Source organism: Aquila chrysaetos, chromosome 12, assembly GCF_900496995.4.
Source record: "Aquila chrysaetos chrysaetos chromosome 12, bAquChr1.4, whole genome shotgun sequence".
NCBI classification, from domain to species: Eukaryota; Metazoa; Chordata; class Aves; order Accipitriformes; family Accipitridae; genus Aquila; species Aquila chrysaetos.
Window position 1 is genome coordinate 37045484 of NC_044015.1, and position 115324 is coordinate 37160807.

General features: G+C 46.7%; 11 protein-coding genes across 34 annotated transcripts; 4 read left to right on the forward strand and 7 right to left on the reverse strand.

The window, feature by feature from the left end:
- Positions 1–1642: 1642 nt before the first annotated feature.
- NDC1 (NDC1 transmembrane nucleoporin) lies at positions 1643–19153 on the reverse strand. 2 transcript variants are annotated; one of them, XM_030033036.2, is made up of 18 exons: positions 18948–19152; positions 18728–18848; positions 17659–17760; positions 17134–17308; positions 16498–16636; positions 15036–15144; positions 13717–13768; positions 12956–13088; positions 10613–10705; positions 9233–9314; positions 8184–8339; positions 6844–7098; positions 6592–6710; positions 6295–6345; positions 5197–5260; positions 3894–3994; positions 2776–2936; positions 1643–1905 (listed from the first exon to the last, which is right to left on the reverse strand). In XM_030033036.2, exons 1-18 carry the CDS (start codon positions 18999–19001, stop codon positions 1842–1844), a joined length of 2031 nt encoding a protein of 676 aa, XP_029888896.1. In that variant the 5' UTR covers positions 19002–19152; the 3' UTR covers positions 1643–1841. The 2 variants fall into 2 exon arrangements, with proteins under 2 accessions (XP_029888896.1, XP_040983903.1); XM_041127969.1 differs by lacking the exon at positions 17659–17760 and having other exon boundaries at positions 18948–19153.
- Positions 19154–19610: 457 nt separating this feature from the next.
- YIPF1 (Yip1 domain family member 1) lies at positions 19611–26482 on the reverse strand. Of its 3 annotated transcripts, none has more exons than XM_030033039.1 (10): positions 26366–26482; positions 26118–26192; positions 25252–25385; positions 24470–24550; positions 24272–24359; positions 24026–24142; positions 22792–22958; positions 21985–22167; positions 20898–20992; positions 19611–19881 (listed from the first exon to the last, which is right to left on the reverse strand). In XM_030033039.1, exons 2-9 carry the CDS (start codon positions 26146–26148, stop codon positions 20903–20905), a joined length of 891 nt encoding a protein of 296 aa, XP_029888899.1. In that variant the 5' UTR covers positions 26149–26192; positions 26366–26482; the 3' UTR covers positions 19611–19881; positions 20898–20902. The 3 variants fall into 3 exon arrangements, with proteins under 3 accessions (XP_029888899.1, XP_029888898.1, XP_029888900.1); XM_030033038.1 differs by having other exon boundaries at positions 25252–25415; XM_030033040.2 differs by lacking the exon at positions 26366–26482 and having other exon boundaries at positions 26118–26279.
- An 808-nt stretch (positions 26483–27290) lies between these two features.
- Positions 27291–32052, forward strand: DIO1 (iodothyronine deiodinase 1). The gene is made up of 4 exons (XM_030032791.2): positions 27291–27678; positions 29329–29472; positions 30702–30901; positions 31368–32052. The coding sequence occupies exons 1-4, from the start codon at positions 27348–27350 to the stop codon at positions 31431–31433; spliced, it is 741 nt and encodes a 246-aa protein (XP_029888651.1). The 5' UTR covers positions 27291–27347; the 3' UTR covers positions 31434–32052.
- Positions 32053–32280: 228 nt separating this feature from the next.
- HSPB11 (heat shock protein family B (small) member 11) lies at positions 32281–35618 on the reverse strand. 4 transcript variants are annotated; one of them, XM_030032796.2, is made up of 5 exons: positions 35123–35618; positions 34677–34705; positions 33824–33892; positions 33229–33272; positions 32281–32737 (listed from the first exon to the last, which is right to left on the reverse strand). In XM_030032796.2, exons 1-5 carry the CDS (start codon positions 35218–35220, stop codon positions 32630–32632), a joined length of 348 nt encoding a protein of 115 aa, XP_029888656.1. In that variant the 5' UTR covers positions 35221–35618; the 3' UTR covers positions 32281–32629. The 4 variants fall into 4 exon arrangements, with proteins under 4 accessions (XP_029888656.1, XP_029888654.1, XP_029888652.1 ...); XM_030032794.1 differs by having other exon boundaries at positions 34677–34759; XM_030032792.2 differs by having other exon boundaries at positions 34599–34759.
- LRRC42 (leucine rich repeat containing 42) lies at positions 35605–42548 on the forward strand. 2 transcript variants are annotated; one of them, XM_030032789.1, is made up of 8 exons: positions 35605–35734; positions 36751–37238; positions 39390–39521; positions 40604–40722; positions 41146–41234; positions 41312–41425; positions 41578–41662; positions 42060–42548. In XM_030032789.1, exons 2-8 carry the CDS (start codon positions 36766–36768, stop codon positions 42314–42316), a joined length of 1269 nt encoding a protein of 422 aa, XP_029888649.1. In that variant the 5' UTR covers positions 35605–35734; positions 36751–36765; the 3' UTR covers positions 42317–42548. The 2 variants fall into 2 exon arrangements, with proteins under 2 accessions (XP_029888649.1, XP_040983891.1); XM_041127957.1 differs by lacking the exon at positions 35605–35734 and having other exon boundaries at positions 35745–37238.
- A 4717-nt stretch (positions 42549–47265) lies between these two features.
- LDLRAD1 (low density lipoprotein receptor class A domain containing 1) lies at positions 47266–55480 on the reverse strand. Its single transcript, XM_030033024.2, has 7 exons — positions 51685–55480; positions 51222–51276; positions 49447–49642; positions 49268–49344; positions 48972–49091; positions 48279–48407; positions 47266–47478 (listed from the first exon to the last, which is right to left on the reverse strand). Exons 1-7 carry the CDS (start codon positions 52051–52053, stop codon positions 47333–47335), a joined length of 1092 nt encoding a protein of 363 aa, XP_029888884.2. The 5' UTR covers positions 52054–55480; the 3' UTR covers positions 47266–47332.
- A 187-nt stretch (positions 55481–55667) lies between these two features.
- Positions 55668–64653, reverse strand: TMEM59 (transmembrane protein 59). 2 transcript variants are annotated; one of them, XM_030033022.2, is made up of 8 exons: positions 64431–64653; positions 61669–61774; positions 59427–59521; positions 59072–59224; positions 58713–58797; positions 58299–58380; positions 57392–57500; positions 55668–56626 (listed from the first exon to the last, which is right to left on the reverse strand). In XM_030033022.2, the coding sequence occupies exons 1-8, from the start codon at positions 64617–64619 to the stop codon at positions 56471–56473; spliced, it is 975 nt and encodes a 324-aa protein (XP_029888882.1). In that variant the 5' UTR covers positions 64620–64653; the 3' UTR covers positions 55668–56470. The 2 variants fall into 2 exon arrangements, with proteins under 2 accessions (XP_029888882.1, XP_029888881.1); XM_030033021.2 differs by having other exon boundaries at positions 58299–58383.
- A 202-nt stretch (positions 64654–64855) lies between these two features.
- Positions 64856–80212, forward strand: TCEANC2 (transcription elongation factor A N-terminal and central domain containing 2). Of its 4 annotated transcripts, none has more exons than XM_041127835.1 (4): positions 64856–64968; positions 66321–66462; positions 67809–68002; positions 78989–80202. In XM_041127835.1, the coding sequence occupies exons 1-4, from the start codon at positions 64867–64869 to the stop codon at positions 79262–79264; spliced, it is 714 nt and encodes a 237-aa protein (XP_040983769.1). In that variant the 5' UTR covers positions 64856–64866; the 3' UTR covers positions 79265–80202. The 4 variants fall into 4 exon arrangements, with proteins under 4 accessions (XP_040983769.1, XP_029889789.1, XP_040983771.1 ...); XM_030033929.1 differs by lacking the exon at positions 78989–80202 and adding an exon at positions 69837–71080; XM_041127837.1 differs by lacking the exon at positions 64856–64968 and adding an exon at positions 65081–65810 and having other exon boundaries at positions 78989–80205.
- A 2431-nt stretch (positions 80213–82643) lies between these two features.
- CDCP2 (CUB domain containing protein 2) lies at positions 82644–94675 on the reverse strand. Of its 6 annotated transcripts, none has more exons than XR_005933687.1 (9): positions 92794–94675; positions 92003–92136; positions 90376–90510; positions 89847–90194; positions 89417–89761; positions 88565–88918; positions 85663–85841; positions 84239–85459; positions 82644–84072 (listed from the first exon to the last, which is right to left on the reverse strand). XR_005933687.1 is itself a non-coding variant. In XM_041127829.1 (9 exons), exons 3-9 carry the CDS (start codon positions 92076–92078, stop codon positions 85145–85147), a joined length of 1752 nt encoding a protein of 583 aa, XP_040983763.1. In that variant the 5' UTR covers positions 92079–92136; positions 92485–92559; positions 92794–94675; the 3' UTR covers positions 82644–85144. The 6 variants fall into 6 exon arrangements, 5 of the variants coding, with proteins under 5 accessions (XP_040983763.1, XP_040983762.1, XP_040983764.1 ...); XM_041127829.1 differs by adding an exon at positions 92485–92559 and having other exon boundaries at positions 82644–85459; XM_041127828.1 differs by having other exon boundaries at positions 82644–85459.
- A 653-nt stretch (positions 94676–95328) lies between these two features.
- On the reverse strand, positions 95329–112772 carry LOC115349453 (NADH-cytochrome b5 reductase-like). Of its 8 annotated transcripts, none has more exons than XM_041127834.1 (8): positions 107528–107977; positions 107048–107195; positions 106660–106839; positions 105585–105733; positions 104292–104379; positions 101031–101135; positions 99130–99333; positions 95329–97447 (listed from the first exon to the last, which is right to left on the reverse strand). In XM_041127834.1, the coding sequence occupies exons 3-8, from the start codon at positions 106834–106836 to the stop codon at positions 97244–97246; spliced, it is 927 nt and encodes a 308-aa protein (XP_040983768.1). In that variant the 5' UTR covers positions 106837–106839; positions 107048–107195; positions 107528–107977; the 3' UTR covers positions 95329–97243. The 8 variants fall into 8 exon arrangements, with proteins under 8 accessions (XP_040983768.1, XP_040983767.1, XP_029889651.1 ...); XM_041127833.1 differs by having other exon boundaries at positions 106983–107195; XM_030033791.2 differs by lacking the exons at positions 107048–107195; positions 107528–107977 and adding an exon at positions 112722–112772.
- On the forward strand, positions 108396–112684 carry MRPL37 (mitochondrial ribosomal protein L37). Its single transcript, XM_030033781.2, has 7 exons — positions 108396–108816; positions 109125–109308; positions 109858–109973; positions 110508–110693; positions 110993–111150; positions 111676–111879; positions 112461–112684. The coding sequence occupies exons 1-7, from the start codon at positions 108429–108431 to the stop codon at positions 112536–112538; spliced, it is 1314 nt and encodes a 437-aa protein (XP_029889641.1). The 5' UTR covers positions 108396–108428; the 3' UTR covers positions 112539–112684.
- Positions 112773–115324: the final 2552 nt, after the last annotated feature.

The following is a 115324-nucleotide window of genomic DNA, read 5'->3' on the forward strand; positions in this document are numbered from 1 at the left end:
GCCATGAATCACACGCACATTAGCAGATGTCGTGCAAATCTCTACTGCAACACAAGGAGGACAGACCTCAAGCACTTTGGCATCAAAAAGTCGTCTGCATTTTAAGCCTGCTGCTGACAGCCATAACACTGTTAATTACAACTTACAGCTTATAGTTGTGGGAATGTTGCAGAAAATACCAGAGCAATAAAAAAAAATATTCTGCACCTGTTTAAATGCATGAAAAATTTATTTGAAACTTTCAGCTGAAGTATTTGGGTCAACAGTTACACCTGAGGTACTAACTAAAGCACCATTTTAACTCCAGGTGCACACTGCAATACCAGAAAATAAGCAAACTGAATTATTTAATAAGCCAAGCAGGCAAGAGTCTTTGACATAATAGTCAAACCTGCGGTAGAAGTTAAGCTTTGGGAGACTTTAAAAGACTTTGTGCTTAACCTTTAAATACAGTGAAAGGCTGTCCATCACCTTACAGTGTTTGCTGTAAGCCATCTGAATGCAAAAGGACAATATAGTTCTAATTTCCACTATCAAATCTAACACACGCAGTGTCTGCATTACAAGATTACGTGTCTCTGTACTGAGGAAAGCAATATGCAGGTCTCGTTGTAGATTTGGGGCGCTCTCTTTTACCCACACCTTACAGGCCCCCTAAAGAATTATTACTACACAACCACCCACTATCAGCTGATCACTTCATCACACCAATGTAACTGACACCATGGCCATCTTCAGATCTTAGGTCCTCTACCAAAAAACCCAACCCCATAGGACTAACAGCACTGAAGAGAATGGAAGGAAAATGATCCAGATTTTGTTTCCCCTTAACACACTAAATTCATTTGCAAGACCATTTATCTTGCTGTTATCTCAAGGAAATTACAGTAAGGTACTGCAGCTACATCTAAGCTCTTCATACTCCATACATGTTTTCTAGTGTAGATATCACAATAACTGGAGTCAGTTTAAAAATTGAGTAGTTAATTTTCAAACAATTTGGACAGGTTTACTTCCAGATAAAAAGCTTAAAAAAAACGCTTTTAAAAAGTCATCTTTTTCACCAGAAGCTACCAATAATGTATATTATTTTGAAAATATGCTGCAAACTTCCTTCCTATCCCCCTTAACAGAAAGCTCTTGGTCTAAACTTTCATTCACAATATCATCACTTAGGAGTTTTACTAAATGCAGTAATATTTCCTCTATGTTTCAGCATAGAGCAAACTTAGTTTCCTAGGTCACCTTAAAGATAAAATCCAAGCTGCTAGCTTTTCAAGCAGTATTTGTGTCTTAACAATGCCTTTCTGCACACCCATTTTGCTCTGAAGGAATATTTCCATCTTACAGAAGACTAACATGTTTTATTCCTGGGCACATCTGTTTCCTACTCTTAAAGTACACACTTCATCTGCACTAAAAGTGTTATCAACTAAATTTATGGAACACTTAGGCACACTAAGCATCTATGTAAATCTCTACTCAGCCCTTTAACAGGAAAGGGTAGGGAAAGAATACATCGTGAAAAACAGTGAAGGATCTGAGTGACAAAGTAACTCTGATTAATCTCAAATGTCATAGTCTTACATAAAGTAAGAATTGACACTTTCTCATTTGTAAATGATATTAAAAGAAGGCAAGATGAATTTTTAAAAAGTTTTATTATACAAAAGATTATCCAAACCCAGAAGAGCTCTTCTACAGTTCTAAGAGTTTTGTTCTGTGACTTGTACTTCCATATGCTTTTCCAAAAAGCCAAGATAAAAAGGCTCATTAGTCCCACTTTCTTCTTACCAAGAGCGTTGAAAAAAGACAAACGTAGCTGCATCAAAATCTGTTATTTATTCTTTGTATTCCAAGAATTGCTGAAGTCTTTTCTTATGTTCTGTGGACACTTGCACTGCACTAAAAACAACAAATGCAGAACATAAGATTTTACATTAAATGTAATACACCACAAAAATAAAGCCTCATGCCAAAATTAAGTACACATTGAAATCAACAATTACACTGAAGCTAAACTTTAGAAAACCTAGCTGTATGAAAAACCTACGGTCCAAGACAAAAAAAGTATATTAACCCTCAAAACTGTCAATTCTTAACCTCAACAGCTTCCACTACTAAAACACACTTGTCCCAAGAAACCTAGCCTATTTCCTTACCTTTAAACACACACAAGCAATTGTTTAACTTGCAGGAACGATTTAGATAAGAAAGAAACTCTTAAAATTCTCTCTTCTGTATATCGAGCACTTCCAAACTGAGTGACATTTCATCCCCACAGGGAAAGATGGGCAGATACTGCAGGAGTTTCAGTCCCACAAATTCAGAGGCCAAGTATGAAAGTCTGCCTGCTGTGACAGTAGCTGAGAAAGAGCCATCCCACAACCAAGCAGCAAGGGAATTTGATTATTTGGACTTTTCATAGGATTCTCAGGATTCTCTCCCTACAGAACAGGTAATTGTCTCTATTTACTTTCTTTTCAACAGCTAAGATTTATTAAACAAGTGGTATTCATGGACTGCTTTTAAAGAGTCCATGAAAAGTCACTAAGAAAAATTGCCCAGAAATCGATGAATAATAAGTTTCTAAGGAGATCATATATCTATACAAGAATTTTTAAAGGTTCCGTAAATAAAAAAAAGAATACTAAAATACCATGTTAGAATAATAACCTGAAGCGATTTTTGCCGAAACTTCCCTTTTCACAGCTCCTACAATAACAATAATTTAAACTAAACTTAGCAAGCAAGCAATCATGAAAAAGTTCTTACTTCAAGTGTTCTCCAAAGACAGTAGTTATCCGGTATAGTGCTGTTTTCAGAGATGCTCTAAGTGCAAATCGTAGTGTTTTGTAGGAGGTGTCCACCAGACTTCCTGAAATCCTGGGGGGCTTGCTAGAAACATGAGGCAGTTTGAAATGTCTGTCTACAACCTGATTGAGAAAAACATAAATGAACTTGTTTCATCTGTTCAGTTATTTCGTCACGTAACTAGCAACATGTTCATGTCAAATAAAGCAAAAAGAAAGTGCAAGTTCAGAAATTCCACCAAGACACACAAAAACATATTGGAGACTGAGCTTGACCTTGCATTTCCTGGCCATCAACATGAACATAGAACCAAGTTCTATGAAATAAGATTCTCTGTTAATGAGTCTTAAATGCTAAGCACAGCACACACACTGCAGTAGAAATACAATTCTGTCCTGTATTATGACTTGTTTCTTTCAGAAACAAGGGTATTGGTTCCACCCCCCACCCCAGTGCCTGTTCTTGGAATAGATGACTTACACTGAAGAACTTTGATAACCTCTAAATTCTTTCCAAGAATCTCCATTAAGGCACTGTAAAATTATTATGTCAATAGGACACACATAACCTTAGAAACAAATCTGGATTTTTTTTTTAAATACACATTACACAAACATCAGTAATTTGAGAGTAATGTCTTAGTAGAGAAATACTACACAGATCTTATCTGCTGCGATTTGCAATGTCTCCAAGTGCTCCAAATTGCACAAGGAATTGTGTACAGCCACATAAAGACTAAGGCCCAACTATGCATAAAATATAGTATTATAATTGCTGCATCCTTGAAATAAGGTCTTTAACTAAGCACATAGTACTTTTTTTTTTTTAACGAAACATTCCATTAAAAACATGCTTTCTACTTCTACATTTTAAAAAACTAACAAGGTTTTTGTTCAGCTGATTCATAATGCACACAGTGGCAGCTAGCTGGTTTTTTTCGATTAATTGCAGAAGAGTTGCTAAAGTGGTAACAACTTGAATGCTACAACTGGTCAGGAAGGTCAAAATATGGAATTAACAAAACTCTTTCTCTTCTCCTAAACTTGTTCTGCAGTAAGGAAAAAGTTAACAGTTTTTACCTCCTGAAGAGTCAGTAATGTATTCAGGATAGCTGGCAGTGTAGTTTGGACAACTCCAAATTGGTCTTCAGTAAAGGAGGCTGCTACCAAATGAGACAGACCTTTAAAAAAAGAAGTTTGCTATAATTACTGAATTCTCAACTTCTGAAGCATTAACAAAGATCATGGTTTTGCCCAAAGATTCTACTAGTGTGGTGGAATTCTTCAGGACTTCCTGCAGCCAGATGACAGTTACCTCAGCTTTGGCTTGCTTCAGGACTAAACCAGTCACTGGTTTGACAGGTGTACAATAGTTTGAGGTTGATAAGGCAAGAGAGATTATATATAAAATAAATTTTAAAAAAGCATTGGCTCCCTCTTTCCACTGCTCTGATCAGAGCTGCACCTGACATCAACCAAGAGACAGGACGTATTTCACAATTCTTTTAGCCATAAACAAACATTTCCAGATCACTTAACCTTCTTTGTTCAGCTTGTATGAGAACTCTCTACTACTTTGAGGGAAACCTTGATTTAGCTTTAAATCCTTTCTCAGTTTACTTGTTTATCATATTTTTAAAAATTACAACCTATCCTGCTGCCCTTAGTTAACACACAAATGGTATCTTCTGCTTTTCTGCAAACTGAATGTGATTCTCATCTCCTGACTCTATAGGTCCCAACCCATCACCTTCAATCTGACACAGCACAGCATATCTGCCTATAAAATATATTACCCAAGAAAAAGATCAACTTTTGCACTGTCAAATCTAATAAAACATTCCATTAATACCAGTATTTGCTCATGACTTTGAAACAAACAAGAAAATCCCATAGTGCAACCACGTACAGTCATTGTTCTTTTAATTCTCTGCAGACCATCTTTTTCCATCTATTTGTTACTACCTAAGTGCCTCCCTGCCTCAACCCTCTGTGATTAACAGAGAAAGACTCAGAGCCTTTAGTCAGAAAAGCTGTTGTAAAAAGACATCATAAATCTGTTACTGGAAAAAAAATGTAAAAGTGATACATGGGTTCACATGGGAGAGAAGCAACAGAAATCAAGTTTAGGAATCTCTACCAAACCTCTGCAGAAAATAAACTAAGAGATCTCACGTGGGATCGCAAAACTAACACGTGAATTAGACCTTTATTCATGTTGGTATCTGAAATGCAGTCAGGTTTTTGTCAAAATAGATTCAAAGATTTTTCTTCCTTTACATTTATAAAGCACAGAGCCCCAGAAATTTGGAATCGGATCCTTTTAGTTGTTGCAGTTCCATGAGCCAACAGAATGGATTACCTGGGAATAGAAATTGCTTACCTTCCAAAGCCCAGATGTGCATTTGGGCATCAGAGAAGACAGCTTGGATGGAGGCTTCTGGGTGCTGAGAAGAAATCAAAGCATTCTGAGAGCACTTTATAACTAACATCACCAAAACTGCAGGTTTCAATTAAGGTATTACACATTGGATAGGGTCATGTCCCTCCCCTCAGAAAAGACCTGTAAGGCTGACAGATCTCAGGGAATACCCAGAAAAACCTAATCTTTTAAGAAACTAAAATTCATTTTGGACAGAAGCTTCCCAGAAAGCTATAGCTATACTTGGGACTTCCAAAAAAAAAGTCCAGTCTATAACTGATCACAAAACACTGCTGTACATGTAAACATAAACCATTATCACATACACAGAAAAGATCTGCATATAAAAATATGATCTCTGCTTGCAGAAAACATTTAAATCCCTGAAAAACAAAGACCTAAATTAGAGGAGGATGCTTCTGTAAAACGTAACTGAGTTATTATTCAATTATGCTAAGAGAAATACCCATTGGTTTTTTGCGTAAACACTATGCAAGTTTAGTTTAAGTGTTCAAGTTCACTTGAAAAGTAGAATCATAGAATCATTTAGGTTGGAAAAGACCTTTAAGATCATCGAGTCCAACCGTCAAGTAGTAGTATATTAGTACCAGTATTTCATAAGGAGAAATTCCCAACATTCTAGCTACCACTTCTCCCACAAAGGAAAGCTATAAAGAATTTATTTGGTACACTGACCTAACAAAAAGCAGTTAAAGGAATTTTAAAATTAACTAGAAGCCGTGTCATCTTACATTAGTATTCCGAGACAATTGCATTTAAGTTCTCAGTTGTGTTTTACTAGTACATGATGCTTTAAGCAAAAAGCAGTTTATAACCAGATGAGTTTAAACAAGTATTATCACTCTTTTTTATGCAGGTAGGGGATAATTCTGCTACGAAACTCACAGTAAGTACAAAGTTGTACTTATGGAAAGCCTTAGATGAAAAGAAAGGTTTTAGAACTGTTGCTATATGGAAAAGGTGCATAGTGCCACAGCAGAACTCATATGCTCATGCATTTCTAGTCCATACTGCTCAGTCACAAAAGATCATGATTACCTTACTGAAGAAATACATTATCAGCACTCGTTTTGACAAAAAGTTTTTTATCTGAAAAGAAACAAAAGATTAAAAATATAATCTGTATTTATCTGAAGGCATGCAAAGTTGCCCCTCCACAACCCTACCATCCTCTCACAGCATAAAGGGATTGGGGGGTGGGGGGGAAGGATTTTTGTTATGTAAGCTAATTGAAGAAGGAAGTATTCATTTAACAAAAATGGAAAGTTCTTTCAGAAGAGACAACACTTAAGCTGCGCGGGCTGCAACCTATCTGTACTGCAACTTTTACTCTACCTGTTGTTGCTTGTTCTGAAGCCACGTGTAAATAACTCTTGGCTGTACTGCCTCACTGCCAACTCCTGCAGCAGAGAGCAGTGGGAAGGATTCATGGTGGGAACCGTTCATTTGCAGATCTACAAGAGAAATACAGTATCTTCAGATAAACTGGTTGCTGTCACTTTAATCCTCAAGATACAGACCTCTGTTGACATGCCTACTACACTTACGACTACAAGGCTAAAAACAGTGCCGTGGAAGAATCTCTACCTGAACCTGACGTCCACAGCTTTGGTCCCCTTCTCGTAACTTGAGGACTTCGGACTGATCCATGCCAAGGAGAGTTTACATCCAGAATTCCCATCTTGCAACTTAAAGCAGGTGAGCTGAAAGGCGAACCCACATCAGACCCAGGTGATGTCTTTAAGGGCATGAAGGATGATTTAACCAGCGAAGACATGGAGGCTCTGGGAGCAATATTAGACCTCTGTGACTGGAAAGACATATCTTCTGTCACAAGGGCTCCTAATGACAAAGAACACACTACATATGAAGACAAACAGCCTGGCACATATGAAATAAAAGATGGGTTTGTTATTTGATTGCTATTTCAACAACCTCTCTATCATTAGAGATTTATTAAAGGATGTTGTTTCCACTGTGGTTTTGCAAAGCAATACACTTCCACATGAAGTGTTTTAAAAGTTCATCAGTTTAAGACCAGCCCATGATGAGAAGAATCCCTGTGGATTTCTTTTTCTCCTTTTGCTAGCTAGCGTTGCTACGCCCTGGTATCTATCTACATAAAGTGTGCTTTTAGGATTAAGTACTAGAAAAAAGGCTACCTGTAGAAGAATGGCAATTTTTTCTGATTCTGCTTGGTATGTAAGAGAAGACACGTCACTCACAAAATCCAAGAAAGAGCAGCACTAGAAGAAATTCACCTCTGACATACCAACAGTCCCCTGCTGTTCCCCAGGCACTTGTATCCTAGGCACTGACTAAGGGATTCAATTACCTGGCACCCTCTATACTAACACAGCTCTGCTGCCAGGAATGATGCCTAAGTCTGGCGTGTAAAACACCCGAAATGCTTGCAGGCTGCACACAGCTCGAGAGTCAGACTGGCTTTTCTTATCCTACATTGATATTAGTGAATCACACAAACATATTCAAAGTCCCCACAACAACAAAACAAAAACCAATTTTACCATCTTAAACTAATTATAAGAGCAGCTATGCAAATTACAAAGCATCCCTTGGCAAGACTTAAGTTCTCCCTGCACGAGGTTGAACCACTGACTAAAACTGTAATAATTAGACTTGCTTAATTCATGCAAGCGTGGAAAAAAATACTGTATTGAACATAACATCATGCAACATAAATGAACTGAGTAAACATGATCTTTCCAGGTTTTCTAGTTATTTTGGGATTATTTCAACAATAATACCTAAAATTAAATTGGGGGAGAGACTTTTTTTGTTTGCATTTATTTACAGAAAACCCTGTGACTCATTTTCCCCATACAACTTAATTGAGACTAACGTGCCTATGTAATCTATTGGTCCTTTCATGCTTTACGAACAATTATGAGCATTTCCTCACATACCTGGAGTCTGTGGAGATACTTTCAGCTCTCCTGCTGGCTGCTTTGCTCTCCCATTTGCTGCTGCAGCTTCCTGCTGTGCGATCAGCCTCTGAGTCAGATCATTCAGAAGGCTCAAACACTCCCTTGATATTGCAGTCCAGTTGTGCGGGTGCCCACCTAGCAGTATGCACACAAAAAGGACATGCAGTAGGTACACTTAACCCAGATGGTCACCCTTCTACCTATTCTGACAGTGCCCATATGCTCTCAGCCTAAGCTTCAAAGTTACAGTACCACTCCATTTCTAAGAAGACACAGTGCATTTTCACCGTGACATTTTATTTGTACTGAGAAGATGAAAACATGGACAGATTCTATCCTCCCGTCAATGGATAACTCTAAAAAGACTTTAGTGAAACCTGCTAAGCAAGCAGGAAACATAGGAAGTTTGGCCCATCAGATCTAAAATCACTAACAACTAAAATGAACAAAGTAGTATCAATGGTGATGGTAAACAGTTCTGAAGTAGTACAAACACTAGAATTCCTGATGAGGCGTAACAAAAAGTTCCTGAAGGCTTTTAAGCCGTTTTAATTGACCTCTGCCATATCTTTGTATATAGCAAGAGGCTTGAATACTAATTGAAATTATAGCCATTGTTTGCTTTCACAACTCTAGCGGTGACTCACTATTTATGCTTGATTTGCCCTCACTCACATCTCAACATTAGGCGTTCATACCCATCTGTGAGATTATTCAGTTTGGACTACATGACTGGTGGTGTCAAGAGGACCGTGCTTTCAGTACGTTAAGACCTGTGTTTCCTCATGGTTGTCACTTAAATCAAACAACAGGCACCAGAAGTCATTTAGTTTAGTAGGTGAAACAATACGAATATAGATGATTAAGCATCCTTTTGGAAAAGGCACCATAGGGATACTTTTACTTATGAGGCCTTCTGGCTTATGTAGCATGCGTCACTGCATTAAATAACTTCTAGAAGCATTTGACTAACACTTTAAAAAAAAATAAAAGAAAAAGAATCAATATGAAATAGTTTTTGTAATTACCTGGCTGACTAAGGCTAAAGACTTCCTGTCGTCGAACAGGAGAATATTGGGAAAGTAACATCAAGTCTTGTAAGGCTAAAAACTACAAAGGAAAATGTTTTAGTGCACACAAGTCCAATGTATTTCCTTTAAAAATGTAGTTATCCATACAAAAGCAATCCCTAACAAAGAATGAGTTCACACAGACTAAAACCAGCCATGTAACAGAAAAAGAAAAGTGGCAAAGGACTGACACATCCCTAGAACCGCTCTGGATAGGGCTGCTGAGTTAGTAAGAGCTTCAGACAACTTTACTGATAAGTCATTTCTTTGGAGCTAAAGAAGATCTAACACCATTTTTTTATCTTAACAGCTAACAGCTCAGACAGAAAGAATCTATGATGCAGAAAAGTCTAAGGAAAGAACTGTTTTTGCAAGCCAGAGCTCAACTACACAGTATGCTACACGGTACTGGACCTCACACTGCTTTTTCATGTGATTAAGTAGTTAATGTGGCAAACCAAAAATAATCAGATTTTTCCCACTATGCAAGATACAATTATAAATTACACACCCTAGTAATGGCTGAGATTATAAATTAGACTTCCTCTACCTTTAACTGTGCTGTACTCCACTCTTCCCCACCCATCATCCTTTGATAGTGCAGCAAAGCTTAAAAAAGGATTCAAATGGATTGCAGCCTGTTATACCTCTAGTCTTATCAGAGATCTGTATAATCAGTAAACGTGGATTTTGCACATGCAGGAAAATATTCTTATCTTTATTTACCTAATACTTCTTATATGAGGTCTCCAATTTTTAAGTATTACAATCAGTAAATCCCATTAATGATTACCATAGTCAGACCAAAATTACTCTCCTTTACTCACAGATTTTAAGTAGCTTTTTAGTATTCTCTTTTTTAAAAAAGAAACACAACTTCCAACATAAATATGGAAATAGTATTTTAATTTCAAGAGAGAACACACACATAAGAACTCAAATATAAGTAGCAGGGGTAAAGGATTAAAAGCGTACAAAGATAAAACACCTGTTTATGTGACGAAGACTCAAAGTTGAAAGAGTTAAAAAACCTGAATGTCACTAACCTGCTGTTTTAACATCAGTATGCACTAACATATTTATGCAGCAGACAAATAGCTCTTACCTCTAATTAAATGAGTCTGTCTTCAGCTCAGAGTGCCACAGTGTGGTGAGCACCAGCAGATGTCACTACTAAACAAATTTTCACCACTAACTGTAACTGCCTCCTTCAGTGTTCTGAGGCAGCTTTTTAAAGAACCAGTTAAAATAACTGGTACCTAGAAGATCTGATTGTATGCTTGGAGAAACACCTTCTCAGCACACACCTAGATAGGAAGATGGTGGAAATTCAATTACCTTTATAATGAGGGGAGGGTTGCTGTTTAAGATTTTAGGCAGGCACTGGTCTGTCTCCTCAGCAAAAGTTGGCTGGACAGGGAAGTGATGCGTCTAAATATAAACATCAGAAGTTGTGTTATACACAGCAAAACACAAGAAAACCTTATGAAAGACCACACCTAAGCTGTTACTTGTCAGATGAATGATGAACTACAAAAGAGCCCACTGCTTCAACCTACTGTAAACTAGCCTGAAATTTCTAACGTAGAACCAAAAAGACTTTACTCCTTAAATTGAGAAATCTTAGAAAATCCAGATATATTTATCTTCAAATACCTTCCATGTACCCACATGATTCGTAGCTAGGGGCGTCATATCATTACGAAAAGACATTTCGCTAACCACATGCCCAGGAAAAACTAGTATTCACACCATATTCAGAAACCAGACTGAAATCTAAACTGTAATGTCTATCTTCAACAGTGTAACCACTCTGGTAAAGAACTGAGGGTTCTTTCACCAAATAATAAAATATTTTTTAAATTCTTCTTTTGCACTGTTTCACTGATAAACTAACAAATTCTTATTTTTATCATAATGATATTCATATTCTGTGTTTTAACAGAATTTCTGTTCTTGTGGCTACAAAATTAAAAATGTAAATAGCAGTGCTTAAATTGTATCAAACATTGCATCTTTTTAATGCTATTTAACATGGACCAGTTTGGGCACAGATTACCTATCAGTTTTGTGTTACTGCACTCATTTTACATATCACAGCTTCATCCTCCTCTGTTTCCAACTGCAAAATTGAAATTTGAGATAGCAATTGCTTTCAAAGTGTTAATAAAGTGACTTCATGCGGTCTAAGTTTACAATTTTGTTTCCTGACTTTTCAGTTAACACTATGCAAATATCTACAAACAGCTTTCAAAGTTTTTTAGCTTATTAAAAAAAAAAAAAAAAATCACGTGGATAAACAAATCTTTTGTTCAACAGTCAAAAGGGCAAGGTCCATTTTATACCTTCACAGCTGGATGTTTCTTTTGTCTTCCAGTTTTATAAGCAATACAATAATTACAGACATTGACACACACTGTTCACTGGTGCTTCAAGTATTATCCTTTGAAATAGGTTGTTCACACCTCAGAGCTGTTGTTGGAGCCGTCTACAGATCCTGACCCATCATGACATCAGTTACGCTCGACTCATTGTTAATCATTTCTCCATGCAGTCACAACAACTAGACCTTTTTAATTAAAGCTAACACTCCAACAAGCAGTGTATGCCATTTCATGCCATAAGAGCGTTTCGCCAGGATTTAAACCTTGCTTCTTTTTCCTACTAATCTGCAGTCCAGTAATGTTTGTGGTTTTTTGTTTGTTTTTTAAAAATCAAGTTAGATGAACAATTTTTTCCTCTGTATTCTTACAAAGAAGTATCTATATTTGTCAACAAAGATCAAGTCTTCTCCAATTCTTTGCTGGTGAGGCTTTCCCCCCGGCCGCCCTCTTCAGTCATGTTCTCACTTTTATTCTAACAAGATTCATTACATATTCAAATGGTCTTTTTTTAGCCATATTAATTTGTAACTTTATGATTGAATGAAAAAGCACAAGTGTCTTAATTCCCAAGATTGCTTGAAGTCTATTTTAATACTGCAGGCTGAATTAGATTAACACGTCTCTGCTTTGGAGAACTGTATACTTTGATAGTTTGCTTAAATTTGAGATTGCTAGAGCTGAGCACACAGAAAACTGACAGCACTTTGTTCTCTTTCCTACTGTAAAATTGGACTGAGAGCTATACAGTTTCTGGATATTATCTTCCCATGTAACCTGTAGCTGTTTGTCACAAGTCTTCAGCTAGTCTCACACTCAAATACAAAATCATTGCATGGAAACACATGCAGAGACCAAGCTAGTAAGCTCTGCCAGACAGCTACGGGCCCTGTGCTGACTCATTGGTCTCTACACCTAAAGAGGACAAAGAACACGGTGCGGACTCCGTGAAGCACAAAGTGGTTCTTTCTTAGGGTGGCCCCAACAGCATCTGCACGGATTTAGCATCAAACATAAACAGAAGGGGGACATGGAAACAGAATTAGAGGAGGAGGTGGAAATAACAAAGCATTAATTTTGTAAGCAGCAGAGGGTTGTCTTGCTATAAGGAGAGAAAGGGAAGGTCAGTTAACGCCCAGGCCTCTCTCAGCTGTTCGGTTATCAGAGATTATCTGTAGTGCATGCTTTGAAAATTCAGAAATTCATAATATGTTATTACCTAGTAAAACTGCTTTTGAAAAGAAAATACTATCTGTGGAACACTGCCGTTATACCTTTAGCACTGTCACTAAGTACTAACCTCTGTAGCATAGATTTTGAAGAGTAACCATGCAATGTACCAGGTAATCAGAAGAAATACACCACATAACCAGGCATGGTAAAACAAGGAGAGATCCAATAAGCCAGTCAGAGTGTCAAGAGGATGCAATTTACTGCAGATAAAACAACCAAGAAGATATAAGTATTTTTATCATGGAAGATGTCTATTGTAAGCCTTACAGTAGCAATAATTGCAAGAATAAAGTTGCATTGGTTTTGCAAAAACAGTTTCTTAAAGATGTTTGAGATACCATTTCTTTAATTTTTCAGTAACTGTGATGAAATGAAGTTAAGAAAAATTAATTAAATCAAAGAAAAGAAATATGAAATAACTATTACAGTTTTAGTCAATTAAGGTATTAAGACTTCAGTTTCCCTATTTTAAAACAAATGGTAGCCATATAAAAATGAAAATATGCCCCCTCAAAGCACAGAAAAGCAGATAAAACACATGTATGAGATTTGGAGAGATTTGCCTTTCTAATATTTTAGATACTTACAGAGATGAAGGAAACTAGAGAGGATTTCTTAATGACTATCTACAAGACGGTTCCTACAAGGGGATGTTGGTTCCTTTCGGATCCATTTCAGAAGCACCCAATGCTCCCCACGTTCTGCATGGGGAGGCAAAGAACCGAGTCCTACTACACACAAAGAACCAGTTGCTAAGCTGGACTTCTTCCGCGAAGGGAGCTGTCAGCAATATGCTGCTGCAAATTTTCAGCACAATGTACTACCTACCTGTCTATACGAAGATCCATTGTGGTACTTATCCATACCTTCGGGATGTAACCTAGGGGATCAAAAAAAACCCACTGAAACAATTATGACACTGCAAAACACATCCACAATAGGCCAAAAAGATGACAAAAATAGAATGCATGTATAGACAAGAGACTAGGCTTGTAACACATGTGCATGAGGAAACAATCTGGTTTTTTTTAAGAAATGGAAACAAGAGAATGATAAAAGGCTTCAGGCCAACAACTATACATTGAGAGATGTAGACCGTATCTTTTATTGCTAGCTTCTCAGCACTGAGTTATTTGTGTTTCCTTACTAACAAAATGGGGTTAATAGCAATCTAATATTAATTTTCACTACAGCTCAGGCAGCAGCAGAGTGCTTTTAAAGACTTAATGGAGACCTATATAGAACCACCATACTTCTTATTTATCCCCTAATGTGAATAAAGTGGAAATAATTCTAGCATATTTTGACAGCATTTAGGAGGATAACTACAACCGTAACACAAAAGTTTCCTGATTTTAGAAAGTCCAGTGCAATCGCTTTCATCAGCACAGATTTTTTTACCACAGTTTTAAAGACCAACCTTAATTTTCATATCGGAGGGAGCCATACCCAGCTTCCTTCAAATAATATAAAGAGCACTTGAGAATAAAGCAAAAGTCCTAATTTTTACCCCCAAAATAGTGAAAATATAGCAACATTACATATAGCAAAGTCATGCCCACTGCTGGTATGTCAGGTTCAGCTCTGTGACGCTGTATTTTCAATACCAGGCAATGGAAGGAGCAGGCATGGAGATGTTTATCCATGTTAAAAAATATTCAGGAATATTTAAAGAAAAAAGGGAATATAAATTACAGACTAAACCATTTTTTTTTAATTGCACTGTGTTTTCAGATTTATGATCTTTTTGCCACAAATCAGGACAGGTATGTAAACAGTGGCCCAAAGCATCAGGTTTTAAAACATACACTTGTGAACCACCAGCTGATTAGAATTTGGTAGCTCCTTTTATATGCAGGTTATTTCACAGATGCCTGCAACAAAATTTCCTGCACAGAAGAGATCACCAGAGACAATAGTCTGTTTTGGTACAGTGACCAAACACAGACTTCAGGTTAGAAAACTATTGTTCCCCACTCCCTTCTCCTTAAAATACTGTCATCTTCTTAGAATGTTATCAGCTAGATAATAAATTCATATAGGAAGTGTTAATCTCTTTGAAGAGACATTTCTTATATGCTAAACAAGCTTCTGTGAGGCTGTAAGACTTGAGAGAGAGAGAGAGAGAGAATTTCAGGAACCCTTACCAAAAAAGTAGTATGCGACACAGAAGTTTCTAACAAAATATAGCGATTCCACACAAGTGTGCTTAACGAGGAGAGGCAAAGCTCTTCTGAAACGTAAGTACTTGTATTGCTAAAACCAAACGAAAAATAATTTAGTATTCTGCATTCAGAAGAAATCAATGAAATGGTAAAAAAAAACACCACCACCAAAAAAAACTCCACAAGGTACTTGAAAACCTGAAGTCTAGATGAATTAAAAAAATTAGTTTAAGGCAATTCCAGGTGTTACACCTACTATTTACTCTCCCAATCTCTTTTTGCCATTTTATAATCATCTCTAGTTCTCATGCCTTTTCCTACTTGTAGCAGTATGAAAATGGAGGATGGGGTAAATTGACTCTAGAAGAACAAACTAGAAGAATCCTATCTACTGCAAAATAAACAACAAAACCCCCCCAAAGAAGGCATATTTAATCTACTAGATATCATTTAGATTAGAAGTGTTCCATTAAAATATAGGGAAAATTCAGACAAGCATGAGTTACAGAGTCAGTAATCCTCCAAGCAGCGAAACCAGTGTAATACTGACACCATTCTGCATACAAATTCTGTCTTTCCAAAGGACTAAAGCAACCCGTCTGACACTATATGCAAATGAAACCAAAGTGATTTATTGTTTCACTTGGCTAAGCTACATTAAAAAAAAAAGGGAGAATTAACAATATTCAAATAATATAATTTTTTTTAAATTGCTGAAATGATGCTTGGTTTGCTGATAAATTGAAGGTTCATGACTTAAAAGTTTTCCACTAATACAACCAACCTTGTTTAAAGATACCTTTTGCCAAATGGCTGCTGTGAGGCTACAGCAACAGAAGAAATATTTTTAAGGTGATGTTTCACAAGCCACTCCTCACCATTTTGCACTGGTACAGATTTCTGTGGAACTGCTAGAGCCTCCTCCAAAGGAAGTAATGGAATCTCAGTTTCCATAGCACTACATGCAAACAAGCTTTGGATGTTGAGCTTTAAGCAAGATTTAATGTGCTATTTAGACTTTAAGTGAGCTGGTACCCAGTTACAACTGATAATATGCATTTTTTTTTTTTTTTTTTTTTACTCTCAAGATTTTCAGCTTTTAGGTGACCTTTGTTGTCAGTTCCAGGAGTTAATGTTCAGTTTGTGTATGCTGTCTTTTTCCTGTAGTTCACTTTCTGCAATGGTCCACCTCAGCCAGCTTTTAGCATGCATGGAGGGGTGTAAATTTTATAGTCACAGCATCCTGGATTTCTGTGTTCATTTGAAAGGAGGAAAATGAACACTACCAGCATTTAAAGCTAACTGAGTGTACGCTTTATCTATTAGTGAAAGCACGCCAACAGACAACTGCTACTACCATATTCAAAGATATAAACTATCAAGGCTTTTTTGATCACTGTTTTACTTAGACATGTATTTCTGCAAAGGTGTTTAAACCTCTTACCTGTATGACTGGAAATGGCAAATAATTCATATTGTTAATAAGATACAAAAGACTATAACTGTATCCCATGAAAGCTCCAGAAAGTAGAAAAAAGAGGTGATGCTCATTTAGGCACATCTGAGGAACAGCATCATCTAGGCTAAAACAGGAAAGTTAGAATTAATTCTGAGTTCAAAAAAAATAAAGTCATTCTAGCCTTAGGAAGTTCAAATCAGAAGTTTGATTTTACTTTTCTGATCAGTAGATATGATGATATCTCAGTAAGTTTTTTCTAAAGTAGGAATCCCACCACCTATTTTTGTAATTTATGCATGAGGATGCTTCCGGTATTTATGAAGTATGTCACATTAACCAGAAGACCAAGACTTAGCCTAAGTGACAACCAATTTGTCATCATTCAACTCTCCATTAAGAATCCTGGCAATTTAGTTTTTCTGACCCAGTTACTTCTCTGTGCATTGTAACATTTACAAAGAAGGGTATTTCCTATTCTTTAATAAAGGATATCAACACATAATTGCTTATTTTTTATAGTACTCAAATTTTAGATTTTTTGTTTGAAAGAAGCCATCAGTAAATACATTTTACAATGTAAGTTCTTTACATAATCTATCTTTAACACACACAAGTAATTACCTTTCTGAAGGGGTACAGGGCACAGCAAGAAACTGGAACTTCCCTTTTGTCATAACTGCAGCGCACCAAGCAACCAACATTCCCATTACAGCATGAACAACTGAATGGATAACTTGCTGAGGGTGAATAATTTTTCCTATCAGAGCTAATCGAGAGCAAGGTATTGATGGCACAACTGTAAACAAAAGCCGAAAGTTAATTTTCATTTCTTACTGATAAAGCCCTTCATTAAAGAAAAAGAAAAAAACCCCACCAAACCATTGTCACCAAAGAACTTTTCACAGTTGGAATCAGTCGCTAAAAGATAAAGATATTAATGAAGTGGTTCAGCTAAGAGGGTCTTAGCCATGAGGCAAGCAGGAATCTGGGATGATTTACTTAAAAATAAGCTTTGCGTATTGTCTATACTAATTTCAAAGGAAATCTACCAACATTAAGTAAATCGAATGTAAATACAGATCTCTTTAAATGGTCATCCTATTTAGTTTGGGTATCACAGACATTTCAGCAATTTACATAACCCACCTGCATAAAACTCGACGTTGAAGATACTTATTACTAGTATTACCACAGACATAAGGAGGATACAAAAGATGACGTAGGAAGTATATAAATCATTGAAAGAATCTAAAATTAAAAAAAAAAAAAAAAAATTGCTCAGAAGATTGCAGTAACACAACAGTGAACAGAAAAGACCACTGAATCAGTCAACAATAATCCACTAAGTGCATAACGGGAAGTAATGTTCAAGGGACTCTATAGTCTCACACCAGATGTGCCCAGCTGCACAACATTTCTGCATAAAAGCATACTTAAGTTTCACAGAACCTATTTTACACACTTATAACTGGTTTTCTCATAAGTGAACACTAAGAATTTTGTTTAAAACAAGAATCTTTCGAAGTGAATTAAACTATGGCTCAACTAACACAGCTTCCTTTCACTTAATAAAAGCTGCAACCATACAGCCACACTTAAAAGGTAAGCAATTCCTTACAGAGTAAATTGCTTTTGATCGCTTCTTTTGGGCTTCTGTATTTCCAAAGGGGGAAAGAAATCACGGGTCTCTGCCTGGAGCAGCTAAACTATCACAGGTATCAAGCTTCCATCTAAAAATCTCTCCATTTTCTGTGTGCGCACTCGAGGGAAAGTTATGCTCACCACACAGAGCGGCTATTTCAGGAATTTCACCTGTCATTCAATGCACCAAAGTTAGAGGAAACTTAAGCTCTTTATGCAAACAGCAGCTGCACGGGGTGGAAAGGGGAAGAGTGTCCAAGTACTTCGGACAGACACCTCCGTCGCTTTTCCCTGGAGGATATACTTACGTGCGCTTGCAACTCTTACTTGTACCTAGGGAGGATTATGGCTATAAGGAACGCAGAAACTCACAGTGAGACAATCTCCACTACAAACGGCAGGCAGACGCGAGAGGTGACGAAGGGAAGGCAGCACCTCTGTGCCCCGCTGACAGGCCCCCTCTCCTCTTCCCAGAGCCCCCCAGCAGGCCGTTCCCAGCCCCACTCCGCCTCCCAGCGCGCTGCAGGCCGCGTTTCGCCGTTCCCGCCCCCCAGCCCCAAACCGGAGCACCTACTCGAGATCCAGCGCACCGGGTGGAAGGGGTCGAAGCCGCTGAGGACGACGAAGGCGGCGGTGCAGACGGGCAGCAGCAACACGGACCAGGCGACGGCGGCCGCCACCCTCCAGCCCAGCACCTGAGGAAAGCGGAGCGTGAGGGGCCGCGGGGGAGCGGGGGAACGCCTCCGGCCGGCCGGCCGGCCGGCCGCCCTCCCTCCCTCAGGCCCCGCACTCACCTGGCGGAGCAGGGCCCGCTGCCGGCCCGCCCCCGCCTCCGCCTCCGCCTCCATGACGGCGGCCCGGCGGCCCTCACCGCCGTTCAAAGTCTCCGCCGTTCAACGGCCACCCCCGCCGGCCTCACGCCACTTCCGCCGGACGCCGGCGGTCAGCAGCCAATGAGAGGTGAGCAGATCCATTTTCCCCGCCCCCCCCCTCCGAGTAGGAAGCGACCTCCCGGCTGGCGTAGGAGGACGCCGGGACCCGGTCGCAGCGGACATGGCGGCCTGAGGCGGGCCCCGCCGTACCGACGCGGGGCCCTGCCCCGCCGCTTCGCCCGCCCCGGGGAGAACACGGCTCCCCCGGGTCCCTGCGCGACGGCAGAGGCCCGGCAGGACCCGTCCGCGCTGGCCCGAGGGGAAAAAGGGGAAACGTTACGCAGCCCCACGGGGGAGGGAGAGCGTGGCTGAGGGGAAGAGGCGGCAGCCGGCCCCGGGAAAGCAGCGGGGAGGGTGGCATCTGCTACCGAAAGCGCTGCGTGGGTGCGTGGGTGAGCCTCGAGAGGGTTCCACAGCAAGAGGGCAAAACGCTGTTTGGCCTCCACCCCGCCTTCGCACCTCTTGCTAAACCCTCTCGACAGCTCTGGGGTTGAGTACTGGGTATTTCCACACACAAAACGCAAATCGCCTTCAGAACACTTTATTCAGAGGCAAAACAGCGTGGTGAGCGTGGGTAGAATTTTAAAAAAAGAACAACTGTAAAGGATTAGGATCAACGGTGCGCTCTCCTTATGGAACCAGTCTGTCTCCAGGGAGCACGGAGATGTCCGTATGTCCGTGGGACATCACTGTCCTTTACAGAAAACAGCCCCTGTTCTTGCGCTTCCCACGGTCTTCAGTGAAAAAATAACCGAAAATAAAATTACTGTACAGATGGAGAAACAGGCATTGTAATCTGAAAGAGACAAATAACTCCCATTAATATTACAGCTCCTCACAGGCACCAGAGGACACAATAAGGCACACATTTATATCTAAATACTAAAATTCATTACTATCATATTGAATCTTAATAGGCACCTGGGATGATAAACTGATTTTGCAGGAGGAAAACTTCTACAATTGATCTGCGTGATTAGATTGTGTCACAGCTGGTCATTTTTTATGACCATTTTTGCTAAGCATATTTGGCCTTTTTTTTTTTTTTTTTTTTTTTTAATCTAACATAGCTTCTAGTCAGTAAACACTCCAATTTTCACATACACACTTGTGGCTGGTGTACTTGCGGAGGCTGGCCTCTGCACGTCTATTAGCCTTTTCCCAGACCTGCTCCATGTCTCATCTCTCCAACAGAATTCAAATGTCATCTGCTGCTGGCAGCACTCCCAGCTACCAGGAAGCAAAACCTCAAATCATCCCACACAAGGAATGCGGTCCATAGGGATGGCTCAGGCTCCGAGTCAGCCCTGCTCAGAGACTACACCAAGGTCCCCATACACAGAGCTGCTGCTCTGAAACATGTTGTCACAAACGTCAAGGGGAAAAACCATTCAGATTTACATTTAACATTAAATGGAAAGGAAAATAGGAGCGTAATAGTTTATTGCTTAAGTTTTACTTGTGCAGTACAAATTCTAAGAAACACTTTTGAGCTTTTGTAAGGGATTGAGGGAAAAAAAAATCTTTGAAACAACCTATGGGACCAAGTAGATTATTTAAATGTGTGTTTCTTCGCCAAGAGTAAACCTCAAAGAAAAGAAAGATAACTTGTCTGTTCCTCAGAGTCTTTTACGTTTTTATGGCTATACTTAAAACTTACAGCTGGAAGAAAAGTTAATAAACGGTATTTATATATAGGCGCCATTTGGCAAAATTGGTCTGTTAAACCCTTTTCCACTCAACTACAGTAATGGGGAAAAGTTTCAAGATGTCTGTGATGATTACAGAAGAAAGTTGAGATTGGATTCTTACCTTATTTACTGACTCTTTGTTATTACTGTTGTTCCATTGTGAGCAGGGATAATAGGTGCAGGAAAATCCAGTTCAGGGGCATCAAAAAAGTATGCCTACATTATTACAGAGGAGAAACAAGACTGTTTAGAGAGAAACAAACAGTTCTGCCTCATTCCAACTCTTTCTTTCCACACCCACCATTCACAAGGTACAAACACAGCATTGAAATGGCAAATTTGGATCTGTTCTTATCAGATGAGAAACGGTCAACTAAAATGGTGCTCCAAACTGTACTTTTAAATATAACAGTTAGCAGCTAAGGCCTTTGAAAAAAGACTTGTACTGGAAAGGATTGGATTGCAGATATTTATTTGACTGTTTGCTGGTTTAACTGGTGAAGCTCCAGGCAGTCTCCAGTGACAGGAGTCCCGCCAGAGTCAGCTGCAAATCTCCTGCTAACACAAGAGTTGTGTTTTGCCTTCGCCTCCCTGCATGCTGAGCTGCAGGGAACCAAATCTATCTATTCTGGAAGCTGGGGGAGAACAGAACTGAAGCCTGGATGATATATCATTCTACTGCAACAAAGAGACAACAAATAATTTAAGTACTCATCGTTATGTGTTTCAGTAGCATTAGGGTCTTCTGTTTTCATAATGCTGATATTTTAGTAAGTTCTAGCATGTTTATGTTTTCATACATCAAACTCAAGCACATGCTATATATTGAACATTTAATAATTTTAAAGGATTAACTAAGCATAGTACTCATTGGACTATGCTGCAACTGGATACAATAAAGATTAACGCTTTCCTGATACTATGATGAATTCCAGATAAATTTAAGACTGTCCTGTGAGTGGTTTTGTGGTGAAGACATATTCATTATCGAGTTTGTTGGTAGCACTGTCGAAGTCAGATTGGCATCAATTTTTGCTATGTTTGAAGTAATTGGAACTTTTACCTTGGAGGTTTTTTCGGGAAGTACTATTTCTTTCTTTAGTAAAAAAGATTTTTCAGCAACCAGCCAACTACTCCTTCCCTGCACTGTAACATGTTGCCAGTCCCAGGAAATAACAGATTAGAGAAAGGGAAAGGCAGTGTCATACCAAACAGCCGACAGCCAGCAGGGCATGAAGCAGAACAATGGTCCCCACGGTCGCCAGTGCAATCCTCCGGTTGTCATCTCGGACAGCGGGCCAAAAGGTCATCACCAAAACAGACCCCGAAAGGCACAGGGAGAACATCACTAGGACCCAGCGCACCACTTTTTGTGGAATGATCCATAAAATCTGTAAAAGGGAGGAAAATGATTGTTAGAGAGACTGTGTGAAACAGGGATTCATTTATTTAACACATTGTTCTGTGACACTTCATCGCTTCCAGCCAATTTGTGCACAAATTAACTCATGCCTTATCTGATATGTCTCTGTTATTTGAGGAAAAGAATAACAGCAGTGATGAGCTTTACTCCCAGACACAACAAGAGTGTGTCCGCTGAGTTATGGCACTCCCTCCAAGGCCTGCCCCTTGCCAGAGTCCCTGCCAGGGAAACTTGTCCTCGGAGCCATCGGCACTGCCATCCTGCACACCCCTGTCTGTACCTGGGGACACGCACATCCCGATTCCTGAAGTTGCCTCGGGCTGCCTGCCAGGCTCGCCAGCAGCACCCTTGCTTGGATTTGCTGCCTCTGGGGAAATGACCTGTCCTGGGCTTCTCCAGACCCACAAGACATCTTTACACTAGACAACCTTCAACAAAAAGCTTTATTCTAATGAAGCAAAAGGAGCAAATGATTTGCCCAGTCTCCGAATTTTCACTAATATGAATAATATTATAAGAAATGGCAAATTTTCTAAACCAGTACCTTTTCTCAGGGCATGTAATAGAGGTGCACTCTTTAGGCCATACGTACCGCTGTGGGAATGTAAATGAAGAGGGAGTAGCCATATACACACACTATCTCCAGGAACGAGTAGGAGACAATGTTCATAACTTTACTGTTCCTCCACATCAGGAATCCCCAGAGAGCAAGGGGAACGAGCCAAGCGTACGCATAAATCGTTGTTGCTGCTATGGACACTGGAAATATGACAAAAGGTTTAATGTTCTACTTAGAATACCAGCCAGAATCAAACATGTAGAAGCATTTAGCCTGAAAACTAGAAAGCTACCTTTGAAGTTACTTTCAAAAAAAGAAGTTTGAATTATTAATAAACTGAGAACTTTGCATTTACATCCAGTTTACACCCACTACTTTGCCAGTACTTCAAGTTAGTTTAAAAGTAAAGACTCCAGAAAGTATTCTCGATATTTTCAATTTCTTTATTATACCTGTGTACAAAACGCTGTCAGTTTCAGTGTGAAAGGAAAAGCCATGGAGGAAATAAAAAACTTAGTTAAAAATAGAAATTTGGCTACTAACAGCTACTAAAAATGAGAATAGAATGAAGACATGCTGAAAAAAATGAAAGGGAACACAGGCACAAGTTCCAAATCTGAAATTATTCAAGTGACTGGACTCCCAAGTGGCAGTGTTCTTCCAAGTACGCCGTGGATTTTGGAAACAAACAGAAGCCATGTTCCTCTGCAGGGACAGCAGTCTCCTTCAAACTACAGGGACAGGTGTAGACAACTGGCTCCTCACACTGAGTTGTCTGGGGCACATATCAGTTGAGCATCTTTTGCTTATTCTCGAGTTTGCCAGAAGGTAAGAACTTCCAGCCCTCAGTAGGCAATATGAGTAATACGCTAACTCAGTCATTTTCTGTCTGAGGCCTGCAGGTTCCTAGGAGGCCATGGATCCAGAAAGGCACCTACCAAAGCACCACAGTGGCCACTGCTGGGCTTTCCCTTTCTGTACAAGGAGGCATTCACTAAGGCTAGAAAAATAACCGCTCTAATTACTCCTGCTTGCTCTACTGAAACCCCGTAATTCCTTTATGCTCTGGAGGAGTAGCGTTCTGCCAGGTACAGCCCACTTTAACGACTTGTTTCACATCTCTCAAAATTTAGAGAGAGCAATCAATCAAAAGACTCTGCTAAATCAAAGCTGTGACCTGGTTTTATACTACTTCATTAGCGCATTGAAAAAAACTAACCAAAAAACCAAACTCCCGAACTCAGGACCACATCGACTACTTACAAACCTTTTCTGAACTCGGGCACATAGTGGTAGGTTGGTTTGCCCAGATGGATGAAGAAATTTGAGAGATTGCCACTAACAGCAATGGTAAAGACAAGTGTGGCACATATCCAAAAGGGACCTTAAAAGGAAACAAACAAGTTCAGTAGCAACTCCTCTGCCCTCTTGTTTTTTTAATGTTAGCAAGTAAAAAGAAATGCAAACTCAAAACATTTAGCACAGAAGAGAACTTCTCACACCTCGTACCTACCGTAAAGGTCAGGATTGCTGCGGATATACAGCCTTACGAAGTTCTTCCCTGGTACGGGGAAAACTGAACCTTTGATTCTGTCCAGGACCTATGAAAACATACAGATTTGTCTGACTAAAAATGCAAGAAGGAAAGAACCTCAATGTCTGGATAAGGCATAGTTCAGACAACAGTTCTCCTCCGGAGTGGAGTATTAACCTGGTACGTGTCCACATCAAAGAATGTCTGATAGTACTCAAATGTCCAGAAAGGGGCACTTTTCTTCTGTCCTGCAAGCAGCTGTATGGTGGGAAAGGCAACATGGAAAATGTTACAAGCATGCAATTTATGCATTACTAGTTCATTTACACAATAGTTATGTGATTTCTGTACCCAGACAGAAACCAAACTTAACAAGGTGGCACTTACTATGAATTATTTAATGGTTTCCCTTTCCCCCTCTAATATTTGTTAGCAGCAGCTAGTCGCTTATCTCCCTGCAAGCAGAATAGTGGCCTGAGGTCCTAAAGAGCAGCCTCACACTACCTTCTGCCACATCGTTTACAACACATGCCTTCATCGGCATCACAAGTTCCCTCACCGCCATTGACAGCTGCATTAGCTGAACCCTTCAAACAAGCCCTGGACGTTTCCAAGTTTCCTGCTCTCCTGCCAGAGTCACCAACCCCACAGCAGAACCAACAGAAACAAGCACGGTGCTGGGTTTTCAGCTGCTGCTGTGCTCATCTCCTGGCATATTTGCTCAGCTTAAATCACCACCATTTCAGTACAATTTCCTAGGCTGCAAACCACAACAGCTGAAGAGCCAATGCACATTTGCTTCTGCCAACTCTGCTATCGAGAAAGTAACCCGTGACAGAGAAGAAGCAGAGTTTTAAGTCACCCAGCATGAATCCCTGGTGTCCTCTAGAAAGATCTCAGTGTTGTCAGCACCATTTGTATACGTGCCAACAGAGGCACTGTAGGTGTAAAAGCGTTACCTCTGTTTTATCGGAGTCATCGGTCCCCAGTAATTCATCATCTTCTTCTCTCCCTGGCTCCTGCAGACGGCCGTGCTGATTCTTGGGGATTTCAACTGGCTCATCGATGCTTATCGTGGTAGCGTCGGGATTTGCTGCAAGCAAATTAGCTGCATCGTCAAATTCTGCAAATAAGTACATTACAAGACAGGTGATGATCAAGCTACCAAAATTTTTGTTCCCGTGGCTCAAAAAACTACCTTAAGACCCCTACACAGCCCAAGAAAGGATACGTCTCTAGCTTAGGCACATCAAATATGATCTGTTTCTTAAAGCCCAAACTGACACGGATCAAGCTGAACATTTACTTAGTTAATGAAGCGTGAGGCTGTCTTTCCTGCTAATCTGCCTGCATTATGATAAACTAGCACCACTGAAGCCTGCCTTTCCTTCCTGCGATCAGCCCCAACCCGAGGACCAGCAGATCTCTGCAAGGGCAGGGGGAAGCTGCCTCTCTGAAGAGCCTGTAGAAATGGGTAATTTTAATCTTCTCCAAAAAATAGGGTTTTTTTCAGACCCGAATTTATTTGTAAAAAATTAAGGAAGTCTGAAACTACAGTCCATTCCGAATGACAGAGCGCTCTGCCCAGTTTCAGCTTTCACTTTCCGCCACAAAGGATTTCGGTCAACACCGGTTACGTTTTTTAGCTCACCAACAGCACAATTTCATCTCAGAAAACCGGAGATATTCCTGACGCCACTCGCAAACCTTCACGGAAGCTTTTATTCGGAGAAAGCTCAGCCCTGCTTCCGAGCCTCTAAACCTCTGACCCCTCCACCAGCTGGGCCCCAAACCCCACCTTTACCCCCGCGATAGCCGCCTTTACCTTGGAATTTGAGGTCATCCACCGTCGCCATTCATCCGCTCGGTCGAGGAACAGGTCCCCGAGGCCTCGACCCTCCTGAAAGACAGACCCCGCGCTCACCCCCTCCCCGCCGTGCCCGTCCCGGCCGCCGCTCGCCTCCCCTGACGCTGCCCCAGGCCGTCCGTGCCACCCACCCCACGTCCCCCTCGCCACCCCGGGCCGCCCGCGGTCACCCCGGCCCCGCTGCGGGAGCGGGGAAGCCCCCGCACCTCCGGGCTCCGCAGCCCAACCGCTCCCGGCAGCGGCCGCTTCGCTCCCTTAAAGGGGCAGCGGGCGCTGCTCAGCGACAGCCAATCAGCAGCTCCGCTGCCCTCCTCTCCTCCCCCGCCTCTTCGGGCCCCAAAGAAACACACCGGCGACGCTCGCTGCGCCGGCCAATCACAGGCCACGCGGCGCTTCCTCGGCCGTCTCCGCCCGCCCCCTTAAAGAGCCCACGCCGCCCCCAGCCCTGCTGGGCACGCGTTAGGGAACGGGGCGACGGCTGCTGTATTTATGAAGGTTGCACACATATAGACACACAGTGCTCATACATATAGTTATATGTTCAGATCTTCTACGATAAACGCATAATGCGTATTTTGATAATTTCCATTTTTATATATATTAGGGTGTATATAGTTTTGGGGTACCCTTCCAGCCCCAAAGTGACAAATACCGGTGCGTGGCAGAGCACCACGGGAGGCAGAGCTGCAGGAACAGGACAGCGTTTGCACAGCAGACGCGAAACGCAAGCGGCGGCATCAATCCAAGGCCCCGAGCGTCTGCGTCGATGGTCCTGCCGGACAACGTGCGAGCTGCGAGCCTTGCACGTGCAGGGTCTAAACGCGCGGCCCTCGGGCACTGCTAACGTTAATTCTTACTTTTAGTCTGTGGTTCAGGGAAAAAATCCTGATTCAGCTCCTCTCATGAGTAAAATACAGGGCTTATTTGTGAATAAGCCTTGTAGCTGTGCAGTTACCACTAAAAATCTATCCGTCACTGTAATTAACGCCTTTGGTGAGATGGAGACAGCGTGTCTGACAGGCTCCTCGCTCACGCAGACGTTGAAGTCCATGGAGAGGCGGTGGCGTGCAAGGCGAGGCAGAAATTTGGCCAAACACGTGAACATTTTTTCCTCCCCTTTGCCCTCTACCTTTGCCCCTGCCATCGCACTGCGTTCCCGTCAGAAGCGGTCAGACCTCCTCCACCACGATGTTCAGTGTCAGGGTATTCCTACAAAAAATCCTGATTCTTCTGCACGTTACTGCGTGCGTTGTTGTCGGCAAAACACTGATGATACTGTTCCCCAACGCCATGAGGAGACACATCCTAAAACAGGGCGAAAGGAGCAGAATGAACGAGAATCCAAAGTTCAGCTACGAAAACTGGGGTCCGACTTTTTTCAGCTTCAAGTATTTGCTCTTTGTGCTGAAGGTGAAGTGGAAGAGGCTGGAGGACGAAGCCCACGAGGGACACCCTGCTCCCAACACGCCGGTGGTGACTTTCAACGGGGAAGTTCGTCACCTCTTTGATTTCATGCAAGGTCAGTAAATCAGCCATGTAGGTGGGTTTGGTTCGCTAAGACGATAAATGAGAAGGGGTTGCTGAGGGAGCAGGGACAGGCAGCTGGCACGAGAGCGCACGACATGGCAGACCAGACTAACAGCAGTCGCTTGGTGGAAATGATGCAGCACGTTCACGCCAGCTGTCTGCCTCTTGATTTTCAAAAATAACCTGTGTTTATCATCCTGGCTCCAATATCCCCTCACACCAGTAAGCTTACGAACCTCTTGCAAAAGCTGGCTCTGCCTGGAAATACCCTTTCACTGAAAGCCAAAATAATAATTTGGTTTAGGGAGAGAAGACCCAGAATCGGAACCATGTGTAGTGATTCACAAGTGTTGGCTGTCATTCCCTGTACGTACAGAAAGTCCCACACCAGCTTGCTTCACCAGCCTAAAGCCTAGAAAGCACACGCTGTTTTTTTCCAGATTCAAAGTGGCTAGAAATAAAGCAGAGGAAAAAGTAACTGCTTTGTACTTTGCCCACTGCCTCCCTCACATATATCTATAGAACGTGGAATTAATCATTAAGCTGCAGTCTCGATCCCCAGGGAAGGGATTACACCCTTCTCTTAACTCTGCTTTCCTAATTATATACAGAGATATATATATATTTATGTAGAAACTAGGATGCAAATTTGGAAAAGAGGTACACAATACCTACAGGAAGGTACCCCCTTTATTAGATTCTTTAGGATGTGGATCTATGTTAGCAGCAGGTTCTGAAGTTAAGCCCAGCCAGAAGGAAGGTCTTGAAAAGATTTCAGATAATTTAGCAAAACCGTAGACTAAAAGAGGTGCTTAAAAATCCTGCAAGTTCTCTTAAATTGAGGCCTTGCAAACAAATGCTAACACCTGTGGGCACATACTGTGTTAATTTGTAAGCAACTGCATGGATACTTTTGCCAGTGGCTTGTGTAATGTTAGTTTAATAAATAATAATACATAACCAGAGTTCTGTTTGGACAGGAAATTGCAGAAATACATTGAAAGCACGAAAGCCTGTGATGCATGACTGAAAAGTCTGCAGCTTCCACTCAGCTCAGCTAGAACTGACACCTCTGAAAAAAAATCAAGATGTGTCCAATAGGTTCATTAAAAGGCATTAGGACTCTGTGCTTGATGTCCATCCCTGAACCAGTGTCCTCTGAAAAACCTTGCAGATGATCATGTTTAGTATTTTTGAAGTTCCTTCGCACTAAGGATCTCGGGGAGGCTGTGATGTGCTACACGCTGTATATACCCATTTTAGACCAGTTCCCTATCCCAAAATGTTGGTAATTGAGAGAACTGACTCTCGTGACGAGGACGTGAGAGAAGCCGTGTGACTGCACGGTGCCTCTGGCCTTTACTGGGCTTTACAAAGGAAAGGGTCCCCCCGGTTAAGCTCATTGCTGGGTCCGGCACAGGTCAGAGGCAGGCCGGGGACATGAAAGTATCTTTATGCCTGTTTTGCACAGATGCAGATGTTCTGCTGCCAATTTTAATGTCCTAGCAAGAAAGTTACAGGGTAAGCGACTCACCTACTGTTGCCCAGGAAACTGTGGCAGAGGCTCAATTCAGTGCATGTATTTAATTCTGTCCTTTCTCCCATCACTGATTTCACCACAAACTGTCCCATTTTTTTCCAGATAACCGACCTTTAATCCTGAATTTTGGAAGTTGCACCTGACCTTCGTTTATGTTAAAATTTGATGAGTTCAACAAGCTCATCAAAGATTTCAGCTCTATAGCAGATTTCCTTATCATCTACATCGAAGAAGCTCATGCAGTAGGTACAGTACAAACATCACAGTAATGCCCACCAAAACTTCAGACAGGTATCACTCCCTTTAAGAAAAAAGTACGTTAGCAGAGGAGGGAACTGCAAACAGGGAAGGAAATCTTCCTCAAATCAAAAGTGGCAACACCAAACCTAGGCACCAGCTTGCGTCCCTAATTCTCTAAAGATGTTACTCACACATCTGACTTTATACCAAGGTACTCCTGCTGAAGACACTCATCTCTGTGAAGGTGAAGCACACAGTTACATCTTTACAAAACTTCCTCTCGTGTTAGTACAGCTCCTTTTGGAAGGGGAAAAAAAAAAAAGCGTTTCATATAACAAAGGTTAAGTGTACAATGCCAGCATGTTATGTGTTTTTAAAAAAATAAATTCATTTTTAACACATCTCAAGAACCGGATGCAGACCTGATTTGAAAAATTTAGCAAACAAACTTCTATCTTCTATCTACACTTCTATCTATCTTCTATCTACACTGGACTCTAAGCAACACATTGGCACTGATCTTATCCCAGGGTTAAGGTGGTTTTCTAAAATGTAACATTTACAGTTTTCAAGTTTTCTAACCATACATCACTTTCAGTAGTTCAGAAACAGATAATAACTAAGTCAACCATCAAAACCTTTTGCTAGTTTCCGCTTTACTAGGAAGAGTTGTGTGCAAATATGTGTTTGCATATTTCTGAAAAAGGAAGGTGTGCCCTGGCTCAAATGTTTCACTTCTCACAGATATGAAATTTTGTTTTATAGGCTTAATGAGTAGAATCACACAGAATGAACAGTACTATCATTGTGACTGCTAAATGAAAGGTTATCAGCTGACAGCGCTATTTGCCATTTTAAAATCCCCTCTGTGCCAATGATTTTGACAAACCTTACCCAAATAGGGTATGTCCCCCACCTGACACCTTTCTAGGGCTGATTTATGTGGGAAAATTTCAGCTAAACTACATCAAATATTTCCGAATCCAGGGCAAGGGGAAAATACATTTTGCTGAAATTAAAGAAAAAGAAAAAAAAGATCTTCGGACCATTTATTTTAAAAGCTTTAGCGCTCTCATACTCTGAGGGGGAGGCTTTCATTTCATGGCAAGTTTTGGTGTTAGGAGTAAAATGCAGCAGTCTTTTAACACAGTTTTGGTATATGACACACAGTACATCTCCACGCTTAACATCTATTCAAAATGTTCCTTGCTAAACCCCTTTCTCATTTGTTTTAGATGGATGGGCTTTTAAAAACAATATTGTTATTAAAAATCACAGAAGCCTTGAAGATCGAAAAATTGCAGCACAATTTCTTCAGAAAAATAATCCTTTATGTCCAGTGGTTTTAGACACTATGGAAAACCTGAGCAGTTCAAAATATGCCGCATTGCCAGAACGACTGTATCTACTTCAAGGAGGGAAGGTCATCTACAAGGTAAGATCAACAATAATAATGAGCACAATATATTGAGATTTTTAAATTTCAAAATAATTTGAAAATGCTTTACATTTAAGAGTCGGTATTTCATTCTGTTTGAGAGCTAAGAATTTCACAATTCACTGCAACTGTGGAGAAAAAAGGACTTGCAGCAAAACCAGTCTGGGCCTTCACAATGTACATATTTGATGTACACCTCAGTCCTGCTCAAATATTTATCTTTTGGCTCATTAGGAAGCCTAGGTACATCTAAGCTGTAGATCCAGCTCCAGGATCCAGCCGTTGGCCCTGGCCCAGTTACACAGCAGGGTGTAACCTGTGCATACGCCATCTCCCACGCGATGTCTGGCATGCGAGGGAAGCCCAAGCACACCTGCCCATAGTTCTGGTGCAACTGCTGTGCTCCAAAGGACTTCTGCTTTGTCTACCTGAGCATCACTGTACAATTTTATTGCCTTTGCAGGGAGGAGTGGGGCCTTGGAATTATCACCCCCAGGAAATACGCGCCATCCTGGAAAAAATTAAATAGAAAAAGAAGAGCAGAGGACTTCAGAGTAAAAGCTATCTGGATAAAAAAGCTCAATGACTAAGTTTTCATAGATATAAGAAGAAAAAAAAAGAATTTAAAAATAACAATAGAGACAACAAGACTACTGTATGTACATCTAAAGACCACGTGTAATGTGGTTCATTATGTGTTTGTCTAGAGGTTTTCAAGTCTCATCACTACAACCCCAACTACTGCACTGTAGTACCTTACTATGCTTATACCACATGGAGTAATGAACAGCAGTTGGGTTCATTGAGCTGTCAGGACTGGATACCAATGTTTACATTTGTAAGGAATATCGTGCAGGATAAACATCACGGGTGGTGACAGTTGCAAAAGTCGACTGGCATGCAAAACAACTGATTTCACATTTTTAAGATTCTCTTTCTCTTGTATACATACAATTTTCCTAAACGTTCACTTTCACTGACTTCAGAAGGCTTCTGAATAAGACAATCTCTATCAGCATTTGTTTCTATTAATATTTGTTATGACAGTCATAGCATAAAGCACAGACGGCCGTGACCTGATTGTAGAAAATATTTATAGAAACAAGGGATTGATCTGCAATTATTAAAAATCCATCAGAGCACTTCAATATGGCTTCAGATTATTTCCCTCCCCGCCCTGCCCCTCTCCCCCTGGGTTATTTCTAAGCATTAGTAGACATTTATATTCATCCTATTAATCTTGGAACAGTTTGAGCTGATGAGAAAGTTACCAGTTTAAGAACTTTTGAAGGACTTGTTTGACAGTAGGAAGTAATACCTCCCATTTAAGTATGTCACGCTTGTTTTTCTATTTAACTCAGAGTGCAAGGGAAACATTTTACAGGAAATCGAGTTTTAATTCATGTATTAAGAAAGCCTGATATAAACATATTAATTTAAATGGACTCAGTTATGTTCAAGTGTTCTAGGGTAACAGTCTAGGTTATAAAACTAGAAAGCTGTTACTACAATTATCGAGTACTGCACTGCGGTTCGACTCGATGATCTTAAAAGTCTTTTTCAACCTAAATGATTCCATTCTATTACATACATTAAACTGGTGGGGAATACATACCTTCAAAAAACACTTTAATGCACGATTTTAATAATAAATATTCTCTGCACTACAGATATCAAAATGTAACTTCTTTATAAAAAAAATTGAGGTATAAATTTAAGCTGGACTTAAGTGTCTTCTGCTGTGCCCTCTGCCATCACCCGGTGCACTGATACAAAATGATCAAAGGCAGATTTGATGATGAAACGCAAGTAAGTGGCTTGGAAATCAGGAAGCTGTAGAAGGGGAAAAAAAAAAAAGTTACTGCATTCTCTGTAGTAACGTAGCTATCAAACAACATTTGCAGAAGTTTGTTAAAAGGATCTAGATATTTCTGTGTCTGTTTTCGAACTACACATAAATCAAACCCTTTTAATACATCTAGCCACCTTCAGAGTTTCTTTAGATGACAGCAATTCAAAAGAGTCCCATCCCTCCCAAATACTGCAGCCTTAAAGGCAACAATTGAAGGAGGAAAGATTGCCACACTTCTGGAAAGAGCTCTTTCACATACTTAGGAGCACTAGGCAGGTGCAATTTCATACTATAATCTACAAAGGAGCAGTCGGGAAGTGCAATTTCATACCATGATCTACAAATTCCTGTATCTAACATCAACTTAGCAATAATTGTAAATGGACATGTTTTGGTTTTTCATGGTTTCTCCCCAGTTAGCCTAGACATCCCATTTCGTGAACCACTACTGATGTACACTGTAAATACTCACTGGAAATTCTTCCATTTGAAGCTGTCCTTCTGTGTGTTGCAAATCTAGAAAATACATTTTAAAGCAAATAGTGAAGAATAATGTGCAATGCTGTGCAAAGTTTTCACTGGACTTCAAGAGAGTTCAAGGACCGTGAACTTTCACTGCATACAGAAATTGTTTTGTTTTGTTTTTACAAGGTGATTTAAGAGAAAAAATACTTTTTGCAGTATCCCAGTGTATATATATCCCACTCATTACACTGTTTTATAAAATGTCACCCAAGAGGCATTAAAAAAAAAAAACAAAACCCAACCCAAACCAACCAACCAATGCAGGAAATGGCACTCTATTATACTATGTAAGTCTGTTTTTAAAGCAAATGCACAAGTAGTGCTTTTAGCCCTTATACAGCATTTTACATCTCCAAACTGCTACAGAGACCAGCAGTAGTCAAAAACTTCATTTAAATGTGACTATTACATTAATGTCTAATAAAGTAATCATCAAGCCACACTTGACTACTCAACAAACAGACATGGGGTTAAAATGACTCACTGAAAAAGATCAGTATTATTCCCACAAAATCCCTGCTGCTTCAAATTCAGAATCTTACCTTTTTCAATACACTGCTCAAAACCTACTGGGTCTTTAGATACACTTCTTTCAATCCTTAAGGTCCGCACTAAAACATATATACATTTAAAATATCAACACAAATTCTGATTCTTTATTGATAATGATATTTATTCTATCACTTTTCATCTACAAAGCACTTTAAGAGCATTAACTAATCCACTTGTCCACTAACTTATGGGGCAGGACTATAATACAGCCACCAGCTTCATGTTCCAGGTTGGACAAACAATTACAAGTTTTCATGTCTTTTGCGTAGCCATTGCTAATGGTCATGCTCCTGTCTCCATGCTCTGACCTTGTAACAGTCCCTTCTGTTTTAGAACTCACATTTTCCTTTACGTTATTTTAAAAAGTAAAACTAAGAGAGTTCTGTCCTACAAAATTATAAAAATCAATATTAAAAATAAATCATTAAGAGCAAGTATTGTAGTCCTGTCCATTAAACTAGAACAGCGTTCACACTGTGCAACAGAACGGTTAATTACAAGCTCAATACAAGGTGTTGTAAGAACAAAGTAAGTGCAGGTGGGATAGATTTTCCATCTTTTTCTCATTTATTTATGAAAAACTTTGGACGTGGAGGACAATTGCTTTGTTAAGCTAAATGAAGCTTTATGAATTAAATTAAGCTTTATGTATCTGTTAGAAGTGACTGCCTGGGGAGTGTGACACTACTGTAAGAATTTACATATAGGCACAGACACACATTTTAACATAGTGCCTATTACCTACTGCAGTACATGAAGTCTTACCCAAATAACACTGGATTGCGACTTTGCTGATTTTTACACATTTAGGAAAACCAATAATGAACTCCTGTGGGAACATGCCTGTTGTCGTCCAAAACGTTTCTGAACTTCTGTGGAGAGAACAGGACAAAAGCCCCACCTGCAGCTTTCCATCTATAACCGTCTTGAAAGAAATTTATCACAAAAAAAAAAAAAAAAAAAAAAACCCAAAAAAGCTGCAAAGACATTTTTATGTGGCGTATTTTAAGCAAACCCCGGTACGACAACGGGGAAGCTCTCTGGAGCTTCGTAATACTGTAATACTGTAACGTTCAGGCCCTGCAGCCCAGCCGTGCCACAGGAGGACTCACGAATGGCGGGGGGCCCAGAAAAGAGTTAAATTATGAGGGAAGGCAAAGGACAGAGCCCGGCGGTGACGGGCTGCGATAACGGCAGCACCGGGAGGGATCTCTGCGGGAGGGAGCCGCTTCCCGCCGGGGCCCGCGCAAACCCCCCGCCGGCCCCTCGGCGCCCCGCGCCCTCCTCACCCGTCCGCGACGTTCTCGGCGGGGTGCTGCTCGTCGCTGGAGGTGGCCAGGACGAGGGCAGCCCCCGCCGAGCTCAGGCACCAGTCGGCGGCCTTCATCCCTGCGCGGCGGCCGGCAGCGGAGCGGAGCGGCGGGGAAGGGAAGGCCGGGCCTGCCGCAACCAGGCAACGGCGGCGGCCCCGCCCGCCGGCGCCCGCCGTTCAGCCTGCGGGAGCCGCGCCGTGCTTCGCGGGGTCCCGCGGCGCCCGCCACCTCAGACGGAGCGCCTCACAGGCGCGGGGCGGCGAGAGAGAGAGAGAGAGAGAGACCCTCACGGCCCCTTCCCGCAGCCTCCCGGGAGTCTCACGCCCCGCGCCGAGGGGTGGCCGTGCGGGGAAGCGGCAGGGCTGGAAGCGGGGAGCTCGCCCCGCGCAAGAGCGGGGGAGGCCGGACGGGACCCCGGCCGCCCCTCAGCCCCCCGCTCCCGGCATGCCCCGCGCCGCCCCGGCCCGGTCCCGGTCCCCGCCCCCGGCGCGGCTCCTCCCGCCGCCCGCGGGCGCTGCGGGATGGGCGGCGGGAGCGCCGAGCCGCGGCCCGGCTGACGGCGCGTCGGGGCGGCCCCTCCCGGGGCAGGTAGGTGGGGGCCGGGCCGGCGGCCCCGGCGGGGCGCGGGGAGCGGGACGTTCGCCTCCCTGCCCCACGCTTGCCGGCCGGGGCGGACCGGGGGGCCGGGCGGGGCGGGGACCCTTCCCCCTTGCGCCCCTCGGGGCTGCGCCCGGTCAGGGCGCGCTCACCCCCGGGCAGGGCCCGATCCCTTCACGGAGCCCCCCCCCGGGCAGGGCCCGACCGACCTCCCGCCCCCTCAGGGCCGGACCCGATCCCCTCGGCCCCCCTCCTCCCGATCGCTTCGGCACCCCTTCCCCGGGGTCCCCGTCCCCCCCCCCCCCAGGCAGGGCCCGATCTCCTCCCGCCCCGCAGGACCTGACCCCCCCCCGGTTCTTCAGGGCAGGAGCTGACAGGACCGGAGCCCGTCCCTCCCCTGCCCCCCGCCACAGCAGGGTCGGTGCCCTCCAGCCCCCCCCCCCCCCCCCCCCGCCAGGACCCCTGCTCACAAACCAGAGCCCCCCGGCACCGGCTGGGCTAGGCTGGGGAAGGGTCTCCAGGAGCCTGCCCCCCCCCCCCGGGGGGGAGGGAGATTCTCCAGCAGGCTCCATTGCCCTGCTGCAGTCAGCCATTTGCCCTCCTCTTCCTCCCTTCCCTCCCCCTCCTCGCCTGCAGCAGAGCAGGCCAAGCTGTGGGGGCCCCTTCCCACCCAGCCCCCAGACCCCTTCCCGCTGCCGGTGCCTGTGCAGGACCAGCATCCAGCCCCAGGCCACCGATAAGCGCCTGGCACAGAGTGGCGGGGCCCTGCCAGAGCGAAGGCTCTTCTCCTCTCCGTCAGCCCCGTGTTCAGTTCCCACTTGACCCGTGTTGGCGGTTTGATGGCAGGCGGCACACACCCCTGTTCCACGCAGCCTGTCCTTCCTTGCGCTGCGGGGTTACGTGGCCGTGCTCGGGGCGTTGAGGAGAGCCGCCAGGCTTTGGGGTCTTTCCTGAGCAGTGTTTTCCTCTGTGGCTATTCTTTACCCGTCTACGGTTTGTTTTTGCAGAACTGGACGAGGGGAATGTCTTACTGTCTCCACTCAGAAAGCCATTTGGATACCGGGCCAATATATGTGCGTGAAAATGGGAAGCTGCACGTGGTAAATCAGGGTGCAGGCGGCATACAGAATGTCACTCCCAAAACAAGACCTTTTAGGCTGTTTTCCAGAGGATTTTCGGTGGAGCTTTGTATGAACAGGGAGGACGATAGGGCAAGGAGGCAGAGGACTGATCATTTCATCTTCACGTACACTAAGGAGGGGAACCTCCGGTACTCGGCCAAGTCTCTCTTCAGCCTAGTGCTGGGTTACATTTCTGACAATGTTGATCACATTGACTCGTTGATTGGTTTCCCAGAGCAGATTGCTGAAAAGCTCTTTTCAGCTGCAGAAGCAAGACAAAAGTTCACAGAACCAGTAACGGGACTGAGAGCTCTACAGAAGTTTACTGAAGCATATGGCAATTTGGTGCTATGTTCGTTATGCTTGCGGAATAGGTAAGTGTGTTCAGTAACAAATATCGTCATCTGCTAGTGCTTTTTGCTAGCACACTTAAAGTTTCCCTTAAATTATTTTATCTCAAAAATAATTTAAAAAAATCTCCTGGGCATATGACACCACCTAATTTTAATGAAATGACCTGAGCCTTACCTGACTCTTCTGCTTGCTTCCTTTTGTCCCATTCCTTTCCTACAAGTGCAGCTGCTGGTTTCATTCTAAGACACAAATCATAACACAGGTAACAGACTACATCCGTGTTAACTAACAGGGGATTTTATGTGAAGGATTAAACCTGCAACTATTTTTTAACAATAATAATCAGCACTTCCACAGCAATCTGTGTGTTTAATGCCTTCTCAGGTGTTTCATGGGATGTTTTTGTAATTGCTGTTTATAAGCATGTCAACATATTTAGCTGACTACAGATAAAATACACCCTTGCAAACTGTCTGGATTTATTTACTATAACCTTGCCATCCCATTCATTTTGGGGATTCAGAAGAAGATAAGAGTCTTGTAGGTAAGATACAGGCTTTGAAGTCAGGCAGGTTTTACCTTAGTTTATTGTGGTTCCCGTCCCCATATTGAATGTGCTTTGATGAGATTCTGATTAGAGTCCAGCACCTGTTTTCCCATGTTCTCAATGTCCACGTTGTCTCTCACTAAAAGAGTCTTACCAAGCTTAAAACTGGATTATGTTTTTAAAGCCTTGCTCCTACTAAAGTCTTTCCCAGTAATATAACCCGTCTATCTTCCATCTGTACACTTGAAAAAGGGATGGTTTATCCAGTTTAAAATCAAAGCACAGGCATATTCATCTGAAGTGCCAAGGGTGTTCTGAGCACAGTAGGAATGTTTGAGCAGAGGTCAATTATCCTTTGTTTTATCCTTTAAACCTACTCCCTTTTTATCTCCAGTACAGATACTTTTTATGGGCTTAATTCAGAAATGAAGTTACTTCTGGCATCTTTTGCCATTACAGAAAGCTGAGTTAAGTATTGAGCCTTTGAAATCCAGGAAGTAAGGTATTAAGGCGTTTTCTGATGAATCTTACTTCTAAAAGAGCCCATTCTCTTCACAACCCCCCTGAGCTAGCAGTATCTTTCAAGAATTGGCTTGCGCTTTGACTGTAGGTACTGCCTTCCACATAGATGAATTGCATGGCAAAGGGATTTGGTGGGGTAGTTTGATTGATAGGTATACTTGCAGTGGGAGGATATTAAGGTCTCCTTATTTGCATGGCCAAAGAGGTGTTCCTTGAGGGATCAAATTAGTAAGCAGCCCTCATTTCAGCAGTGAAGATGCTGACCTCGTGGTTTGTCTTGCCATTGGGAATATAAGGTAAATTCAGGAGAGATTAGTGAATTTGGGGCTTGTCTTGCCACGGGGACAGTAAAGAAGTAAATGCAGGGGAGATTGGTGAGGTAGTGACTGCTACGTGCTTATTACTGCATACTCATGCATGCCATTCTTTAGTGGTTTGTTCTGATCTCTAAACCTCCTGCTGAATAGTTCCAGCACAGATGTTTGCATGACTGCGGAGTGAATCAGATCAGGGAACCAACACAGCTAAAAAAATAACACACTGAATAACTACTGCCTGGGGTGTAGTCACAGCTCTAGTTGGAGTCCTGCAGGTGTCCTCTAGTGAAGTATTTTATTTACGTATATAAAAAGTAAAATTTTGCCATTTGACAAGCTATCCTGATAACATTGGAGGTAGATTTTAAACCTGGATGAATGTGGGTTTGTCTACACACTTCCTAGATACTGAGGAAGAGCAGTTTGTGAAGTTGATTTATAGTAAACTGGAATATATATTTTGCATTATTCTGAAATAATACAATAATAATCTGTAAAGAAGTCCCTAATTGCGATGTTTGCCAGATGAAGTCTTAATTGTTAGTCTGATATTTTGCATCAAAGCAAAAACATGACATTTGTTCAAGGATAAGACTGGGAACTCAGATGTGTTGTGTGCAGACTGCACATAAAAAGGTAGTTAGGACAGCTGGATAATTTCTGTCAATTTTCACATAGGTACTTAAAAGAAACTACTGCATTATGCTTGTGATGCTTGAGGATATAGGTGCCGCCTTATATGCCTGAACACTGATAGCTTTTTTTTTTTTTTTTCCTCTTTGCAGATACCTGGTTATCTCTGAAAAGCTAGAAGAAATTAAGTCTTTCCGGGAGCTGACATGTTTGGATCTCTCCTATTGTAAACTTGGAGATGAACATGAACTGCTGGAACACCTCACCAAAGAGGCTTTGTCTAGGTACTGATTTCTTGAGACACAGCTAAAAATAAGACTTTATTTTCCTATCACTAAGCAGTTCAAAGAATCAGGCTGTGACTTTAAAGGAAAGTTTCACAGGCAGCAATGTGTAAGTTTGAAGATTTTGGTTGTTCATAGAACCTGTTCCTGAGGTAAACAAAATACAGAATTTATTGTACACAAAGCTCGTGATCCAAAGCATGTACTGAATTTTAAAGGGTCCTACAAATGTGCAACATAATTTACTGTCTCACGTTTTTAAATCAACTTTTTATCATTTCCATTGGCCAGGTAAAAACTGCATCTTAAAAATTTGGAACAGTTTTACACTTTTATTTCCTTTTTAAGAGGGAACCTTATCAGCCAAATTTTTAAGTAAACCAGTGTTCCAGATGAAGATTTCTCCAAGCAGGAGGTTGAATATTTAGTTAATTAACATTTCAAAAGAATAGATTTTGTAGTTTTGTTTGATACTAAAGATTGAAAAGTAGAAAATTTTGGAAATCAATAGACAGGATGACTGCTAATTAGGGGATATTATGTTACTAGAAGATTTTGGTGCGTTTTACGTCAAGGTTTTGTCCTGAAGTGCCCTGGAGAATGTTTTAGTGTTATGTTTTCCCCTGAGTTTTGTTCATCTACAGTATAATACCTCATTGCTTACTTAAAATCATTGCCGTATCTCTTACCAAATCTGTCCTCTCCCATTTTGCCAAGCATTTTTCTCTTTTTAGTTTTGAGTGGATTTGAGATAGGCAGTCTTGGTTTAAAGAACTTCACTGTATAAAGAACCTTACTGTCTCTGTTAGCAAATGCTTGTGCTCTAGGATCGATTTGTCACTGGAGCTCTGGGAATAGCTGATCAAGTAAGTGCTTCTGTTGAGCTAGCAGAGGGAACATAAAGATATTTGTTAGTCCTACTAACCCAGGGTTCTTTCTTGCTACTTCTTACTAACGTTAACAAAGTAGACTGAAGGGTTGGCACAGGAAGACCCCGGCCTTCCGACACAGAGTTTTAGGACATTTTGCAAAACTGTCTAAAACAATGACTACACGCTATGCATTTGTATCTCTCCTCCCAGCGTAAAACGGCTTCTCCTGAAAGACAACTCTTTATCAGATGCAGGCCTTCGCAGAATGACAGCACCAGTACGAGTATTGAAAAAGGGACTTGAGAATCTTTTGGTATTAGACTTGTCTTGTAAGTACTTCGTGGTTTAATATTAGAAGCAACCTGTATCCTTTCTGATAAAGAATTTATCCTCCTTAATATTGAAGGAATACAATTAATTTGATGATTTCCCATGAGCCAAGTACTCAATCCCAAATTTCACCAACAACTTTCTAGAAGGCACATGCCATACCTGTAGTCTCAGCCACTTGCTACTTACATAAATATTTTTAATAGTTTGAGAATTGGTATTGTAAATACTTGTATTTTGATCATTAGGGGGGAAAAGTCAGTTTTGACTCACTTGCAAAACATGAAGCATATTACAAAAAAAAAAAAAAAAGGCCCAAACCCCCTTGCTCCAGTATTAGCTTTTGGAACAAATAGTTTCTTGGTATTCTGATCATCTTTCTCCACATCTTGTAACTTAGTTAGCTTTACTTGTCCTTACAGGTAACCCTAAAATCACAGATGTGGGAATTGGATACCTTCTTTCTTTCAAGAAATTGAATTGTTTGGACATTTCTGGGACAGGTCTCAAGGTAAAAAAGCATCTAAGTTTACTGGACAAGTGTAATCAAATGTTCTTCTCTGACTACTTTATTTCCCTTTTCACTAGGACGTTAATGCTGTCATTAAGCGGCTCCAAATGCAGATAGGCCTGGTTCACTCAAAAGTGCCTCTGAAAGAATTTGATCATAGTAACTGCAAAACAGAGGGATGGGCAGAACAGGTATGGGGTTTTAAGTCTGTTTTATTCTCTAGAAATTGTCCTTATGGAATATTAAATCACTGAATAGGAGAGAATAAGGAATAGAGTTGTTTCCAATGATATTTCCGTAAATTTTGCAAGAAATATTTTAACTCCTTCAAATGTTATTTCAGACAGTTTTGCAGTGGGAGCAGGCAGTTATGGAGGCCATCAAGCCACAAGACAACTTGAGATCCAGAACAGCAGCTCTGCACTTCTGTACGTAACTGCATAGAGACCACATAGTTTGTTTTCTTTTCTACAAGGAATATTTTCATACTTTTTTTTTTTAGTACAAATAGCATCTCAGGTGTGCAATTTCAGCCATTTGTGTAGCTGCATTACAATGCATTTGAGTTTTTTCATTTGTTAGACTGCTGGGTAACTCTTAAAGTACAGCATGGCAGCATGCTTAGGGCAACATATAGTAACTGAGTTTTCTCCTTAAAATTCTGAGTCCAAAATATAAATGTTGGTTTTCCCTATGCACATTTCAGCAAAGCAGTCAGTATTCCAGGTTGGCTTGGCCAAAACAATTTGTAAGACAGGTATGCATTTTACAGCATAATTCTGTTTTTCCCAAAATCTAAACTTGATTTTATTTGTTTTCCTATAGATGGCAAGACACGCAGAATAGAGGAAGTAGTCAAATGCAAGCTGGTGGAGACAGAAACAAAAGCATCTGGAAACTTGCAGTTTTATAAGGAAAAAGTTCAAAATTGCCATTTACCTTTGAAAAAGGAGGTAGCAGGCAGCCATGAATTAAAGAACAATAAAAAAAGAGCTTTGGCTGAACAAGAGAGAGAAAGGACTTCCAAACAGAAGCATCTGTGCCTCACTGTGGAGGACTGGGATTTGTTAAATACCTACTGAGTCAGAAAGAAGTGGGTCTTTTGTTTGTTGTTTTCTTGCTGGTGACAGAATTTAGACATACTGAGAGGGAGTAACAAAGGAGACCAGTATTGTTAAATCTGGTTGCTGTGACATGCTTGTGGGTTAACCTACGCTTGGGGAGGGATAGAGTCAAGGAGGAGGTTGATGATACTACTGTATATTTTCAATACATAATAATTTTTTCAAATAAAGTTTTTGTTGTCATCCTTAACTATTTCTTCTGACGTAGCTATCATTCACAAAAATAGCTGGTCCTATCCCTCCTCTCTTGCCTCCTGAGGGGCAGAAGACTAATCGCTGCAGCTCATCTGAAATGAAGTTGCACTGTGCTAGTGAAGTGCCCTGGGACTTTAATGGTGCTGGTAGAACATAAACCTCAGCCTGTAAGCACCAGGCTGTGCTGATAGAGCTCTGACAGAGGGAGGAAGCAAAGAGGCAAAGCACAGGCCCCAGGGGAGGGAGGCAGAGAGACAGTAACCCCTCGGTAACAGTTACTGCAGAAATCCAAAGTAGAACAGAAGTCCCATATCTCTCTCATTTTAGCCCAGGAAATGAAAGCTGAAACTGGGTTACTGTAGAGATTAGACTCTGCAGTTGTAATATATTGTCCCTTATAAGCAAATACACTGCATATGAGAGCATTCTGTGGTTTAAAAACCTGTTCTTGGTGTGTGTGCATGCCTGCAATATACTAACCGTACTTCCCCATCTAAAAACATTCAGGGAAGTTTATAATTCAAATGACACATATTTGCTGTAAAAAACCTAGATGCTCAGACTCATTCTGTGTGGTCTGTCTGAAGCCAGGAGCACAGCTGTAATGCTGCAGGTGTGTTTATCATTGAATTCCTGCCCTGAGTGTTTCTATCAAAATTGGCTGAGGTACACAGTGCCCATGAGTTGGGCACTGTGACCATCATTGGGCTCTTAGGCCAAGAATTTACTACAGGTTTCCTCTATTAGTGCTTACTTAGAGGATATCTTCCCTTTACACTGTTGTTTACCATAGTTCAGCAACATGAAAAGCAACGCGCCCTTGGAAATCACGAAGAGGCCAAGAAAAGGAGCTTCACCTCAAAAATGCATAAAGAGCTAACCCCCTCTCTCTCTTTCTTCTTTTATTGCTGAATTTTCCTCAAAAAAGGACTATACGCAAACAAAACAAGCATACTTGCATTCAAGCCCTACATTTTTTCCCCAGAAACTCAAGGCTATTAATAGCTTCCACTGATGACTACATCAGCCCTCTGCTGAGACAAATAATGGCACAAATAGTGACTTAGCAAAACAGCGTCTCTAACAGGGAAGAAGATGACTCTGGTGCTCAAGTATAATCCTCCTCCTGCAGCTGGCTTCTGGTTCACCACGGATTTCTTTTGCTAGTCCTTCCACCACTGTGGAGATCTGCTAATCTGACCACGGAGAGATGCACGTCTCGGAGAATCGTATACTCCATTTCACATCAGTAAAGCAGCTAGGAGCTGATGCCTTGAGCCGGAAAATAGGCACATTGTGATTTGACATGAACAGTCTGCCCAGGTCACAGGCTTGTTGGTAAAATAATACAGTACATCTTTCCTTTTCACAAGAGGTGTCTCAGAGCACTGTGTTTCTTACGCTGTTTGTCCCTGGTACAATTATTCCTTTTCTTAGGTTTCTTGCTGACCAGCAGACTTCCTCTTTTAAACACACCACTGTGTAAACTTTATCCTAAGACTTAGGCGCACTAACCACTATGTCCTCAACCCACTAATCTCTGTTTATTGCTCTCTGTAAGGCACACAGCCTTCTGCTGACCAGGAACGAGGCAGTAAGAAAGAAAACCACAGGAGGAGACTCACCCTGAAATAGATAGGCTCAGCCAAGTGCCCGCTTAAACTGCCCGCTGCAGCCCTGGCTGTTTCCAGGCTGGCTTCTGAGTCTTGCTGCCCGTGGACCGCTGCTTCCCGTGTCTCTCTTGGCTTGTCTCTTCACAGGTGTAAATCCAGAGCAGGATGAGTCCCCGGTTCCTCTCTCCTAACCTGAGGCCATTAATCACAGCTCTGGCCTCCCAGGAGCGCTGGCTGGGAACTGGTAACAGGGACATCAGCCAGAGAGCAACCCTGGGGCTCTACCCTGCAGGTACCGGGTGGGTCAGCGTCTCTGACACCAGTAAACCTCTACTGGCTATCTTAAATGCAGAGATCACATTCCTGACCCCATTGCTTTGTGGTTCAGCTCAATTACAAAGCTGAGAGCTGGCAGAAAGGGAGAGGAAGACTGCGTTTGGTTTCCTCTTTGCAGCCAGCGGTATCCTCCATGCGCTCTAAGCCTGCCTCCGTTTCCTCACCTTCCTGCTGAAGGAAAGAGAAGGTGGCACAATAATCTTTCCTGCCCTAAGCCAGGAATTTGCCTTCTTTATCATGTCTCACAATAAAGTAAGAATTCCCAGATCCCAACATTGTCCCCATCGAGCCAAGGCAAGCCACCACTTGACCTCTGCTGCGGTGGAGAAGCAGCCTTCCACACAGCAAGCGCAAACATCTGACTCTCCACGCTCACACGTTGCGTGCCCCGACCCTTTCCTCTTCACCCTTGGGAGCATCTTAAAACTTGGCAGAGGTGAGCTGTGGCAACGATCGGCAAATATCGGACTGGGAGAATACAGCAGTTGCCATACGGGTCAGCCTAACCAGCATCCTCCTCCTAGCCGCAGCAAACATCGGCGGCTCCAGAAAGTCATGGCTGTCCCAATATCTTTGATACAGAGCAGATTTTTTTTTTTTTTTTTTTTTTTTTTTACCAATCCTATGGGATGGGCCCTATGCTGAGCACGAGGATTTCTGTTGGGTTTTTTTGTTTGTTTGGTTTTTTTTAACAGCTGATTAGTTCAATCCTTACTAGCTACATTTGTTGTTATCTATATACAGTTCCCATCACGAGGGATGAGATTCTTCTTCCCAACCTCTCCCACCTTTCTTTGACCGCTGCCCCACAGAAGCGTGCAGCAGTGATAGCCCACCCGCCCCCTCCAATGCGGAGCGCTTGTTGCGCATCCTCCCACTTCAAAGCCAAGGAACAGGCTGAACCAAATCTGAATCGGAAAGAAGCTCTTCTTCCCCAGGAAGGAGAGGCTGACCCGGTAGCGCTGCCTCTGAATCACCCCTCCTTGAGCTCCTTTAAGAAATGCTGCAAGACTTCCTTACTGGTTGCCCCAGAACATACTTTGGGGTAACAAGAGGAACAACAGCAACTACAATAAGCCAGGCTTTATTTACCAACCCCAGCTCAGCCTTGCTGAAGCGTTAGATGTCTGTGACTCTCCAGTAAAAACACGCATCTCCATTTCAGGCTTTGATTGAGGCTGGAAGCTCACAAGTGAGAAATGTTTACCTAGAAAACTCCTAACCACTGCAGTAATGTTTTACAGGCACAGAAAAAGCAAGTCATCCATCCCAGCCAGGCGTGGAGAAGGACAGGTTATTAAATGTGGCTTATAAAACTTTCCTGTAGTACCGGTTCTGTTGTGCAGAGTTTGGCCATCTCATTCCAGGTGAAATATGAGTCAGAATACTGTAAAGCTATTTTTAAAAGATCTCTCAGATCTACAGCTGTATCCTAGTGACCTATTAGAAGAAACACTGACCGTTGATACAAGTCATGGTGACATGCAGACTTGCAGGCCACAGGACAGAGAGGAAATGAGTGAACGGGGTTTTATTTTTAAAGATCTATGGCCCCGGATGGTGGTAGGAAGAAGATTGCCTGATGTTTATTTTGGGCCTAGAAAAGTAAGTGCACTCACTGTAAACGTGGGTTTTTCTCTGAGACAATGTTTTAGACACCAATGAGATTTTCAAAGGAGAAGAGAAAGACCATATCTTTCCTAAATTTCAGTGGCACATCCATATCTATACCCTGAAAACTGCTTTGAAGGTTTGGCTGCCTGATCCTGCTTTGCTGGCAGAGGAACGAAACAAGCAACGAACAGATCCCACGTCATCCCACACCGCCCTGGGAGCGGCACTTGGTTTTCTGCTGCTCTCTGCTCTGTTCCGAGGCTGCGACTTTTATTTCTCCTTTCTTTGCCAACTTCAGTGCAAACGCATCCCAGCCCCACGGCTGTTCTCAACCTGTTAAGCTGCTGCTCCAAAACTGCACAGCCTTGAGAGAAGTACGTTTTATATACATGCTTGTTCCCTGCCCTGGCTTGCAGGGACAGCTACACAGTCACAGGAGCACGGTGATTTATCCCCACAAACCCTGAAAGCTCTCCGCTTCAGTTTTCCTTGCTATTACGCTCTCCGCATTGGCCTTCATGGTTTGAGAAGAGCGCAGGAGGCGGCTTGTGTGGCAGCTCCCCACGGCGTGATCCTCGGCACAGCGTCCCCAAGGACGCATCCTGGGAGCACCGACGCAGAGCCTTCAAAGCCGCTCCCGAAACCATCTGCAGACGTGCTCTGAAGACAAACGCAAGCTTCTCCTCCTGCCCGCGAGGATCAGGAGCGTGAAGACGTGTCAGAGGGAAATGCTAACCCAAGGGCTAGAAAGGCTCACCTCATTCAGCTCCTGCTCTTTAGGGTAGTCCTCGATATACCTTCATCTGGCTGCCTGCAAAGGCACCAGCATGTCCATACTGGAGAAACCCCTCGCCCAGCATTGGCCAGACACAATATCTGTGCCGGCAGCAGCCGGTAAACAGCCTCCAGCAGCCTGCACGCAACCCATCGAGTCAATGCCGCAAGACAGTGCTCTGCCCGCGTGGAAAGGGCTCACCCTCACGTGGCAGGAGAACCCTTGAAGGTGTCCCACAGCCAGCCTCTAGCCCGCAGCGTGGGCTGCCGCACGCGCTTCGTCCCCGTTCGGCGTCGCCGCGCGGCGGACAGCGCGCTGCTGCTGAGGATTTGCTTGGCTCGGAGCTTCCCAAGCGGGTGGGAGAGGAGGAGGACACCGAGGCTTCAAGGTGACGATGGAGGAAGCGCCCTGCTGTCTCCAGCGCTGCTGGGTGCCAAGACTTCACGGTCTGCAGATGTACTCATCGGACCAGCCGAGGCAGTGCTGGACGCCGTCCCGGCACAGCCTCCTGGGGACGCAGGAGCAGTACTCGTAGAGCACAGGGCTGCAGCTCCACCACTCCGACCCGCACGGGGGGCAGGCGGCCACTGGGAGGGATGGAAAACAGGGAACAGAAATGCTTCTGCTGCACCGACCCCTTCCCTCCTTTCTTACGCGGGTAGCTACCCTTTCACCCCCGGCAGCTACGGAAAAGCCACTGGTGATGACCCCGCGTCTGTGAACCCACCGAAGAGGACGCTCGCTTGGTGCTACTTGTGGGAGACAACCACGGAGCGTGACATTGCGATGACCTTCGTGGCAGACATGCCATCCTGGGAGGAACACCTAGCTGCAATTTATTTTTCTTTTTTTAGCAAGCTACTCTACAGAAAGCTGCTGATACGGGCAGGTCTCGCCTGAGGCTCAAAACCAGGGGGGTGACTTCGGAACAAACCTGCTGCTCATTTTAGCGAGAGAAGGATCTAGATGGCTCTGAAGCTGCTGAGGCGTGCGCAGTCCCCCTGGCTCAGAGACTTACCCATCTCCCGACCAACAACCAAAGGCCAGTTTGGACGATCGCCGCTGCCTACAGCTACGTATCACGATGAAACTGCTCCACACTCAGCAAGCCACAAAGGAGGAGCGACTTTTTGGGGCTGGGAAAAAAGCACGGAGCCTTTCCCCTCTCGGTTGCCAGCAGGCTTTGACGCAGAGCCCTTGGCAGCTGACGGGATGGAGCCCGCATGGTTCATACGCACGTCCTATCCCAGCTATTTTGTGTTTCAGCAGTGGATGTCAGCCTCCAGGCACTTCCAGCAGCATCAGTGAGCACCCCACCCGTACAACCTATTTCAATCCATCAGGAGAAAAGACCTTTTGCCCAACAGTAGCCAGAAGAGAGACTTACAGCTCCCCATCTCGTCAGAGCAGTCTCCGCAGTCGTTCATCCCGTTACACCTCTGATCGGCATAGACCCAGTATGCGGGGTTACTGCAGCGGAAAACCAGGTATCCCGGAAGGCTGCGGGGCAAGTCACCTGCAAGTGAGGACACGCAGGACACGCGCTCAACTCCACCGGGCACAAATGCACGGGCTAAAACGGGGATAGCAGCTACCAAGGGCTGCTGTCACGGGGGGTCGGTCGGTCCTTCCCCGTGTGGTGTCAGGGCATGAACGATGCTGCAGACGGGGAAGCTGCGGTTGGAGAGGGAGAGGGATGCTCATGGCTGAGCCGGAATCAGAGTTCGGGTGCTCCATGCTTTTGCATTAGTGAGGTTTTTTTTCCAGGGTAACTGGACAATAAATTAACCACATAGGCATACAGCTTAACCAATGGAGGAAAACTGCACTGTGGTTTAAAAAAAAAAACAAAACAAAAAAACCTAGAAAGATCAGAGGAGCTTGGAGTCTTTGATTCCTGGCTCTCCCGCTGGGTTTTGGGCAGCGCCATCTCTCAGCATCTGCCCTACAAAGGATCTACCAGGCTTATCTTCTCACGTAAGCGGCCAGAAGTGCAGAGCAGGATTAGAGGGACACCAGCTGCTCTGCCTCACAACGGGAAGACCGGCACGGGGAGGACGGTCACAACAAAACCACTCACCGCAGAGTTTCTCCTGCTCATCCTCTCCGCTCCTGCAGTTGCTGACTCTGTCACAGACCTGGCTGGCTGGGATGCAGGTCGCTCTGTCGTCGCACAAAAAGCCTGTCCGGTTATTGGAGGCTGCACAGAAGCGGTTCACTGAAGCAAGAAATACTTTATTTTCCAACATTTTCATGGTATGAGGAACAGATCAAGGGGAAGAAAGGGGGATTTCCAAAATTCGTTTGTTGTTCTGGAAGTAACCAAGGGCCAGGATTAATCTCTGGTAGGTTCATGGCAGGGTCTGAAAACCATACCAGTAGTCTGAAGCACGACTGTGCCACCCAGAGTTACCACAGCCCGATGGAGCAGGACAACGGAGCCGAGGAACAGGCTGGCACAGCCCCGCACCACCCTGCTGCTCCCTTTCCTTCCTCCCCGTCCGCACCGGGAAGCACCACTTCATCACGGCGATGGATACGAAGGCTCTTCTCACGCAACATAATTTTCTGCCTCCCTTACCAAAAAAAAAAAATAACGACTGTCGGGATACCAACCTGGCGGGCGTAGCAGGAGCGCCAGTGCCACCGCCGAGCCCACGGCGGCAGCGAGGACGAGCAGCGCCGCGGCGGAGACGCAGCCGTGCCTCCGCGTGCAGCCCGCGCGGGCGCTGCGTGGCCGGCAGCGGTCTGCTGGGAGGCAAGAGCGAGAGGTGAGGGGCTGGGGAAGGGTCCGGCGGGGCCGAGCGGCATCGGGGATGCTTCGGAAGGGAACGGCACGGAGCCGCGAGGGTGATGCTTTGCGCTGGCGGGGGGCCGCTGGGGTTGATAGTTGGGGATTAAAAGGCAAACTCCGATGTTAAACACCTCCTCGCAGGGAATTCCGCTGCTTGGAGCGCGGAAGAGACCGTGCTGCCGTTACGGAGCAGCGGGACCGAACAGCACAAACGCCGCGTCTCCGTCGGAGCTCACCCAACGCGCTTGGATGCAGAAGGGTGGAGGAGGCCAAGCCCCTGCCCGACCCCGTGGGACGGCAGTGCCGTTCTCATGGCGAGAGCAGCCAAAACACAGGGCAGGTCGGTATAAGGCTGGGAAAGGTGCCCTCCCAGAGCCCCCAGCAAAACTCCTCAAGAGGTAAAATTTCATTTCACAGCACTTCAGGCTTTCTGCCCCAACCAGGACTTTTAACACTCCCACAGAACGAGGCTGAATTATCAGCTCAAGATGGTGAGAAATGGCCAAAGAGCAGCCCTTTCCCTCCCCAAAGACATCTCCAGGGTACAAAGGGCAGGAGCCTCCCAGGGACTCCAACTTTCAGAAAGTCACGTATGTAAATCAAACCAAATCCGGAAGCTAAAGACCAAACCCACAGTCATTGCAACACAACAGCAGCGCACGCAAGAGCAACGCCGACCAGCTGCCCTCATCTCAGCTCTCTGCAGCACCAGTGCTTTGTCTCTAAACCAACATTGTATTTTCTCGCATTACTTCCTATTTCCAGACCAACAGAAAAAAAATTAATGTGATCATCTGAGAAACACCTGTCACTTAAGACAACCCTGCACTTATAATTGGATTTTAGCATTTCTGAACTTAAAGAGCTTTGATCGAAAAGTTAGAATTTGTCTTAGCTGTGCTTCATATTTACTTAGTTGTTGTGTTGTACAAATGCAAGTGAAGGCACAGCCTTTGCTCAACAGCAAAGGGATCCCAGCTGCAGTAACCACCCTCTCCGTCATGCTTGAGCAGGAATCAAACGCAGAACATTTCAGCTTGAAAGAAAAGTGGTGAATTACAGCATGTACGTGTCTACAAGGCAACACCTTTGACCAGAAAACACAACAGTTGCAAATAGACACGAGTATAAAATAATGGCAGTGATGAAATGTTGTTGCAACACGATCTACAGGTTTGCTATTGATTCTGTTTGATCCCACCTTCTCCTTCTTAATAAGGACAAAATTTGCTGAAGTTTGGCTATTAAAACATATAGAAAACCTATAGCAAGTTCATGATGAGCCTTTCTGTGACAGACAAGGATTACCTATCATGCTACTATACCGTAAGACTGCCAACTCCAGGCCAGCAAAGAACAGCTTAAGTTTATTAATTTTATGGTCTGGATGTTTCACTACACAGAAGGGGGGGAGGCGGGCAGGGAAATCAGTCTCAACAGACCATAAATACTGGTTGTATTTTACATTACATAGATAGTTTCAATTGATTTATACCTTAACAATAAAAATGTTAAGCTCTGCATTTTATTCGTTACCTCTTTCTCCAGAGAAGGACTTCGTTGAATCCAAAATAGCTACATCACCATTTCTCTAGAAGGAAAGGAATAAAAGACTGTTTACAGAAGCAGCACGCAGTAACCACGCAAGGTATGGCCTTTCTAGTTCTCATACCATCTTACCCAGGAATATAGAATGTATTCCTTTATTTTTACATACAAGCAAAAATTGCCTCAGTGGAAACGTGGCACAGATTTAATTCACACAGCAATCAATCAGATCACCTTTTAAATCTTAGTTACCCATTTGTAAAACAAACACCAATGCAAGTCCAGTGCTTTATATCAATACTTTCCTTTTGTATCAAGTTAGGTTAAGTAGAAACAACTTGAAATCTCACAGAAACCAATGATAAAGAGGTCAGACAAACAACACTATCAAGAACACATGTACTTTAGGAAACAGCTGCACATAAGATTTTTCCGAAGAGAAGGACTGTACCTGGGGGTGAGTTTTGTTCATGCTTTCCAGACAGCCCTCACAGCAGCTCAAAGGACCGCAGGGAGTTTTCTGCACCTTAACGTGAGCGATGTTACCAGGATACAAAACCCAACAGAGGTAGGAAAGCAAGGAGCGTGCTTGCTGCCCGGGCACGCAAGCAGGAGAGGACGAGGAAGGCAGTGCTCCAGCTGCGGTTGGAAGCGGGGTTTCTGGTTTGCTTCTCATTCCTCCTGGCTCCATCTTGGTTTCACAACAGGGCATTAAGCGAATCATAAAGGACACGGAGATTTTGGATGTCGAGAATCCCACTGCCGCTCCCGACGCCAGTTTGGAAGATGAACGCTCACCCCTAGCTGATGCCGACTCCATTTACCCTGGTGCTGGTCAGGAAGAACCCCTGTTCATGATGAATTTTGAGGGAAGAGAGTCTGATCATCTTCATCCAAGTCTCCTTTCTGCCCACCTCCTTCCCAAGACAGAGCTGAGACGCTGACCTCGTAGCAGCATCAGCCCAGGCTCCCACAAGATGATCCGATGTCAGCAGAGCTGTGCAGGATACAACCATCTGGAAGAGCTTCCCTGCTTGGGCAACAAGCACAGGCATAGCAAATCCTCCAGGGTCCTCTCTCTTACTTGCGTACTTGAATTTCCAGGCCTGCAGTTAAGTCTTAGCAGCTCAGCCTGTAGCTAACAGGAACTTACAAATAGATTGCAGCCTTCTAAACCGGCTGCAGGTCTCAGCACAGCAGACGCAGAGTGGAGTTTTGCAGCTTCGAGGATAAAATGTCGTGAGCAGGCAGCTTTGCCACAGGGGTAGGGGGCAGAAAAAGCACCGGCGTAAAGTGTTCGAGGAGCCCGCGTTCTTCTTGCTCGCAGGAGGGTTCATGGGACTCAAGTGCCTCCAAATCGTTGCCACCTCACATATCACGATTCCTCCCCAAGCACTAGCAAAACTAGCTTACCAGGGCTTCGGAGGAGAAGCTGGCAGCTATATTACCTATAAGTTGGCCCCAAGAGAGTTGCCTCGAATTGATTCAAAGCACCAAATAATGCCCGACGTGGAGGAACAGTTATGGCTGCTTCCCTCTCCATCCCCACACATACAACTCATTCCCGATTACATCGAGTTAATATATGCTTCTTGACAAGGGCGTCTGCTAACCCTGCACTCACCTGTTCCCAGACTAGCCAGAATTAAATACGGTCTTTCAGGAGCTCCTTCTTCGGCATGGCAACACCAATTTGTCCAAAGCAGAAGCTTCTCACAGGAATACATCCCCGTTAAACTTGGTGCTAGAAAGCTCTCCTGTTCCAAGGGGGATTTGGGGTGAAAACACCAAATGCCAAGCAGCAAACAGTCTGCAAGTCTGGGCACCTGCTACAATATGGAAGAATGACAGACTAAGGGTTAAAACCTGTGTATCTTAAATTCCGGATCTGTTTCTCTTTAAAAAGGAAGTTTTAGTTTCTAATCAGACTTGATGCAGAAGGACTATTTTGAGCCTTCAGAAAGCTTATTAGGTGATTGTGAGTTTGCTAAGAGTCCCATGTAAGAGCCAGGTCAAGCAGGCTAGCTATGCAAGCCCCATGAAACAATCTACGATGGAAATGTTTAAAATGTGGGGTAAACCCACTCTTAGAGGCAAATGTGTGTAAGACCTGACATCTATCATCATCTATTTCCTACACCAAGATTATTCAGCTCAGCTATAGCCAACGAGGCAGTTGGATTTTAGAGCAGTTACCCCACATCAAAGACTGCTTATAGTTCAGAAAAATGAGTTCATGAGAATGAGGTAACAAACACAAGCAAGCCCTTCTGAAATGAAAAAAAAAAAAAAAAAAAAAAAAAAAAAAAGAAAAAAGAAATCTTTGCCAAAGATCAGAGAAGCTGAACAGGGAACACAGATCAACATATCAGTATGATAGCAGACTACTGCTAATTCTAGCACCCACAAAAAAAACCCCAAGCCCCCCAAAATGTACCACGGCTATTTCTGCCAGCAATGAACTGCACATGCTTGAGAGGGTTGCCTCATTTGTGTCAAGATGATTCCATTTAAATGCTGATACAAGTTCAGTTGAACACGTGCCTAAAGAGAATATAAAAAGCTTTCCTCCTGCAATTTCAATAATTTAAGGCCCTTCATTTAAACAGCTGTCTTGGGCAGAGATCAAACCCAAATTGCAGCCTCTGAAAATGAAGATGTCAGGAAGTCAAACATTTAACAAAAAACGAGTAGGACAAGCCATTTTGCAAAGTCAAATGCCAAGATAGCTTAAATAGTCCATTTAGATTAGAAATCTTGAGAAACAGTTCAATTACTGCAGCCTAGCTAGTATCTGATTTTACTGAGGGAAGATACTTTGACAAGAGCTTACAAGTACAACACGTAACAAATTCTTCAGACTCTGGCTCGCTCTGGAAACGGTAGCGCCAAGTGACAGATTGCCACAGGCACAGTTTCCTGTGACCTAACAGCACATTACTGAATCACTGGCTTCACTGCACAGATCACTTAGCTGAAATGTCATTAAACAGCGAACAAAAGACAAAACACGTAAAACTTGTGGTTTCTTCCTTTGTTGTAGGCAGATACAACGCCAAATAAAAGCAGAAGTTAGTTGTTTAACTCAAACCTAGGAATATAAGCAATAAAGTCAAACGTTTTGATGTCACAAAACTTTCTCTTCCAAGTCATCAACGTAACAGAGGTTGTACCGTACACATTTGAAACAGGCAAACAGCCATGTTTTCATGAAGCTGTAACATTCCCTTTGCAACTACACATAATCATAAGGGAAAACATTTTAACAGAATTGAAAACATTTCCATGTTAGTAATTCAGTTAGAAAAAGTGGGATTGCTGAAGTCTCTTCTGGAAAGGCAATCCCGAACAACATAGTGCTAAGACGACAGGCAATAATCACTGAAGTAAAGCCCGTATTTACAAATAAATTTAAATATCCATTGCACAAGTTGCATTTGATACCGCTCACAGCAGAACACTGGCATCCTGCACCCAAACGGGGCTGTACACTGAGGTTTGCACAACATGAGCAGAAACGCACGTCTCAACTGAATCACTACTGCAAACAGAGGGATTTCCCGCCCCTGTGATTGTGCAAGCCAACAGTGTTCCGAAAACATCACACCATCGATTTTCACAAGTCATGCCTGAGGCCTTTGCAATAATGCCACCAACACACAAAGGTACCTGTCAATGGCTGCTGGCACCCAAATTTCTGGGCTATGATGTTGCCCCGCTGAAGAATTTAGCACGAAGAGGTACAACTAATTTAAAGACTTCAAATTGCAATTTTTGCACGTTAGAAAAGCCCGATTAAAACAAACATCTCTTAATGCTCTTAAACCTTATTGACAGAAAACCTGCTTGAGTGCTTCCAAGCTAAGGTTTTCAGCAGCGCTGTACAGACCACTTAATGCACATTCCTGCTTAATTGCCCTTGCAAGGCTCCATCATCTGTACTTACCCAACCATCAGCGTTACAGCTGAATTAGGAATGACTATTGAACCAGTTTTTACAGTGAGGGAACACTATACTGTGTCCTCCAGAACCTTTACAGTTCTCACCAGAATTCAAAACCTGAAGAGGTGTTGAATATTTTTGTTTGTTTGTTTTTTTAAACCTTCAAGGCAGTTTTGTATAATCAACAAAATATGATGATGAGAGATCATGCATCCTAGCCAGCTTTCAAACACTTGAGAGACCTTAAAATAAACCACACACATCCCCAACTTGTCAATGCTATGGGAACCAGCATATAGTAATCTCCTCAAAGAGGAGAGCTGCAAAAAATACATTGGAAATTTGAGGGATATTGTACGTTATGGTTGTGTGAGTGAATCGTGTAGCAAAATCAGGTCACATTGCCCGTGAGAGGAATGCTCCAGACAGGCTTTCATACCGAGTATGTTGTGGTCAATAATTAACCATAGCAAAAAGCTATATAGTCAACATTTTCTATACAGTCAATTTTATTTGTCTGTTCTCATTTCTCAGGAATCAACTTGTTTCTGTAAATGAAGTTACAAGACTAGAATAGTTAATCAAGAACAGAAAGTAGAATTTCTTCAGAAAACACAGGCGCTAACTTTACAAGCAATTTAAGATTTAAAGGCTAAAGGTTGACAAAATAATTGACCATGTTATGTTCTGTGTGTGAAGGGATATGTCCATAAGCTTTAACATCTTTCACAAACTGAGTTCTAGCCTACAGTACCTCACAAATGCTTTCCATCTTGGATATTGCCACGCTGTAGAAAAAATATATTTCTATTTTTAGAGACAGGGTTGTTTGTGCATGGACATTAACAAGTACAAAAATTCAGCAGATAATTTTATAATATTTTCTCTTAACTACAACAGAAAGTGCAACACTAAAAAGGCATTTCCTGCCTACTTAAAATTTCTTATACCTTTACAAAGCTAACTCTGAATGTACACATTACATCCTAGAACACACAAATAAGTTTGAAAGAGTCATGGCAGAAGTATGGAGAGCATGCTTACAGCTTTTGTAAGCAAAAAGACACATTGCAAACACCAGTGAGAAGTGATTATGTCTGGAAACAAACGTAAATTCAAGATGTCTGAATCTTCACTACTAGTTGAAAACAAAATCCCATGACATTTGTTGATTCTGTAACTTTAATTGCATTTAAAGACTGGCTGCTAAGCTTCTTATCTGAAGAACCACCACAAACAATCAGGAGTTGCTAGCTCGGTTAGAATTAGTCTATTGGATCCAATGAAGACTTATTTAAATTGCTGATTGAGCCAGATTGACTTTTGTAGGAAGAGGTCCTGCTTCTTCATGTTCCTCAGTCTTGCATCTAACCACAACAAGTGCAGAGGATGGGTATCTGTTCAGTTTTTGTTCATTCATGTATTCCAAATCTCCATAGATGCTCAGCTTCTGAAATATTTAAACAATTTACTTTAAGACAAAGGCTCTCCATACTGTGAATAAAATGCATTTCATTAAGCAACTACATTCCTAGTTCTGACGGCTGCAGTCCTTCAACAGAAGTTAACCCCGGTTTTCTGTAACATCTGAAATTCATGGCTGGAACTAGATTTGAGTCCAACAGAAATGTATTAAATCTGCCACAGCAACAGTAGATACAGTGCTTGTGTAACAGCTCCTTTAGTTTGCAAATACTGTGAGCCTTGCTTATTTCAGAAGCGCGGGGACCTCTCTGGGCACTAGGGATGCTAGTTCAGCCAGTTCCCCTCTGATCAGACTCTGTGCTCACAGATAATATGCTGTCGCTTCTGTCCTCACTATTGATGCTCCTGGATTAAATCCATACTGCGTTCCACCTAAACCATCCAACTCTCAGTATAGCTTTATTCCCAGAGAAATTAGAAGGAGCCTCCATTTGTTAAGAGTAATCTGAAGGCTGTCAAGAGGAGAGTGCTACAAACCAAAAGACATCATATTTGGGCTGCCTGAGTAAGGTCCAGAGCACCAATCAGCCACAGGAATAAGCAAGAATTGTTCAGCTATAAAATAATCTTTTAAATAACAAAATTGGTTTGCTAACCACATCTGCAAAATAAAAAAAAACTCTTTCTAGCTGAACCTCCCCCAAAATGTTTCTTAGTCTCTAGACAGCTGTAACATAAAAGTAATAAAATGAATAAATTCAAAATATCGTAAGTTATAAAATAGTAGTACCTCAGATGGAACATATTGCTCTACAGCTGTAGCTACAGTTGCGCAACAAATCCAGAGCAGTACCAACACTGACAGGACGAGCGTAGTAGTTAAAATCCAACTGGAATTTCTGAAATGAAAAGAATGTTACCAGATTTCATATACTGAATACAAGACAATGGACCCTCTAAAAAGTTTGGCTCAATTTTGATTGCATTTCCTGCTGAGTCATTAGTCTCTAGCTCTTCCAGCTACACTGCCCACTTCAGACTCCTGGGTACTCTAATGCCTATTTAGTATCTGACTTGAAAGACACAGAAGACTTGCTAGATTCTGTTTATTGTGCCCTAAGCATCCTCCCACTTACAGTTTTAAAAACAGATTTTTCTGTTACACATTTGGGATGCAACTCACTGACCCTTCCTGCGTAAACTTTTAAGGAGAAAGTAATTAGAGTAAGGGAAAGAACCACCAACACGCTGATCTTCAGCAAATCTTTAATAAAGAGATACTGGGTATTTTCAGCCTGGAAATGAGACATAACAGTGTCTTTCCTATCAGACAGTCCCAATCCAAAATACAAAACAAGTGCTTTGTCCTGAAACATATCCAGAGCTAAAGAACAGGCAAAACACAGTATTGTTTAAACAGTTCACAGAACACACTCAAAAAACAGGGTAGGAAATTATCAATATGACGTTCACTTGAAATGGAAAGGAGAATCAAAGTTGGCAGAATAGCCTGCAAATGGGGCCAGCATGGAAAAGTAGCAATAACAGTCAGATACACAACTTTAAGTGCTATGCATCCTGAACCTAACAGACTTGTAGCACTTTTGAGATCTTGCACTAGTGCCCCCATACACACACACAGAGAGGAAAGGCCATTATCCTCCTTACTAGGTACAGACATTCTTGAATATACATACACGGAAAGACACTTGAAAAAGCTGTCATTTTCTCGCTCTTCAAAAAGTCCTCGGTATGTCTGCGAACTTCCTGGATGTAGGTCTGCTGAAATACAACAGCAGAAACAGCACTTGGGAAAGCAATAAAAGAGAAGACCCAAACACCACACAGTTTGTCTATACAGAGAGCATAAAAGGAAGCTTTTAAAATGGCCCTAGCTTGCACGTTTCTATTTCCAGCAGAGCTTGGTTTCCACCACAGACTTTGCTAAGTGTACATAGTGCAGTCTACATGGCAAACAATTATATTTCAGTTTTCTAAAAATTTGCTTTCATGTGCCACCTGCAACCTTTTTTTTTTTTTTTTTTTTTTTTTTTTTTTTTATGACAGGGAACATTTGCTTTTGCTGTTCCAGAGCACAAAGAACAACTTACAGGCTGTTTTACTCAGCGACAAGGATCCTCTTGTATCTCCGGTTTCCTGATCAAGCTGTGGAACATACTGTACTTCTGGCTTTGACTAAAAGAAAATAAGGAGTTAGGAGATCCTTCTAGCAAGCTTCCACTGATCTATCATTTACATTTTCAGAACTAATACCGAAGTTAACCTTAAGACACACACCATTCACTTAAGTTTGATTCTGCTTCCCCTTATGCTGGCCCTAAAGGCAGTGAAATACTAGCAAAAACTAAACACTTCTGATAGTGCTTTATATTCTTTCCTGTGACTGGAAGGAGCAGAGTTAAACATTTAGCAGCCAGGACACCTTAATCTCAAAGAAAAAGGCAAGCACCTGGAATATGACAATTTTGCCATCATCTGCTTGAAGGTAGAAAGTCCATGAGGATGTTATGAAGCTCTGAGCTGAATCCATCATGTCACTCCAGAATGATCTCACCAGTGTCAGAGGAAAGAGGAGATGAATTCTTGGCATCAGGGACATTAACTGCAAGCACAACGTTAACCGGTTTTCCATTTGTTTCTATGTGAAAAGGACAGAAGTCATGTTCTTGCTCACCCCTCGCCCCATATCTAGATTTCAGTCCTTAGGAAGATTTATTTTCCATTTGAAGAAAATTTAAAAAGCAAAGACACACACTGAACAGAAAACAAGTAGGTGGTATTTGAAAAACATGTCATCTACTTACTTGCTCTTGCCTTAACTCAGCAAATGGCAATTGGTTCTGGCATCCAAGATGGCAAGCATATTGTTCATCAGATTGGGAGTATGCTTCAGTACAGGCTGCAAGGAAGAAGTTCCCCAAATGAGAAGATAAATTCTGCATTTTAGTTAAGAAAACATTTTCAGTGTAAGTTGGATCAGAAACAAAGCAGCAGCTAAAGGACTGACAATCCCATTTGCAGGAAAATATATGGCAATCACTCCAAGGGTAGCATTTGCTCTGAGGTCTAATGAAGGTTAAGGAATCAGAGCTTAGGCAGATGAAGTAGTTGAAATCTGAATGCAGTCAGAGCAACTGATCAGAAATGTTACCCTGGCCAATCTCAGGGGTGCAAGTTTTCCTTGATCCTCCCACTACCACTTTAGTTTTTCCTCTATGTACCAAGTAAAACATGAATTTTTACCTCAGAGAACAGAGGTGGAGTCCTGAAAAGAATAGAGGGACCATCAGTCCATTAAATCCCTTTGAGGTAACAACAGAAGTCATGGTATCACAGGAAAACCACAGGAGCATTTTCCTGCTAGTGCGAGGAGTACAGAAACTGCATTGGAAGTACTATGGAATATTTTTTTAATGAAAAATGAAGCCCACTCTTTGTTTTACAGATAGCTTCTATTAATTGTTCACTAGAGATCATACAGGCCAAGAAATCTACATTATTCAGAGAGAATAATTTAGATTATTCTGCCCATGGAGAAATCAGGCAGACAATACATGGGCATAGCTCCTCCCCAAAACTCTAAAGCTTAGGTGGACAATGTTGCAGTACAACCTGAACTAAAGAATCAAACCAAGTAGCAACACAGAGGACAGTAGCTCTCCCAGTTTTCTGCAGGAACAAACGGACCATCATAAAGGCTAAGAAGCTGTCAGGAATCATGGCATCAGCAGCTAAGCATTTCAGTTTTCAGCTCCTAGCACCTGAACAGCAATTCAATGATAAAACTGCCACCAAACTAGTGTTTGCAGGCATAAAGAAGCATCCAAAGACAGAATCAAGCAGATCAGCCAAGATGTATCTTGCCAAACATAGAATACTTAGTCAGGGCACCAACCAGTGTAACAGATTACAGAACATAAGCCAGCAAAAGACAACAGCCTCAGGAAGGAGAGTTAAACCAGAAAGTAAGCAACTGTTCAATTACCTCTACATGTGGTCTATTGCTACATTACCCTTTTTTATGGCACTCTTCAATGTGTGGTTTGACAACTAGATTGACATGCTGTATCACAGCTAGTCACAGTGTATGACAGACTAGAGCATTAGCCCATTTCTAGAGTATTTAATGCAGTTTTGTAACACATTAGCATCTCTGCATGTCAGGCCTTCTACTTGCGTACATTCCATCAGCCCTCTGAGCTAGCCACTAGCCCTCTTGTTTTTGAGGTACTGAGAGGATAGAAGCCTCCTTTAAGTGCTGGCTTGGTGCTCAATTGTATTGGAAATACAGACGGAGAGCTCCTACCTTTCCTGCTTTGGGTGGTTATGTCCCACTTAATCTCTGACTAAAACTGTGGATCAGCTGCCTCAATATTATTGGATGAAAGTTCTATACAATTCCAAAACCAGTATTAACTGGCCTATGTACACATATTTCATCTTCACCGTGAAATTTTTGCTCTAACACAGGTAACTGAGAGAATTAGTCACCAATATTTAATGACCTATTTCAAACAAAACACGTACCTCATTCCCAAGAGTTTAGCTGTAGGTAAACCTCAGGACGTAGCCTAGACCACAAGTTACAAGGCAGACAGCACATTAAGATCTGTGTTCTTACTCTTCTGAACAATTCACTTGTATATAAAAGTTTGTCAGGAATTGTAAATGGGACTGATTGTCACATGGAATTATTAAAGGAAAGGAAAGGATATTTTCCCAGCCATATGTATTTTCTATGACAAACTGTTTATAGTAAAATGAAGTGTTTCTAATTTATTTACAGAGACTGACGATACTTAAGAAATTCAGGCAAATAGCAACACTAAGGATCAGGTAAGGAGAAACTCGCAGAGAACAGACAACCTTTCCCTAAGATTTTTTTTTTTTTAATATCCTGTACATAAACTTTAAGAAATTGTTAAACAAAACCAGAAAGCAACTGAAGTAATCCCACCAATTTAACAACACCCTTTCAGATGTTCCTGCTCTTCCCTCTGTTATGTCTCCACATTACAGGATGTTGAAGGAGTACTGAAATCTTACCGGAGTCGCATTCCAGTTTGGTTCGATTCAAATCAATGCCATCATCCACAAACTGACAAATGGAAAAGAGTCTGCAGCCTCGCTGGCATGCGTACAGTTCCTCTTCCTGGAAAGGCACAAGAAAAGGCTTGCATCCCTCCATTCAAGAATAAATTGTCAGAAAACAAATAATTTTTTTTTTTGGAAGTGCTATAAAAAAGCCACCCACCAGAGCACCATCCTCCTTCCCTCCACTAGACCTAGAAGCCAGCTAAACATGACATTCTGGATGATCTGAAATAAAACCAAGCTACAGCGCTTTAACACTAACATACCTATTGATTTATTTCAGAGCTCTTCATTCTGTGGTGGGGCAAACCTGGAACAGCAAATTCTATTTTGTAATTCCAGTCCTACAACTCACAACCAAAGTTGCACTGCATTTTTTAAAAAAGTGTTGGGTTTAAAAAACAAGAGATACTGCTGTAAAAGATTTACTGACATTTAATCCTACAAAGAGTAGTCTTCCATCTCAGAGCTTAAACACGTAGAACCCAACAGGAAAGGACAAAAAAAAGACTAATTTTGACAGCGTGTTAAAATGTATCTACCAGACTGTAATCAGAACTACAAGAGAAATAAGAGATTATCTTCTGATGTACTACACCAGTACCCTGGTTAACTGCTTACTTACCAAACCAGTTCCACAAACACACATTTTTATTCATTATATTGAACTGAAGGGGAAGAGTGCTTCCTCACTGCAACTATTAAAATTATGCAAATATAGGAAACCTACACATAGTATTTCTTCTGTCCACAATACCAAAGGGATGGATGTGCACTTTCCACATACAGTGCTCTCCACGTTGCAGAACTGAAGACAGCCTCTATTACATGAGTGCTCCTACTTATGAACACACCCTATCGTGAATCAGACCCATCAAAACCACTAACCATATAACCACTCAAGTGACGGCAGCCAATTGCTGTACAGGTGGAAAATGGACGCTGCATTAATTTAACAAAAAACAAACAGACCACACCTTACTGTATAACCTATTGTAAATTAACTGGCCATTATTTGTCTCTGAGAGCACAAGTTCACATGCTTTAAAGGCACAAAAGTAGAAAACTGTGAATGTAAATTAAAACTTAGCTCTAACAACACTGACAAGGTGGCTAATATAGTTATGCTACTGCAGAAAACATGTTTCGTAATTTGATATCCAGACAGAATTAGCTTTAGGAGACATTTCTACAGCAGTCTTCCACGGAAGTCTCAATGAAGCTTGTCTTACTTTCCAATGACAACAATTTCCTTCAATTCAACTGGTAGTTTTGTGACAAATCGAAAAAAGACTAAATGTAATGGAAGAGATGAGCATATTATTCGACAGCTCCACCAACACACAACAAAGAATTTGAAAGTACAGTAAAAAGCACAGAAATAATCAGCCTTCCTTGAACGAGTCCTATAATAGAAACAAGAGCAGCATTGCACCAAAACAGTATGGAAATATACTAGGATAACGTTTAGTCCTAATTTCTCAGGTTTAGTTCTTTCTCCTCACTATCGTCACACATAAGCACCAAAACATGCCATAAGTACAGATGTAAGTTTACTTGTATTCCACATAACTCCCTGTTACTTCTCTCCGTGGGGATACCAGTACCAGCTACAGAATCACAAAATCCGATTTAAGTTCTACACGAAAGCAGACAAAGCCCTATTACCTAACATTATCACCGCTTCCATTTGCCTGCTGCCCTCGTGTGAAATCTCAAAGATGGGCTAAGAGCTCCCATCATTTGGAGTTCAACCTGCAATATAGCTGCAGCTGATAATGAAGTATATTGCCAAGAAAGAACCGGGAAAGATGAGATTTTTGGTACTAGACTTTCCAAATTCAAGCTAGTAGTTCAAAGCTGTACAAAGCTTGAACCAACAGCAAACTCTGGAGTATGAAATTAGATTCCCGTTAGACACTATTTCAGTATTTTATCACGAGAGGAAAAAAATTCCATGCAAGTGAATCAAAACACAGACTGAAGGTTCTGACAAGCTACTCGTTTATCATCATTTACGCTTCATCCTTCAACATCCAAGTGTCACACTGGCGCCCTGACTTGGGATCTCTGGCCTGTCACAAACACAGCACTGTTTTAGTGCCCCAAAATATAGAACAGCCTAAGCCAAATTACAGCTGCCTCTTTAGGAACAGGAGGAAAAAAAAGCAGCAAATCCCCCAAAACCCACAGAGGTACCCAGCACTAACAAAGCTATGCTTTGAAAGCGGCGCTTCTTGGGCAAGCTGCAGCCTAACCATCTATTTTCAAAACGCAGGATCTATCTTTAGAGAAGGGACTGCATCCTCTACTTTGAGGGGACAAAAACCTAAGCCAGACGAGACACGCCACAGAAGACCCGCAGCAGCAGGGCTGCTGACTGCCCCTCAGCACTGCAAGCATGAGCTTCCCTCAGGTTTATATTTGCCCAAAGACACGTCCAACACCGCTGGAGGACACACGCACGGGGACATGCCTCGAAAAAGGCTCCTGCCCGAGAAAATCCCGGCGGTGTCCTGTCACTCCGGAGCACAAGAAGCCAAAAGACACGACGAGGGGCTGCAGGGGGAGAGGGCCAAGGGCCAGGCCCGGGGAAGGCCGCGCCACCCGCAGCACGGCTCCCGGGGAGGGGTGGGAGGGAGAAGGGGAGCGGGGCCGAGCCCGGGAAGGGGCCCGCCGCGGCGGGAGAGCCGTGAGGCAGGGCCCGCCCGTACCTTGGGGTAGGTGTGCAGGGAGTAGGTCAGCTGGCAGGCGCGGTGACACGACGCCGTGTTGCCCAGCACGGAGTCAAAAGCCTCGGACGAGGCGACGGGCAACGGCCCGGCCCCCCGAGCGCTGCTGCCGCCCGCCAGCAGCGCCAAGGCGAGAGGCAGGCAGAGGAGCCCGCCCCGCCGCGCCGCCATCTTCCTCCTCCCGCAGACCCCCCCACCCCGCCACTGACGGCAGACGGGCGCCGGGGGACTCTCACGAGATTAACCCCCGCCTCGCCGCCTCCGCGCGGTGCCTGCCGGGAAATGTAGTCCGCGCCGCGGGGCGGCCCCAGCCATCCCATAGGGCCTCCCCTCCGGCGGGAACTACAAGGCGGGAAGGGCGGGGCAGCGGCTTCCGGGAGGGAGGGCGGCCGGGCGAGCGAGCGAGCGGGGCGGGAGGATGGACCGGTTCGTGGTGCGCAGGGCCCGCTGCCCGGAGAGCCCCCGCCGGGCCGGGCCGGCCCCCCGCGCCTACCGGCAGGCCACCCTCGAGTCCCTCAAGGCAGGTCACCGGCACTGGCGGGGGCGGTGGTGGTGGTGGTGGTGGTGGGGAGGGTAGCACAGCACAGCTCGCCCCGGTCTCCCGGGCCTGAGGGGAGGTCTTCACCCCTTCGAGGTGAGGTGAGGTGAGGTGAGGTGGGGGCCTTCGAGGTGAGGCCTGGCGCTGGGGCAGGACCACGCCGCTCCCCAGAGGCTGCGTGCAGGGGTGGCGGGAGCACCCCAGGAGGGGCCGGGCTGGCCCTGAGGCACCTCGGAGGGAAGAAGGGGTGTCAGGCCTTCGCCAGGCTGCCAGCCTGCCTCTGCACGGAGCTGAGGATGGGGTGAGAGCGGGAGGAACGTTTTGTAAACCACCGGTGGTTCCAGCTCTTCACCGAAATCTTTGCAGTGTCGAGGTGGCATCCTCACGGAGGACAGGGAAGCAAAGTTAGAAAGGTGCAGAGGGCTCTGCTGCGTTGAAAGGGGTTTCCTAAGCTAGATGCTCCTTCCTGCATGTTTGGTGTGGCATAGGGTCAGGCTGGGCGCACAACTCGAGTACAGCCAGGTGACACCGCCAGCTTCAGTACTGCCAGCTGGCTCACTTCTCTCCCCAGCAAGGAGAGCCCTTCACTTGGTTGCATGATGGTCCTGCGCAAGACATGCGTAAGAGCTGAGCACCTCTTTGCCACCTGTTTGTAGAAGCACAACAGGAAAACGTTTGCTGCACCAGAGACCTTATTAACGTAAGGCAGAAAGCAAAAGAATGGTGCGTAAAGCACCCCAGCTGTCTGACCACTGCTGAATCTTTGTAAGATGCCTCGCACCCAAAATATGAGACTCGCACTGTTTACAGTCTGTTCTGTCAAGGTCTGTGGCAAAAACAGGGTGAGAAACCCTGCAAATGTCCAGTGTACTTGGGTTTATGTTCATGTTCTCTAATGCTTTGTTTCTCTCCCTGCTGGCATTATTTTAAATTTAAAGCAAATCTGAGCAGGATTCAGATTCTGCCAGGCTGCTAAAGATAATTAGCTGCCTCCCTCTTAATCCCTTTTTCTATTAAGACACATTTATACAACGGACTCCTGAAATTCAAAACACTTCTATTCTAGCAGACAGTTGCTGTTACGTGCCCTAGAGTTTGGCAGACCAAGGTGAAGCATCTCGCCTTGCTTTCTATTTACTTCAGTCTTGATTTGCAGTAGGCTGCCAATCTCAAGCAAGTACCCATCATTCCAGGCCATCATGTATTCTGTGCTCTGGTTCATACTATAATCAATAATTCATGTGTTGATAACAGCCCCATTAGCTGAGATGAAGCCAGTGTCCTTACTTATAATAAGAATATTCCACTTCCCTAATGGCTTTTCTCTTTTCCAGAGAGTTGTGGTTGTGGAAGACATAAAACGATGGAAGTCTATGCTTGAGCTTCCTGGGCAACCAAAAGAGAATCTGATCGAAGCTTTGGAGGAGCTGAAGAAGAAAATACCTTCCAAGGAAGTGTTACTTTCAACAAAAATAGGTACATCTTGTCTGATCTACACTGTGGATATTGGGTTGTCTTGTGTCTGCTTGGCTTGTCAGTACAAAAGAGACTAGCTTGCAAGCTTTTTAAGAAATGAGTGTAGCTGCCAATAAGAAATTGTTGATATCCAGCCTGCGGTTTTCAGGGCTTGTACTGAAAAAGTCAGCTGTCCTCTAATTCCTCCCAGGTTGCCTGCTTATTACCAAATACTCTATCACCACTTCTGTGGTCAAATTTTTGAAGAACTCTTCTTGGGCACCTCTGTGTCTTATTCCTTCTCCTGCTCTCTGTCAGGGGCACAGCAGAGCGCTGTCTTGCCATCCGAGATGCGGCTCATCTATTTGACCTGGCTGAATCCTCTGAACATGCAAGAAATTCTCCTCAGATTGGCCCAGAACTGCTTACTGCATCCTCACACTGAGAAACCCCCAGCAGATGGGCAGCTCCATGCAAATGACACAGCCCGATGCCTGGCTCTTTTCCATAGGACTTGGGGGAGGGATAATGTGAGACCACATGGTTGCTCCCTGCCTTTCCTGCCTATGGAGAGCATCCTGGCCTTTGTTTGCCATTAGAGCAGCTGGATCTCTGTTCGGAGAGCCCCCCTTGCCTTAGAAAAGGAGATGCGATCAGCCCCTTTCCCCATACTTCTGAACTGTCATTTTATTTGCCGTGTTCAGCTTATTCAGGCTTTTCCCAAGATTTTTCCCACTGCCTGCCTGAACGCGGCTGGGCTGGAAGAGGCACGGAAGCCTAACAGTGACATCTCCTGGCCAACAGCGCTACTGGTCAGAGAGAAATACGCTGCTGGAAGAAGGTCCCTTTTGTCTCCTTTTAGAGGAAAGCCTCTTTTGCACTGGCAGGCCCTGTCGATTGGAAAGATTCTGCCAGGGGTCACCGTGATGTTTGTGTGTTAAAATGCTATAGCCATCACCAGCAACAACTGTTTCCTTAAAGGGGTTTTCAGTTTAAAAACAGCATTCTTTGTAGGCAAGTCTTACAAGCTTTCACCAGATCTAATATCTGTGTAGAAAATGGACGTAGCCCTATATTACGTAAGTGTTGCTCCACACCTCGGTGACTTGGAAAGGTAATTTTCACATGTATAGGTCAATTCCTTGCTAATTGCTTGGGCAACAGTTGCTGCAGAAGTCAAGGAGTGAGAATTTCAGTCTTAATTCCTAATAATTTTATATTTGTCTTTGTGTCAATGCTCTGGTTGTTTTGCTGACACTGCCTGAATTAAAAAGGTGCGTGGCTGCTTTAGCACCGATATGATTTGACTGGTGTCCATTATATTTTGTCCACCTACCAAACGTGAAGGAGCTGTTATTGTTTTCCAGGTCACACAGTGAATAAGATGCGCAAACATTCAGATCACGATGTGGCCAGCCTCGCCAAAGATATTTACACGGAGTGGCGAACTTTCATCAAAGACCATTCAAACAAGCCCTCAATAGAGGTCAGAAGCGATCCCAAGACCGAGGCTTTCAGAAAGAATGCACGGAAGCTGCTTTGTGAAGCCCTGGATCTAGAGGTAACGTTCAGATCCGTTTGTCTTTGGCTCAAAGAGTTATTCCTTGCAGGAACAAATTAAACAAGCCTTTTTCAGCCATAGCTACTGTAAAGCTGGTCCTGCCTGCAGAGTGGGGACAAGACCAGCTGATCTGTTCCTATTTTCAGCTATTTGCTGCATTTCCCTATTTATAAGTAACTTTGTTTTCAAGGAAGGTAATTTTGTTGTTGTTAACCAAGTAAACATGCTAATTGTGAGGTGTATTTTCTCTCATTTACATAACCAGTCAACAGAATAGTTGTGTAGCTACTGCAGTTGGGCTGAGAAAGAGGAAGTTAATAGAACATAGTTTTTCCTACTACTTAACAGCTGTGAAAGCAACACTGGGACCTTTTGGGTGTTTCATATTTAAGTAATTAAACATTTGTAAATTTAAATCTATTGCAAAAACAGACAGGCAAGGTTGACAGTATATAAAGTGGTGATAAATACCAGATCCCTCAGGTATCTTTAACTAAATGAACGGGGCTTTGCTGTAAGGCTTAATGACTAGTTTGCTTGGTCTATGAAATGCCATAATAATTATCCTTTTTAATTTATTCATTAATTATCCTTTAAATGGCAAGTCAAGTGATAAGCACTCAAGAGTTTCAAAGCTACGTGTTTGCTAGCTATGAGAACAACCTCTCCAACTTACTGAGGCAGCACAAAAGGATGGTTTGCTGTGGGAATGCCTCAGAAAGGCGGGAGCTCACCTTTGTCAGGCTGCTGGGTCAAGCTTAGTTCTTGGAAGGCACATCTATGCATGGTGAGAAGACTGGTAGTAAAGTCTGAACCTGTGGGACATAAAGGCTATGGTACCACCCTAAAATGAGTGGTATTGGGTAAAGCAGAATTGCCTGTGAACAGGACTCGCCTGAAAGCACAGCAAGGAAAAATACCCTGCTAGCTTGCTGCTACCACCAGATGTGCAAGTGGAGCTTACAGCAGCAGATGAACACCGTACGTAGCCAGGGGAGCCACAGAGGTCCAGCAAATGGGGAGCAGGGACACCCGAGAGGCTGACAAAAAGGAGAAGGGAAGGTGGGGCTGAATGGATCCGAGGGGCTTCTAGTGCTGCCCAGCAGAGGGGCAATTTAGTGATGGGTAGCAAAAATAGAGTGGGCAAAGGACTTGGAGGAATACCACTTGGCATGCTGGAATCTCCTGTATTCAAAGCGTGGGAGATTCCCCATTACAAAAGGCAGAAGTGAAATTAAAACCATTTCATGATGGGTGGGGGATTTTTTTCTAAGCTGTGCTAAATTACAGGTTTTGGCACATGTTGAAGCAATAACTACATAATTAACATTTAGCAAATCCCTTTCTGCATTCTTAATTACACCTCCTTCTACACACAGAGAGCCCACATTTCCCTTTATAGCACCAGGCAGAGTTGCCAAGTGTTTGGCATGTCTTAGAGTTGCTGTTGGAATCAAGTTTAAAATAGTATCCAAGGTACCTTCTATCAGCAAGATCAAAAGTGAGCTTTATGGAGACAGTACAGTGTAGCTTATAATTGCAGTTGAGCTTGATACCCAAAGCTAGTTGCAGATTAGTTTCCTGTTGTGATGGCAAAGTACTGCCACCCAGCTGGAGATGTGGATATGTTCCCTGCTACTGACCATGTTGCCTTGTTCCTTAATTGCTAGGGTGGAATTAAATTGCTCTTCCTGTTACACTTGTGATGGGAAGTAGATTTCCTTGAATCTAAACTGATTAATGAAGAAACACTGAAAAGCACCAAACTCCAATTTCAATCAGTTGGTCTCCTTATTAAATGTAAAGATCTAATTTTATACTTTGCTGTTTTCAGATTGATCACCCACTGGCTGAAAATATTGAGCGAGAAGCTTTTCATCTCTCTTCCCGTCTCATTAGCGCACCATATCGCAGAACGGTGCGAGCTCTTGTCTTCTCATTAAAGCACAAACCTGAAATCCAAGCAGAAGTCAAGACTGGCATACTCACTGTCCCTGCGTTTGTACAGAGCCATAAAAAGTAAGGTGTCGTTCTTGATCCTGGGTGAGAACTTCATGTGCCTACATCTCTGTGGAACTGGGAGCCCTTTCTGTCGTGAGGGGAGTGCAGAAGTGCTGACAGTGTGACTCACTTGGCACCGTTCTGTGAACAGGGCTGCTGAAGACAAGAACTACTAATGATGAAAGTGGTGCTGTAAATCTGACTTGGTAGAAATCCGTGTGGGCTTGTTGCAAGAAAAGTTTCTTCTGCTCTGCTGTATATTTTCCTGCTACAAAACCATCCTTGCTGACTCACCTGTTTCTCACTTCGGCCCATTTGTCATACCTCAGTTTAGTTCCATCCCTGATGTGGATCTTCAGGTGTAATCAGCTGGATAACATAAAGGAGCAGCTCTGTGCTGTGCTGGTGGGGAATACTGGGAATTCAGGGTAATTGGTCCATGGGAGGAGATTCCTAGTGGATAACTGCAAACTCTAGTTAACCCTAAATCAGCTACATCTGCTGTAGCTAGGCCCCGCCTGTGGCAAGAGCTAGCTGGTTTGCCAAGCCAGGTGATGTCCCGTTGCTGCATTCCAGAGTTGGATGCAAACTGGGTTTCAGGAACTTGCTATCCATTATTCCATAGGGTCAGTCATCCTGCGATTGTGGGCATTTTCTAAAGCCCTGGGGTGAAAATCAAAATGCCCTGGAGTATAGGTGCTATCTAAGGCCTCTGCTGTTTAATGAGCAGCTCGCTCAGACTTCTATACCTCACTCATGATTTAAATCTGGTGCTAGTTCTTACTGTAACATGAAAAAAAAACTTGAAATGGATTTTCAAAATAAAATTAGGTTATAAGGAAAACATTCCTTTTAAAGGCTTTTTTCCTCCAAAAGGAACATGGTTCAGAATGATTGCCTAAACAAATTTAAGCAACAAACTATTGTTTTAATTCCTTCTAGTTATTAAAAACTGGAAATCTTGCCGCTCATATTTCCTCTGATTTCTTTAGTGCCACAAGTCATCCTGTTCTCCATAAGCTGTGACAGGCACAGTGTTTCTCTACTGATAGGTAATAAAGTGCTCTCTTCTCTGTGTGTCTGTGTGTTTGTACGTACACAAGGGACTGGTCACAAACCTTTTTTTTTCTGAGTTATCAGGGTAGACAGAACCAAGTGAGTGAAACCTGCTTATTCACAGTCATGGGAATTGAAGTCTTAATACACCATAAGGAAGTGTCTTTTGACCAGTTGTGGTCAGCACTCTTATTTCAGAAGAGTCACTTAAGGGCAAATAATGCAGTGGGAAAACTATGAATTAGTCTTTATTCAGATCTTCATCCTAAAACATGACTGACTGTAATTATATGGACCTGCTAAATACTTTTTTCTTCTGTGGACACTAGAAGCTAAAGAAACACCCGAAATTTACCTGAGGTGTTGAACTCCATAAATTTAAATAGCTAATTGCAGCTTCTCTTAAAAACATCTAAACCATGTCTTGTTTGCTTGGGCCAGTGCGAGACTGGTTTTTCTCCCGTACGCATTGTGAAGGTATCTTCAAACAGCTGACTTTTCTGAAAACAAATGCTTTGGCATACAGACATTTCATTTGCAGAAAGTTAAGGTTAGGTGCGTCGAAGACAGGATGAGACAGAAACTGGCAGATAGATGGGTGGTGACTATCTGGATAATATGTCAATGAAGACTTAACACTCGTTGACCAAGCTGTAGCAAGAGATGTGAAAACCACCTATTTATTTCTTACAAGTCATCAGCTCCATTTCCCACTTAAATAACTTCAAACTGCACAGCTGTTAATTGAATCCATGTATCTTGGACTGTCATGGAAAGGGCTGAGGATGAAAGAACAACCTAGCTTTTGTTTCCAGAATTCCAACGCCGAGACCAGCAGTATTTCTTTTCAGCTTTCTGCTGCTGGGCTGTGTTTTCTCTATTTAGGTAATGTGTGAGAAGCAAAAATCCTGAAAATGAGGAACTTACTTTGTTCTAATGAAAGCCAAGCCAGACAAGTTTTCTACACAGGTCAGATACAGAGAACTTTGGCTTACCTGAACGCACAGCCAGTTTACACCATGCTGTGCATTGGTTTGCAAGACAGGTCTAGGAGTCACCAAAATTGTTTGTGATGCACAGTGCGGCTAACGACTGAGGACAACTGCTGTCTGAAAGTGAACCGCTCTGTAGCGATGGCTGGTCTACTCTCAAAACAGCAACTTGGCGAGATCCACTTTTGTTTTTACAGTTTAGCCCTGGGAACCAACTGAGAGAAGGGAAAGTGATGTGGATGATTCTTTCCTCTCTTATTAGTAAACAGTCCTGTGGAAGGGATGCCATTCATGACACAGCACTGTAAAATTTAAAAGCAACACCAACATAGATATAAACAAGGACCTGCCATGGTCCAGAGTACCCCTGTGTTCTTTGTAATGTGCGGAGGAAAGGGAAGATGGTGGGGAATGCCAGCCTTGTCCTCAAGGTATATTTAGAAAAAAAAGCAAAACTACAACCTGACCGCATCTCTTCCTTTGTGCATCCCTTTTGAAGTGGTGCAAGCCAAAAGAGATACCAGCCGCTGTCAGCAGGCCTGTCCGAGGTCTGTTTGCTGTAACCTTACAGGCTGTCCAAACATCACCTGCGGTTAGCGTGGGACAGCCAGCGCCTCCCCAAGTCCGCAGGTAGCGTGGAACAACTTAGAGATGGATGTGAGCTCTTCTGCTCCACACAAACTACAAGCTCAGTCTGTCCTACACCGTCAGACTGTTTCAGGGTTTAAGCAAAGCTCTGCCAGGCCCATCTCTTCCAGGTGACTTTTTTCCATGCCTTCTCCTGGTCCCTGACACCTTCCTTTTCTGAGGAGCCTTCAGGGAAGAGAGATTTTTTTTTTTTTTTTTTTTTTTTTTTAAATCTATTTTGGATACTTTCAGCTCTTTAGGGCATGCATTGCAGAGATTTTTCTTACTTCATTCTCAATACATGCCAAGTATTTTTCATCTGGAAATTAACTTCAGGGATGCAGAGTTACTGCGTATGAGGAGAAACCTCTCCTTTAAATTTCCTCATATGTTTTTGCCCCACTTGTTTTTGAAGGGACCTAAGCGTATAGCTCTGGGTCCAGCTCCTGCAACTTGATGTTAAAGCCATTCACAGACTCAGCTTTGCATAAAACTGACTGTCTGGAGGAACTGGAAAAGATTCCCGAGGGTTGGACTCAAGACCCACAGGATGGGAGGAATGCAGAGAACAAGGAAATGCTTTAAGGAAAAAAACAGAAAAGAAGGTGGGGAAGGAAGACAAAAACAGAGATGAAAAAGCAATAGGCCAAAAAGTGCTTCATTTTTCCCAAAGGGTTATGCTGAATGTGACAACAGGATACTTAATACCTGACAGTAATCAAGTTTTTACTCTATAAAGATTCCCCCCCTGCCTTTGAGCAATATCTCACCTGCACAACTGCAGTTATTTATGATTTAGGTTACCTACTGAACCAGTTTGCTGCTCCTCAGTTCTTCCTTCCCTCCCCTGGGCGATGCAGCCGGTGGGGAGACTGGAGCCGTGCGGCTCGTGGATAAATCAGGAGGCCAGGGATGGCCGGTTCCCAGCGCTGGGAGCCGTTCTGCACCAGCTGTAGCTCGTGTGACCTCTGGAAATCCCTTGAAACAGAAGGTCTGGAAGGGCACAGGCACCTGAACCCAAGGCTGGCCTGGCTCTGAAACATCTGATCTGCTATAGTTTGCTTGCGGCAAACCCACTCACAGGGGGTCCTGCAGGACCCTCACCGGCTTGGGTTCCCCTGCCACATGGGCTACTCGTTGGGCTGGGGGAAGAAGGGCTCCCTAACACATCCTAAAGTTTGGCCTCACTGGCCCAGGCATACATTTCTCCTAAATTCTGCTCTTTCTCCTCCGATTTTCCTTGGTAGCCGCAGCGCGGTGCAGACCAGCCACAGGGTACCGGTAAGACACGTTATGAAGGCAGGGACTCTCCACAAGCTCCTGTCTTCACCGTGGGGAAACCCTTTTAGATTAAAATGGAGGATGAAAGGGCTGAGCGGTGGCTCCCTTGTGCGAGGTTTCTCTGGCATGGTGCCTTTGAAATAGCTGGTTCCCTTTTTACAGGGGAAACATTAAATGAAGGAGGCACCCAATCTGGAGAAAAGGTTCTTCTTTTTTCCCTTTTCTTACCAGATTAAGCCCAGCCCACAGATTTCTTTCAGCAAAAGAGTAGATAAAGCCAACAGACCTATAGCGACCTGCTGCAGCCAGCAAAGAGAGGAGGGAAGCGCTTTCTGGAGGTGAGTGACGTCTGCTCTTCTCCCCTGCCCGTGCTGCTGGTGCTTAGGGAATACGGGGTGGGCTCGGGGCAGCACCAGGATGGATGAATGGAAGCAGAATTCACCCCTGCCAGAGCTGGCTTCTGAAGAGCAAGTTTGGGAAGGCACCAGGCGACAGCTTGCCCCATTCCCCGTCAGCAGGCAGAGCTCAGGAGAGCTTTGCCCTGCTGCAAATTACTTGGGCGAAAGAAGACGGGAGTAGACAAGACCCTCCCCGTCCTTCAAAAAAGAGAGTGCGCAGCAGCTCACCATTTTTCATCTTTTAAGAGGCTCTTCAAAGGTTTCTCCACAAAGAACCCAAACTTTTAGATCTCATTTGCTTCCCTGGCATCACTGTAATGTGAAGGGTTTGCTAGGCTGGCCCTGGATTAAGAGACATTAAGGCAAGGAGCAGCCACAGATGTCTTTTGGAGCTCTGATCATTTGAAGGAGACTCCAGGAACTTTCCTCCTTTCCTCCCAGGGTATGTTAGCACACCACGGGGCAGGAGCATAACACAGAGCAGAAATTGGGGGCTGGAGCAGAAGAAGGATGGAAGAAAGCAGAAAAGAAGAGGTAGAGGGAGGGAAACGTTGGGGAGTTCCCCAGCATGTCTGGCTGCAGGCGACAAACCCTTGCTCCTCCATGCAGCGCACAGCACCAGGAGCACTGAATCTCCCTTGCTGCTTTAAATGGCTGTGGCACATTTTAAGTGTTTTGAATGCTAAGGAGTGAGGCCTCCCATAGCAGAGATCGTGTTGTGGAGGATACCACAAGGGCTGGAGAGCCCTCCTACATTTGTTTAAATACCCCTCTGCACAAGTGCTGATATTGCAGGATAAATCCCTCCGTTCAGGTGGATGAACTGGCATCACACAGGAGGGGAAACTGAGGCACGAAGGGACTCTGACGTGCCACAGGATGCAAAAAAAGGGAAGTCAGTGCCAGGGTTACACTGCAATTAATGATGCTCCAATTCTTCTGCTGGCAGTCCACTGAACAGCGTTCACAGTCTCTGTCAATTAGACTAGATTATGGGATAATCCTTGCTAATTATATATTATTACATAGCAAGCAGTTATCTCCCTATAAAGGGTGCTCCTATAACGGACAAACGCTGTTCCTCTAGCACAGCTAGCCCCAATGGCAAAAAAAGCCCAGAAGCCAAAACCATTTCTGCTGTGGCCAATATTTTGCCTAAGCTGAAATTTTCACATTGCAAACACCCCACTCCTGTCCTGGATGGATGGAGGAGGAGGAGGAGGGCTGCAACGGGCAGAGCCAGCCGGAGAGGGGAGGCAGGGTCAAATCCACACCCCGTGAATCTGCTGCAGAGGCATGGTCGTAAGCTCAAAATCCAGCTGTAAATTCTCCCGTCCATCACGGAGCAAGTTCCCCGTTCAGCCTCCGCACGCCAAAACCCCCACGAGCGGGGAGGAGGACCTCGCTGTCCCTGGGGCCACGATGGCCGGGAAATGGAAGCGATCGCTGTTCAAAATAAGCTGGGAAAATAACTCCCGGTAAATGCCGTCATTGCATTTTTAATCGTCCATATGCTTGATCCATTATGTTTTCCCAGATGGCAGGGTTGCTTGACTACTGCCTCCTCATCTGTGCCGCCACGGCTGGGGTCTCCAGCGGGTACCCGGATCCCCAAGGTAGAGATGTCCCCGCGGCAGGCTGGCATTGCCCACCCGAAGAGGCAGGGTTAGCCGCTTCCCTGCGGAGCGGGGCTTTGGTTTGCCGGGGAGGGGGTCTTTGCTTGCGGCCGAGGCCAAAGGGGTTGGAGGGTCCTGTTTCCCTTATCGCTGGTCTGCATCACGGCACTTCAGTCCATGCAGGGATCCTGTAGGAGACTGGATGGTCAAAGGCTGAGTGCGAGTCACTGATGGGGAAGGAAAGAATCCCAGGAGCAAGGTCTGAAAGCCACATGGCTTAAGAAAATAACTTCAGGGCTTTCCACTGCTCCCCTGTCCCAGCTCTCCAAAGCTACTTTACCATTTTACATACTCGGACGCAAGCAAAAGCGACCTGCCCAAACCGTGGGCTCAGCCAGAGCAGAAAAGTACTTGGAATCCTACTTGTGCTTTGGCTTTTATATGCTCCGGTGTAGGAACACATTGATGCTTCCTCCAGACCTAGAAACAAATAAGCCCCTTTCAGGAGCCAAAACAAGTCCCAGTTCTGCAGCCCAGAGGCTTTTGCACCCCCGCGGCAGGTTTCACGGAGACAGCTGACGCGGTTTCTGTCCCCATCTGCCCCTTTTGCAGATGTTATGGTCCTCATCACAGGGACAGGGGAAAGAGAGAGACCATTTCCCAGGCTGCTGGTGGCCAACCCTGCTGCTCACACCAATATGCCAACCAGCTCCAAACCAGTTATGCCTGCCTTCTCCCACTGGGTGCAGAGGATGACCAGGTAGCCTGGGCAACTGGGACCAATAAGCACCTTGCTGCATCCCAGTCTGGCGGGGCTCCTTGCCCTGACCGGCGCAGGACGGCGAAAGACGCGGGGAGACGAGGGAACGTGCTCCATCGCAGACCCATCTCCATTTAGGCAGACACCCGCCTTGTCTCCAGGGTGCGGGACTGGGACCCGGCAAGGGCTGTCACCCACCCCGCGCTCAGGCACCATAACGCGGTGCTATGGAGGGGGCGGATGGTTCCCCCTTCCCTGTCCCCTCTGTCCCCGCAGGGCTGCCCGGCTACCCGGCTGTGAGCTGCATCCTGCTCTACCCCAAGCATATGTGGTGCCGCTGGCTCCTGCGGGACGGAGCCCCGGCCAACACATCCCTCCGCCTCTGGTACAGGATGAGGTAAGTCCTGGAAACCTTATCCTGACCGTGAAACACCGGCCGCTGTGAGCGGGAGCAGCCGAGGGGAGGGACGGCGTGGCTCAACCCACGGCGCGGGGCGTTTTCCCTTCTCACCCGCGCGTCAGGGGGTACCGAAATGCCATGGCTCACCCCCTCCCTGTAACAGGGCTCGGGGAGGCATTTGCCGAGTTCTTTTTTCCACCCACAAATAGAAGGAGAGGCTGCGGGGGTGGCTTCGTGCTGGGGAGCAGAGCGGCACCACCTCCATGGGGCCGCCCGCCTTGTACCCGCTGTGGTTTTGGGAGGTCGGGGGCACCAACCGGCCCCAGGGCATGCTGAGGGAGGGGGCTGCCGGCATCCTCACCGCCTCCTTGGGGCGCAGGGGAGCCCCAGAAGTGGAAGAGTGCAAAGACTACGTCACCGCCGGCCCCAACTCCTGCTACTTCAGCCGGGAAAACTTCTGCCTCTACCTGACGTACGAGATCTGGGTGGAGGCGGAGGGCTGGGTGTCCGAGAGGCTGGTGGTGAACACGGGGGACATCGGTGAGTCCCTCACTGTGCTGGGAGGGAAGAGGGGGAACAGGCGTGTGAAACCGGTGGCACCTAACGGCGTGGGCTGGGTGGGGGGGGGTCTCCCTCCCCGACACAAACCCCTGTCCTCCATCCATCACCGGCGGCTTGGGGGAAGCTGCCGAGCAGCTCCTTGCTGCCCGCACCTGATGCCGACCCTGGGGTTTTGTTCTCCCAAACGGAGCAGCCAAGACGGACCCCCCCCGGAGCGTGACGGCCAGCGGCGGGGGCACCTACCTGTCGGTGGACTGGCAGTACCCGCCGGGCATCGCTCCCTCCTACTTCCCACTGCTGTTCCAGCTGCGGTACCGGGAGGTGGGCAGCAGCGTGTGGGTGGTGAGTCCTCTGTCCTTCCCTGCGCGTAACCCCTCTCGGTGCAACATCCACCGACCCATCCGTGCCAAGGTCCTGGGGAGCTGCGACCGGCTCGGTGGCAAAAGTGGCCGGCGGTCTTCTGGCCTTAAACATCAAACCCCTGAGAAAACTACTCTGAGGAGCAGCAAAGCTGCGCCTGGTGCAAGCCCACAAACTGCCCTTGCCATCGCTCCGGGGCCAGTCGGTATTAAATTAACCATAAAGGCCCATTTGAGGAGAAGATGCAGGTTTGAGCCAGGAGAATGGATTAGGGGAGCCCAGCCTGCCTCATTCCCGGGGAAAGGGAAAAATAAGGCAAAGAGCCAAAGCAGGATGGGAGCGGGACTTCCCGGCTAGGTGGTCCCCAGCCGCGCTCCGGCACGGGATTCGGGCTGGCTGGGAAACACTGCCGAGGGGCACGCTCACGCCGGGGCTGCCGGTGGTACTAACCTCGGTGTCCGGAGCCGCCTCGCACGTGTCCTGCACGGGGAGCAAGGAACTTGCAAGTAGTTCTCCGCTGGCAGGTACCACGATCAGCCGCTTCCCAGGTCTTCACACCACTGCTTTTGGAGCTGGGGGATTTCGGGGAGGATGGAGGACACAGGGCATGCTCCCAGCCACGGGGTACGTGTAGGAAGGAGGAAAAGACCCCCAAACTATTCACCGAAGCGGCAGGTTTTGTGCCCATGGAGGGGGTGCAATGCTGCACACCGCCAGCGCTGCTCAGAGACATGGGGTTCAGCTCCAGCACTGGCTCCCTGGGCGTCACAAGCGTGCCAGTTCTCTGCATCCTGGTCCTAGACCATGGGACTCGAGTATAAAACCTGAAAATACACAAATAACCCTCTGAGCAGAGGAATAGGGGGAGAGGGAAGAAACCACCAGAGGAGAGCTGTGGGAGTCGTTTAAATACATTTCCCCTGCTCTTTCTCAGCACGAGCCTGACGTGGGGGAGCAGACCAGCTACCACATCTACGACGTGAGGCCGGACACTGCCTACGTCCTGATGGTTCGTTGCAAGAGCGCAGAGGGGAACGGCTTCTGGAGCGAGTGGAGTGCCCCAGCCAGCGTGAGCTCGGGGACCGCCGGCACCCACAGCGAGAGCACGCACCCCACGGCAGCGGGGCCGACCCCGGTCCCGGCTCCCCTTCCCACCCCGGGCACCACCGGTGTCACCGCAGAAAGCTTTACCGAGTATTACATAGAATAAACCACCAAAGGGTAGTTGCCTGGTACAGGGTGAGCACCCGGCTGGTGCTCAGGAAGCTTTTGTCTTTCTTTCTGCAGCCACCAAAGTAACACACTGGCTGTTTTATTTTCATTTTCAGAGAAATACATGAGTCAGCAGAACCTCACTGCGCCCCTCAGGCCACATAAATCTCAAGCGAGCAGAGCATGCGACGCTTCTGCTTAAGAAAGCATCCGGACATCTTTTGTTTTTTTCCAAGCATGGAAACCTGGGGTTTATAAAGCATTCCTGGAAGGAGAGGGAGCCGAGCTACCTGTCACAGCCAAAGCGTTGCTTTGGAAAGGAGAAGCCCCTCAAACGGCCAGCTCCTGCACCGTGACCCCCAGGGCTGGGTTTGCAGCCCCTGACCGGTGGCAGCCATCTGCCTGCAGGAGCAGGGCCAGACCTGGTGTGCTGAGCTCGTGTGACCAGCCAAGCACCCGCTTCTTAATTACAGCGCCGCAGCCAGAGGGGTCCTGTCCCTCTCCCCACGCCAGCAGCCCGACGGTGTGTGCAGCCAGGCAGCCGTGCACGAGCAACCCGGAGAGCCCCCGAGCTCTACCCTGCGCTGCAGGGACAGACCAGCGTCCCTGGAGGGCTCCAGCACGGCCACCGAGGGGTCACCCAGCACGGCCACCGAGGGGTCACCCAGCCCCGATCGATCCCCGGAGCTCACCCAGCTGCGACGCTGCTTGACCTCTTGCCTCCCTCGCACCAGGTAGCTCCAGAGGACTGGAGACCAGCGATGCCAGTACAGGCAAACTGGCACCCTGCCTGCGCCACGCTTCTTCCCAGCCCCACGGTGCCCTGCCTGCCTGCCCGTGGCTTTGGGGGCATCAGAGACACTTTGAGCAAGACGGGGTTCAGCTGCAGGGCTGGGTTCAGCTGTGTTGAGTTTCCATCCTCAGCAGAGCTCTCCTGCCCTCAGGCTCCTCGCTGCACCTGAATGGGGTCGCCTCGGGTGCAGTGGGATTTTCCGAGGCTACCAGAGCCTCCTGTTGTGGATCATGACACCATGTGCCTGCTGGAAGCATCAGTGGGATGCCCAGTCCTGCCCAGCACCCCAGGGCTGGCCCTGTGCCTCTGGGCAGGGGGAGCAGGGTCCCGTGCCAGCAGCAGTGCCCATTTTGGGGCACTTCCACCATCGTTGCACTTGTCCAATGCAGCAGCACAAAAGCACAGCGCCCATCAGCGCATCCCCCATCAGCACATCCCACCAGGGTGACACATTAGGAAAACCTTCCCGGTAAATAGAGAAAACACGGAGAGCATGGCTGAGATTTTTAGGATATTTTAGCCCAGCTTCTCTCTGGTCAGAGCGATTCCCCAAGGGAGGGAGATGAATAAACCAACCGATCTCCTGGGGGCTCTTCCTGTCCTGTTTTCTATGATCTACGATTTTCACCAACCAGATTCGCATGCAGACTTTCTGCAGAGAGATAACGGAGGCTCTCCCTCCCGCACAACAACAAAGCCTTTGTCTGCTCCGGAGAGACGCCGCTCCACGTCCATAAGCAAAGCCAGGAAATGGGGTGGCTGCATTCAGCCCGGCGCAATCGAATCATCAGGCTCTAAATAAATAATCGGATGAGTAACGGGAGCGCTGCCTACGTCCACTGCTCTCCCCGCCTGCTCGGGAAGCACCGGGAAAATGCTAAGGAGGGAAACTGAGCCCCAATGCGTGAGGACTATGGGCATGGTGGAGGGAAGGAGCGCTGGTGATGGATTCCTGTTATCCTGTTATTTGCAACTCATCTGAGCGGCTTTTACATGAGAAAAAGGGTTTATTTCACAAAATGACCCAGGCAGTCCCTCTCTCCAGGCTGTGGGCTTGCACCGTCCCCCTGCCCTGCTGGGCTCCATCCCCAGGCAGGGCAGCGCCCAGCCAGGGGACTTTGCACCCGCTCACCGGGATCTTCTCCTCTCCCGGCTGTCCCCATGCGACCGCCCGTGCTGCTGGGGTCTGAACCCGCAGGGATGAGGACGGACGTGCTTGCTGAAGGAGAACCGCTGTGGGTGCCACTCTGGTCCATGCCACGGCCACACAGAGCAGCAGCATGAGTCATGGCAGGGAAGCCCTCTGGGCCACAGAGATGTCCCTTGATCCATTCCTGGGGAGCTTTGCTTGCATGGTGGAGAAGATCAGATGAAGACAGATTTCTTATTACAATTAATTTGCAAGGCCAGAATAGCCCCAGCCCCTGGTTACACCTCTCCTTTCTCCTCCCGGCCCCTTTCCGTTAGCTCTCTCTGCAGCTCCCGCACATTTTGCATCACCTTGCTTATCCTGGCGACAAATGAGCCGGTGCCTCCCCGAGCTCCACTCCGTGCTGGGTGTCCCCGTCACACCCGGCTGCGGTCAGGGACCGGCCGTGCCACGGGAAAGGGGCGATGAGCCCCAGCCCCGGCGGGGAGAGTACAACCGCTCCCCATCACGCTCGGGAGCCGGGCGAGCACGAAGCACCCTGTGCACAGAGCCCCGCTGATGGTGGAAAGGTCGCCCGAGGCCGGGAGGGTGACGGCTACAAGGAGCTTTTGTCCCGGGTGTGAGGGGGACAGGGATGGAGACGTGCCCGTCGGTGCCGCCAAGTCTTTCTGTGCGCCGGTTGCGGGATGCTGGGGCTGTTGCGCTTTGCGAGCGCGTCTCAGCCAGCAGCATCCCGCTCCTGGGCTGCCCGCGGTCCCTGGGAAAGGGGTGCTGGGGAGGGGGACACCCCCATACGGTGGGGGGGGGGGGGAAAGGAGCTGAGGAAGCTGCCGGGTGATTTGGGGAGCTGGGGGTGCAGAGGGAAGCAGGAGAAACCAGCTGGGAGCACGTTTGGGCTGGAAATCCGGAGGGGGTTATCGCTGGCAGCGCAGGGGCGTGTCATGAGCCTTTTGGCTATTGCTATTTTGGCTGGAAACCAATCCTGCTGGGGATTAACTGGGGAGAGGTGGTGCTCCCACATCCTGGCCACCGAACTGGGAGCACAGTGGGGGCCTCAAGCATTATCTCTGTCCCCATGATGCTCCCTTTGCCCCACGCTGCCGGCATGGCACTCACTGGGTCCTTAAGCTCAGTGGTATTATCTGAAAGCACAGAGGACTCCCAGCCAGCGCTGGTGGTGACACCTCCCGTATTGTTGCAGAAGCATCTTCCCAGGGGGTCAAATTTGGAATAGGAAGGGAGAGCCCTGTATATCAGGGAAGAGGTGGGCTAACAGGGGATGTCAGTGAGCAGAATCCTGTGGGGCAGGGAGAGGCTGGATACCAAAACCTAAAGGAGAAAACAAGAGGCTGAGACATGCCGGAGCGTGATTAGAGGCCAAGGAGGACCGGTGCTCGGCGAGCACGGGAGGCTTTCCTTGCTCCGAGGGGGATGACCAGCTGGAGTGGCTCACTGCGGGCAGCAGCCACAGATGCAGCTGTGAACAAGTCCGGGAACAAGCCGGCAAAGGGCTTTTCTAAGCCTTCAAGTCACGTTAATCCTGACTGTGAGCCCCTGGAAAACGCCCTGGGGAGGCTGGGGGTGCTGGGGACCCCCTTGGCACGGGGGAGCGGAGCTGCTCCCACGCTGCCAGCCCTGCATCCGCAGGGATGCACGCGGGCGAGCGCTGCACCCAGGGATGCTCGGGCAGTTTCGAACCGAAGCCGGGGCTGGAAACCCTCCCTGGGGCGAGCGCAACAGCGGTCCGCTTTGCTGCTGGACTCTGCGACCAGGTCCAACTCCTTATTTGAGCGCAACACCAACAGCTACCCAGAAAAGCCTTTTTTCCCTGCAAATCGCAGGGTGTCGGAGGCTCTGGCGGGGGGAGGAGGGCCCCGTCCTGCGGGCGAGGGGCTGGATGCTGCTGGGTGCTGCGGGCTCCCTGCCAGGCACGAGCGGCTGCAGCGTTCACCTGTTTCAGCAAAATCTGGGCTGCCAGGAAGGTTAATTATATCTTTAAGTTTCTTCAGTTGTCAAATCTTGTAGCTATCGTCTCAAGCTGACAGTTATATACCCAGCAATTAACTGGCAGCAAGGTTTTGCAGGCAGCAGGGGGGGTCTGGCCTTGTTTCCCGTCTATGTACACAACACACTCTCAAAACGTTGCCTTAATGGAGCTTAACAGTGCTGGCAAATATTTCACTCGGAAATCTCGCATTTGCCAACGTGTTGCACCAACAAACACCAAATCAATCCAGGCTCCGATAACGAAGGCTCCTCGTTAGGAGGCATGCGCAGATTTGTGCCTTCTTCCCTCCCCTGACACCCTCTTAGGCATCCACGGGCTGGTGCAAACCAGGAGGAAAAGCCGCTTGATCATCATCCTTTTCCTTTACTGCTTCCTCTGATGCTCAGCAGCAGGTACAGACCTGTCCCAGCGGGCATGGGAAGCAGGACATCAGTCAGGAAAACTTTTCACCTACGGGACCGTCCTGTCGGCCCCTGCTAAAAATCCCGCCGGTGGATTCAGCAGCGAGAGGAGTTTGCTGTGCGGTGCGACGCTGTCACGGGAATAGCCGGTGCCCTCCTTAGGATGGATTCCCCTTGGGAGGTAGCGCTACCAAAAAAAGGGCTCCTGGATTAACCACTGCCCTCAACTTCAAATTTTTGCCCTTGAATGATCACATTTGGACATTTTAAGGTCTCTCCCTGCACCACAGCGTGTTTTACACAGGCTGGGGTGGGTGGCCCCTACGCCAGGCTCCCAGGGCTGCATTCACCCTGCTTCTGCAGCGACATTTCATGTTGGCTTCACCATACGCTGGATCCGACCCATGCCGGGACAAACACGGGCCGCTCTGCGATAGCCACCCCCTGTGTGATGCTGGAAGGGAATTTCCTTTGCGTTGGTACGGCACAAGAGGCAGGCGGGGGTTATTTGGCCATCCAGCAGTCAGTAGCATTGGGGCTCTTGGGGAGGAACCCAAGTTTTCTGGAAATGCAGGTGACCACAGGACTCCCGTTTTCATGCTCTCGGCTGCTGAGCTCACCTTCTGCAAGGACCAAGGGTGGATGTCTGGTGTCACTGAGGGAAGCAACAAAAAAGATGTCAGGCCCCGGGGAGCCAGCCCCTCCTGCTGAGGCCATCTTTAAAAGGCTACCGAAACCTCCGTGCCCACGGTTTCAGACTCTGGGAGCGATGCCGGTAGGGAGCTCACAGTGGTGGACACCTAGGCACGCTGGAAAGGAGGAAAACACGGAGAAGAGAGATCGTTCTCTTTCCCTCCAGCTGCTGGTGGCTGAAGCACTCAGGTGAGTCCTGCGAGCAACGGGTGGGTTAGACGACACGTGAAGATCAAACGAGGAGCTCCAGGGCACCCGGCAAATGTGTCTGATCACATCACCTGCGGACATCCAGAAACACCTCCTAGAAGCATCTACATGTGCTAAATTTATACTTGCTAAGCGGTGATACCTATAACACAGCTCTACAGTACCCCCCCCAAGCACGGGCGGGAGCGTGGAAAATATTTGTTTGGTATATCACTCTATTTGGGGATGGTTTGTACCTTCAAGAATTCAGCTAGAAAGAATTGACAGGATGATTTGCAGCCATCAGCAAACAACGTTACTTTCCCGAAAGCAGCAGCACCAGAGGGAAAACAAATTGAAGCAGGTGCGGGAAGAGTTAGGAAGCGCAAGAATTCCATTCCCGAGCCAAATGGACAGATTGAGACAGAGGAAAACAAATTGGGAAGTTGAAACGGCTGCCTATTGCCCAGATTTTTCAGGCGCCGGGAGGAGGTGGAGGTTGCGTTCAGGCTCTGTTTCGGGGCCTGGGAGCTGTGTCTCCATTTGAGCAGCTATGTTAGTGCTCAACCTGGGGTGAGGGTGGGTTTTGGGGGTGTGTTTCCACCCCGAGCAGAGCCGGCATCACAGATTCAGGGAGCAGCATCCTACAGAAGCACGAGCCCCACCACTGCGATGACCATGAGGAGCCCAGCCAGGATGCAGATGCTGATGAAGACGATGTCGCTGGTGTCCTGGCTCTTGATTTCGCGGGCGTCCGTCGCTCCCCCCTCCCGCTGTTGGGCATCCACCAGGTTTTCTGCCTGGCTGAGCCTGGAGGGGTCGGGGCCGGCGATGAGGGTCACCGAGGCTTCTTTCCTCTTTGGCTCGCACTGCACCTCGTACTGGTGGATGTCCTCCTGGTCGCCCGCTGAAAAATCGATGTAGAGGGTGCTGACGATGACGGATGTGTTGTTGCGTTTCTGCAAGACAGGGGTTGTGGCTCATCGGGGCTTTGTGCAACTCGTTTTCACAGGGCTTTGGAGGGCAGTTGGCCACGAATCAGACCGGCATTTACTGGGAAGATGGGAGAGGGACTGGGAATTCCTCTCTGCAACCAGTACAACTGGCACAGGGCTAGCCATCTGCTCAGCTTGCTTTAAAGGAAGGTTTGCTGACTGCTTACCTGGGATTCGGTGCCGCAGGTGTCGAACCTGGTGTGTATTCTGAAGTTCCTGCCAACCACCTGGGCCGCACAGGAGGGGGTCCCCAGATAAATCCTATTCCTCTCCAGCTGGGCCAGGGACTGCACGGGGATCTGGATGTGGAAATCCGTCCGGGTGCAGCTGACGTTCATGGGCACAACTGTCGGGACAGAAAACAATGTACATGTAAAGATCCATCGGGAAGGGATTTCCCCAGGCTGCAGCGGCTGCAGGAGCTCTAGTGCAGAGCCACAGCCATTTTCAAAGCTCGCTGTCCCCATCACACACGAAGCAGGCGACTGACAACGCCAGGAGTAGCAGGGACATCAGCCTCATGAGTTCGCCGTGCATCGCACAGTAGCTGGCTTTGCTGCCGTAGGACTCACGCGATGAGTTCTCAGGAAAAAAAGGAGCTACATGTGAAATGCGGAAAACAGTATCACTATTTTAGCCCTGTCCCGTGCCGAGGTCAGGCATGGATGGCTCCCAGGCACTGCCCTGCTTTCTGCCCCAGGGAGAGACCCTACCACCAACCCTCTTGAGCCTTATCCTCCTTCCCAGCTCTCCGAGTGCCATTACAGCCAGCACCATCACGCTGTCACTGCTGTAAGCAAGGAAGGATTTACCCTGTGAGAGCAGCCGCTCTCCATCACTGCAAAGCCAGCGAAACATTCGAGTTGCCGCCCAGGATTAGACCACGAGAGCTTTGCTGATGGCTTGCTGTGGGCACAGAGCTCCCCCGCACGCTACGACACCCCTGCAGGAGACACTCTTACAGCGACAAAATGGAGAAGACGCATCTCGGGGGGACCCCACGTCTGCCCGCCCTGGAGCAACGCAGCTGCGCGGCTGCCGCGTGGCCCCTGGGGAAGGGTGAGCCGGGTCCCCAGCCCCCAGGCAGCCTCCTGGGGATGGATGGCCCAGCCCAGGTCCTGTCCCAAGCATCATCAGCCCTCCACTGCCCCCAGAACATTATTTTTGATGGGGAGCTGGTGAACAGTGCGTGGAGGGAGCTGCTGTTGAGCTGCCCATGATGGTGAGATGAAGGCCCCCCTTCTCGAAGTTAATTCTTGCTCAGCTTGAACCAACCACTTGGGCAGTATGAATTATTGAATTATTCTAGCTCCCTCTGAATCTTGGCCTTATGAAACCGGTAAGACGCAATACAATCAGTATGAAAAAATAGTGTCACTTTGCTTCACTTAGTGCATTATAAAACCATTAGAAGATTTACCAAATAACTAAAGTGCATTAGATCAAGAGGAGGAGAAAATGGATCCTCTCTCCTGGCATGAAGGCTTTCATTCAAATGGCCATAAATCATACGTGCCCAGCCCAAGTCATGCCCTTTTGTGGTCCCGTAAGGAAAACAGCTGCATGACTGAAGAGCTGTGGATGTGGAGGTCGAAAGGGAAGTATTTGCATGGCTGAAGAAGTGTGGATGTGGACGTGGAGGCTGAGGTGCCCCTTTGCCACCGAGGGCTCCCGAGGAAGCCGGTGGCGGGGAGAGGCCGGTGCGTCCCGATGAGAGCAGCCGCTCTCCTGGCAGGGTGCTGGCGGTTGGATGTGCCACGCGGGCCGCTAATTGTAAGCAGATGCCCAAATCGCTGGGCAAACATAGCAGGCAGCCTTGGCTTTATGGAAGGAGGCTCGGTTTCATGTCCAAGCTTTTGTCCTCCCCCAAAACGCATCCGGCAGCGTGTACCGGGGGATGCAGGAGCCTCAGGCAGCTGGGAGAAGTCACGTCCCTCTCCATGATGGGGCTTCCCCCTGCTCTTCAGCTAGCATCCCATCTACCTGTCTGCAAGCTCCTCCGTCGGGAATGGGGTTTCTCCATGACCAGACACAGTGAGGCCAAGATTTGTCTCCCTGCACACTGCTGTAAAACAGTAAGAAATAAGCAGGACAAGGACAGGGACGGACCTGCTATACACTCTAAAGCCCTACTAGATGTCCGGTACAACCTTTCTCCCTCCAGAGCCTGCAGAGGCTCAGGACAAAACTCCATCCGATCTCTTACTCCTAGAGCCACATAGCCCCAAATCCCTTCTGCTACACTGGAAATGAAGAACGATTTTGCTGCTGAGGGATAAAATCTCGTAAACCTAGGGCCAGCCACCCCCAGCTCCTGTGCCGCCAGTCCAGCAGACCCGCTCCGGCTCCAGCCCGCCGGTGAGGCTGCCCCTGTCTGAATCATCCCTGACACGCAGGTCAGCTCAGATGTAATTATCTTGAAATACAACGAACGCCATAAATTTGCTGGCTTTTGAGGTGCAAAGGTTGGCAAATACACGAGGAAGGTTGCACACCGCTCCTCCCACCAGCTGCGGATGCACTGGCTGGGACACGGGGCACGCCGGCGGCGGGGGACGTGCCGGGCAGGGTTGGCCAGGTGGATTTGGGAGCGCCGTGCCCCGGGGGTCCCGTCCCTCCGGTGCTGCTGCCGGTGGAGGAGAGGATGCGGTTCATGTCTGCCTGCTCAGCTGTGTGCTGGGGGGGCCGGAGCACCCCGGGGAGCAGGGAATAGGGTTGTGATGTTTGAGCTGGTCACCTCCCCTGGGGCTTTGGTCCCCTAAAACGCCCCTGGGTTTTCTCTGCTTCGTGCCCTGCGGGAGAGGCAGGAGGATGGCAGTGGCGGAGATGCAGGGAGGAGAAGCTGGAAAGCATCTCCTGAATACTAAACATGACGTGGAGCATGTGCGTCTCGCACCCTGCGAGAGCTGGAGCTCACCCGCCGTGTCTTCTCCACCCCATCCCTAAAGAGCCACGTGCTCTGCTCCTGCAGACAGGTACCTTCACCGCACGGTCCTTCCAGAAATCACATGGTCTCGGGCATGTCCCGATGGAAGTAAAGCATTGCGGAACACCCAAGCGAGACCTTACCTCCCACGTAGGCGACGGAGAAGCCCCTCTTGGCCGTGTTGCGGTCGGTGTGGAGGACCAGCAGCAACTGGTTGCTGCGGGAGGTGACGGGCGCCAGGCTCTCCCGTCCGCACCACCGCCCCAGCAGGGACCCGTTCTCGGTGCCGCCGTCGAAGGCGGCCAAGTGGTCGTAGTCACAGCCGCCCGTAAGGCTGCTCCGGCCCTCCAGCTCCATGTCCAAAAAGAAGACCTTGATCCGGTAGCCCGGGGGCAGCTGGATGCTCCACTGGCACTTGAGGTTGTTTGGGTAGAAGTTGGGGTACCGAGGGCTGGAGAGATTCCCTTTGACGGCGGTGAAGACCTCCTGGCACTCGCCTGCTCAGGGAGAAAGGGGAAAGGAAAAAATGAAAGCAAACCTGAAGCCCCCTGGGTGCGGATGAGCTGGCGGATGAGCGATCGCTTGTTTTATTGCTAAAGCATACTCTGCCTTCCACCACGCTGCTCCCCAGCCTTGTGTTTGGCCGACGGACACCTATCAGTTTGGGGAGATGGCAACACCCAAGGTGGCCAAAGTCCTACAAGGGCAGATGGGGAAATCCCATATCCCCAGGGAATGACATGAGCAAGGGAGAAGGGTGGCTCTTGCTCAAGAGGAAGACAACTCGGGGCCTGGGAGAGCCACAAGGATGCCGCTTGCATTGCGTGGGGGTTTACACTTCACACCATCATCTCATGAGCTCTCCCCAACGGGCTCCCCTCCGCTATCATCTCCTCTTGCTGCTGCGGGAGGGAGAGCATCACCACCACCACCACCACCTTGGGGACCCGTCCCCACGTCCTTCCCACCGCCCCACCACCCCGACTCCCCCGCACCCGAGTAGAAATGGGCCTTGAAGCCCCTGCCGCCGATGTTGAAGTCGGACTTGAAGAGGACGAGGAGGTGCGGGGCGGAGGAGACGATGCGGGGCGGGCGGGTGCTGCCGCAGTAACGTCCCAGGCGGGGGGCGGCGGTGGTGGGGCCATCGAAAAGGGCCACGTAGTCGAAGCCACAGCCCTGGCCCCCTTCCACCTGGAAGTCGGTGAACACCAGGGTGAGGGGGCCGCCACCGCTGCCCCCCCCGATGCTCCAGCGGCACTCGGCGTTGTTGGGGTAGCTCTCGGGGTAGCGCGGGCTGGTGATCTCCCCCGACAGCCCCGTCAGCTGCCCGCCGCAGGCGTCTGCGAGGAAGCACGGACGGTGAGGACGGTGGGGGAGGATGGATGGATGGATGGATGCTCTGCCACCGCCATCCATCCCCGCTACCTTTCCGGTAGGCGGCGGCGAAGCCGCGCTTGGCCACGTGGCGGTCGGAGCGGAAGACGACGGCCATGACGTGCCAGGCGGAGGAGAAGGGTGGCGGGGGGCTGCGGCCGCAGAAGGTGCCCAGGAGGTTGCCCTGGTCCCGGGCAGCCCCGTTGTAGACCTGGAGGTAGTCATAGGCGCAGGCGGCGTGGTATTCCAGCTCGAAGTGGCTGAAGGAGAGCAGGACGGAGGAGCCCTCGGCCACCACGATCAGCCACGTGCACTCCGTCTCGTAGGGGTACCGCCCCGGGAAGTTGGGGCTGGAGAAATTGCCATAGGGTGCTGAAAGCACCCCCCCGCATTTGATGCCTGGGGGAACACAGCGGTGGATGTGACGTCCCCTTTCCGGGGGAAGCCTAATAGGATGGAGACGGGGTGCACAGCACCGGCTCCATCCCACCACCGGCACTATCAAAACACCAGTGCCCTGCGGAGCTCCGCTGGGCTCAGCCACCCCTTCTCCCCGGAGGACACGTGTCCCCCCCATCACCTTTCATCCCTCCACGTATCCCCCTTCTCCTCCCACTGCCCCTGTGCTGCCCTGCGGCGTGGCTGCAGCAGGGGCTCGTCCGCGCCCGTGAGCTTGTCCTGCCGGTGACGACACAGCATCCCCATCCGTTTCTTGCTGGGAAAAAGAAAGTAGGGAGTGAGTTTTAAAGGCTCGGTGGTTCCAGCCTTGCCGGTGCCCCGGCTGCCCAGCCGTGCAGCTTTGTGCCTCCCACTGACAATGCTCCCTCCGTATAATGGCGCTATCAGCGAATTCAAGCTGGGAGAAAAAGGGGTGAAGGGCTCGATGCGCTTAACAATGAGTTATGCACGTAGGGATCGATTTTCTAATGAAATCTTTATACTGAGACATGGTTATTATAAAATAAGGCGGGGGGGTGGAGGGTGGCTGCCACCTGCCCCGGGGTCTGATTAGGATTGGGGTGAAGGGGCTGGTATAGCGGGCACATACATCATGTCTGGGAGGGACGCAGACCCTGTGTAGCCTCCAGGGGACATGTGCGGGTTCCCAAGCAAGGCTGGGCGCTCGCCGCCATCAATCTGGGCCAAGTATATTGCAAATCAATAGTCAGCCAGCGCGCATTGCTTTTCATCACGCTCGTTGGTGCAGTGACCTCCCGGCGAGGCGAGGGGGGGCTCCTGCGGATGCATGTGATGCGGCACCACAGCAAATGGGTAAGGGGAGGGGAGCGTGTGTGTGTTTTTCCACAAGCAGCAAAGCTGGCCAGATCTAAAATCGCCTTGCTAATTACCTTATCGCCTTGCAATAAAGTAATATGGGGCTGGTACTAAAGGAATAATGTTTTTGAAATAAATATCCAAGAGGGGAGCCCAGGGGAGGGGTGAGTGGCCACGGTGCAGGCAGCTTGCTGGATTAAGGGCTGGGAGCCTTGGGGTGCTCCGGGAAGGGCAGGTGGGTGCAGGCGGTGGGGTGAGCAGGCAGCACCGGGCAGCGGGGTGGCCGCTTGCCCCTCAGGAGCACCCACACCGAGGCCAGGGATGGGTTTTGATTTCTGATGCAGCCCTTTTGTGAGAAAGACCCTGCCGGTTTTGGGAAGGGGTATTGCTCGTTAGCCGGGTTCCTGGGCTGCCCTGGCCCACCTTGCCCCCCAATTACTGTGTTGTCTGCCCTGCCCTGTGTCCCGGGGGTTGTTTTATCCAGGTAAGGTGAGGGGTTTATTACATGCACAGCAACATACACATACATTCACATATAAATGTATACGTGTGTGCGTGTACATACATATATTTATACAGGCATGTGCAACTCCAGAAGTTAACAAACCCTTCAGCAAAGCACCTGTACACCACAACAGGACAACCCCTACCAGCAACCTTCAGTAACATAAGTGTGGAGCAGAAAATCAAGCCCAGAGCGGTGTCCCGCACTTGCTGCCGCACACGGTGACTGCAGATCCCAGCTCCTTTCCCCAGGCCAAGCCGGGTGGCTCCCGGCCTGAGCGAGCTGCTCTCCTGGCACGGGCTGAGAGCTGGGACCCGCTCGCACCCCAGAGCCGCTGCAGCACTCGCCAACAGCCCTGTCCTGCCTGGGGACCACGGGCACCCATCGGCCCCAGGGTCCCCACTGGGAGCTGGGACTGGGCTCTTACCTCTGCTGGGAGCATCGCCGAGAACCCTGCACAGCACGGCCAGCGCTGCCAGGCAGCCTGCCCCCGTGCACCCCATCCTCCGGCAGGCGAATCTCCCCTCACCGGCGCCCGAGCATCCTTTTGGAGCTGTCTATCTGGGAGGAAAAAAATAAATAAAGAGAGAAATAAATAAAAAAGCGGGAGGACTGTAGAATTAATAGCGGAATGAATAATTCATCGCTTGTTTGAATTAAGAGCGGCAAGGTAACTTGATCTATTCCTCCCTTCCTTCACTCAGTTTTAATGATCTGGATCAAATGTCCCAAGGATTTACACTATACCAGATACCTTGTCAATACACTATATTTAGAAGAGATATTAATGTTTCAGATATGGTGTATAACGGCAGTAAGTCTGGGCTGACAATATGCCCTTAAGGGGCTATGAAAATAATTTAGTTCGCCAGGCAAGCCAGTGAACCAAAATGGGAATTTCAGACTTACCGCGGAAAAGCACCTCAGGAATTAATGTGATTTATACTGCGGCACCCACTGCACAAAGCCAACCGGTGGTAAAGGCTAGAGAAACAGGGAACGGGATTTAAACGCAGCCACATCTCCACGTCGGCTGCCAGGTCAGCATCCCTGCAGCGAGTGCCCAGGCTCAGCGGGATGCTCAGCCCGGGAAAGCGGCAGTCGCGAGCACTAAAGATAGCAAATCCCACCTCCCCCGAGGAAGATTAGAGATGAATTGTGACTCACGGGCAAAATACATCGATTATTATAGAACCTGCTAAGGCCTTGGAGAATTACCATGTTCTTCCATGCCGGCTCACGCTTCTTCTTGCCCGGGCTCTTGGATGCACTTGGCTGAAGGTAATCAAGGCTTTGCGTTCCGTGGGAAAGATGTGCTCCTCGTGCTGTGCCACATTAGCTGGAGAAACCCCAAGCCCAGCAGCGGTTCCGTTCCTTCCCTCCTGCCCAGGAGAGCAAACTCTTTCCTGCTGCCATAGCCCACACCCAGATGAATGCCAGGAAACAAAAACCCACAAGGGCCTCCTGGCATGAGGGATCTGTGCTAAAAAAGTCACCTTCAAAGCAGCGGGGAAAGAAGCAGTGAGTATCTCTAAATCTCAGGCGGGGAGGCAAGTTGCATTTATTAATTAAGCAATGAGGATCGATGCCTGAGACGTTTCCTGTGGATTAACGATGGGCTGGGAGGAGCTGATGGCCCGAGGTGCAGCTAAGGACCATTAACGCCAACTGGTCATGAATCCCCAGGAAATGCTCCATGCCAAGGTCGTTAAGTGCCCACATATAGTTATGGGTAATAATAACAATAATATTTGTACAGGCTCTCTCCCCACCGCCTGGCCTCGCTGGAGCCATCCCGAGGGCCGGTGGGAGCGTTGGGGCATCCCAGCCAGGAGTCCTCCGTCCTGAGCCCAGCTGAGGTGGGGGACGTCAGGGCGTCTGTCCTGGGGCACTGGGCACCGTGTCACCCCACGAGCACCAGGAAAAAGTGCACGTTCGAACGAGGAGATGCAAGGCAGCCCTCCCCGTCCTGGGGCACAGCGCAGAGCTCCCGCGCCGGTGCAAGCTCTGGGAGATGGCTGCGATGCTGGCACATCTCCTACCGACCTCTCAGGGACACTGCAGAGCTTAATTAGCTGCTTCCCTAACGGGCTTGGAGAGGAGGTCTGTCCCTGTGCCTCGTTACAACACTTGCGGGGCCAGCAACCACAGCAAAGAGGCAGGAGAGGTCTGGCACCACAGCCCGCGGTGCAGGGGCATCTCCTGGGTACTTCCATACCCACGGCTCTGGCTCAGCCCTCCCTGCCACGATCCCCCGGGCTCGGGGACAACGCGCTCCCCGGCTTCTCCATTGCTGCGCGGTGGAGCAACACGTTCATCCTTGCCGCATCTGCCTCTGGCAACACCCACCGTCCTCCAGCCCTTCCACCGCCGGCCTCGGCGCGGAGGCACATCCCAGCGTCTGGGACACCGGTACCTAGGCGGCCGCTCTTCTCCATCCCTCCAGCTGCGCTCTAGCATCAGCGATACCCCCAGGAGACGAGGGGGAGCCGGGGCTGTGCAGCACGGCAGCTGTGCCCCCCTCCCAGGAGACGGCATCCATCAACCGCCGGCACATTCACCCTCTCCTGACCTGGGGATGGCCATTCTCCGGCTGGGCCCGAGCCCAGGCGACGGCTGCTCGCCAGCAGGCAGAGCCGGGCGGGAGGGCGGAGGGAAGCAGGGAGGGATGAGATGCGGCAGGGAGCGGGCAGAGGAGACGGACAGGTCATTCCGCACGGAGGTCCGGCCGGAGGTGCTCTGGATCAGCCCAGGGCGCTCTGGCTCTGGCACGAGACACGGTGGGTGATTTCGAGGTGTGCCGTATCGGGGCTGCCTCTATTCCTCTGCGGGCAAATTTATAAATCACGAGTCAAAAAGGCATTTGATTCATTTAAATAGAAAGGATGTGATCAGGACTGTGAGACTTCAGAGAAGATCAAAGGTTTAAACACAGTCCCCAGGAGAAACGGGAATTATTTAGGCAGGAAATAATGAGATGAAATTAAGAAGGTACTTAGACTGCACACAAGGAAGAAAGAAAGCGAAGCGAAGCCCCTCTCCCTGGCCGCACAGGCAGCGAGGGCTGAGCACCGGAGCATCCTGCCAGCATCCTCCACCTCCACAGATCCCCCCGATAATCGACAGCATCACCACCATTTCCCTATGAAGCTGCCACTGCAGGGTAGTTCCCGGGCCTCCGAAGGGAAGGAAACCTCTCCTCTTCCCTCAGTAGGGAAAATCCTGCCTGAAAGCCTTTCCATCCCAAATCCCCGCCTTTGCAGGAGTGCCACGCAAGCCTCTGAAAGGGGCTGTCCCCACGGGGGACGGGCTGGGAAGAGGGGACTTGTGTGAGAGCCAGCCTGAGAAATGACAAAAGGTGGGAGGGGGAAGGGAGAGAAGGGCAGAAAATAGAGAACAAAGTGCCCACGGGTGGTTTAAAGGCCCCTTCGAGTCCATACTTCCAAGGACATCGTCTCCCCCACGAAGAATGTCTCGCAAAGACCCCCTGTCCCCTCCGGCATGGCGAGCTGGGCTGCCGGCTCGGCGTGTGTCACCTCCTCCCGCTCTGCCTGCAGCCTGCCTTTGCAGGATTCACAGCCTGCTCCGTCTCTCACCACCCTCCCTTTTAGCCACGAACAAAGACGGGAGGCTTCGCGGCAGAACGGCCAGACCAGCTGGGTAGGGTTTAACCATGGTGGCCCATATGTGCTGAAATACCCAGACATATTGGGGTTGCGTTTAAAGGAACAGTCCCAGCTTTCACGCAGAAAGTCGTCGCTTTTACGAAGCGAGCGTGAAGTTTTACTTCAGGCCTTTGTAAAAAGGTTGGGTGGATTTTTAGCAAAATCTTAGAAAGGCAGAATATTTAAAGCAAGAGGTATGTAAGTAAGGTTTTCAGAGTACGTAATATTTGAGAAAAATATTTGCTCCGTGTTCCCAGCTAAGGCCCGAGTAGGGAGAGCAACCGGTGAAAGCAACTCCTTATTTTATCCGCCCCATGCTGTGCAGAAACACCTCCACTACACAGTAGCTTATGGCAGCTGAAGCAGAATTTGGATGGGAGTCGAGAGCTTGCCTTGGACCTACCATGGACAACTTCCCTGGATCTCTCTGCGTTAAAAGCCAGAACCCTATTTTGGGTTACAAAGATGGCTTTCTTGTCAGCCTTTGCTCTGAGGAAGTTAACATAAAAGCTGCAGTTACACAAGATTAATTTCAGGCATTTAGTTAGCTGGAGATAAATCTCAGTGATGCGAGGGGAACCTACGCTTCCTCCCAACATATGAATCAGAGCCACCATTTTAGTGCACACTGCTTATTTTGAGTAACTCTTTAACGGCATCTCCTTTGTGTAAGGTGTACTATTTGATATAGGTAAAAAATAAGGCATGAATAATAATGCAACATCATCTGTCACAGCCTGGGAAACCCCAACACAGGATGAACTGGGAATGAACAGAAAAACACAAGGGTGTGCAGAAAGGCTCTATTTCCAGCTGTGGTTAGTAAACACAGTGGTCTAAGAAGGTAAAAGAGTGGACAGCAGATATCTCAGCGGAAAGGCAGCAGCGTCATGGACTGAAAGAGGAGGAAGGGGCTGGGGTGCCCTGGCTGGGTGCCGTACCAGCGCAGCTGCAGGGCTGCCAGCCCCCGGGGCAGGCCCTTGGCTCTGCCTCCTGCCCCAGGGGAGAGCACCCCAGCAAAGCCCCGTGAAGCTTTCACCCCTCAGGTGGTGTTCTTGTATGCTTAGGGCATGCCCCTGGGCACCTGAGAGAGTCCTTTGACAAAAAGCAGCAGCTGTTTATCTGAAAAGAGGTTCAATTTAATGAACCACGGCTATTACACAACACTTAGGGGACATGGAAAGCAAACAACCGTCCTCCTCAACAGATAGCAGCTACAACCCGGATGCCTTCTCTCAGTTTTAGGACATGCTCTTTCTCTCCCCAGGCAGCATTACAAGGGTTAAGGACCAGGGTAGATAATGCAGGCTGTGCTAGGGCAGGAGGACAGCCTGCCTAAGACCTCACTGGGCATCATGTATAATTCCATCCTTATGTATAGTTTTTCTGTATATGATTGGAAAGGCTCTTTTCGGAGAAGATCAGCGCTGCCTTCTCTGTATTAGTGTATAACGGGGCAACTGAGGCGCAGAGAGGTTGAAGGGACTTGCCTGGCATCACCCAGCAAGATAATGACACAACCAAAGTGAACTCCATGGACTCCAGAGTGCCGGGCCAGTGCTCTGCTGCTCCCTTGGCCAGGCAGTCTTCTCCCTAAGGACTAAGTCTCTCCCAACAGGGCACAATACCACTGCAGACTAACAGGGATTGCAAAGCAAATCACTGGTCTTCATATGACAGCAGAGCTGCATACTTGGATGCTTTTTAGTACCCCTAGCTGATCTCTCTCTTAAAATTGCACTTGAAGACTTCCATTAAAATTACCACGCTGTTCCGCGAGGTGTGGGTGGCACACCACATAGCAGCCACTCTGGAATGGCACCTGCTCCTTAAAACACTCAAGAGTGAGAATCATACTGGAGACAAATATTTGATCCAAAGGCCTATGAAAGTACATGCACAAGGAACTCAGTTGATTGAGATGACTGAATTTGAGCAACGTCTGCAGAGAAACAAGGACGTCCAAGGCCTGTCCTAAAGTTCCTTAGGTCAGGAATATCCTGCTAAAAGACAAAACAGGAATTTTCTTCGATTCCTGCAGCTTTCAAGTATCTTCTCATATCTTCATTGAATGCAGAAGAGCCACAGATCAATACAAATGGCCTTCTTCGACAGGAATTTATTACTGTCTTCATCAAGTCTTCATTGAGACGACCAGTGTACGTGTTTTCCTGATAGCTCCAAGGAAGTTTTTCCAGTGAAGTTTCCTGAAAAGACAAAAGGTTTGCAGTGTGCCATGTTAAAAAGGACAATTGATTGCTTACAGCCGAATCCCCCTCTTCCCCTCCAAGTACTGCACAGGACGTTTGTCACCCTTGTGACTCCATCTGGGTAGAACTGACCCATCTCAAGAGCTACGTTCCTCTTCCAAAGCCCAGACCAAATCTTCCTCCGTCACGAGAGACCTAGCTACTCACTCAGAGCAGACTGAACAAAACCAAAGCGTAACTATCACTAATAAATGCAGCAGAACCTTCTCCTTTGAGAACCACTTCCCACCGTGCCTTTTCTATTCCCAAGTGCTAAATCCCAAGTCTGTTCCTCTCTATTGCCTCTCCCGTTCCCAAGTCTCTTTCAGGCCCACCTCCCTTGACCAAAACTGAAAGAAGCCAGCACTGTTCCAAACACCATGAGAAATGTTACATCCCATGGTGTTAGATCCAGTGGGGACTCCCCTACTGCTATTAATTAGAAGCAGAAGGTGCTCAGATGTGGTGCTGACAGGCAGCAGAGTGAAATACTGAGACAGACAGATATATAATCCTAAGAGTGAGGATGCACGAGTCAGTGCTGGACTACAACAAACCTGCTAAGAAGAGAGAAGAAAGGGAGAGATCTACACATGGGGCAGACAGTGTTGACAGAGGTCAGGTACGTTTCTTGCCCTTCACTGATTGAATTTCAAGACCTCCTCATGCTCTTGAGACAGCACCGTCCTAAAAAGGGTATTTAAGCTATGTCACCAGAGACAATTACCAGTTACACTCCTATAGAGCAGCTGAGGGGGTGCCTAAGTCACAAGTACTTTTCCCTATACCCAATCTCAACTTGCCGAGGCCATATGTGGAACATAACGTATGAGGCAGATCCACTATGAGAGATACAAAAAATGATTCATCTGAGAAACTAAAAATGCAATGGGATTCATTCCCTTAACATAAATAATTCTTTCTATATCCTCCCTGCAATGAATCCTCATTTCTGAGGGAAATAATTTTTAACCACCAAATCCGTGCAGAACACAGGCAACTTTGGGACCAAATGGAAATGAAAAAGACTGCTCAAAATGTAAGACCACTGAGAGGTATGCCCTCATCCCATGGATTTGGCAGAAAAAATAATTTTACAGAGAGGGAAACAACTTTAAGAACTTTAAAAATGGGTCAGCTGGGAAAAATAATTGCTGGGAAGTTGGTGCTAACATACTAGAAGAAGAGAGCTTTAGCCACGAGCAATGAATGGAGGATAAGGACAGATTAAGGCACTGGTATTAGGAAAGAAGAAAGAGTTTATTTGCTGTGAGTCTCTCAAAGGCAAGTTTTCTTTGCACAAATGTTTAGGTGCAGCAACAACCGTCTGAAGTGTAGGGGAATAATCAACAGTGACTATGGATCAGTGGGTCCATCCCAACCAAACAGCTACGAAGGAGGTAAAGAGGGACAAGCAGTGACGGTTGCTTCCCCGAAATTCTCCGGAATGGTAGCAGTGTGAGAATATGTAGCAGATTTAAGAACAGCAGCTACTGGATCACAAAATAGCCTCAATGACTGGGAAAGAATTAAGATCATACTCATGGAAAAGCAGAGGAGGCAGAGGCTCATCCAGCACAGAGAACCCTCACACGAACACAGAACCCTCACGCGAACATGCTTCATAACCATTTATTTACCTGGCTTAGGACGTAAAATATTCTGACGTTCCAGTATCGAGCCAGATCCTGGAGAAGAGGTTTAAGATAAATTTTGTCAAAGGTACGGAAGCAGCCAACAAGAGTTACAAAAGTTTCATCCTCTTCATCATCCGTTATGGACTGGAGGATGGGAAGCATTGGTGCAAGGCCGGTACCAGACGCCAGCATGAGGAGTTCTCCATGCTAACAACAAACCAGAGAATTTTGAATGAGCTGTGGTGACTGGAAACAGATGTGCTCATGGTCAGTCCCTCCTTGCTGCCACACTGGTAAAGGGTCCCTTGATAGACAATATACCAGAAGGTCATAAACTGGTAAATTCAAATCTCAGAATGTATTTTTCTGCAAAGGATTACAGATAGCACTTCCAGGTTTATATATCAAATCTAACGAAACCGGATTTTACCCGAAGATAATAATTTATCCTAACTTTAGCCTTGATTTCAATTAATTTATATTTCAGTTTCAATTCTGCAGTACACTTTGCTGACCCACTGTGTGTTGTTTTCCCAGTGGAAATGTTCCCTGTGTTTTTCTTGGATGCTGCAAAGTGCAATCCTGAATGTTCTCTGGAGGAAATGGTTTCTTCTCCATCCTGATCCACCTTACCCTCCTGGTGCATTATCTCACTTTTCTCAAAGAGCTACCAGCAGCACATAGTGCTTCCCACCTGCAAGGCAGCACATTCACTCTACTAGTGATTGGGATGTTCAGGCAGTAAGGTGCTGTGCGTAGGAGGACAGAAGGTTCCCAGCGCTTTCCCCAGCTGCCAGCTAGTGCAGGAATGCCAGAACTGGGACTTAAGCCCCTATTAAGCCCTCAGAGGCTGCTTGCGCTCCCGTTTTGTCTGGGCAGTTTATTGTGAATGGATCTGATCTGCCTGAATCTGAATCCTACTCTATTGGCAGCAAACAGAGATAAAAGAAAATTTGACTATGAAACTAGTATTTGAGACCTTTGTTATCATTCCTAAATAATAAACAGTTCTTCTACAGCAAGTTGTTTCAAAGATTGCTCAGGTGCTTTGCAAACTGCATGTATATGGATCACCCAGACAGCCCCTGAACGCAGCCACTTCTAGGCATGACTGCCATGTTCTGTCCCAAATGATTATCTGGAAGCTTTTAAGAAGAGAAGGGAACAGTAGCCTGAAACAGCAGGGAGAGTATTTCAGGAGGCAGAACACAATTGCTCTGCATGGAGCTCAGCCACTGGGATTTTACAGCCTTATTTTTGATGGGGAAAAAGAAGAAGAAAAAACCAAGGCCTTGGGATCTTAACGACGAGTGTTTCAATTTTGCTCCTCATTTGAAAGGTCAGAATTAAGTAACCAAATCAGTATGTGTGAGAAGCCTTCTCCTGAAACTGGATCTGCCTTTCTTTGCAGCAAGCCTGGTATCAGCAGGTGGGATCAACATTTGCAGAGTGGTTGGGTGATGTGACACCTCACCGGAGCTGCTACAGTTCAGGGAATACCCAAGAGAAACAGTTCAACACCTCCCCTTCACTCGTGCTCAGTAACAAAACAGCAATGTCGTTCAAACAAGGCAAAAACTGATCCACACTCATTGCTGGTGCAAAGTAAGTTCCCTTTGTTAAACACATCAGGAACTTCTAATGCAAGTGATGAACAGAGCGCCTTGCTAGTATTTTCCACAATCTCCTGTCCACCTCCCTCTCCTCTTCCTTCTTAAATATTCTGCAGTTCAGTAAGGTGTACTTTCTCCAATTGACTGCTAATGCTGCAGCACTGCACAGTAACCCAGGAAGTCCCTAAAATAATAATGAAAACAGTAATCAAATTGATGTCTTCCCTTTAGAGTGTTAAACAAAGCTAGCTGCCACAAGCTGAAACATCCTATGTCTCTTAGGGAACTAACCTTATTAGGTTGATATGGGAACCCTCCAAATGGCCCACGCCAAAAGACCATGTCTCCTTTTTTCCACGTTTTTATGTATTGCGACATTAGCCCAGCTTCATAGCACTAATAAAAAACATTGCACAAAAGAAAAGAATAATTATACTCTGTTGGAAAGTTTCCCAGCTTAAAGTCAATTATAAAGTTATCTACATTTAAACAAGAAGGGGACAAAAAACCATTTCATGCGTTTAAAAAGAAAGAAAGATCATTCTGTTTGAAAAATAACTCAAAGTTATACCCAAAACAAAGACATTTAAATTAAATCATATTGGATCCATTCCAGCTTGACTATAATGTAAACACAACCCACTCTCATGCAGTCTGAATTTCCAAAACTGGAAAAAGCTTATCAGAGTTCTTGCTTACAAAGCACACAGAGAAGAGTGTCTTGAATGCAAAGCACAGTCCAAGCCTTCAAGTGTTCTCCAAGTCTCAGGGTATGGGGTCTGGAAATGCCCTCTGCGTACTGATAGTTATATAAACACTGCATTGCTCTTGCTTTATTTCAGTCTCTCAGATGCTGTGTTGATACAATTAGTGACCCGAAGTCATGTTTCTCATTTATAAAACTCTTGTTTTCAGAACAGATCATCTGGATGCTAAGGGATGCCTTCACATTTTCAAAAAAATATGCTAATGTGGGCCTCATAGAAGAAAAACATTAGCAAAAAACTGCCTTACTTTCTACCAGGCACAAACCATATTATCTAGGCTTTTGCCTGCAGGAATGCTAACCTCACTCATGACTGATGAGAAAGGGTTGGTAGAAACAGAGAAGCAAAGAGAGGCTGGAAAATGAAGGGCTCATCCAAGCAGTCTTGTTGCTATGTGCTATATGTATGTCCTATATGTATGACCACTTTATGGTTAATGAGAACAGACGTGCACAGAAGAACGGCCACAGCGTATGGGATCTGGCTGGAGAACAAGGGCTGGTCCGAGAACAAGGGCTGGTCCAAACAGCAAGAGCAGGCAAGCCCAACAGCTGCGGCAGACAACTGGTCTCGCACAGACCAGTGCCGCTGATAAGCCTGACGAGGAGCAACACAACCAGAGGTCAAAAAGATGAGATGTGATATAAGTCTTCGAAGACTCCAGCACATATGAAGGAAGCATATTTTGGGGTATTTTCTGCATGCGCATTGGACAGAAGCCCAGCTCCACACCCCAGTGCCTTGGCTGGCCACCAAGCTGCACTGCAGGCAAACAAAATTGGTGAACCACAAAGAAAAAGTGAGTGAGAGAGCATGTGCTTGTGCTTGCAGTGTTAGCTAATAAAGAACACAGATGCTCCTCCCCTCCTAACAACCTCACTGGAGCAAGATACCTGAAGTATTAAGAACTATTAGCACCAGTTGTTACATTCAAAAGGTGAATGTATAACATACACACACATCCAGGCTTTGAGTTACTGTCAGAAACATTTTACGTTCGGAGGGCTCTGGGCAGGTACTAAGTCTCAGGCAAAGAGTGTGCAGTTCCATCAAAGGTGCAGTATTTTATACCTACCTTCTTCAAATACATACAGAAACCCAAGGCAAGAGCACAAAAGTCAGCCCCATTTGCTGCCTATTCCCAATGGACCAGGGTAATAGAAACTAAACCAATCCTTCCTTCACCAAAAATTATTTCCAAAAATTGAAGTGAGAAGTGATTGCATGGGTTTAAAATGTATTTTTCTAAATAAAAAGAAAAAAATAATTGTCTCCTGGGGGAAAACTTCTACACCCAGTTTTACATGGGGAGAAACCCTAACATTATAAAATCACTCAAAAAGAGGGTTATACTCTGTAAATGGCAACTCCCTCACTCTTAACTGTAGTATCACAAATGCAATGCTATAGTAACAGGAGACAGAAGGGTTTGAACAGTGCTTGGATTGCATAGTAATAATAATAATATAGTACTTTCCAAAATTGCCTGAATAGTGTGAAATATACCACAACCTACAGAGTGAGTTATAAAAATGGCTGCTTTACACTGGGTGTTACCAACCTCTTTTGTCACTGCCAGAGAATAACTATAGCTCCCTTTGGGATGAAAGGCTCTATATAAAGGAAAGGTATCATTACAATCATTACTATTATTATTGAAATGCAAAACCTGTGAGTAATAAGCAAGTATACATGAAATTTCACAGTCATCCTGTGAACGTATCCTATTAATGCAACTCAAATGCAACACTTCTCTCCCCTACTACACACCAATTGCCACAAGAATGGTGAAATGACCCTCCCACAGGTGTCCTATAGAAGCTGTACACTTTTGTAAAGAACAGGGTTTGTGTTTGAACGTATAATGCATAATAAACCCCAAAAATGTGAAATCCTGGAAGACAGGCAGAGGACAAGTGGTCATTCTCTGCAAGCCACTTGGGGTACCCAGCACTCTGAATTTCACACCTATACTGAAGTCTGTGTCTGCCCTGAGGAATCACTAGTGACATTCAAATGCAGTATCGGAAAAATATTCTTCAATTTGATATCCTCCACACAAAGTAATCTTTTATGAGGGCCCTGCAGACTTTATTCAGACAAATTTCCAGCCAAGTTCTCCTAAAAAATCCTTTTGAACTCAACCAGCATTTTGTGGTGGGCTCCAGAAGGGCCAGGACACTCGTCCAAAATGGGGCTCTGCCACCCCATCCACCCCGATAGGTGCAGCCTGTGCCTGTGGGCCACGGGGACCCTCTCAGACTGCAGGCAGCTCCAGAGTCCTGCCTGCAAACCAGAAACAGCCACCTACTGTCTGTCCACATTTGTAAACAAAATGAAAAATTTTTCTAAGGAGTGTTCTTAAAGCAAAATACAGCGGGGAGGGTAATGGCTGGGTAAAGACTTCCCAAAATCAGTGGTTCAACCGGGCTGACAACTGGGTGTAATTTCAAAGACAGATTGAAAAGGCAAAATGAAATCGGGGAAGTGGAATGGGCACGTCTTTCCACACTGGTGACCACAGGGCTCCTGAGAGGCTCTCCCAAGCGCTTAAGAGGGCTTATGCTGCAAAGCACTTGTCTGCGTGCCACCTTCCTCTGCTTTCGGTTTTGTGGGAAAACCTGCAATTTTTATCAGCAAAGCTCAACTGCTTCAAAACAACACAGAAACAGTCCATGAGGGATTTGAGAGAGTTTCACTTGAAGTGCTGACAGCATGCTTGGTTCCTAAAGAAAACAGTCCCCAGCACCTTAGATTCTAATCCATATTGTACGGGCTTACTTACTTTCATTAAAACTTCAAAGTAGCCTTCTGCATTCCCTCGGCTAATCGGAGTATAGGCTCGCTGGACCTCCAAACCATTCACCACTCCTCTGAGGAGAGAAATATAGGAACCCACTGTGACTTGGGTCATTGACTGGTATTACCAAACTTCTGCAGTTCCCTGGGGAGACGAGGGAGGCAGCAGGTCCTCTTCCCAGCGGCCCAGCCTGTGGACAGATGCAAAACATTTCCCTTCCCGAGGTAAAAATCCAGGGGGAACATAATGGCTAAACGCACCTTTTGTTTTCCCAGTGGTGGCCCCAGCTGTACCACACATTCAGCTTTTGGCCACATCCCTGGAAGGATGTTTGAGCCGTTTTGTGAGAAACGGCCAAACGTGTAAGACCGGCAAAGGGGAGAGAAAATGCTTTCATGGTTAAGTCTGCTATCCCTTTTGGGCTGGGGTCTACCTTCCTTTCTGAGTTCGGACAGCATCTGGTAACTAAATAATGAAAGCTAGGGCACAGCCTTGACCTGAGGTCTTATCAATATACACTGTATTTTCCTCTAAGTCTTCTCTTTCCATAGAATATATCCACCCTGCTCTTTACTACTGACTGCGGTAATTGATTGAAGGGACCGAACCTTTTCCTCTGCTGCATTACGAGAGATGGCTGAAGGGAGAAGCATGTACTTTCAGCAGCCAGCCAGCTGTATACATCAGCTGTTAACGTACAAATAACGTCAACAGATACAGATCAATGGTATCATAACATGACTTTTTCTATCTGGCAATGATCACCACAGATGGCTGAGAAAGACATAAACTTTTCCCAAGTGGCCCCTTTCTGGCAAGCAATAAACTACACAGGAGGGTTGTTTTGCTAGAAATCAGTCAGGAATGCCTGGACACTGGGGGGTTACACCCCAGGTGCTGAGTTACCCCAAGACACAGGGCCTAAAATACCGAGCTCTGGGGTAAGTGCAGCTCATTGTCGTCATTCCAACATGCTGGAGTAAATCATCTGTTGTAACATCCATTCTTTGAGTCTTTCTTTCTGCAAATGGATTTTCTTAATCACACCTAGTTCTTTCTGACCCACCGACACAAGGATAATGCTGAAGAAAAATACGGCTTTGGAATGGCTTTTAGCATATAATTAGGAGAGCTCGCAAGCTCACAAGTTCTTTCATCTGTGCCATTGTGGAGGTATAGAAATTATGATTTGCCCGGTATGAAGCCTTTGTCTATTGACAAAAACCTACGTATTCGGTTACATAATGCAGACTGTTTAACTAGCACAGAGAACAATACCTTAACACGATATGTTGTCCTAAACTCAACCGCAGACTGCTATTTCCCGGTAATTCAAATTTGTACTGGTAGGTGTCCTCTGTTAGCTGCTCCACCGAGCTTATGTTGAATGCAGTAAATGTATCTGGATTCAGTTCTGAATTATTGCTCTGCAAGAACAACAATAAATAATTACTTGGTTAGATGGTGTCTTTTATTATTTCATTTTTCTTTGGAAGCAAACGTGTGTGCTCATTTAGTGCCAGAGATACTCAGGACTCCAGAAGAACGTGTATTAAATGCTGGGGCCCAGCGCAAATTTCAGCTCTCTGCTGATTCATTATCATGTTCTGTGGCACGCACTTTGGGATCTTGCATTCCCCAACCCCCCAACCCCCCTTTTCAAATTACATTTTTTACACCTTACTGCAAGGTCATCCTATTACGACTCACTGCAATAATTTTCTCAAGTCTGGAAACAGACAGAAATAACACTGCTAAAAGAGCTGAGCGCTGCTTTGGGGGCAACTTTGAAACCTACCGATGACCACTGCGAATAGGAAATACTGCTAGCCGTTTTAACGCTGATCATTTTTGCTTGACCCAGCATAGTTAATCTTATGTAAAAGGGCACTGACAAGCTTAAAATTATGCTCTGAAGACAACTACTCCACTGCACACAATGCAGCTTTTTTCATCCTCAAAATGAGAGTCTAAAAAACAGGTCAGGAAAATGGAGCTTCTCTGAGGAAAGTGTCAGAGAAAATTGTGATTCTTTGTACCTTTCACCCATTCCCACTTTCCAGAGAGGCTGCCTCTGGCTGGCTGGGGTACCCCGGCAAGGAGAAACTGCAGACCCAGAGCTGTAATGCGACACCAGGGCGAACTCGACACTTGGAAAATCCCATTACAGCAGGGAGAGAGCGGGCAAGGGGGAGGGTGGCTGTGAAGGCAGAGTTTGGGGAATTGCGTTTACAGCCTTCTCTTAAGGCACTGCTTTAATCTATTGCTGCATCCCTCGCCCATCACCACAACCCCACACACTAACAAGTACGATCAAAGCACAGGCTCTAGGATGCGATGAAGATAAATTGACCTGCTCCTTCTTTTCCATGAGGAGGCTTTTGTCTTGCTTTGCTTTGGCCCTCTCCCATTGTGCAAGCTCCTTCTCATACACATCATAGATGCAGGGTTTGCAGCCGCTGCCACAGCACTGGGATGGGGAAGGTTCCTGGGGTTTGAGAGCCAGCCAGTCGTGCTCATTTCCACTCATTGTCTGCAAAACACAAGCCCTGCATCAAAAACAGCACGATGAAGAGGGGCACGTGCTCATCAGCAGAGCATTATTTGGAGAAGGACTCAGAAAATCTCTCTCGAGCATCTTGCATGTGTGTCTCGGGGACTCAGAAAACCGAAAACCCGCGAGCCGATCTGGTGCCTGCAACGCTCCGTTTTCGCTCAAGTGCTCGCTGCCTCTGCCTTATCTGGTGCGGGAACGCCAGACATCACAGCCACCGGCCCAGAGCTGCACAGCAAATTCCAGCCCAACCTCAGGCTCTGCTTCCCAGCCAAAGCAACCTCCAGCAGCAGCAGGCACACCCTTACTCCTGCTCGTTCTGCCGTGGTGATTTCCTACAAAAGAGTGGCTTGGTCACCCGGAGCAGAAACATCTTAAAAATCTGCAGCTCGGTCTGTAAGAACGGGTAATGAACCCCAACCACCAAGATGTGGCCTGCCAGAGCACAGCTTTAAAATGGGGGGAGGGCAGTGAACTGAAAGTGCGGTTTAGGGCCAAGAGACTAGAGGCAACCATGGTGAAGTCACAGGCAAGCAAACGAACGCTTTGGTTATGAGCAGATTTGAGTCTGGCTCTAAATGCAGACATGTAGGAAAGGGCAAGAAGCACTGGCAGTGTGATTTTTATCCCTTACTGCTACCCTCGCTTCAGAGAGAGCTGTACCTACCCAATGCTCCTCAAACCGAAATCACGATGCAGACCTCTCAGGGACTCTGCTATTTTTACACAATGCCTGGTTTAACATTGTTCCCAATACATTTGTATCTGTATCATTTAAACGAGAGAAGGTCCAGAGGAAATTATAAAGCCACGGGTGACGAGGCTGAGGAAGAGAACACTTAGCACTTAGAGCAGCTTCATTTTCAAGGTGAATTAATTACCTGACCTTCACCCTGAAACACAAATATGCTTATTCTAACGTTAAGGGGGAAGAAGAGAGAACCAGAAGGCAAGTGGTCCTGCTTTCCACAGCGGCCACCGCTTCCGTGCCCCCTGAGCAGCTCGGGGGGGCCCTCAGCACCCACAGCTCCTCCACGGGCTACGAAGAGGGGCACCCCGACCAGGCCGCGGCTGGAGCCCGGAGTCCCCAGGCTCGGGGCTGGCCACATTTGATAGAGTTTCGAGCACTTACTCTGCGTTGCCCGGGGGCTTGGGCACACCGCCCCACGGGCAGAGCGGCCCCGGCCCCACAGGACCCCGGCCCCACACAGCGGGTCTGCAGGCCCCGGCAGCCCCCGCCCGCCAAGGGCCCGTCTCTCAACTGCCGCCCCCGCCCCGCAGAGAGAGGAGGCGCCTTTTCCCGCCCGCCTCCTGACTTACCAACATGGCACCTACCCGCCGCCCCGCCCCGCTGCCGCCGCTGCCGCCGCTGCCACCGCCAGGCACTTTGCCGACCCTCCCTTACCGCGGGGCCCCTGTCCGCTATTGGCTGCCGCTGCCGTCAGTCACCCGGGAGAGGAGAATGGTGGTGGTAGTGGGGGGCGGGAGCACGCCCGCCGCGCTCCCGCCGTGCTGCGCGCGCCAAGATGGCGGCGGGCGGGCGTTGAAGAGACGGAGGAGGAGGGAGGATGGCGGCGGCGGCGGGGCAGCCGATGGCGCTGAGGCGGGCGGCGGCGCGGGTCCGCGGCATCCTCACCCGCGGCATCCTCACCCGCGCCGCGCCGCCTCGTCACCGCGGGCCGCTGCCCCGTACGCCCTGGACCACCCGCGGGCCGCCGCCGGAGGAGCTGGCCCGGCTGGTGGAGCGGCGGCCGGTGCGGGAGCAGGTGGAGCTCGACACCATCACGTACGCCGGGCGGCAGCACTTCATGCCCGGCCTGGCCCGGCCCAGCTTCCCGCCCTGGGACCGCGGCTGGCACGACCCCAGGCACTCGCCGGGGCCGCGCTACGAGGAGATGCCGCTGTACAAGGAGCGCGGCTGCTACATCTGCCACCAAGGCGTCCGCATGCTGGAAGGTACCGGCCCTCCCGGCCCTGCCTTCCTTCGGCCCTCCCGGCCCTGCCTTCGGCCCTCCCGGCCCTCCTCGGCCCCGGCCACCCCCCTCTCTGTTCCCCCCCCCCAGCCCTGCCCCGGGCCACGCAGCATGTTCAAGCACTCGCCCTTCACCGCCAGCCGAGGTTTCTCCTCACATAGTGCAAAAAAAAAAATCCCCCCCAGACGGTGAAGAGCCTGCCCCGCCTCGTGAGCGAACTGCGCGGTCGGCCCCGTCGCCAGCCCGCCCGGCGGTCTCGGTAATATGTATTTTCTTGGTTTGTGTTTCAAGGAGTTCGGCAAGCGCAGTGGCTCACCAAGACGAAGCTGGTGGAAGGTTTGCCTCCGTCGGTGCTGAGCATCGTTGATGACCCGGCTCACCAGCTCGAGGACTACGAGGAGAGGGTAAAGCGTGTGATCTCACACGCGCGGCTCTGGGACACGACAGAAGCTATTCCCAAGAGAGAACATTATTGGTAAGTCCTTGGGAAGGATCTTTCTGCTGCGTGGTTATGGCTTTGGCGTAAGCCGGTCATCAAGCAGGTAACTTAAGAACCAGAGTTTTTAACACTACAAGGAAAATCCATCCGTAGATCTGCTGTTGAGAGATTCACTTACTGTGCAAAACCGTTTGACCCTTTGTATCAGGTTGTCAACTTGTAAAACAAACAGCAACAACAACCAAACAAAAAACCCCCAATTCTGAATACTGATAGTAGTACCGATGTAAACACATACTCAAAGCTTCTTTCAGGCCAAGGCCTGTGTTTCAGCTTGACATCTACTTCCAGCTGATGCAGAATGTCAATTTTTTTAAATAACTAATGGTAAGCATTACCTCTGCCAACTAGGAACAAGATTGGTATGGGGTATATTAATCCGAAATCTGTGTTAACTGTTGAGAAGTGTTAAGCTGTTATATGTTTTACATACAGTAATGCTACAGTATTCATGTCCGAGAAGCATCTGCCTGCCGTTATGATCACATTTTTTTACATAACTTATTTTTTTTTCTCATTCTAAAGCCCAGTACTGTTTGAAGACTTGATACATTTATGTCGGTTAATGTCTGTGAAGTATCCTTCTCTGACTAAAAGAATGTTGGCTAGAAACTACAAGATAGCAGCTACGTGGGAAAGAGGTTAGTTGCTGCTATGGTGGAAGCATTTAGCTCTTCTCATTAATATAAGAGGGTAATAAAATATAAGGGGGTAATAAAGCTGCTAGCTTTAAGGCTGAGGACTTGGAGAAAATGAAACATTTTCTGGAACCAAGTAATTCTTTCAGTTTTAAATAGTGCTGTAAGCATGGGCAGCCTTGGATGATGGCAGGTTACTTGCCCTGAGGAGATTGTTAGGGTATTAGACAATATCGACAAGATGGCGGGAGAAGAGAACCACTGTCTTAGAACTGATTGATTATTTTTTTGCGTCCAAAGTCTGTGCTGTTGTTTTTCGAAGTATGTTTAGTTAAGAAACTAACACCAGCAATAAAGGTTGGTATTTTAGAAGAAGAACCTAATGCTGAGCTACTATTTACGATGAGTTTGGAGGTGAGGGGGAGTGAACCTTGCAGAACAATGACTTGCTAGAATGCTGCTGCCCAAAAGGAAACATACGTCTTTCCCTAATCTTACTTCAGCAATGTTTGAATGTAGCCTGATTTCCCTCCCCAGAATCCATTCTCCTTCAGGTCCGTGGCCTGAATGGAATACTTATGAACTCTGTGGCCCCAATACCACCAGTAGCCTCCAAGGAGGAGATACTGGCCACTGAAGAACATGTTCTGGAGACCTTCTATCCCATCTCTCCTACAATTGATCTTCAGGAAGTGAATGTGTACCAAGAGCTCAACAGTACAGGTAAATCTAGCCATTAATAATTTTCTGTCAGACGAAGTGTTCAGGTTAACCTGGAGTCCTTGCCCTTCCGTGAGACGGCTGTGGTAGGGAGTGTATGGGAATGAGGGGACAGAGGAGCCGGGCACAGGGTGTGCAGTGCAAGCACTCCAGACCTGTGGCGAGTATATTGTGGCCTAAGCAGGACTGTGGAGAACTTAAATCCTGGCACATTACTTTAACAATTCCTGAAGATACGGGAGAAAACGTTGGCTGTGTAGTTTCTTACTGAGCGATTTCTGACATGATTATCTGCCATTTAGGTTTTCGAGATGGTTATCCGTACTCTCATCCTCACACTCTGTTCTTCCTGGAATCGGCCAACATTCGTCCTAAGAGGTTCAGACCAGAACAACTTCGTGCTAAAATGCTGATGTTTGCTTTTGGCAATGCGCTGGCAAAGGCTAAGGTGCTGTATGGGGTACGTATCAGAGACTGCTGCTGACTTGCTAGGCCTTTGTTGTCTCTGTAGTGCTGCAGCTAGTGGAAAGAGTCATGAAATTCCCTTGCTGTGGCCTGCTAGAGTAGTTTTCAAATCTGAGCTTCCCAGTCCAGAGGTCTGTCTAACTGTAACCTTCAGGTATGGTTACCGATGTCTGCTGATCCAGAAAACCATCACTCAGCAATGAGCGTGTTCGTGATGTAACACGCATTGGAGTGGTAATGGGTAGGAACAAGGGAGTAGGTTCAGCTGCAAAACTCAACCCATCCCACAGCTCAGTATGTAAATTGATACTTCATTGCTGGCTGAAGGAGAAATTCTAATTAAAATACAAAATCTACATTCAAAACTTGTTTGACTAGAGTAATTTTCTGGGCAAGGTAACAATACATTTATTAAAATCTTGGCTTTAAACCAAGCAGAAGATGCAGCATCAGCAAGTACTCATACAATTTCTGTGGTAACTGGCTTTTTAAATGTGCTTCCCCCCACCTTCTTTCCTAGAATGATCCCAAGGTTTTGGAGCAGCCAATAGTGGTGCAAAGCGTTGGCACAGATGGCCAGCTCTTCCAGTTCATGGTGTTCCAGTTAAATACAACAGACCTTGTCTCTGGCGATGGCATAAAAAATCTAGTCTGGATTGACTCCGATCAGAATCTGTATGAAAAAGCCCAGTGTATTTCAGTAGTCAAGAAGAGAGTTGTTACGGTAAGCAAAACTTGGGAAACGGTCCTGGAAATAGTACCCTTTCACCTCTGTTGGAGTTTTGGCAGCTGGCGTAGGCTGCAGTGCGGGTTTTAAACCAGCTGAAGGGACCTGACAGAGGCGCTGGCCTCGTTCTTACTCAAGCAGGTGTTACTGACAGGGAGTATTTGTAGTGCTGATGTACCGCATAGCGTGCAAGCCACATGCCAAGCTTAATACGAACTCCTACATAAAGATATACCCATCTGTAATCTACCATCTCATAATACGCTTGTTTAAAATCAACTCGTGCTCTGATGAAGGAATTGCTTACATGCAACTGTCAGCTTCGCTGTAGAGTAAACAGAGCACAGTGCTGTCAGCCCTGGTTACGCTGGGAGGGCGTCTCGGTTTGATGGGCAAAGGGTTTATGCGGTTTGAGACTTACACCAGTCGAAGTACCCACAGACAAACCCATCTGGGGAGGGAGAGCACAATTTGGAAGCTACCACGTCTGAAGTCTTATTCAAGTGTATTTAAAGCCGTTGTTTGTCTGCATTAATCACTTCACTGCAAACTGAGCATCCATGTCTTTTTCTCTGCAGAAGCCCGCTGGAATATATGGCTTTCAGCCAGACACATTCAAGAAGTTTCTGGCACTGTATCTGCATGGAACTGTGTGAAATTCAGCTCAAATGAAAATACTTCACCAACTGTACCTGCTGCTTCTCTTTGCCAGAACCATCACATAATTAAAGAAAGGTGGATTAATTTACTTTCAAAAATAAATTATATTGTTACTGAAAGTAAAAATTTTTTTTAAACTAAATTGTGCATGAAGAAACTCTTTCATTTTAGGGGCTCACCTCTGGATTCGGGTTAGAGAGAGTCATCAAATGCATCCTCCTGCACTCTTCCACCGTTGCCTAGAAAGAACATAAGCCAGTCATTATTCCTCTGCGCAGGTTCTGCTCTCAGTGTGCTTTTGCACAGAGCTAGACTCAAACCTATTTTCCGAGGTTGCTTTGAGTACCTCTGAATGCAGTGTATGTGGAAGAGACTTACAAAGCTTCAAGGGGGGAGCCTGAGACATGAGCCTTTTTCATTCTGCCTGGCTTTCACTTTGTTTTACTCCTGGCTGCTTTGGGATGTGTCGTGCTGCCCTGCGCTTAGTTCCCAAAGCACTTAATCGGTGAGATTGCTTTGTTGGATCTATAGAACCGCAGTTCTTTTATCCCCCAATCCTGGATGAAGAGACCTATCCATTTTGGGAAAGTGGTGTAGAATGTAGCGTGAAACTTTGGTGCCTGGTAGCTGGTATACGCTGCTAAAAATACAAAGGAAGAATTTCTTCCTGCCACACAGAGTTAACTGAGCAGGAAGCGTATTCTTTTTAAGATGGGGGGATTAGTGTGGTTTTTGTAAAATGAAAGCTAAATTAGCTCCAGCCAAATGTAGAATGTTTTGCAGTTCTGCACTGATACCCTCCAGCACATGGGAAGGAGTAGGACAGCCTGCGCTCTTTTACGGTGTGGAAGAGCTAATTTCCAAGAAATTGATCTCACTTCAGTGTCTTGTGTCAGCGACTGGTCTGTGCTTTGTGATCTTCTCTGACCATCTGGATGAACACCCCAGTTGTGTGTTCCAGTCCCAGTCCATCAGACAGCTCTACTCTGCAGCTTTCAGAAAACAGATTTTCACTAGTCAAATTTGAGATCAACAGTTGCACCCAGTAAATTGGGATGCATCGGCTTGAAAGTTAAATTAACAAATCCCTCAATAGTTAGGAGAAAATGCTTGAAAGAGAAATAATCTAGTAAGTGTTGCATTGATCTAAATCATGTTAATTCTGCCTGCTCAAGGGATGCCTAATTCAGCTGATCGATTTTAAATCTGCTCAGATCTGTAATTTGCACCAGTTATTTAGGAATATATTTGAATACGCTCATGCTGTGTGGAGACTGGTAGGTGTTTCTTTCTCGGCTGTTGGCTCTCTGCTATGTCGCACTGACCCTGCTGAACGGCTCTAGGCAACGGCCCTTGGACTATTGACATCCCCTCACCCTTCCAGCTTTGGGTCATTACCGTCTTAAGGAGGAAACCCTGCGGGGCAGCCAGCCGCTGCCGTGTTAACGTTCCGGAGCAGAGCGGTTTCACTAAGGAAGCGTGGTACAAGAGTGGCTGTGGTGGAGAGGGGGCGTGGAGGAATGAAACGCCTCGCATGCTTCCAGTAGATGTGGGAATCTGTGAAGATGGTCTACATGGGAAAGAGCCAAAGTCTCTCTAGATGCTTTTACCTCTCAACAAAGACATCTCTATTAGGACAGGCAGTAGAAGAGGAGAAGTTAAGTGAAGCTGGAGTCCCATTGTCTCCAAGAGTGAGCAGAGACAAAGCATGAACGCAGGGAGAGATGGACAAAGGCAGAACAAAGGCAATTTTGAAAAATGGCAGAAGCAATAAGACATGGGCTAGTCAGCAGGTGAATGAGGCTTCGGCAGGTTACAAGAGGCATCGGGAAGCCGCTTGAGATGAGGGGACCGTAGCCAAGCGTGCAAGACCGTGTCCCTGGTTTGCTCAGGGCACGGCTGATCTCGCCGGCGGTGAGGGGGGGGAGCAGTACTCACGGTGTTGCTGGAAGGAGCAGCTGATCCTGGCGCTGGGTAAGCTCCTCTGAGGTCCGGGAGGGGAACTCGAGGGGGGGGCAGAGCGGGGCTCCCAGCTTGGCACCTGGGACGGATGCTGGGGTTTGTCCGTCGTGGTGCAGGTACGAGGTCCGTGAAGCAGGCAGCCCCCGCAGAGCAGCCCCCGCCCCACGGACAGCGTCCCGCTGGTCTTCCCAAGCACCCTGCGTGTGGTTCGGTTCACCCGCTCGTTCCTCCAATGCGACTCGCCGGAATTGGCCCAGCCGAGCGAGGTGGGACCGAGAGCAGGACGATGGGTCACGGAGGCACATCTGCTTTGGCATCAATAAGTTATAAAGGCTTGTCAGCAGATGAATGGCATTACCTCAGCACGGACCGAGAGCCAGGCATTAACTTTTAATGAACGGCAGCCGGGGAAGCAGAACATGCGAGAACGGGGTGGCCGGAGTCCGAGATGAAGACCTGGCAGTGCCCGGCTGCCAGGAGCGGAGCTGTGCAGCCACCGGTGCAGGATCTGGCCCCCAGCCCGCCCCGGGGATGATGCACGGTGTGCCGTCCGGGCTCCGCTGCCCCACGCGACCTTCCCCTGAACCGCTCCCTGTGGAAAATCCGACTCCACGGGCTGCACTCGTCGTGCCAGCAAGTACGGGCCGTGCTCAGACCGGAGCCCCTGGTTGTTCAGAACCTCCTCCCGCATTTAATTTAATGAAGACTAATGGGGGAGACAATTATCCCTAAGGTTGGGCTCGGGAGATGTTTAGAGGAGGGAACTTGGCAGTTTCTCATGGCGGTGTGTAGTAAAACGAGCTTGTAACCCCGTAAGAAC

Coding starts and splice junctions, on each gene's coding strand:
- HSPB11 (XM_030032792.2), bottom strand. CDS start 35,220: ATGAAGGCCGCCGACTGGTGCCTGAGCTCGGCGGGGGCTGCCCTCGTC. Junction 34,760..35,122: donor GCCGAGAACGTCGCGGACGG/GTGAGGAGGGCG, acceptor AATTTCTTTCAA/GACGGTTATAGATGGAAAGC. Junction 32,738..33,228: donor TTCAAATGGAAGAATTTCCA/GTGAGTATTTAC, acceptor CCCCTTCTACAG/CTTCCTGATTTCCAAGCCAC.
- CDCP2 (XM_041127828.1), bottom strand. CDS start 92,078: ATGGGGTGCACGGGGGCAGGCTGCCTGGCAGCGCTGGCCGTGCTGTGC. Junction 90,511..92,002: donor CGGCGATGCTCCCAGCAGAG/GTAAGAGCCCAG, acceptor TCTTTTTCCCAG/CAAGAAACGGATGGGGATGC. Junction 88,919..89,416: donor CAAGGCCCATTTCTACTCGG/GTGCGGGGGAGT, acceptor CTCCCTGAGCAG/GCGAGTGCCAGGAGGTCTTC.
- MRPL37 (XM_030033781.2), top strand. CDS start 108,429: ATGGCGGCGGCGGCGGGGCAGCCGATGGCGCTGAGGCGGGCGGCGGCG. Junction 109,974..110,507: donor AGCAGCTACGTGGGAAAGAG/GTTAGTTGCTGC, acceptor TTCCCTCCCCAG/AATCCATTCTCCTTCAGGTC. Junction 110,694..110,992: donor CCAAGAGCTCAACAGTACAG/GTAAATCTAGCC, acceptor TCTGCCATTTAG/GTTTTCGAGATGGTTATCCG.
- LOC115349453 (XM_030033791.2), bottom strand. CDS start 112,757: ATGCATTTGATGACTCTCTCTAACCCGAATCCAGAG. Junction 105,734..106,659: donor TCATGGAAAAGAAGGAGCAG/GTCAATTTATCT, acceptor TTGTTCTTGCAG/AGCAATAATTCAGAACTGAA. Junction 99,334..101,030: donor TCCCATATCAACCTAATAAG/GTTAGTTCCCTA, acceptor GTTTGTTGTTAG/CATGGAGAACTCCTCATGCT.
- LDLRAD1 (XM_030033024.2), bottom strand. CDS start 52,053: ATGGAGTCGGCATCAGCTAGGGGTGAGCGTTCATCTTCCAAACTGGCG. Junction 51,277..51,684: donor TGAACAAAACTCACCCCCAG/GTACAGTCCTTC, acceptor CTTTCCTTCTAG/AGAAATGGTGATGTAGCTAT. Junction 47,479..48,278: donor CTCTGACGAGATGGGGAGCT/GTAAGTCTCTCT, acceptor CATCCCTCCCAG/TGGCCGCCTGCCCCCCGTGC.
- YIPF1 (XM_030033038.1), bottom strand. CDS start 26,148: ATGGCGACGGTGGATGACCTCAAATTCCAAG. Junction 24,551..25,251: donor ATGACTCCGATAAAACAGAG/GTAACGCTTTTA, acceptor CCCACCATACAG/CTGCTTGCAGGACAGAAGAA. Junction 22,168..22,791: donor TCATTTACATTCCCACAGCG/GTACGTATGGCC, acceptor TCCCTTTTACAG/ATTTTATGGATCATTCCACA.
- NDC1 (XM_030033036.2), bottom strand. CDS start 19,001: ATGGAGGCGGAGGCGGAGGCGGGGGCGGGCCGGCAGCGGGCCCTGCTC. Junction 13,769..15,035: donor TGTCGCATACTACTTTTTTG/GTAAGGGTTCCT, acceptor TTGATCCCCTAG/GTTACATCCCGAAGGTATGG. Junction 3,995..5,196: donor GCACATCTGGGCTTTGGAAG/GTAAGCAATTTC, acceptor CTTTTTTTAAAG/GTCTGTCTCATTTGGTAGCA.
- TCEANC2 (XM_041127835.1), top strand. CDS start 64,867: ATGGACCGGTTCGTGGTGCGCAGGGCCCGCTGCCCGGAGAGCCCCCGC. Junction 64,969..66,320: donor CCACCCTCGAGTCCCTCAAG/GCAGGTCACCGG, acceptor TCTCTTTTCCAG/AGAGTTGTGGTTGTGGAAGA. Junction 68,003..78,988: donor GTGAAGCCCTGGATCTAGAG/GTAACGTTCAGA, acceptor GCTCTTTCTCAG/CACGAGCCTGACGTGGGGGA.
- TMEM59 (XM_030033021.2), bottom strand. CDS start 64,619: ATGGCGGCGCGGCGGGGCGGGCTCCTCTGCCTGCCTCTCGCCTTGGCG. Junction 59,225..59,426: donor CTGAGTTAAGGCAAGAGCAA/GTAAGTAGATGA, acceptor TTGTGCTTGCAG/TTAATGTCCCTGATGCCAAG. Junction 57,501..58,298: donor TTTTTCAAGTGTCTTTCCGT/GTATGTATATTC, acceptor TTTTCATTTCAG/AAATTCCAGTTGGATTTTAA.
- LRRC42 (XM_041127957.1), top strand. CDS start 36,583: ATGGCAGGCGGCACACACCCCTGTTCCACGCAGCCTGTCCTTCCTTGC. Junction 40,723..41,145: donor TTTGGTATTAGACTTGTCTT/GTAAGTACTTCG, acceptor TTGTCCTTACAG/GTAACCCTAAAATCACAGAT. Junction 41,663..42,059: donor AACAGCAGCTCTGCACTTCT/GTACGTAACTGC, acceptor GTTTTCCTATAG/ATGGCAAGACACGCAGAATA.